Genomic DNA, 144,179 nt, shown 5'->3' with positions numbered 1-144,179 from the left:
ATTCTAGCCATCCTAATCATTTGTCCTTTTACTATGTTTTTCTTAAGTTGGTAAGGATGATCACTGTTGAAATGTAAATAAACATTGGAATGATGTTCCTTTCTAAATACATTGGACCTATAACATTTACTCTGATTGTCCTTACTTAATTTGATATCTAAAAAATGTATTTCCTCTGCATCTGTTTGGTGTGTGAAATGCAAAAAAGTAGTTGTCTGGTTTATGTATTGTATAAAATCTTGTATGCAGTCATATGGACCAGACCATAAAATAAATATATCGTCCAAAAAACGAAAATAATTACTTATATATTGACTGTATATAGAACTGAACACATAATTCTTTTCCCAGAATAACATAATAATGTTAGCGTACATGGGGGCACAAGCTGAGCCCATGGCTACTCCTTCTTTCTGATGGTAGTAGTCTCCTTCAAAATATACATAATTGTGCTTTAATATCAGTTCCATACATTCCAAAACAGTTCTGAAATTAGCTCCTGTTACCAGTTTCACTTCAACAAGTACTTTTTCAAACCAGTCTAAACCAATATCTTAAGGTATAACTGAAAACAATTCTTTAACATCAATGGTAATAAACAACATGTTGTCTAAATAGGTACTCCCGTCTATTTTTTTCAAAAAATCCCATGAATCAATCAGAATATGGTCGTATTTAGTATTGAATCCTTTTAACATAGTGTCTACATAAATTGCCAAAGGCTGAGTTTTTGAACCCTGGGATGACACTATGGGTCTCATGGGTGGGTTGTGTAGGGATTTATGTATTTTGGGTATTCCAAAAATACCCGGAATAACAGGTTTTGGTACTTTTAAAAATGTATACAGTTCCATATCAATCATTCCTGTAAACAGATTGTCTTCCAGAATGAGGTCTATCTTCCTATATGAGATATTAATCTCATTCTTTGTTACTGAACCATATTGCTCTTCCTTGTCCAAAATATCCTTCATTTTCTTAATGTAATCCCATCTATCCATGATAACAACCCCTCCCCCTTTATCAGGTTTCATGATACGAATTTTGTCATTACTACACAGGTCTCTGAGTAGTTTGTATTCAGCGTTAGTTAAATTGCTTTTAATTTTTTTATTATCAATATTATTGTTTTTATATCCATTTCGTATCCTATTTATAACACATTTTTCAAAGTTTAAAATTTCATATTGTAATGGGGGTTATAAGTACTGTGTCTTGCTAAAGAATTCTCTCTATCTTGACCTACTCTGTCCTTAAATATATGTTTAAAATTTAGTTTTCGTGTAAATAACTTGATATCTAATATAATATTTTCAACTCTCGTTTTTTTGGCTGGTACAAAAGTAAACCCTTTGGTAAATAGTCTAAAAAAATCTTGATTAATCAATATTTCAGTGTAGTTAAATATATTAAAATTATTAAAGGTATGTATAGTGACGTCCACATGTTCCTGTGCATCCAAAAATAATTCAGGACTGTGGTCACTTGTTGTGTCTTGGCACAAAACCATGTCAAAGTCACCTATCTGTATACTCTCCCTGTATTCATTACTTGTGCATAAGTTTGTTGAGTCCGATTTCTCAACCTCTCTGACCTCCTGGTTTCGTATATCCCTAAAGGGACATCAGTTCTAATATTGTTATCATTTTCTATTATATCGAAATGTTCATCATGTGAATATCTATGGTATTCCATTGGGTTTGGGTCCAATTGCCCCTGTTCCCATTGTCTAGGTTCCCAATTAACTCCCTCTTCCAGCCCCTCTATAACTTTTGTTTTGATTATATCTTGTCCTGTGTGTTGTATACGGGTCCTTCCCCTTTTCTTCATTCCTAAATATATTCTCATCTGCATATGCATTTCCTTTCTCATAGTCACCAAGGTCCCTTTCAAGTTTTTTTAGTTTTCTGTTGATATTCATGTTAGTAGCAGAGTCTATGTCATACAAAACTCTAAAATACAAATGTTTATATTCATCAACCCGAAACAATAAATCAGTGTTGATTTCACTATATAGCTTATCTATCTCATTTTTAGTTTGTTCCATAACATCAGTGTTGCGTTTCATCATCAATTTTAACATAGCTAGCCCACATTCATTTAAAATATCGCAAATACCCTTAAAAAATATTTTATCACCATTCACATTATTCGGAAACTTGTTAAGTCTCAACCCTTTAGGTACTATCTTTTCTTTTATACATTTATCGAAGTACCAATTTTCAACACTAAGCGATTTGAATTTCAGTAACAATTTTTTAAAAATCTTACATTTGTCCTTATAGGTTAAGCTGTTTGCTGGTTCTTTAGTTTTTTTCTTTTTCCTTGGTAAAAGTACATGATTTGTTTAACCATGTGCTGAAATCCATTTCCTTGTTCATATCCATGGCTTGCGCTTCCATTCTGTCATGAGTTCCATTGGTACGAAAGGTTGAAACGTTGTGCCCTTCATTATTTCTCCTGCTCGCGTTTTCCACCATACCTTCTCTACCTCTAGTTGCAGTGTCGCATACCTCCGACGTTATCCTAACAGCCCCTATCTCCTTCGGGCTGCTTTGCGCACAAGGTATACCATTGGAAGAACCCGTTAACGAAATGCCCATTTGTGAGTGGGCTTGGATAACCCTTAACAGTTCATTTAACATATTGCTGCTATCCATATGCTGGGTTTGACTCCTCGTATCCGGAACAAAGTGAAATACCAACTATTAACCACACAACCAACAGGCTGTAACAAAATCAAAGTCCACTGTAGAAAGCGTAGTAGTTCCAGATACAATGAAGGCTGTCCTTTTACCCACGTATCACTCTATGTAGGTGATACAAACATCGATCTCACACGGGTTAATAATAGAATTTATTACCACAAAGGCGAAAATGAAATAAAATACTTTAAACACGTAAATTCCAAAAACGAATAAGACAAAGTAACTGATTTAGCACTTTCATCTCCAACACCAGAGACTTCCTCAGAATCCAGTTACCATTCACAATTCTTATTTTATATATCCCACATCATTAATTACTAATTGAACATTTATCTGGTTAATTGCATATGCTTATAAATTAATTAAAGGGCTAGACTTCAAACAATGAATTTCTGCAACACTGAATAATCATTTGGAATAAAGTTGTGTTAAATAAGCCAACATATGTTCAAGGAATATATATTCCTATATGTGTATAGTCAACACGCATATATATAATGTAAATATACAAAAATATAAATAAATAAATGAATAAATATATAGACACAAATATTTGTGTATAGTCAATAGGAATAGAATATATGAGCATACAAAGGACATTAGCAAACATAATGACAACAATGCATTATATAGGCACGCAATGGTATGTAAACAGGCAGATTTCAAATTTTGGGTGCTTGAGGAAATTGAACCCATGGATAGAGGATGTGATTGGGAGACTAAGCTAGAGTACAGGGAAATGATCTGGCAGCTGAGATTAGACGCATGTAGTGGAAAAGGATTAAACGATCATATATCTATAACTCCGGCGTTAAAAATATTGGCTGCAGACCCAAAGAAAAGGTAAAGTGACCAGATGCTAAGAAAAACTGTAAGCCCATTAACCTCTAGAACAAAATTAGTTAATAGGCTGCTTTATAAAGGGTTCAACCAGGTTCATAGGGTTGTAATATATATAATATAAATCCTATTGACTTATTTTCTATTTATTTATTTATTTATTTACATTTATACAATTTGGTATTACAATACTAATATAACATTCATATCAGTTTCAACAATCTTTAACAAGGTGTATAAATTATCAGCACAACATTTTTTAAATAAATATTTTTAAATAAATATTTTTAATCAATATTTTCAAACAATATTTTTTAAATATTATTTTTAAATAATATTTCAAATAAAATTATTAGAACCATTTTTTAAATAAATTATTAGTATTATATTAATTAATTTATTTATTTACTGATTTTATTATCAATATGTGGTGACTTATTTAAACATTTTCTATGGTTATTTAAATACATATATATACACATATTACAAACAGGTACAGACAAGTACACACCTTATGTTCATGTTTTTACACATACATATTGACAAATGCATTTATTTTGCACAAATGTACTTAACATAACATTAATTATCAACTTTCTTGGGGGATTTTTTCTTGGTCAGCATGTCATCATGTATTTATTTATTTATTTATTAACTTACTAACGTGCCTTTTGGCAAACTGAATGTATATATTTATATATTTGTGTCTATATATTTATTCACTTATTTATTTATATTTTTGTATATTTACATTATATATATACGTGTTTACTATACACATATAGGAATATATATTCTTTGTACATATGTTGGCTTATTTAACACAACTTTATTCCAAATGGTTATTCAGTGTTGCAGAAATTCATTGTTTGAAGTCTAGCCCTTTAATTAATTTATAAGCATATGCAATTAACTAGATAAATGTTAATTAGTAATTAATGATGTGGGATATATAAAGTAAGAATTGTGAATGGTAACTGGATTCTGAGGAAGTCTCTGGTGTTGGAGATGAAAGCGCTAAATCAGTTACTTTGTCTTATTCGTTTTTGAATTTACGTGTTTAAAGTATTTTATTTCATTTTCGCCTTTGTGGTAATAAATTCTATTATTAACCCGTGTGAGATCAAAATTATAAAGGTTAGCGCTTTCGTTTACTAGGTTAGTAAACTTCATCAGACTTAATCATTTTTTGTTCAGTTTTATAGTTTAATTTTCCAGTTGTGCTTTTGCAGCCTTTCACTTCCTGGCGTAGGAATGATCAAACATCTTGTTATAACATGGCAGAACAATTCCAATTCTGTTTCAAATGCCTGCTGTGTCTTTCCAGTCTTATGAATAATTGTTATATTTCCCAGTAGATACTAGTTACAAACTTGATGTACTTCTGTATTTACTGCATGTAGACATCTTTACATGCAAGTGAAAAACACGCAGTGCGGATTCAATCACATATTTTAGTTTATTGCTGCAAGTTTTATAATGCTTAAGTGCAGCTCACGTGTATGTTACAATGTGGCTCAGAAAGCAGTGCCAGATTATTTTCAAACATCACACCTTCTCTCTGCATCTGGACATTAAGCAGGTTTTCTTCAGACACTCTCAAAATATGATTTTTGACATGAAAGTACACTCTTCATGCACAATTCTTTTCTCCTGTCTTGACAGACAATCTGCATTTGCATTAGTAATGCCACCCCAATGCTGGATAGTCAGGTTACAGGAATGTAATGCTCAACTCCATCGAGGAAGCTTTCCATTTTGCCTTCTCCCCCTGTGTAACCACTTTAAAGCATTGTGGTCTATAGCCACCATGAACTTTCTGTAGAGCCCAAATTATTCTCATGCACTCCTTTTCTACAGCTAAATATGATTAATTTCTGTGTGAAGCCTGTGTACAAGATTTACTATGGAGTACTCATCTCTTTTTAAGTAAATCTGATTAAGTATAGCCCCACCCTGTGGTTTGAAGGATCTAACTGCACAATAAACTCTTGATTGTAGTCACAGCTGGCTAGACCATGATTTTCACTGATATCCTCATTAAGTGATTAGGACACCCACTCACAGGCAGGAATCCAGACAAACTTATCTGGTCTATTCTTTCGGGTAAATTCTGTAAGGGAGTGACTATCATACTATAGTGGGGGACAAACATCTTATGGTACCTTACTGTGCCAACTGCCAAAGAATGCCCTCAAGTGCTTCATATTACCAGGGGTAGTCATGCCTGAATAGCCGCCATCTTGTTAAGCTCTAGCTGAGGCTTACTACCACCCACTCTGTGACTCAGAGTAGACACTTCTGCCATTTCCACCTACTGTTTCTTGGCCTTAATAGTTAGCCATTGTTCTTTTTAGTCTACCAACACCTCCATAATGTATTGAATATGTTCTTTAAAAGACAGGCTATGCATTGCAATATCATCCAAGTAAGCAAAAGCATAGTCTCATCTCCTACTAGAATGTGAACTACCAATCTCAGGAAAGTTGCTGAGTGTTCTTTATACTATAAGGCATCCTGGTGAACTCCCATCACCCAAACAGGTGCACAGTGCATGAGGTAAGCATCTGACTATGACTATTCCATTTTCTATAGTCTACACAGACTCTGGTGATATCATCTTTCTGTGTACTGGTAGCACCAGTGATGCCCAGGGCTATTGGACTCCTGAAATACCTCTAGATGAAGCATCTCTAATTCCTTTCCAGGATCTGCTTAACTCACACATTCACCTTATAAAGGATCTGTTTGATGGGAACTTGTGATAACATGGTACTCCATCAGGTGAGTACAACTTGGCTTACCAGTAAACGTTTCCCCAAAGTCCTGCATTACTGCCTGGATCTCATGAACCTTGGTAGGAGATAGCTGCTGTGAAAGGGTTAACTTATCCACTGAGGCATTAGAATGAGCCTCACTGAGGCATACCAAATAATCTTACAATTCCTTCTGTAACCCCCTGAAAGATACTGAATAATGGTGTTTGTTGATTATGGCAAGACTTCATCATGTCACCATGAAAGAGTTTGTGTTTCTGCCCTTTGCCTAGCAACTCTGTTTAGATAATATCAGTTAACTTAATCACAAAAATGAAAGGACTCTTACATGCTGCCCGCAGTTTATTGAGAAAAACAAGAACAAGCATCATCACTTTCAGCCCAACAGAATACTCTATGGGATTGGCTGTCTAGTCATACTAGACCTTTTGCTGCTACTGCTGCCATGTGCTGGGTGGTCTTGTGCCACTTCCTGAGCTCCCTAAGCCTGCTCTTGAAGTTTAGGGCATACTCCATAACAAATTCCATGTGGGATGACTGTCTCCTCCCACTCATCACAAATTAAATACAGGGGCCCTTGCCTTGTGAACATACAGCAACTCACTGGGTGAAAATACTGTGGATTCCAGGGACACCTCACTTTATGTAAAGAGAAGGTGGGGCAGATAGCTGTTACACTCATTTGAGCTGGTATGCAAATACTGCCAATATGTTCTTTAATGAAGATTTAAACCCTCTTCATCAGACAATTAGTCTGTGGATTCTATGGGTAGTCTTTCAATGCTTTGACAACACGCATGCACAGACCAGTAGGTCTAACATAAAATTGGTACCTCCATCTGCTAGTATTTCTCCAGAGAAACCTATCCTGCTGAAAATTTCTAACTGAGCATTTGTTATCTTTTCTTCAGTAAAGAACAGAGCCTGCTACTCTGGGTGTGCAGAGGAATAAATCCCTGATGAGTGACAATCTGACCCGAGTTCATTTAACAGCTTGAGCCACTGATGAAGTGGCTGGGAAGAATGGGCACATCTCCATTGCACACCTGGCACTTAGACGCACTGAACATGGTATAAACTCATGTATTGCAATATGGTAGATAGGCAAGCCAGTAAACCCAATGAAATACATGGGACACTGGGACAGCTGTCAGAATGATGGAAGGAAAGAGAAAAAAGTGAAGAACAAAGACATGAATTCAGGGTAACTAATAGCATAGTCCAACACCACCAGGATATACTTCCAACCTGTGGAGCTGAGTGGGGTGCTAATAGGCTCCACAATTTCCACAGCTAGTCTCTGAAACAGTTCTTCAATAATAAAGGCATCAAAGTAGCCTTATATTTACCTCCTTCTTTTTCAGCCTTCTAGCACTGCTCACATGTCTTGCAGTATCCTACCACATCGGAAGATGAGGCACTTATTCCTGTCCAGCATCTTTTGTCCTACCTGGCTAATGTAGACTCTGCATAAGTCTTCTTTTTGTACTCTTTGTGTCCATATGGCCTGAAAAGAGAATATTGTGGGCAAAGGCCAGAAATTCCCACCAGAAGGCTCTTGGTACTACCAAATGCTGTATAACCTCTGCCTCTAGCCCTCTTTCAGGAGTACATTCTTTGTGCAATAGCCTTTTGTTCCATTATATGAATTTCCCGGGTCTACTTTACATTGCCGAAATTTCATAATGCCGACTCGAATATGGCATTGATCGACATTTGAAATGTCGACAATGGAAGTAGACCGTAAAAAAGAAAGAAAAAACTTTCTTTACACTGCTAGCAGGGAGGCTATGCCCCCCTGCAACCCCCATGGGGGGCTCCACCCCCACCTCACCCCCATAACTTTAAGATACCAACTCCGATTTCGCACTACAGTGCAGGAATGGAAATCTTTCCATTCCGCACTGTACTGAGATGCCAGTTCTGCATTGTCGGCATTTCAAACATCGATCATATGGTGTCAGCCATATGATTGTCAGCATTTTGAAATGTCGGCAATGTCAGGTAGACCCGAATTTCTCTGCAACTTGAGGATTGGGAGGTTCCTTGGTTACCTTCATCAAGTTCTGTAAAGTACAGACTGAGACCTGAGGCCATCCAAACTCTTTCTCTTTTTTTTAACACCTTTATTGAATTATCATTTGTAACATAGGCAAATTTGCATTTATATAAAAGTAATCAAACCATATTAAGAAGTTCACATTTACAAACATTACACATCACATATAGGTTCATAGGTGTGTACTAGGCTAATGGCCCTGGAGCCTTTACAAGCCTAGCCCACAGGATTTCCCTGGCATCTTGCCACCTGTCCTTAGTTCCTAGTGCTTCTGTCAAGTAGAGCCACTGGAGTGATCCCCAGGGTGAAGTTTCTATTTCCCATTCACTCATCAAGATTTCTCTTGAAGAGAGCTAGTGAGGTGCTCTGCTTGATATGTATGGGAAGTCTATTCCATAGCATGGGCAGCCTCTAGGTTATGAACCTTTCCCTCTAGCAAGTTCTGTTGATTGTGGTAATGAGGTTGAGGTCTCTGGAGTGTGTGGTGTGGAGGGATTGGGATTTCTTTAGATGTAACATTTCTAACAGAGCTGGGGCAGACATGGCTTTGTAAGTCAAGCAGAGATCGCCTCTAAGTAGGTGATATGAGAGAGAATAGTTGGAGTTTTTTTAGTCAGTCTATATAGGACAAGTGTTTATGGCCTAGGATCCTCTTTGTGAGGTACTTTTGTGGCCTCTCCAGTTGTTGCAGGTGTCTAGTGAGGTACATGCCAAATGGGGCATTGTACTCAATGATTGCCCTAATGAGGGAAGAGTAGAGGGGGACAATGACCTCTTTCTTCCTGGATGCAAAACCCTTATTAATGAGATGTGCCACATAGAAGGACTTTCTGACCACAGCGGCAACGTGGTGGTCAAAAGAGAAGTTGCTGTCAACCTGTGTTCCCAGTTCTCTTATGATGCCTTCTGTGTTCAGTGGACTACCATCAATGTGGTAATTCAAGGGAACCAGGTTTTTCCTAAGGGGGATGACACATTTTTTGGCATTGAGCTTAAGGCCATGTTTCTGACACCGGTCATTGGTCTCATTGAGGCCTTTCTGTAGGATGTCAACATCACTTGAGGAGTTAATAATAGCTCCCAACTTGCAATCGTCTGTGAACATTGTCAGCCAAAGTCCCATCGTGTTGGACTGGACTTCAGAGAAGTAGATACCAAACAGGAGAAGAACCAGGACCAAACCCTGTGGAACTCCACTCATGACTGCTCGACAGTCTGACTTGGAGTCAGCTACTTTCACACTGTGGGATCTATCTGTGAGCCAGTTTGCAACCCAACTAGTGATATAGGGGTTGATGCCTACCTTAGTGAGTTTTTCTGTGATTCCTGAGTGGGGAATGGTATCAAAGGCCTTGGCCAGATCAAGGTAGGCCGTATGAACCATCTTGCCTTCATCCACAGCTCTGATGACTGACTCAAAGAAGTCGACCAAGTTGAGCAAGCATGATCTACTCTTCACAAAACCAAACTGTGTAGGATCCAGAGTTTGGAGATTCTCCATATCCTTGTTTATTAGGTCCATGATGATGCGTTCCATAGCTTTGCATATCAGACTCGTCAGGCTAATGGGGCGATAATTCCTGGGGTCTGTAGTCGCTCCTCCTTTGTGGAGAGGGATGACTGTAGCAGTGTGACATTTGATAGGGAAAAAGCCTGAGGTGAGTTTGTGACTAAACAGGGCAAACAGGTGAGGTGCCAGTTCACTCTGTGGTTCATGTAGAACACAGACAGGGATATTGTCAGGTCCCATTTTTGGCCTTGGAAAGTGCTGTTTTAACCTGTGCAGCAGTAATACTGGGTGCCTGGCAATCTACTGATATTGTGATTGGTCTCTTGGGGTGGGGGGTAAAGTTAGCACTGAATCTGTCAGCCAGTACATTGGCAATATCTGTTGGCTCGGTATAGGAGGTACCATTGTGTAGTAACTCAGAAGAAATCTGGGCATTGCCGTGGAGATTCTTTACATAACTATAGAAGGCCTTGTGGTTGTCTTTACTATCTGCTGCAATTCTATTTTCATAGCTAGCTTTAGAGAATTTGATGAGGGGATCTCAACATTTTGTTGAGGCTGATAAGAGAGTTTTTCCAATCTTGGGACTTCACCTTATTCCGCATCAGTTTCCTCCTTTTGTTGTAGAGTTTGTTTATTGCAGGGGACCACCAGATTGCCTTCTTTTTTTTTTTTTTTGAGGAGAGTGTTTTGGTTCTGTTGGGTATGGCAAGATCCATGCATTTGTGTATGTGTTCGTACAGTGCATTAGTGTACGATTCAGCTGTCATGCAACTATTCTGCATTTGCATGAGTGCCGTGAAGTTAGCCACCTCTGTTTTTAGAAGCCCAAAGTTAGCTTTGGAGAAGTTTTTCATGGTGGTTACCTTAGTGCGGGGGTGGGATGGATGTGGATTTCCAAGGTGATTAGTTTGTGGTCAGATCTAACCAGGGAGGATTTGACTATTGGTGTAGAGCAATGGTTGCCCATGTTATTAATGACCAGGTGAAGGATGTTGCTACCTCTAGTGGGGGTAAGAACAAGCTGGTCCAGGGCATTGGAATTAATGGATTCCAGAAAACATTGGGCAAGTGTATTGGTACATGAGTAGTTTTCCCAGTTAATGGAGGTGTAGTTGAAGTTGCCCAGTATGAGAGTGCTAGGTTGGACCCTAATATTCTCCAGGGTGCTTAGGAACATAGAGTGTGAGTCTAGGGACATGGTTGGGAACCTATAGCAGGCTACAACCTGAATCGCTGTCTTACCCATGTTAGCTACACCTGAAGTATCTCAGATACATTATGTTGGGCTACCAGTCTGGAGGTGTGCTTATCCTTTATGAATATGGAAACATGTCCGCCTTTGGAGCTTCAGTCCAGGTTCTGGGGCCGAAAGATGTGGAATGAGTTATAGCCTGGTAGTGCAGGGGTGCTTTCTGCTGCCTTGAACCAGGTCTCTGTTACAGCACAAATGTCGATGTTCTCCATTTTAAGGAGTACTTCAAGTGAGTGCATTTTGAGATTTAGACTTCTAGCGTTGAGCAGCATGACTCTCAGATTGCATTTGTTTTTAGCTGTTACAGTGGTAATTTGGTCTTTGGAACACAACCTAAAAAAGGCACTATAGGGGTGGCAAGAGCCTTGGCCAGTATCCGGAAGCCCAGGGGTGACAGATGCAGACCATCTCTGGCAAAGCATCGAGGTCTGTCAATCATGTCATCCTAGGCAGACAGATACTGGATCCCCTTAGAATGACACCAGAAACTTAGCCAATTGTTGAAATCAATCATTTTCTGCTTGTACAGTGGTATAATTTTGGGTGGTGGTAGGATGCTGCTCAGGGCTAGGGTCATACTCACCAGAGCGACATAATCCGAGAGCTCCTCCATGTCTCTTTTCATGTAGTCCAGGGAGGTACATCTCAGGTGATTCACACCCACATGTATAATGACAGAGTCATATTTGTACCTGTTGCTGAAGGACCTGAGTGCATGCGCTATGCGGTGGATCCTGGCGCCTGACAGGCAGCTGACTGTTACTTTCTCCTTATTCAACCTAGTGAGTGTCCATCAGTGTGGCTCACTACAAAGTCACCTATAACTAGTGTGTTCGGCATGCTGTTTTGCCTTGGGGCCTTTGGTTGAGTGGCACACTGTTTAGGAGAGTTACGTGGCTGGAGCGTGTGTGGCTTCCAATTTGGATATATAAGTGCATCTCTCACAAGTCTTAGTGTTGGGAGGTAAGAGGAGAGGGTTGTCAGTTTACATGAGGCAGTTGCTACATTGCCTCAGGATGCCCAAGTTTACCAGGTTAATAGGAGAAAGCACAGGGAATTGACCTTTAGACATGCCTGGAGGGTGGGCATTAATAAGTACTGGAGCTGTTTCTTTGTAGAACATTTAGTGCTGGTAGCACTTTTGTGTGCTACAATAATTGCTACAAGAAGTCTGGTAAAGTGCTAAACTAATAAGCTAGTAAAAGTGTAGGAGAGGAGAGAACTAGCAGATTTAAGGGAAAAAAGTTGAAGAACAGACTTTGGCACCGCTCAGAAGCTTGCAAACAGTCCTGAATACAGCAAATCCGTATCTGGACTAGATTAGTTACAGGAAAGGTGAGAAATAAGCACAGATGTGGGTTTTTAAACCATAAAGTTGAAAGAAATGGAAAAAACTTCCCAAACGGCCAATAAGCTACAATTTCTGGGCCAGAAACCACTCCTCTTGTGGTAGATAGGCTACCTAGTGCTTACCATTCCCACTGATAAGCTAGAAGGTTTCCCTCTACCACAGAAAGGCTTGGGAAGCTCAGAAGCTTACCAACAGTCCTGGATATAGCAAATATGTGTATCGGCTAGACTAGTTACAGGAAAGGCGGGAAACAAGTGCAAACTTGGGCATTTAAACCAGAAAGTTGAAAGAGATGGAAAAACTGACCAAATGGTCAATAAACTACAATTTCTGGGCCAAATACCACTCCTCTTGTGGTAGATAGGCTACCTAGTATTTATCACTCCCACTGATAAGCTAGAAGGCTTCCCTCCAACACAGAAAGGCTTGGGGGAGGGCTCAGAAGCTTACAAACAGTCCTGGATACAGCAAATTTGTATCTGGACTAGACTAGTTACAGGAAAGGTGGGAAACAAGTGCAAATTTGGGCTTTTAAACCAAAAAGTTGAAAGAGATGGAAAAACTGCCCAAATGGCCAATAAACTAAAATTTCTGGGCCAAAAACCACTCCTCTTGTGGTCAATAGGCTACCTAGTGCTTACCCCTCCTACTGATAAGCTAGAAGGCTTCCCTCCAACACAGAAAGGCTTGGGGGCTCAGAAGCTTACCAACAGTCCTGGATACAGCAAATCTGTATCTGGACTAGACTAGTTACAGGAAAGGCAGGATATACTGTTATATATCCTATAATCTAGGCAACATTACATAATTATTCAATTCCTGCCTTCTCTTAAACCTCATTCTTCCTCCAAAACATTTTTCTGCATGTATTGTTCCCACAATTTCCATTTTTTTCTATGTAATTTACTCCTGCCCTTTTCTAAAGATCCCATATCATGTTATTTTATTTCTGTCACAATATTCATTACTTCAAGTATAGCTGGTGTAGATTTTGATTCTACATGAAAACCGAGCATGGAAAACAAAAATGTACCTTCACCAAAGCTTTTGCAGGCGGGCAAGCCCCTCTATACCCCCCACACCCACTGCATATTAAATATACAAACTCCCACATCGCACTACAGTGGGGACAAGGGTACATTTCCCAATCCTCACTGTAACGCAGACTCCATTCCAGGTGTTTTCCATGCTCGTTTTTCCTGTAGAATGTGTTCTTAGGACTGCTGCATGATCTGCAGTCATAAGAGTGCTTTGAGACACGCGCAATGGCATGATCGGTATTCTAGGTTTTGTTGCTATGGAGTTTCATTAATTACAGATTTCAGGATTTTCATCTCGAGAATATGGTCTTTGCTCTTCTGCTCAGTCGATCAAGTAAAGTTAATCTATATATATATATATATATATATATATATATATATATATATATATATATATATATATAAGGCAGTTACAAATTTCACTTACAAACTTCATATACCTTTTATACACTCCATAGAAAAGGTTGCATACTCACATATTTTCTTGTTATGTACTGAAATGCCTTCATTGGGGTTGGCAGAATGGCTAAGGGTTTTACTTCTTAGACACAGAGCAAAGAGTTTGCTTCATAGACACAGGGTATAGAGTTTGATTTTTACCTTGAGAAGCATGGCTATGCTTAAAAAAGCCCACTGGGGTCATTAGCCTCATAATCATCTGTGATGATATGAACAGACCCTATCAGACATGTTTAGTGTACTTTAGTGCAGCTCACAAACCATTAACAATCTAACCCATAAAACAGTGGCAAATATATTCTCAATCATCACAGCTCATATTACCAAGTACTTGCCTCTGTAACTTGCACAGACTACCTGACTTATCTCATAGACCATTTGCCAATTCCAATATATTGAATGAGCACATTTGATATTTCCTTCAAAATTGTAATTCAGTGATTTATCATGAAACTCAGCAGAGAGCTGCTTTATTTCATTATTATTGCAGCACAAAACTGAATATAATTATGTTGATGGTAAAAGTGTGGGCAAAAGGACTCCAGGTTTTGCATGTATTTTCCAGTTATTGAAGGGTTCTATTAAATGCAGTATAGATGGGCATGTAGTACAGAGTGGAGAATGAGATAAGGATGATGAATGAAGTGCATAGTCAGCAGTTTCTGAACTGTTTATATTCACTGTTCACTTCTGCTTAAATAATACAAGAAGATATTCAGAAAGATCTGTAATGCTGTAGCTCTGCACTAAATAAATCAGCTGGAATAACACAATGTGGTCCAAAGCTGGTTAGGTATGGCCCATGGCCAGTAAAGTGCCACGCTGGGGAATGGGTTGCGTAGTAAATGATCAAAGCCTCAGTAATGATAGCCATCATACTACTGCAGTGACCACTGTGTGGATGTTCTGGCATGACAAGGACAAGGACAAACAGTAGCATGCCTGAGGCTTTGCTCGATTACATGTGCTTTAGCATGCTTGAGACTTTGCTCATTCAAAAGCACTGTAAATTGCCTCACAGCTGCAACCTGGGTATTGTAAGCAGGTCACACAGAGGGTTTACCTATGAGTGATCGAAGCACTCTTGTTCAACTCACCAGTTTCTGAAAGATAAAAATTGACAACCAGTGAGTCAAGAACCTTAAAAAAAACATAGAAAAGGAATCTTTTTTATTTTATTTTTTTTGCTGGGACAAGTCCACCTGTACCTCTATGTGGGGAGCTCCACCCCCATCTGCCTAAATTAGATATACCAACTCCATGGTCACGCTGCAGTGGAGAAAATGGGAAAAAATCCCAAGAAAGCACATCACCAGCTTGTACAGCGCAGCACATTGTTGTGAAACTCACTACAACATTACATTTTTGAACTGAAGCTACTCACCCGCAAGTGTTGAGATGACCTGTAAATATATCCATGCATGGGCATCACAACAAAGTGTCAACTTAGTTCATCATATAATGGGAAAGAAACTGGAAGACAGGAAAGACAGGAAAAGAGGGGAGCACACAGAAGAGTACACGGAAGGATTAAATAAAGAGAAAATATACAGATGCAAACAGTATGTGCAGGGAGAAAGGAGAGATAGGAAAATTATCAGGGGCAGACAAACATACAGTACAGATAAAGACTGACTAGCATGGATTTGACTATATCATAGTATGGGAAGTAACACATATGGGGAATATCATGATGGGGGACTGGGTGGGGGTATGGAATACCTGCCTTAACAACCTAAATGGAACCACTAAGATAACAGACACTTGCATGGCTGACATCAAGGACAATCTCTGGTGACCTGGTGTCCAGCTGCTGACCACCGTGTCACTCCACCTGCCATTGAGTTGACCCAGGAGAGCCCTTCTAGACCACTTTCAAAGGAGAAGCCTCCCACTGTCTACTGAGAAGTAGCCACAGAGGGCACCAGTGAGTTTTCCAGGTCACTTTCCACAGGGTAACCTTTGTCCCTTTTCAGAGAGGCAGGCCTGGGGAATATTGGTGACATAGTAGCAGTCAAGATTTCCCAGGGTAGACTCAGCTGGTCACTGCCACACCTTATAGTGTCCCACAGCTGACCCTGTAGAAATGGAAATAAAAAGAGAAAGAACAAATACCACATATACTAATACTCATGTATTACAATTTTATGTCATTACAGTGCATTTTCATTTTCATTGCATTACAGAAATCTACATCCTAAACCACCTGGAGAATCTGTCGCTTCTCTGTAAGCAAGTCTCATGATTCAGTGACATCTGATTTGTCACTGTAAAACATAAACCAAAATAATCAGTGCAAAATGTCAATGACAAAAGAAGGCAATGACAACAACAGGTGATGTTCAAAATATACAGTGCAAAGCCATAATAAATGGCACTTATAGTATACATTTAGCTACCTCTCCCTTACTTCTGTCTCCTGCTTGTGGCTTTTGTAGGTCACTGTACCTCTGTGGGCACTGCTTACCAAAGCAGATGATGCCAGTGGCATCACCACCCTAACAAACTGGTGTCAGGCAGTGATCTTTTATACAGGGTCATCCTACTGCCCGCAAACTCTCCCTATTCTCTTTGTTCAGCAAATGGAGAAGAAATTAGAAAAAAACACATAAACAAAGATAAAAAAGGCTTCTATAACAAACCTCCTACAGCCCTAAAATCTAATCCTAAAAAATTCTGGAACTCTATTAACCAAATACTACATCCTGGTAATCTAAACTCCCCCATTCCATGCCCAGACAAGACATTTGAAGAAACTGCCACTATCTTCAATACCTATTTTATCAATTCAATATCTAAGCTACTGAACCCCAACCCAAACTCCTCTACTACTAACATCTCCAACTTTTCTGAACCTACTCCTAATACTATCTCCTCAAATACCTTCTCCCTCAAACTTGTACTGACTAGCTACATCAAAACTCTACACTCTCTAAATTAAAACCATGCTCAGCATCAGCTGACAATATTCCTTCCACTTTTCTTTTACTAGCAGCTGACTCTCTTGCTTTCCTTGTATCTATCCTAATTAATCGCTCTATCTCTGAATCTAAAGTCTCTTCCATCTGGAAACAATGCTACACTCTACCTATACACAAAGGAGGTAACTCCTCTAATATCTCCAACTTTAGACCTATCGCTATCCTCTCCCCTCTCTCTAAAGTACTAGAAAAATGTATTCATAAACAAGTTATGCAGTATCTAGTACAGGAAAATCTGCTTACACCCACTCAACATGGCTTCAGCCCGAAACATAGCACCACTACAGCTCTATTATCCTTCCTCAACACTGTCTCTATAGCCATGGATGACCATAAACTTATTTCTTGCCTATTCTTGGACCTCTCAAAAGCTTTCAACACTGTCTCACACTTTCTTCTGCTGCACAAACTGCGTAACCTCAACTTCTCCTCTGATACTGTTGCATGGTTCTCCAGCTACCTCACTGATATATCTCAATCAGTGAGATGGCACTCTGCACTCTCCCCTTCTCTCCCTGTCCAAATGGGTGTACCTCAAGGGTCTAGCCTTTACTTTTTAATATCTTTGCTAATCAGCTCTATACCTCCTGTCCTCAGTCATCCTTAGTCCGATACGCAGATGACTCTACAGTCATCACCAGAGACAACTCTCCCTCTAAGCTCTTCTCAGCTACTCAGGCATCTTTTAACTTAGTTGAAACATGGCTCTCCAACAACCAGCTCATCCTTAACCCTAAAAAAACAAAGCTGTTACTCTTCCTACCTAAAAAGTTCAACAATATTAAACCCTCCTTCTCCATACAATCCCTTAATAACACTCCCATTCAGGTAGAATCCAGTACTAAGCTCTTAGGCGTAACCATCAACGATCAGCTTAAATTTGACTTGCATGTTAATAACTGTATCAAAAAGACTCATTCAGAACTAGGGCTCCTTTACTGTAAAAAGAAATTCCTTACCTCTGAACCAAGATTACTCTCTCCCTTACCTACCTTCTACCCAGTCTAATATACAACTCACAAATTCTCACAAATCTTAACTCAGCACTCTTGACCAAACTCGAATCTACCTACTACAAGGTAGCTTAGATTTGCTGCCCAACAAACCTACAAATCCCATCACTGTCTCTCTCTAAAACACCTAAACTGGCTTGAGTTACCCTACCAGCTTCTTCTTTCTCAGCTCCAGATCATCCATTCTATCCTATACCAGCCTTCCTACTGCCCAGCACTATCCCCTCTCATCTCCCATTATTCTCCCTCCAAACCTCTCCAAAGCTCTAACCAAGTCCTATTACAAATAAGTCTAAAATTTGGATGCAACATGTACAGCTATCACCCCACTATTGCCTGGAATAGGCTCCCACTAGAAATCAGGACCCTTACACATCCTAAACAATTTAAGACAGCCACTAAAGAGCACTTTAAAAGTCACTGGTCCTGCCACTGCACTCTCCCTCCTTAAACATCCCCTACATCTCATACCTTAATCTACTTTCTGCCCTTAACTCACTCTTCTCACCAACTCTCTCTAATCTTCCTTGACTACTCTTTCTACTGTCTTTTAAAATCTATTAAGCAAATTGCTTCAGAGAAGCATTCTATTGTAATTGTCTTGCCTTCATGCATCATGATAAAACTGGGTTTTTGTAACCACTTACCCCAAAAACTATACTCATCTTAATGACATTTATTTTTATACACCTTGAAATAGTTATGCTATACTCTTGATTATTGACACTGTATAACATTGTATTGCTACTTAATGCCTTGTAATAATCCTGTAACATTGCTGTTTAATGCTAATTTATAATGAAAATTGTATATGTTGGAGGTTTTCTCCCTAGGCCTCCGCTGAAAACGCGCTCTTCAGCTCAGTCGGATAATCCCAGTTAACAAATGTAAAATAAAATAAATAAATAAATAAATAAATGAATAAATTCCATCTCCAGGCTGCACAAGGAGGAAACCATACTGCAACTAGCATGTGAAGGGGTCATGTCTACTCTACACTTCAAAACAATGAGGAAATGCGAGCCCTATGCAGATGCCTTCATGTACTGGACACATTGAGCAGCAAGGTTGCATAATGTAATGTATCTCTAGTGTGGACAGGTAATACTACAAGTTTCACAGGGTCGACACCTGAGTGCATTGTGCCAGCTAGGGTACAGAGAGGAGCAAGCATAATACTGCTCACTCTGGCTGACAATACATCGGATTGGATTATAGCAGCAATTCAGAGATGATTACTCTAAAACACTTCACTGACATAACTGCTGCTCTACAACAGCCATTTTAACATGATAAAAACAGCAGTTGCCATTCTGTGAGAGTGTGCATTACTTTGAACAAAATAGGATTCAGAATGTAGTTGATAACATTTTGCACTATGATATATGCATACTGACGGCAGGGAAGACATCTGGTTATGGACATTGGTTCTGCAAGGTGCACACCCACCATGTAATAAGGAACAAGAGTAAATACTGAGCAGTGAAGTGCAGGGTTAACATAATGAAAGGATACGACAGGTAACTTCTTCTGTTGGGGAAGAGAATGGAATGTCTCACTGGTGATTATTCTGCTAGGGAGGGGAAGTAGGAGGTTTCATCCTGACAGGTAACAGAGCACATGCATGATGTAGTACTATCCTGCGTGTGTGTATGGGGGTAACAGTGTAGCATGCACACACACACACACACACACACACACACACACACACACACACACACACACACACACACACACACACACACACACTGCAAACATGCTATAGGGAATATAACGTATGAGCCCTCCAGTGGATAGATTATGGTATGTGCTGTAGCACAGTGCTGCCAGATGGCTACCATAGGTTACAAGTGCCTTTGCTGTTGTCAGTATGGCACAGGGTAAAAAGAGTAACAGTATATTATCACTCATGTATTATGGTCTATGGCCACCAAATGAGGGCAGAGTGACAGGGCTGAGACGCTGATGACTAGCAAGGGCACATACATACATTCATACATACAAATATTTTGGATAGTGGCAATAACACCTTTCTAATGTGCGAATACACTTAAATGTCATCCCCATAAAAAGTGCCCAGTCTCTTCTTAAAAAATATCTAAACCATTTCTTGCTTTAATATAATTTGTTAGACTGTTCAGTGTATCATTTATTCTCTCAGAGAAGTAATTAGTAGATGGTTCCAAGATGGCTGCACACTGAGTAACAGCTTGATCTGATGTTGTTAATCTTCATTCATTCATGACGAATGGGTCTGAGTTCCATCCTTGGAACTGACTCGGCCGATATAACAAGCCTGCGCCAGCCAAAAACTCTCAAGCTGAGGTTACTCATAGTGCCCCTCTCCTCATCTCCTTAGATCTCGTTTGCCACGCAGAGTGTCAAGACGCATCAGGCTAGCTCTCAAGCTAAGTGATTCATTTTTATCTCTCGATACTTGTAAATCTATCTTTATAATCCTCCTCTTTCTTAATCATTTATACTTACTGTTAGTTACCCTTCCTGTGTGAGTGCATTTTTCTTCCCTTCCTTTTACCTTGTTGGTATTTCTTCATACCATTGTTGGTACAGGACCCTCCATTCCCCTTACCTTTTGGTAATTTAAATACCATGTTGGTATTCTCCTCTTTCCTCCCCTTACCCTGTTGGTATACTTTCTTCTTACCATTGTTGGTAAACCAAAAAAAATTTTTTCTTTCCTTTTTCTATGTGCGTGTGTGTATATTCCTAGTTGTGACAGGATATTTCATTTGTCTAATTACTGTTACTTACTCTCTAATTGTTATCTGGATTTTCAGAATGTCTGATAAGAAAAGCATTACTGGTTTTAAGCAGTGCGATAAATGTGGCAGCAAGATGCCAACCTCTGATGGGCATCTCTCCTGCATCTATTGCCTAGGAGTACCACATTTGACTGTTCAACCTCTGGGCAAGTTTTGCAAGGGCTTTAGTGCCCGAACCTTAGCTGAGCTCAAGAATAAATTCATCTTAAAGGGTCTCTTAAAAACCCTTTTTCAGAGGCTTTATCTGAGGTGGAGATCCCAACACCTCCTAAGAAAGAGACAAAGAAGAAGAGTCTTTCAGTTCCATCATCTCCTCAGTCCCAGGAATCAAAAACCACATACATACATAACCAATACAGAAACATGCCAAAATGACTTCAACACCCACCTCGGCACTGGAGTCCAAAACTCCATCCACAGTGCCGTCCTTGATTGCAGAACCGATGACCATTACTATTCCCATGGTACCAACTCCTTCCATGGTACCACAGATCCTCTCGGCACCAACAATAGTCTCTCCCATTAAACTGGTCATTCCCCCCTTCCACAACCTTCTGGTCTTCCGACCACGATGCTGAAGGTCGAGACAGTGGCCAGGACCCAATATTCCACATCAATTGATCCCTTTGTTGGACAACAGCTAAGTCCAGTCCTTGACCGGCCTGAATTTCCATCGGGGATGTCAACCTGTTCCACCAGGAGCCTTCCAGAGCTCAATGTAGTGAGACTTTCAGTTTCATCATCTCCTCAATCCCAGGAATCAAAAACCACTAAAGCCAGGTTCATAACGTAACCAATACAGAAACATGCCAAAATGACTTCAACACCCACCTCAGCACTGGAGTCCAAAACTCCATCCAAGGTGCTGTCCTTGATTACAGAACCAGTGACCATTACTATTCCCATGGTACCACCTCCATCCATGGTACCACAGACCCTCTCAGCACCAACAATACTCTCTCCCATTAAACTGGTCACTCCCCCCTTCCACAACCTTCTGGTCTTCCGACCACGGTGGTGAAGGTCGAGACAGTGGCCAGGACCCGATATTCCCCATCAATTGATCCCTTTGTTGGACAACAGCTAAGTCCATTCCTTGACGGGCCTGAATTTCTATCGAGGATGTCAACCCGTTCCACCAGGAGCCTTCAGGAGCTCAATGTAGTGAGACTTGTGGATCAGCTCCTAGCAGCCAGAGGCATCCCATCTCCATCTAGGACCTCTCTCCCACCCAGAGCAGAGGATTTTTCTCCACAGAATCTGTCCTATGTTCCTCCTTCAACCTCCCCGCAGGTCTTGGAGCCCTCAATGCCGATGCCTATCCCAGTGCCAGCTTCTTCAGTTCCATTGGTACTTCTTAGTGTGGTTCCGGAACCTACCCAATGGACCTCAGCTCAGTCGTAGCTGAGCCACCCTCGAGATGTGACTGGTCTGTTGGCACCATAACCCCTAGTATGGCACCAATTTTTCCTAAGACACCATCTACAGTTCAAATGCCTTGGCAGCTCAGATTCCTCTTGCGGCTTCTTCCCTGGGGGCAGGCTCATCAGAGCAGGGTGTGACTCCAGTTCTGAGGTTGTCTTTTTCAGTTCCAGGCTCCCATCCCTCTTTGGGCGGGCCTGCCTTCCAAGTTATGGAGAGGGAACTTGCCTCAGCAGGCTTACAGTTGGCCTCTTCGGCACCAGAATATATGTCCTCTGGCTCACAGCTGACACAGTCCACTACACTGGGACATCAGGCACAGGAGCAGCAAGATAATCTACTGTAGGGCACCCTCTCTTTGGAGTAGTCTTCAGACGTTCCTCCTGAAGAGCCACCCTGTAAGAGATCATGCAAGAGGAAGCACATTGATTTCCCTGAGGAATCTCTCATAGAAGATACAGATTATGATGAGGGGGAAAGGTCCCCATGGTCACCTCCTGAGGATGTCTCTTTTGGAGACATACTGGAGATTCTGAAACAGAGTGGTGACTAGAAGCCCACCAGTCCTTTACCTGAGGAATCTGTATTCTTGCAGGCTTTCTGTGTTCGCCCCTCTACTTCCTGGGTGACCTCACCTATGTGTGAGTTGGTCAAGCTCATCGAGCAGTGTGCCTGAAAGGCCCCTGACACTGTTGAGCCAATCACTCAGAGACCAGACAAAATACAGAGGATCAGCCCCATTAGTCCAAAGGCTTGGTAGTAGATGCTATGGTGGTGGCGGCCACAAGGAAGAACTCTCAGAGGAAAGTCCTGTGGTCCAGCCTCCAAACTGGGAGTCTCAAATGATGGACAGATTAGGGAAGTGGGTTTACGCTTCAACGACCTTTGCCGAACGGTCGTTAAAATATTTGGCACATTTTAACCACCTTCAGAGAGACCTGATCACAGAACTCTCAGGAACCTTAACAGGAGCAGTGTCTGATGAGGTACGTGACAAAGTTGCTTCAGAGCTTGCCACCCTGGAATCCATATCTAACTTGTCCATACTGTTGAATGCACATACAACTGAAGGGGTGGCCAGAGCAGCAGGTGCAGACATTGTCATGAGACGTCACACCTGAATGCGATTGTGCGACTTTGCAGACCCTTTCAAGTCTTCCTTCATCAATGCTCCCATTGATGCTTCCTCTCTCTTTGGTCCAAAAGTTAAAAACATGCTAGACAGGTGTGAGAAGAACGGCAAGACCCTATCTGTTGTGGGCGTACATTTTCTCACTCCCAGTGATTCTACTCTAGGAATCACAGGAGTGGAAATATGTGGTTCAGGAAATCCCAAGGGCCTTTCAGTGACACACGTGGGGAGTTTTCCACATGGGGAAGAGGGTGTAACTCATCAGGAAGATGTCCCCCCCAAGGCAGAGGGTCCGCGTAACCAGAGCTCCAGAAATTCCTTTTCTGGGCAGCCCTACCAGTGCTCCTGAAGAGTGGCCTGATTGCTTGCCTCTGGAAGCAGTCGGGGGGTGATTCTCTCTGCACTACTTAGCCTGGCAATCCAGAACAACAGATTCTTGGGTGCAGACGATAATTACCAGAGGTTATCACATTCCCTTCGATCTTTACCAGAGGCTGCAAAGGTGAATCCCTGATGTTCCACCCAGTCAGAGAGATGCAGCAGCAAAAGAAATTTGAAAGCTATTCCAAAAAAAGTCATCCAGACAGTCCCACCAGACCAGATAGAATCTGGATTTTACTTAAGGTTCTTTTTAGTGCCAAAAAAGACAGGGGACTGGAGGTCAGTTTTGGACCTCAGCATCTTAAGCAAGTTCGTCAGACAGACCAAATTATGGATGGTCATGATTCAGTCTATCTTCCCGTTTCTGGAAAAAGATGACTGGGTGTGCTCGATAGATCTTCAGGATGTGCATTACCATATAAAAATGGCCAAACGCTCCAGAAGATATCTCCGCTTCCAGCTGGGAGCTGATCCCTAACAATTTTGAGTGCTGCCCTTTGGTCTCTCCACAGCCCCCAGAGTGTTTACCAAATGTATGGCAGTAGTAACAGCTCACTTGAAACTGCAAGGATTCCAGGTGTTTCCATATCTAGATGATTGGCTCCTTACCACCCTCACCAAGCATCTACTGCTTCTCAAATTACACTACACTTTACAGCTAGCATGACTCTTAGGGATCTCAATAAATGAAGAGACGTCAAAACTAGCACCTTCTCAAAGACTAGAATTCACAGAAGCAACATTCGACACAAGGTCTTGCTTGGTTGTCCATCCCCTTCACAGGCTTCAGAGACTAAGATCTCAACTCCAAGTGATACTCTTTCAGGACAAAGTCCCAGCTCATTCACTCCTTCAACTGCTTGGTTCAATGGCAGCAACAATTACTATAGTTCCCCTAGCAAGAGTCCATATGAGATTACTATAATGGCTCCTAGCATCACAGTGGTCCCTATTGACACATCCCATGTCCTACCCAATCCGCATTATGAATCACTGCAAGCCAGATCTGAATTGGTGGATGAAGGCAGAAATAGAATTATGGAGTTGTCCCTTCTCACATCTCAGCCCAAGGACATAGTGATCACGAACGCATCCCTGATGGAGTTGGGGGCATTTTCAGGGAAAGACAGTCCAAAGCACTTGGTTCCCCTTAGAGGCCAATTTGCATATGAATGTCCTAGAACTGAGGGCAGTGCTTCTGGCATTGCAAGCATTCCAATCTGCCCTCCCATAGGGGACAACTGGTATCCAGTCGGACAGCTTGTCATTTGTCTGGTATATCAACAAACGGGGGAACCAGATCCTACCCATTGTGTTGGGGAGCCATGAGAGCTTGGCAATGGGTGATAGCCTCCAGCCACTTTCTGGTAGCAATGCACATTCCCGGGAATTCCAAAGTGTTTGCAGGCAAGCTGAGCAGATGCATTCTCCTGCCTCATGAGTGGTCCCTCAATCCTGAAGTAGCGACAGAGAATTTACGTCGCTGGGGTCAGCCTTGCTGTAATCTGTTCATGTCTCTCACCAACCACAAATGCATCAGCTACTTTGCCCTAATCCCCCCTCAGGAGGGAGTTCCCTGAGGGATGCTCTAGTACATGATTGGCCCCCAGAGCAGTTTTATGCCTTCCCTCCCTATCCTCTGATTCCACAATTTCTAAAGAAAGCACTTTGGTTGAGAAGTAAAGTAATCCTCATTGCACCCTATTGGCCCCAACAAGTCTGGTTCCCTTTCCTTTCTCCTCACCTGGTTCACTGACTGTGGACTCTGGATCCAACTTCAGGATTACTGTCAAACCTTCAGAGGTTGATCCACCCAAACCTATCAAGCATCAAGCTGACAGCTTGGTACCTCCACTTCCGGTAATTGCCAGGCAAAATAACCTATCATCCCCTGTACAACAAATACTTCTGGCTTCCCATAAACTGTCCACCAGAAAAGTTTATTATAGTAAGTGGATCAGATTTGTTTTTTGGTCTCAAGAAAAAGGACTGGACCCCTTTTCAGCTATGATTAATTCAGTGTTGAAGTATTTATCAATCTCACTCTATTCAGGAGCATCAGCTTCTACGATCTGGTTCCATTTAGTAGCTATCTCAGACTTCCATAATGGCTTCCAAGATTCCGCTTTAATAGCTCGCCATCTGTGTAAAACTTTCTTGAAAGGAGTCATATATATATATATATATATATATATATATATATATAAAACAACACTTCAGAGAGCCCATGGAATCTTGGAATTTGACGCTGGTCCTACAAACTTTGACTTCTCAACTCTTTGCGCCTGCTGCCACTTGCAATATAAAATTCTTGTCTTGGAAGACTTTATTCTTGGTAGCCATTACCTCAGCGAGAAGAATGTGTGTAAACCGTCCTTACATAGTTTTCCACAAAGAGAGTATCTCTTCGGACTAACTCCTCCTTTCTATCCAAGGTTGTCTCAGAGTTGAATATTAATCAATCCATTGACCTGCAAGTTTTCTTCCCAAACTTTTCTAATAAAGGAGAATTTTGTTTGCATTTATTAGATGTACATAGACAATTCTGTTTCTACTTAGACAGGGCTAAATCTTTCCGAAAATCTGACCAATTATTCCTGTCTTTTTCAGGATCTAAAAATCACTTTGGCAAAATGGCTGAGAGGCTGCATCTCTTTTGTCTATCAATAGAACAAAATGCTTTTAACAACTAAAATCAGGGCACATTGAACCAGATCAATTGATACTTCGGTGGCCTTTTATTCCAGAGTTTCTATGGATGACATTTGTGCAGCAGCCACTTGGGCTACTCCTCATACCTTTATCACTCATTACAAATTGAACTTGGTCTCCTGGGGGAGAGCATCCTTTGACTGAATGGTGCTCAGGAATATCCTTCCATAGGACCTCCCAGGACATAAAGTAGCTAGGGACTCTGTCCCATCCATCATGAATGAATGAAGATTAACAACATTAGAAAAATAAGTTATTTTCTTACCATAACTTTCCATCTGTGTTGTTGATCTTCATTTATTCATGATATCCCACCTTCCTACCCCCTCCGAAAGACTACTGGAGGTTCAAATTTGGTCCTGGTTACATGATAGGGCATTTGCTCAGACAAAGCCTCCACTTTCTTATCCTTACAGGCAAACTTGATCTGAGGAGATGAGGAGAAGGGTGATAGCAGAGTGTTTATGGAGAATGATTACTCATTGTATACCAGGCAAAAGAGAAGTAAATTCATCCCTCTATTCAGAGAATAATGAGACATGGGTGTGAAATTCAAACTGCTGTATTCAGCTGTCTTCAAGGTATTCTTCCCTGAAGGGACAAAATTATTTTTGATTAATTACATGCTAAGGAGGAAATACAAAAGTTTGCCCAACAAAAACTGAGCTGTGAAACAGAAGGATATTCTGTTTCTCACTCCTCTGATAATAAAGATCATAGAGAGAATGCACCTGTGAAACCTTTTCTAGCATTTCAACAGAAAATGTAGAAAAGGAAGGGAGCATGAGAGTTGACTGCAAGAATCGAGAGTAGATTGGAAATGAAACAGAGACAGGATTTGGGTGATGGAGAAGAACAGTAATAAAATCAGTAACTTAATGTGGTATTACAATGCATTAATTATATTTGTGAAATATGACAGCACAAGAAAACCTGGAAATATTGGACTTCTTCAAAATCTGTTTGCTGAGTGGGGGACTCAAGTATATGCTCTACTTCATGTCATTAATGTTCAGAAAAAAATGCCTTGGAGAGGGGAAGAGAGGGGAGAATGCTAACTGTAAGTAAAGAAACACTTTTTTTTTCTTAATAGTATTGCATCTGTGTTGCATGGTTTTCTTTGCATGCTATTTTTGGGTGTAATGGGGATTGTAAACAGGTGTTCTTTTTATTTTTCTCCTGTCTTCTTTTTTTCTTCTTGTGCAGTTTTGAGAAACATAGGCAATGTAATGATTAAACAAAAAAAAAAGGAAAAAGGGAGCCTGGTTAAGGTGGGCATGACAGTTCAAATTAATGTGCTTTTTTCATTCTTGCAGGGGAAAATGACTGATTAAGGACCTTTATTTTAAAACAGAGAGCATGTAAATGAAAACTAATATTGAATATTGCAAGTTTTTTTCTGATAAACAAGGTACCCCTAGCAGTTTTGTTTCTGGTTTTCATGTCACTAGAAGACAATCTGGTAAAGAGAAATGGCTTGGAGAAAGTGTTTACTGAAAGCATTGAAGTGTTTTCTCAACTGGGAGAGTTATATAGATATAAAAAATCAAATAGCACTTACTAATAGCACAGGCTGTAGCATGAATCATAGCATGACTAACCTTTCGTTTGGTTAACTTCAGCCTGTCTGTGTAGCTATCCATTTAGAACTTATGCAAAAACTTCAATATTTGAAGATGTACATAGCTTTGTGTGTTATTGAAAAGTTCATAGGATTTAGGAGGTTTTCTTGGGGGGTTGTTTGTTCTGTTTGAGGGCTTTCAAAAAAAAAGTTATATAAAATGTGACATAGGCACAAGTGGATATGACATGAAACAACTTTAGAAAAACAAGAAACAATGATACTAGGTGACCTAAATATTGATTGGAATCCTTGTAACTACTCAAACCCTACCTCCCATATTAACCTACATGGCTTCTCTCAACTTATTTGAGGCCCTACCAGAATTAATAAAAACAATAATAAAGACACCACTTTGGACTGGATACTTACTAATACTCCCCAACAAACCTACACCTCTGGCACCCTACCAGATGATCTAAGTGATCACCTATTAACCTATATTATTAGAAAAAAAAACATCATTACTTTTCCTACCACTTTCCAAACATTACGTTCCAAAAAAAAAATTACTCAGAACTCTTTCTAACACAACTACACCAATGTAACTGGACTCCTCTAAAGTCACTACCTCTTAATGATACTTTAACTCCACATTCCTATCTATTTTAGATCTGCACGCACTAATATGCAATATTAGAATCAGAACCAAACCTGCCCCCTGGCTAAGCAATAATACTAGACAACAAATCTCTACCAGAAACAAATACTGGGCTAAATGGCGTACTTCCAAAAACCAAGTTGACCATCAAACCTTCAGAGAATGCAGGAACAACACAAAAAAAGCCATACTATTAGACAAAAAGAACTACTACCTTCATCTACAACAAATATCCAATAAGGAACCTAAAATATTTTGGTCCTCAATCAATAATCTTCTATCCCCAGGCCAATCAATCACACCTAACCCACAGGACTCTCACCCTGACAACCCTACACAAATAGTTAATTCCTTTAACTCCTTCTTTACAAATTCTATACAAAATCTTGCAAATCACCTATCTCCTGACACCTGAAAACTACATCATTTTTATGTAAATACACCCCCCTCATTTCACTTTCTTCCAATCTCTACATCATATATTTTATCATTACTACAAAAACTTAAACCTTCTACCCCCTCCGAAGACAAACTCCCCGCTGAGTTCCTACAAATAGGAGCTAAAGCTATTGCCTATCCCATTTCTATATTGATAAATAGATCCATCAAAGAAAGAACTGTCCCTGATATCTGGAAAATATCTCACATCATCCCACTACACAAAGGGGGAAACTCTAATGAATTCTCTAACTATCGTCCCACTGCTTTATTATCCCCTATTGCCAAAATCTTGGAAAAATGTATTCATAAACAGCTCCTAAACCATCTTCTCCAAAACAACCTACTAGCTAACTGTCAACACGGCTTCAGACCTTCCCACAGTACCACCACTGCACTGCTCTCATTCACAAACACCATCAACACTAACCGTAACATAAACAGTCTTTCTTCTGCACTATTCATTGACTTATCTAAAGCCTTTGACATGGTGAATCACCAAATACTCTTGCACATTCTTAATTCTCTTTTACTTGATCCGAACAGCATAACTTGGTTTAAATCTTACCTTGAAAACTGACAACAAGCAGTACTCTGGAAAAACTCATTATCTGAACACCTTCCTATCTCCCTAGGTGTACCACAAGGCTCTATCCTAGGTCCACTTCTTTTTTCCATCTTTATTAATGACCTTCAGTCAGCTATCCCTTTTACTACCTGTATTCAATATGCAGATGACTCCACTATAATCTGCACAGCTACCTCTTAAACTGAACTTCAGTCTCTTACCCAAAAAGCCTTTAACACAGTAGAACAATGGTTCTCACAATGCTGCCTTCTACTCAATCCCAAGAAAACAAAGCTACTACTCTTTTCGCCAACACGTAAGCAAATCCCCCTAAATTTCTCTATCACTTCCAACAACAATACTAGTATTTCTCCTGACACCACCACAAAATTACTTGGAATTACAATAGACAGTAAACTTAATTTTGAAAATCACATTAACTCTACTATAAAAACTGTGAACAAAAAAATAGGAACCCTATATCGAATTAAACCATTTCTTACCCCAGCTACTAGAATTACCCTAGCTAAAACTCATCTTATCTCTACTTTACTCTATGCATGCCCTATTTATACCAATCTGTCAAAAAAACCTTAATAAACTAGTTATATCCTACAACAACATTGCTAGATTTGCTACCGGATCTCCTTTTAGGACCCATCACTGCCTCAATCTAAGACAACTTGGCTGGCTAGAACTTCACAATCAGATCGAAGTACAACAACTTATAATAGCTCACAAAACCCTGTACCAACCCACTAAAACTCCAATACTTACCAGCCTTATTACCCCTTATTATAACCAGCAACATCTACGCTCCTCTAACAAACTTTTGATCAACAGGACTACAACTAATAACGCTGCAGGAGATAGCTTGTTCTCCAACTCAGTTGGAAAACTATGGAACAAATTACCCTCTGATATCTCATCTCTGACTTCTCTTCCTATTTTCAAGAAGAATCTCAAAAAGTATCTCAATAAAAAATGGATATGCCCCTGCACTAACACAGACTAGCCTTGCTCTTCCTTTTCTTGTCTCCCTGCCCTCCCCTCTCTCCCGTCTTTATCCAATAACCCAGTTGAGGTCTCCTAGCCCCTCAACTATACATTAAGATAGTGAACTGACCCGCTGACTAGTTATCTCTGAGTGTTTCTCCACTCTTTCATAGGTGTAAATTCTGCCTCTCTTTCATAAAGTAACTCTTTATTTAGCCCTAGGATGATAATTAAATCCATTAACTCATCCTTTACTAACTCTGATACCTTTCCTATCTTTCCTTCTCTTCCTTTCTTACTTTATCCTCAGTCTATTCATTATGCTTTCTAATTATGTTACTTTATAAAAAGTACTATGCTTTGCCTATGACATATGTAGGATCTTATATGTCACTTATGTGTAAGACTATTGTGTTATTAACCTCCCAATTTCCTCAAAAAAAATATTTAAAAAAAAAAAAAACATTTTTTTTACTTGACTTCCTTCTTACTATTTTAGCTGTAATTACTTTTATGATTACTTTTTATTAAACTATGTATTAATACTTGGAGCTTTTCTCCCCGGGCCTCTACTGAAAATGGACATATATCCAGCTAGACCGGTCAACAAATGTAAAATAAATAAATAAATAAAAGACCAACCTGCTGAACAGTATATACATGTAACATAAAAGTTGGAACTAGACATTTAGCAAAAGAGCAGTTATATATAAAAGGTGGTAATAATAACTATATAAGAAAATTATGCTTTCTATAATGTCTTTGATTCTGAATGGTCTTACATATAAATATAAAATGAAAAAGTAGTGAACTATATTAAAAATGTAGAGTGCAAATAGCTATGCTACAGAAGACACACCTAGAAAGAATTGAACATGTGAATTTGATAAAGAAAGGTTTTCAGGATGGTTATTCAGCGGAATATTTGGGGCAAAGGAAAAACAGGGATACTTATATTAATTGCAAGAGGACCTCCAATAGCTATAGAAGAGGGAAAAAGATAATAACGGAAGATACACAGTACTAAGGGGCTACTGGATAGGGGGGAGGATTACACTGGCATGCATTTACATCCCTCTAAAACTGCTATAATGAAGCTTAAGAAAATTCTGGGAGAAATAATCAGCTTTCAGCAAGGAATATTACTTATAGGTGGAGACTGTAATTTGGTTTGCAACAGTCTGGGGGGCCTAGAAGGGAAAATATAACAAGGGAGGGTAGATTTATGAAGAATGTGAATTCAGTACTGGGAGTTTGGAGTGAATTTATATATATTACTCACAGCGATACAAAAACTGGGCTAGGCTAGATAGATTTTATATCTCACAGGAACATGGGCATTTATTTGAAGGTCTTGAAACACACACAGTAAATACTTCAGATCATGCACCAATAATAACCAAAATAAAAACACAAAGTAATGAAATTAAAATGAGACATTGGTGCTTTCCTACCTACTGGTTGAAAAGAGGAATTTAAGGAATGGGTTGTGGAATTAATTCAGGAACTACTACAGAAGACAGATTTATCTTCTGAAAACATCGCTAAGGAGTGGGATAAAATTAAAGAGGAGTTTAAAATTAGGTTGGAAATAAAAGAAAGAGAGATATGGTTAATCAGTAACAACAATTATTTAGAGGGATTGACAAATGTTAAAGTATTGCAAAATAGGAGGAATCTCTCAGAACAAGAAAAGGAGCAACTACAGAATGCTAAACAGAAAATAAGGGATTATCTCGATAATATGCACAAGTTTAGAAAGATTGTGGATATGCAACTGTTTTTTTATAATAATTCTAGAGCACAAAAACTTTTAGCACATCAACTCAGGCAACAAAAAGTGAAAAGGGCAGTCAACAAGCTTAGGGAGCATATAACAAGGAAGATAACAAGAGACCCTGTAGAAGTATTAGAAATATTTTGGAACTTTCATGAAAATTTGTATAAAGCAGAGAAATATGGAAATCAAGAAAAGGTACAAATGGAAATGTTTATGGAAGAATTAAATATGCCAAAGTTAGAGATAGATGATGCTCAATTACTAACAGGATATAAAGGGATGAGATAAAAATGTCCATGTATAACCAATGTACAGGAAAGTCCCCAGGAATAGATGGTATTCCTGTGGAGTTTTGGAAGTTAGGAGGGAAAAAATTGATAAAGATGTGGAAGGTTTTGTTTAACAGTATTTTAAGAGGAGGAAAAGTACCAACATCCTGAAAGAATGTGGTGGTAATGGTAATACCTAAGGAGGGTAAAGATTCAGCAGATCCAACTTCATACAGGCCTCTTGCAATACTAAACCATGATTATGATGTGTTTGCATCTATAATGGCTAAAAGAATGGCAAATGTGATACCAAAATTGATACATATGGATCAGTGTGATTTTGTGGAGGGGAGGCAAACATTTGACAATATTAACAGAAAAATTATGATCCAGAGGGAAGCAGAATGTAAGAAAATACCACTTTTATTGGTGAATCTTGATGCAGAGAAAGCATTTTACAGAGTAGACTGGGACTTCATGAGCAGGGCAATGAAAACATTTGCTTTCTCTGATACAGTTATATGGTTGATTAGAACTATATATGAGGGATCGGAGGCAATAATTAAAGTGGATGGGGTCCTCTCAAATAATTTCTGCTTGAATAGAGGAACCAGGTGGGGTTGTCCACTTTCCCTTTGGTTCTTTGCATTATATTTAGAACCACTGGCAAAGAAAATAAGTGACTCAGAAAGTCAAGAATATAATTGGAATGGTAGTCAGGTAAAGCTGGATCTATTTGCGGATGATATTATTTTATACATGACAAAACCAGAAAGGGACATTACAGTGTTGTGGAGCATTTTAAGACAGTTTCACATCTTCTCGGGATACAAAATTAATGAAGCTAAAACAAAGGCAATAGCGGTAAATTATGAACCCACACATGAATTGGTCCAACAATATCCATATTTATGGGGGCATGATAAATTGAAGTATTTAGGAATATGGATTAGAAATGACTCTGTAGTGGCAGCTAAGGATATGTGGGAAGAGACTAAACAGAAGATAATACAAAATTTGAGAAACTTGAAGCTTTGTTATATAGATATGGATACTAAGATACAAGCCATTAAATGCTTTTAGTCTCTTTAGTCTTATATACAGCTCAGGCATACTTTTGTCAACCGGAGGAGAAGTTGTGGATAGCAATTAAAAAAAGAGTTGAAGGATTTTATCTGGGAAGGGAAAACAGCAAGGGTCAAGTGGGATAAGCTGATTTTACCAATAGAACAAGGCAGACTAGGATTACCTAATTTGAGGGGGGATTTTAGAGCAAGAAAGTTAAGGCTCTTATACATAGCACAAACAGAAAACTATAATTCAAAGTGGAAAGGAATGATGCTGACACAGGGAGGAAACTCAAGAAATAAGGAGAGATTGTGATTTTGGATGCAGACTCTTAAGGAAAACAACCAAATCATACAAAGTTAACCACAAAAGAGAGAACTAAGCCGCTCAAAGAGGTCTATAAAGACACTCAGTACTGTAGATATTAATGTATAAGAAGTTTATTTAAAACCAAACACGTTTTCGTCACGCAGCAAGAGTAACTTCATCAGAAATAAAAAACACACATCAGTATGGTGACTTTTAAAGGGCTCTTTCCCTTGTGGGGCTTGTAAGATGTGTAAACATGTAAAAACTAGTAGTACATTTGAAATAGCAGGTAGGAAATACCTGATTGCAGATAAACTTGACTGTAACTCTAAAAGTATTATCTACCTGGCTGTTTGTAAAAATTGTTGTGCGTTCTATGTAGGAAAAAACTACCGCAAATTTCGAGATAGAATCTACGAACATACTTATGCGGTCTCTAAGAACAAAAGTGACAATGCCCTAGCTAAGCACATTAACACCAAAGCTGGTCATTCCTTCCAATTTTTAGCCATAGATCAACTAGTTCATGACACTAGAGGGGGGACCTACCTCACTATTATTAGAATGCAGTGAACTTGAATGGCAGTTGACACTAAATGCATTCTCTTACCTTGGTCTCAATGACAACTGTAATATAGCTTGTCTATTGAAATTAAAGAGTTGTATGAGACATCAAAACCAGACTAAAAAGATCTGGTGGATTTTTATACAAGCTTATAGTACTTTATTTTGAGTAGAACTTGTATGTTCCATATACACCTGCTTCTATTCATTATAAATTAAAGTAGGACTACTGTTTTAATTTATTATCTTACTACTTGTTAAAAGCTATTGTGATCTGTAGTGAGAGTAGGAATCAGGTTGAGGAGACTCTGGAGAGGTGGAGATATGCTCTAGAGAGCAGAGGAATAAAGGTCAGCAGGGCTAAGACAGAATATATGTGTGTAAATGAGAGGGAGGGTAGAGGAATAGTGAGGATGCAGGGAGTAGAGTTGGTAAAGGTGGACGAGTTTAAGTACTTGGGATCAACAGTTCAGAGTAATGGTGAATGTGGAACAGAGGTGAAGAAGAGAGTACAGGCAGGGTGGAATGGGTGGAGAAGAGTGTCAGGAGTGATTTGTGACAGATGGGTACCAGTAAGAGTGAAAGGGAAGGTCTACAAGACAGTAGTGAGACCAGCTATGTTATATGGATTGGAGACAGTGGCATTGACAAATAGGCAGGAGTCAGAACTGGATGTGGCAGAGTTAAAGATGTTAAGATTTGCACTCGGTGTGACTAGGATGGATAGGATTAGGAATCAGTATATTAGAGGGTCAGCTCATGTTGGACAGTTTGGAGACAAAGCAAGAGAGACGAGATTGCGTTGGTTTGGACATGTGCTGAGGAGGGATGATGGGTATATTGGGAAAAAGATGCTAAGGATGGAGCTGCCAGGTAAGAGAAAAAGAGGAAGGCCTAAGATAAGGTTTATGGACATGGTGAGAGAGGACATGCAGGTGGTTGGTGTGACAGAGGAAGATACAGAGGATAGAAAGAAATGGAAAGAGATGATCCGCTGTGGTGACCCCTAATGGTAAAAGCCGAAAGATGATGATGATGATGATGACTACTTGTTAAAAGCTGACGGCAAAATGTTTTGTATGATAACTGTTTTGACATCTGGAAACAAATTCCATACTTTGTTTCTTTTTACTGAGTACCTAGCTGTTTAGTTAATGTTTTTTAGTCTGTGTTGTTTTTTAGCCTGTGTTGCTTTTAATGTTACTTATTTCCTTCTTAACCAAAAGAGTCTAGCTGATTGGCTAGTATAATCATATTGCTTAGAAGCGGACTTTAAAAGTCACCATACTGATGTGTGTTTTTTATTTCTGATGAAGTTACTCTTGCTGAGTGGCGAAAACGTGTTTGGTTTTAAATAAACTTCTTATACGTTAATATCTACAGTACTTAGCGTCTTTATAGACCTCTGTGAGCGGCTGTTTGGTTCTCTCTTTCTTGTTTAATTGTGTTTGTTCTTCTGAGTTCAAATCATACAAAGTATTATATTCATTAAATAGCGGGGAGTATTCTAAGAACCAAACCAGCATGAGAATGGAGAAAAGAGATTTTGCCGATAGGGTTGACTGTGATCAGGGATACAAATAATAGGCAAATGGGAGCTGGAATTTATTACAGAAAACTGGTAAAGGAACCAAGGTATTGGGAGCAAATAACTAGAAAGGAAAAGGTAATAGAATGGGAAGAGGCCAAAAATTTATTTGGACTGCAGGTTAGAGATTGCCTTCCCTATCAAGGATTGGTATCAGAGTATAGGCAAAGAGAAAGAACTAGGGGGCTCCTAAATGAAATAGTTTTTAATAGAATCTAGAACAGAAGCCACCATTAAAAAAGGAATAATTAGTAAAGCATATAAAATATTGCATAATTATAAGAATCAATCAGAGACGTTTAGAAAGGATTGGGAAGAGAGATTGGATAAGCAATTCACAAACAGACAATGGTAGGATATATGTATATCTCCCAAATATGGAACAAAGTCTAGAAGATTTAGGATCTTTGCCTGGAAGTGTCTACATAGGTATTTTATACCCCAAGTAGACTCCAAAGAATTTTCCCTCAGGTGGATAGCAAATGTTGGAGGTGTGACGGGCAAGAAAGAGATATCTGGGAACATATTTTTTGGGAGTGTAATGAGCTGGCAGACTTTTGGGATTACCTGCAGACCTCTCTGTCGGAGATGCTGGGTGAGTAGGTTGGACTGACTGGGGATATGATTTTTTTGAGTTATGCTACAGAATTAGAATTGCCTAAACATAGTAAAGCCTTGCTGAGTCTAATTGTGGTGGCTGCGAAAAAGCAATTACTAGAAAATGGAAATCAAAGTCTAAACCAACTTTACTAGAAGTAGTGAATATAGTAACAGAGATAAAACAACTGAAACTGGGATCTTTAGAAAAGGGAAGGAGCAAACTACATAGGAAAAAAATAGGAATTGCGGGAACAATATATGCAGAGCAGGAATGAGGTTCAAGAGGCAGGATTTGAATGAGCTATATAATGTTTAACTGACAATGACTGGATGGTTTATAAGTAATGTATAATGTTCACAACTACAGTTGTTTCAATGGTGTCTGTGATGAAAACAGTTTGAAACTAAAGTGATATAATTTTGTATGTTTTTCATTTATATAAATGTAAGATTATCTTTGTCATATGTGTAAATCTAATAAAGATGTTTGGAAAAAAGAGAGGTAATTAGTACACCTCTCATTCCTATATAAGCTGAGGGGTATAATTAATGTATTATTTCAGTCTTTGATGTTTGCCACAAGTGCTCTTCACAGCATTCACAATGTGCCCAAAATGACCCCTTCTGAAATTTATGCAGAGTTACTTGTATCGTTAGCATATCTAAATATGACTGTGGATTCTTTTTTATTAGACCCATGCTCCTACTACTATTGGAGCTGTCTGGATATCTTTTTTCTACATGGCTCTTATTTCTGCGTGCAAAACCTGATATGTTATGACTTTGCATCTCCCTCTGTACATGAAACACTGTAATCACTAGGTATAGCAACTTCAATAATCGATGCAAGTTTTGTCTTTTTTTTTCTTGGACTACTATATCTGTTTTTTTTTGCATCTATTTTTTGAACTGTTGGCAATGAGTGATCCCATGTGATATAAACTTCAGCATTCTCTATAATGCGTTGTTGTTTAGGTTTCCAATACTTTTCAGATACTCCTACATTGTAGTATTTGCACAATCCTGAATGCAACAGTATTGCCACATTATTGTGTTTTTCAGTGTACAGGCCTTCTGCCATTAGTGTATCACACCCAGCAACAAGATGTACGACTGTTTCCAGTTCTGTTTTACAGAAACTACATGTATCTGTTTCTCCCACGTGTTCAATGGACTTTGTAAACCAATGTAGTCTACTACCCTGGGCTGCCATTATTAACCTTTCATCTTTTGGTTTCCATTCATATCTCCTTAACAATTCCTGCATCAAATCCTAATCAACATGAGGTTATTCCAAATCGCTATACTTGACACTATATTTATGGCTTTTCCATGTTTCATTCCTTCTTATCTGATCCTTCTCCTTATATTCTTTCTTTTGTTTTTTGGCACATTCAGCTGCTGTCTGAGTTATGTCTATTTCTGGTTTGATTTCCATTCCTGCTTGTCACAGGAATCCTTCTGATAAACTAAGCAAAGAGGTCATCTTAGACTTCCTCTCCTCGTGTTTTAAAACGTTCAATATATTTGGAACTGATGAGGTCAGCAGATGTGTATGCAGTCCCACGACTCCAGATCTATACGTGTAATCAATCTCGAGGAGGCCCATACTTCCTTCAGAGCATGGAATATATAATCTTGGGATACACTGATTTTTATATGTCATTTGATAAGCATGAAGCATTTTTCTTGTTTTCCTGTCCATCTGGTTCAATACCTTTTGGGGCCAGTCAATCACCCCAAAACTGTAAGTTAGAACAGGAAGATCTGTTTGGTTTATAGCTTGGAGTTTATTCCTAGATGTCAAGGCTGTTTTCAATATTAGTGTTAGTCTTTTGAAGTATTCCTTACTAAGTTTTATTCACATTTGTTCATGTTTTATTGAAATATGTATACACTCTCTTCTGCTCAAGTTCCTTTATATCACATTCCCGTCCTATATTGATATTGTTCGGTACTGCAATGTTCCTGCTTTAAACATTGATCTTGAACATTTATCAAGACCAAATGACATTCTTAAATTATCTGAGATAGTTTTAAACACTTGCAGTTGTTCTTTCAGAATTATCTGAGATAGTTTTAAACACTTGCAGTTGTTGTTTCAGCTCCTCATCTGATGAACTATACAGTTTTAAATCACCCACAAAAAGTAAATAAGAAGTCTTTAAGCAAGGTTGTTTACTGGGTGCTAAATTCTAACTAACCTGTTAAAGTAAACATCTTAATGGGTTAAGGACAAGACAAAACAACAGCAGTGACAAAGAATCACCCTGGAATATCCCTCTTTTAATTTTTATCCCCAGGATAATAATTTACCTTTTGTCATGGTGTAACTGAAAAATGGTTTGTCACTGTAATGTAACAGATCAAGGTAAGATGTGTCTTATACTTCTGCAAACACTCCTTTATCCATGAATGGGGGATGATGTCAATTTTTTTTGTAATCTATGCATGTCATACTTAGATCATTCCTCATTTTGCAATTTTCTATTATGGCTTTATTTAGCAACAAATGATCCTTCACTTGTTATCCTTTTGTTCTATTGCCATGATTGCGTTTTCTTCTAAATGACAAAAAAACTTTTGTCTACATCAGTTCCAGTAGATAGTTTGTACATCACTGGAGAACAAGTTATTGGTCAATAGTTATTAGGACTACTCACAGGTTCCCCCTTAAGGAGGAGTATTGTTTTTCCTGCTATTAACCAGGTTGGTGTCTGATTGGGATGTGTATATGTATTTCTTACTCAGGGCTAAATGGCCAGAAGCTAGGTACTGCATCTGGGCATGGAGTTTTCCAGTTAGGGGCTTTTCTTAAATTTGTTTCAGTTTCTCTGGCCGTTACTTAATTCCATTCCATGTCCTGTATTGAACTCCTTACTGTTTCTTTTATTTATTTTTTTAATCCTTTCAGCATCTTTGTTATGTTCCATAGGGTTTTCATAAATATTTCTCCAAAATGTGTCTATTTCTTCTTTTTTTGGTGGCGTTTCTATTCCTTTTGTTATGTTTCCTAGTTCTCTATAAAACTGTTTTGCGTCATCAATAAATCACCTATTTTGTACTTTTCCTTTATATTTATCTGCATATATTCTACATTTTTCTATCTGTACTGATATCTTTAGTTTGTTATTTGCAATAGTGTATGATAGATTCTGGTCTGGTCTGATACTGTGTGTTGCTTTTACCATGTCTGTCTTTCTAAGTATTTTTGTTGAACTGTTCCCTCTTCTATATTCTTCTGACAGTGACACTTCTTTTCTTGATTGCTTTATTGTTTTCTCTGCTCAGTGCTTTCATGATGGCATTTTATTTCTCCCCTTCCTTTCCCTTATTGCTCTTTGTTCTTGTGTCAAGACTTTATCTGTTATTAACATAGATGCACAGTAACGTATCCTACTTACTTCTTTTATATCACATGAATTTCTTTTAACAGTCTTGAGTACTGTGTTCATCTGTTTTATCAGATTTCTAACATTTTGGCTTTTATTTACTTTCTGTAATCTTATCAGATTTCTAACATTTTGGCTTTTATTTACTTTCTGTAATCTATTTCTTTCATCAATCTTAATATGTCTATCCATCTATTTAATGAGTCAAACCTTCCCTTAGATATTTTTTTTCTTTTAAACTAAGACCACATTCTTTCCTTTATGTTTCCTGTTGGCATTCTAAGAAAGTTCCAGAACATCTTCCAGTGACATATTCTCTTTAGCTGCATCCTATACCACCTGCTGCTCCTTCATATGGAACTGATTGGCCCATCACTCCACAACATTGCCTGCATCAAAGTTGCCACTGTTTTGTTGTATTAATGAATGCAACTTTGTGTTTTAATATTTTGGCAGTTGTTCTTGTGCAAGTAGGTTTCTTTCCTCTAATTTCTCTCTTAATCTTTCTGAATATCTTCTATCTGGAAGTTCTGGGCTTCTTGCATAAAAGCAACAATACATTTTCTTCATTATCCTCAATAGTCCACTCTGTCATCTTTATACCTCTTTTTTGGTCTATCAGTTTTTGTGTTTTTTTTTTTTTTTTTGTGTGGACTGCTACTTCCTTCTACAACAGGGGGCTCGTCTCCTCCGAACCTGGCATAACCCCATTGTAGAAATGTTTCCAAGTGTTGAGGATTCTGAACTGCCATTTTTCCAGTCCTGGCACCAGTCCACACACCAGGACTAAGCATTTTTTTTTTATTCTAGGACTTGTGCACTAAGCTGTCTTTTTTTATTTTGTAACCCACCTCTCTCCATGATATATGCTATATAAGATGCAGTCTATCTATCAGTGTCACCTTTATGAGATCTTGTGAAATCAGGGCCCACCATTTGAAGATACTCATTAAGACTTGAGGATGAATTCACTTTCTGTAATACTACTCTTTTTCTTGCTGGTTTCATCATTTCTCTCCATTCAGACCCCTGATGGTTGATAAAAACAATCTCCTGCATAGACTATACAATGCTTCTCTACTACTCTTTGATAACCCAAGTATTCCCAGAGGGAGTTGTTTATAAATGCCCGGTAGACATAAATAAGGTATTTTCTTAAATATCAGCATGGAATACTGTGTAAGTTCAGATATTTTAACTTTTCATAACAACTTACATTTTTATATCCACGAATACTCTTAATATATTTCCATTGTACTCTTTCAAATTTCCTCATTCTACTTTTCTAGTAACATTTCCATAATGTTATTCCCTACTCAAGTTTGTGTCTAATATAACTTAGAAATAATGATTTCATAATTTCTGTCTTCCTATACATTACAAATCCTTTTCTACACCCTAAAGTTTTTCAATTATCTTTAGCCAATTGGGTTGATGTGAACAGAAAAACTTGAAGCTGGGTCTATCAATATATCCAGATCCTTAAAGGACTCCACAGTTTCAGTCAGTCATGCATACACAAACACATACAGACATACACATACACACAGTGGAAAACAATGCCCAGTTTGTAGTCATCAGCAAACTTGGCCAACCACATATCAGGGATATTGGTTTGGATTCTGCAAAATAAATGCCAAACAGAAGTGGGCTTAGCACTGGTCCCTGTGCTACACCACAAGTTACAAATTTACATTCAGAGAAGGTACCAGCAACTTTCAAAACCTGGGATCTGTTGGATAGCCAATTTACAATTCAGTGGACAATGCAGGAGGTTATATTAGGTTTGTCTAACCCCCTTGCATATCATTTGGTGGTCAGTGGTATGATTTATGAGATCACAGGTCTTGACATTTAGTTAATAATTGGTGAAAGTGAAGGGGGTTATGACCTTTAGTTATTAATTGGTGAAAGTGAAGGGGGTTACAAACCTACTTGTCACAAGAATTGCTGTTTGTGTTTTGCTGTTCAAATGGCATTTTAGGCAAGCTACTAAATTGGGACTCACTTCAACATTGCCTAATCTGTTTAGTGAAGTTTTATTTACTACTATGTGTAATTAGGCCATGTGCATAGGCCTTCACTGGTTTACTACTTAGGGTTCTTAATCATATAATGAAATGTATTTCATAAACCTGGCATAAGCTTTCTTCTATGAAACCATGTTGACTTTGGTGTATGCTCCCTGCCTGTAAGTACTCAGCAATTCTCTCCATCAGACACGTCCATGATTTTACTTACCACTGAGATAAAACTGACAGATACATAGTTTCTCCATTGCTTTGTTCCCATTCTTGTGAAATGCACACATCATCCTGCTGTACTCTTCATTTACTTTGCCACCCTCTGATAATGTACATGAATGCCTTGCACTTTGTGAAATAATTTTTCCATTACCTTCCCTACAGTTCTGGATGAAGTTCATCAGGGTACATCATCTTGTTGCTTTTCACTTTAAGGGCTAATTTTAGAAACACTTTTTTCTCTAAAGTTAGTGGTATTTTGCCATCTTATCAAATGACCTCTATTAGTTTTGCAACCGAATTGTTTAAAGTTATGTATATATTATGCACTGCAAGTCTCTTTAATTTCCATAAGGTTATGCATAGTGCGCACGTAGAGCCAACATGGTGGCATAGATGGATAAAGCCCTGACTATGACCCAGACAGCCTGGATTCAGTTAGTAGCTCTGGTGACTGACAGTGCTGGCAGGGAAGATGGAGATGTCTATCCTGAGACAGGAGGGAAGTGGTTACCTTGTTGACTTTACCAGTTGATTTGGTGGTGTAAGGCAAAGGTCTTACAAACCACCCAAATCAAGAGCTGGTCTCAGAGGGGAGTGCAGTGGGGCTGTCCAAGCTGATTACAGTAGCTCAAATACTTTGCATGCAATGGAGTACACATGCATGCACTAGTGGAGTGTTAGTCCCTGCAGTGGTACAGGTGTGCATATCACTATCTGGGGGTACGGCTATAACACAAACAAGGTCTCATTTGCCAGGATGCCTGCAAGAGCGCAAGTGCCCTTGATGTCTGCCTGGATGATGACTCCACCATCCCACCCCCATACAGGATCTAACTGTGAGAGATCTATAGAGTGATTCCTTACCACCAGGAATGAATGGGCCCAAGTATGATGGGGGAGGCTTGATGGCCTGCGGGCAGAGGGAAGAAAAGCAGACAGAAGAAAAATGTATCATGCTTAGGTTATTTTTCTCCAGGCTGTATATGAAAAGGGTTTTTTGGACCAGCCCACTGACATGCTGAACAAATAATTAAAATCAAAAATAAATAAATAAATAAATAAATAAATAAATAAATAAAATTATTTCAGTTTGTACCTTCACCTGCCTATGCACATACAGATAAGAAGTACTCTAGCCACCACAAGGGGCTTAGACAGCTATAAATTTACACAGACTGCAGAGAGGAAAATTCTGAGCATATCAAAACAATCCTGTCTTGATTTGTGATTTGTTGTGTAGTTGACTGGTAAGAGAAGTTTTATTTGAATTTATATTGCATTTGTTATCACTATATTTAACTGTTTGTAGGTAGGAAGGGACTGCTTATTAACAAGCTTTACTTTGATTTATATTTTGTTGTTTTACCTTTAGTTTCACTTTTGGTTGTGAGACAGGGATAGGTTTTGGACAGGCAAGCTCTAGCCACCACAAGGGACTTAGACAGCTATAAATTTACACAGACTGCAGAGAGGAAAATTCTGAGCATATAAAAACAATCATGTCTTGGTTTGTGATTTGTTGTGGATTTGACTGGTAAGAGAAGTTTTATTTGAATTTATATTGTATTTGTTATCACTATTTTTAACTGTTTGTAGGTAGGAAGAGACTGCTTATTAACAAGCTTTACTTTGATTTATATTTTGTTGTTTTACCTTTAGTTTTCACTTTTGGTTGTGAGAAAGGGATAGGTTTTGGACAGGCAAACTCTAGCCATCACAAGGGGCTTAGACAGCTATAAATTTACACAGACTGCAGAGAAGAAAATTTTGAGCATATTAAAACAATCCTGTCTTGGTTTGTGATTTGTTGTGGAGTTGACTAGTAAGAGAAGTTTTATTTATTTTTACTGTTAAAAGGAGGTGTGACTGCGAGCTATAGTGAGCAGAAGCTACTGCATGCCTTTGCGTGCGACGTAAAGAAATTACAACTTCTGTCTGGCTGGTAGAACTTGTATGGTCAAATCAACTTTATTGTATTTTATTATTTAGTTGTATATTGCTGGTATAATTTTTGTCATAGAAGTTGATTTAAGTTCCTTTGAATTCTTTGCTACTTTGTGTAATTTTTTTCCTTTGCAATATTTTATTCAATTAAAGCTGAATATGGATTCCTTAAATAAGTATACAATTAATGATTTGCTAATGCACACGTATCTTGTACAGTGTAATAAATGCTATGGATATTTAAAGGTAACAGCTGATAACACTGGTGATCTTTGTTCCTCATGTCAAAAGTTGGATGATTTGGTTACCATTGTTAGAAGCAAATCTCGACTTAATGATGATGATTGCACATGTGCAATTGGCATGACTTGGAGAACTGTTGTATCATATATTAATGACTGGACTGATGAACTAAAAAATTTTAGTCATAGAACAAATAGAACAGATTTAGGAAATGATGCATCTATTTTCTGCAAAGAACATTCATCCCCTGTGGAAGATGATGAGGCCCCTGAGAACTATGGAATTGTGGATGCAAGTACTCAGCAATCTGAGGATCCGGTTTGTTTAGAAGGAAACAAAAAAAGAAAGAAAGGAAGAAGTTCTCAACAAATAACAAGGAAGAAAAAGAAACTGACTAATGACTGTAAAGGAATGAGAATACGTAGTAAAAAGGATTTTGCTTTATTATGTAACATACTGGTGACAGGGAATGAAGATATCTGTCTATCAGAAAACCCTCAGTCTACAGAAAAAGGCATCATCTTTCCAATGGAAAAGATAGAAAAAAGAGGCAAGGGGCAGGTGAAAAGGAAGAAACCAAAACTGAACATGGAAGGATTGAAGAACATTACTGTAAGAAAAAAGAAGAGAAAGACAGATGTTGACTACATGGCTCAAGCTGTGGAGTTACAATGCCAGCTGGATGAGAGTTTAATATGCAATGAAAACAGTGGAATTAATAAGACTAATAGTGATGAAGATCTATCCTTCATAACAACTGATAGAGCAGAAATGACTGTATTAGAAGGTGAAGATTCTTCAGAGATGGTCAGCAAAGATATTCTTGTAATTGGAGATTCAGTTATTAGAGGAACTGATACTTATATTTGCAGAGATGATAATGAACATCGAGTAGTGTTATGCTTGCCAGGAGCAAAAATAGAAGATGTGAAACAAGCCTTGGAATGCCTTAATGTAAGGAAGTATGGATCTGTTTTTATTCATGTTGGTACAAATGATGTCACCAACAAAGATTCTCTGACTGTTAGTAGGGAACTGACAGCCCTCCTAGATAGCATGGCTTGCACTGGTGTTAGGACATATTTTTCACAAATCACCTATAGAAAGGATAGTCAGGTCACTGTAAATGAAAAGATTTTTTGGATAAACACCTACATGGAAAAAATGTCCTGTTTTAAAAAATGGAAATGTATAGAGCATCCAAGCCTTCTTTTGGGCAAACATGTTTTCAGACAGGATGGTGTGCATTTGTCTAGATCAGGGAAGATAATTTTTGCATCAGATATTTTGCAATATTTGACAAACACTAGCCAGGATTTTGCCAGGTCAAAAATGTAACAGTTCACAGATAGCAACATTTGATGCATCTCTGATGGTCGTTAATGCTAGGAGCATTAATAATAAAGTGTTTTTATTAGAAAAGTTGCTACATTCCCACAAGATTGATGTTGTTATAGTTTGTGAAACATGGTTAAAGAACAATAATTGGAAACCAGTTATGTCAGGGTATAAATGTTTTTACTATAACAGACATTCTAACAAAAAATCAGGAGGTGTTATGATAGGCATTAAAGATAGCTATGAGACTTGTGATTATTTCATGTTCAATGATAATACCAATACTATAGACTGTGTAACTGTGACAATAAAGACAACCCTGGAACATATAACAATTGTTGGAGTGTACAGCCCACCAAAGTCAAGTGCAGATAACCTAGAGGAATTCATACATTTCTTACATGAAACACAGGAGGGAAGAATAATATTAGCTGGGGACTTAAATTTACCAGAAACAGACTGGAATAATATTGATTCAACAACATTAATAAAGAAATTATTCAGGAACAACAAATGCTTCACATTGTAAAAAAAACCTACCAGGGGACGGAATATAGTAGATATTGTTTGTGTTCCTAAAGAAATGACTGTAACTTCAAGTCAAGTTTTACCACCATTGATGTGCAGTGATCATGGGGTCATAAAGGTTAATTTGTTGCTAGATAATTCTGCCAAACTGAAATCTAAGCCAATGCACAGAAGGTTAATTACAGATTATAGGGAAGCAAAAATGTTGCTATATAAAACTAAATGGAGTGAGTTGTTCAGTGGAAAAACTGCAGATGGAATGTGGAAAGTTTTGAAAGAGAAATTGTTTGAGTGCAAAAAGTCAAAAAAATGTTTAACATCAGGATCTAGGCACATAACATCAGGGGGTATATTTCCATAAGAACAAGATACCTGATTAAGGTGAGAGACAAAAAATATAAGAAATGGAAGAGAGGTCGAACTACAACTTTGAAAACTGAAACAAACGAGCTGGACAAACAGATTAAGCATAGTGTTAGACAAGATCAAGAAAAATTTGAAGAAAATTTATATAAAGATATTGAGCATAATAGGAAACCTTTTTATAGATACATAAGATGTGGAAGGAGTAAAGATACACAAACTGATAAACTGTGTGCAGATTCTAAAATTTATTTTCAGACACAACAGATTATAAATATATTTACAAAATCTTATGCAAAACAGTTTGGCTCCACAAAAGGGGTGGTAAGTTGTCCTAGTGACATCCAGGTAACTCCGGGTACTGGAATCAAATTAGATTATATTGAAAAAGAACTGTGCAAACTGGATCCAAACAAAGTGTAGGGAGGATACGGGATAAGTAACAATGATTTGAGAACACTTAAACAAGAACTTACACTGCCATTACATCTATTCTTCACTAGGTCATATAAATACGGGGAGATTCCTCAAGATTGGAGACATGCACTTATTAAACCTGTCTTTAAGGGAAAGGGGAGTAGGACAAACCCAGAATCATATAGACCCTTAAGTCTACTTTCATGTTGTGGAAAAATAATGGAGAAGGTAACACTGGATAAGTTATTGTCATAACTGGATAGGTTGGGACTTGAAACCATATATCAGCATGCATATGTTGAAAACAGATCTATTACCACCTGTAACATGATGTTCTATAACAATATAATAACAGCTATGAATGAAAAATTGTGCTGTGATGTGGTTTATATAGATTTAACTTCAGCATTTCACAGGGTCATGCACAAAACACTGATCAATAAATTAGTACAACTAGGTATTGATGTACTGTTGATAAGATGGATAGCTGCATGGCTTACAGATAGGACATGGCAAGTATCACACACCAGCTGCACAGGTGAAATCCTTGGTTACAGTCAAGGTGTCCCACAGGGCTCTGTACTAGGCCCATACTTGTTTAGATTGTATCTTTCTGACCTTACTTTTTCATCTGAGGTGTTCTACAGTCTATATTCTGACGACCTGAAATTGGGTAAACTGATTACAAGTGTTACAGATAAGGCATGTCTGCAAAATAATTATACTAAATTGACCATTTGGGCACAGGAGAATAATATGTTGATAAATACATCAAAAACTAAGCATATGAGATTTGGGAGACATAAACTGAAAGGTGACTATTTAATACTAAAGAACCTTCGAAGCAGCAGACATACATCAAAATCCAGCAAGTGAATCAACAGGAAATCCAATGATGCAAAACCAAACACCCAACTCCACGGCTGTGTAACACGAAAAGCCGTGGAGTTGGGTGTTTGGTTTTGCACTGTTGGATTTCCTGTTGATTCACTTGCTGGATTTTGATGACTATTTAATACAGCACACAGTGACTGAAACTGTAGACTCATTTAAGGACCTGGGTATATGGGTAGATTCAGCTATGAGTTTTTCTAATCATACCAACCAATTGGCTAATGGTAGTTATAGAACTATAGGTTGTATAAAAAGATTTATAAAGTCTAGGAAATCAAACATAATGAAGTCGTTTGTTAGTTACATTAGACCTAAACTTGAGTATGGAATAACAATATCAAAACCCTATAGGAAAACAAGCATGAAGAAACTGGAAAGAGTACAGCGGAAATATACTAAGGGCATCCATGGATGTGAAAATTTAAGTTATCATGAAAGACTAAAATATCTGAACTTGTACAGTGTATCTTACAGATATTTAAGAGGAGATCTTATCCAGGTATATAAGGCATTTAGGGACAACTACCTCTGGGAATGTTTGGGGTTAACAAAAATTACTAGAGAATCATCAGACAACCTGTGTAGAAGATTCTATAGGAATGAGAAGTGTACTAATTGGTTCTCTGACAGAGTAGCTGATGCATGGAACAGACTACCAAATTACATTAAAGCAAGCACTAGTTTAGATATTTTTAAGAACAGCCTGGACATTTATTATGGAAACAAGTGTTTTGGCATAATGGCAAGCTAGAAGGGCTTTAATGCCCGTGCTTGAAACATTTGTATGTATGTATGTATGTATGTATGTATGTACTCATTCGGTATTTCTGCTTTTTTTTGCCTATATACAGTTCTGTTTTACTAAGTCTTACTGTCATTCATTTTGTCCTTTTCCTGCAAGTTTTGTTTTCAAGTTACTTATTATAATGGTTATGACTAAGGACTTTATAAAATAAAAAAAATGGCATGCAAATCAACAACTCAACTTAAAAACGTTACAGGAGAAATAACAAAGCAGGATTAAAATATTAAAAGAACAAATAGTGATATGATATCACAGTGGACATAGTGATAAACAGTTGATGAAGGATATATGCTTTCAGGAACCCCTTATAGCCCCTTAGTACAAGGAGGTCCCATACCCATGATGTAACTAAGTTCCAAAGGCAGACGAGCAGTTTCTACTTGCCCCCCAGACTCATTCAAAGACACACCAATAGCCTCACAGCACCACAGCAGGCAGCAAGAGAGGGATGATACCAGGAGAGTTGATATAGCACCACAGCAGGCAGCAAGAGAGGGATGATACCAGGAGAGTTGTTATAGCACCACAGCAGGCAGCAAGAGAGGGGTGATACCAGGAGAGATGTTACAGCACCACAGCAGGCAGCGAGAGAGAGATGATACCAGGAGAGTTGTTACAGCACCACAGCAGGCAGCAAGAGAGGGGTGATACCAGGAGAGATGTTACAGCACCACAGCAGGCAGCGAGAGAGAGATGATACCAGGAGAGTTGTTACAGCACCACAGCAGGCAGCAAGAGAGGGATTATACCAGGAGAGTTGTTACAGCACCACAGCAGGCAGCAAGAGAGGGGTGATACCAGGAGAGATGTTACAGCACCACAGTAGGCAGCGAGAGAGAGATGATACCAGGAGAGTTGTTACAGCACCACAGCAGGCAGCAAGAGAGGGGTGATACCAGGAGAGATGTTACAGCACCACAGCAGGCAGCGAGAGAGAGATGATACCAGGAGAATTGTTACAGCACCACAGCAGGCAGCAAGAGAGGGGTGATACCAGGAGAGTTGTTACAGCACCACAGCAGGCAGCAAGAGAGGGGTGATACCAGGAGAGTTGTTACATCACCACAGCAGGCAGCGAGAGAGGGATGATACTAGGAGAGATGTTACAGCACCACAGCAGGCAGCAAGAGAGGGGTGATACCAGGAGAGTTGTTGTAGCACCGCAGCAGGCAGTAAGAGAGGGATGATACCAGGGGAGTTGTTACAGCACCACAGCAGGCAGCAAGAGAGGGGTGATACCAGGAGAGTTGTTACAGCACCACAGCAGGCAGCAAGAGAGGGGTGATACCAGGAGAGTTGTTACAGCACCACAGCAGGCAGCAAGAGAGGGATGATACCAGGAGAGTTGTTACAGCACCACAGCAGGCAGCAAGAGGGGGATGATACCAGGAGAGTTGTTACAGCACCACAGCAGGCAGCGAGAGAGAGATGATACCAGGAGAGATGTTACAGCACCACAGCAGGCAGCAAGATTGGGATGATACCAGGAGAGTTGTTACAGCACCACAGCAGGCAGCGAGAGAGGAATGATACCAGGAGAGATGTTGTAGCACCACAGCAGGCAGCAAGAGAGGGATGATACCAGGAGAGTTGTTACAGCACCACAGCAGGCAGCAAGAGAGGGATGATACCAGGAGAGTTGTTACAGCACCACATCAGGCAGCAAGAGACGGGTGATACCAGGAGAGTTGTTACAGCACCACAGCAGGCAGCAAGAGACGGGTGATACCAGGAGAGTTGTTACAGCACCACAGCAGGCAGCAAGAGAGGGGTGATACCAGGAGAGTTGTTACAGCACCACAGCAGGCAGCAAGAGAGGGGTGATACCAGGAGAGTTGTTACAGCACCACAGCAGGCAGCAAGAGAGGGGTGATACCAGGAGAGATGTTACAGCCCCACAGTAGGCACCAAGAGAGGGGTGATACCAGGAGAGTTGTTACAGCCCCACAGTAGGCACCAAGAGAGGGGTGATACCAGGAGAGATGTTACAGCACCACAGCAGGCAGCAAGAGAGGGGTGATACCAGGAGAGATGTTACAGCACCACAGCAGGCAGCAAGAGAGGGTTGATACCAGGAGAGTTGTTACAGCACCACAGCAGGCAGCAAGAGAGGGATGATACCAGGAGAGTTGTTACAGCACCACAGCAGGCAGCAAGAGAGGGGTGATACCAGGAGAGTTGTTACAGCACCACAGCAGGCAGCAAGAGAGGGGTGATACCAGGAGAGATGTTACAGCCCCACAGTAGGCACCAAGAGAGGGGTGATACCAGGAGAGTTGTTACAGCACCACAGCAGGCAGCAAGAGAGAGAGATGATACCAGGAGAGATGTTACAGCCCCACAGTAGGCACCAAGAGAGGGGTGATACCAGGAGAGTTGTTACAGCACCACATCAGGCAGTAAGAGAGGGATGATACCAGGAGAGTTGTTACAGCACCACAGCAGGCAGCAAGAGAGGGGTGATACCAGGAGAGTTGTTACAGCACCACAGCAGGCAGCAGGCAGCAAGAGAGGGATGATGCCAGGAGAGTCAGCAGGCAGCAAGAGAGGGGTGATACCAGGAGAGTTGTTTCTTAAGATTGAGTGATCCAAGTTGGCAAGGCCAAATAAAATACTCCCATAATCTTGTAGATAACATGATCTCTAACCAGCAACCAGAGCAGAATACAGAGAATTGATATAATACAGTTTTGGGTATGTACTTGGGCTCTAAAGTTCTGCACCAGCTATAGGCAAGCAAGTTCAAAGTGTGGTAGCACCAGGTAGAGGGAATTATAGTAGTGTAAATGGAAGAACTCAACTATTGATGTATCCTCTAATGGTATTTTAGAAAAAGCCATGTTCCTAAGATCAGAACAAGAGGACTTGATGACAGCTGGCTAAATAGTGAACACTGGCATTTTGTGGCATTAAATTCCTCTATTACTTCACAAGGTAAAATCATGACAGGACTTCAGCCATGCTTTCCAACTATGAAAGAAGCTAACAAGAACAAGCACTTTATGAGCACTTTCACAAATCACACTTGAAACATTTTTTGCTGTAAGGTAGCAGAACACTGAGTCTAGTCAGAGCCGGAGCATTGTCAAGCAAGGCCATAAGCAGTGTAGTGGATCAGGCCACCCAACCATTCCAGTGTCCCATTACTTGGCCATTTCCCATCACCATAAGCACTGTTCAGACCTGTCACTGTACACACTATTTTCTTTTTTGCTTCTGCAATGATTAGAGATACTTAAAACTTTTATTTCAAATTTTATATGACAAACACTCTTAGCCATTTGCCAAACAAAATAGAGTTTCACAGTGAGAGCAGACTTAGCATGAAAAGTAAGCTTCTCTGCCCTTAAACCCACACTCATTGAAACTCACATTCAAAGAAAATGCATCTGGGAACTGGTGGATTAAGTTTACCTTTGGGCTCTTTTCAAACCATAGGCCCCTTACACACATTGTTTGGATCATGCATACATGTGTGTTCTTTGATGCATCATCCTGATTGTATTAAATTATATTCTTTGTATAATACAGCACCTCATGTTAGAGTGTATTCTGAATTTGTAGGTTTGAATATTTTTCCAGTAAGCAATGAAACAAAATGTACGCATAAATAATAGCAAAACTACCCATTACAGAACATTTCAACCCAAAAAAAGCCATTCAGACTTCTGTCATTACAATCCACCAATATCAGTCAATATTTAAGATCTTTGCAGAAGTAAACTTCATCTGAATAATTCCACATTAAAGAGATCTATAACTAGTGAAGATGTTGCTGCTGGCAAACAACTTTATATTTTGGCATTTTATTTACAGATTCAGTGCCTGCTGCCCTTGAAGAACAAACTATACATATTACATTTAAAAAATTGGTGAGCTGGTAATATTGCAATAGGGAATAGTTGTCAAACCAGCAACAGGTTCATAGCTACTAGGTATCTCATCCAAAGGAGGACACACTCAGGAGTGCGGCACATACCCCCCCCCCCTTAAAGAAGGCACTGCAATATCAGCACTCAGTGCACATGTGGGAGTAAAACCCACAGCCTTGTGCACCAAAGGAACGTATGCTACCTGTTGCTGTGCTACTAACACACCTTTTAAAATAATTTATAGCACAAACACTGGTGATGGCCATTTGCTAAACAAAAAAAATTACTCATCAAAAACAAACTTAGCATGAGCAGCAGTAAACTTCTCTTGCCTTGAAACTCAACAGTCCTTGAAAATGCACAGAAAGTCAACATTCCTTGTAAATGCAGAGAAGCTCAACATTCTTTGAAAATAGGAAAAAGGACGTGAGCCAGTCCAAATATATACTCATCCAACCATAATGATACCAAAAACTCTGAAAAAAACCTCTAAAAATATTCTGAAAAATATAAATGTATATATATATATATATATATATATATATATATATATATATATATATATATATATATATATATGTCTATCTACCTTTTTATATTGTTAGCGTGCTGAAATTGAGGAGTTTAAAAAGGTAGATGTTACCAGACAGGGTGAATCGTAACCCTCCATAATAATAATTTACAATTATTATGTATTATTTATTATTAGTATTTCTTAGTTAATTTTGATGGTATTGATCAGTTATGTACTTAAGTGAGTGGGTCAGCTTGGATTGATTTTTATTTCTTAAGGTTAGCCTTTAGACAGTGCTTGTTGATGGTATATGAGTAAGGAGGATAGACATATATATACATTTATATTTTTCAGAATATTTTTAGAGTTTTTGATATCATTGGATGAGTATATATTTGCACTGTGTTAACCGTTTATAACGTTCAAAATGCTTGTTTAAAATGCCTTTTTAGACAAATGTTGGTCAGTTAACTTTTTGTTTAATTAAAATATTATTATTTTTACACTTTTTAAGACATTTTAGTGAAAGTATAATAGGGGCAATGTCAAAAGTTAATTTATAAGGTGATTTTACATGTTTATGTTATGTAAAGTTTCAGTGTTGACGTCATGTTTTTGTATTTAAATCACTTAAGGAAGTGGCGCGTTATTTTAAATTTTAACTTCTGATGAAGTTGGCGGTGTCGCTGATAAAAAGCAGGATCGTTCTGTTGCTTAAAATAAATTTTGTAGTGGTTCATTGTATTTACATGTTGTGAAGTGGATTTCCAATTATTTCAGCATTCTGGTGGATCGTTCATCTGGCTCACATTCTTTTTCCTGGTTTGTTGTCGTTTTGGAGTTGTAGAGCAGATTCTTTGAAAATACACAGAAGCTGAATATTGTTTTTAAATGGTTGGTGTTAAGAACTCAGGGTCTAGGGTCCTGTACTGAAGGTACAAGGTTTGAGCCTGAAGGAGTTAACCAATAAGCCATTCCTAACTAGGGCATTTTATACACACACACACACACACACACACACACACACACACACACACACACACACACACACACACACACACACACATACACCTATATTTCAAGAACAATCTGTTCAGAACACATAATGTTCTCTACTAACATATTTCAGGATCTGTTTGTTTTCCACAACAGCAACATCTATATTCATTTATGAAACCATGCACTTTATTTCAGTTTGAATGTGTGTACGTCACAGTAAAGATGCAAGTACAGATGCTGCTAAGGATAAACTCTGCATGCATCCTTAATGAAGAAATGTAAAGCAAGCAGAGTGTGTTTTTAAAAGAGAAATGTTAGTTTTTGAGGCAGACCCCGGCCAGTGGGCCTCTCTTCCCACCTAATGGGCCCCCCAAGCCAGAGGGCTCTAGACGACTGCCTAGGTTGCCCAGTGTTGGATCCGGCTCTGCATCTGGTGATATCTCTTTTTTTTATTCTATCATTAATCCTCTGAAATTAAAATGTAATGGACATGCTGCCCCATTCTGGAACAGTAGTATTATTATGGTATTATTAAGAGTGATGTCAAGAAAACATTTTCTAAGTATGCTAAATTTCAGGGAAAGAACAATTTAACTAAAATGAGTGGTTAGTCATAACACAATTGTAGTGCATGGAGTTCTGTGATTAAACTCCAATAGCACTTAAATTACATCTTGGTTCAGCACTATTCTAGTGCAAGACCTGACCTTAACGTTGACAGTGTCAGCCAGTAAACAGAAACAGCAGAACATGAAATGGCTTTGTTTCAGTTCTTCTTTCTGCCTGCTGTCTGTTACATTACAGCCACTATTTTGAATCAAACTGCTTCCCTTAGACAGGGAATACATAAGGACAGCAATCACTTCCCTACTGCTTTACTGGTTTTAGTAAAAAGCTGAAAACACTGGTAGCAACGAAACAGTACAGGGGGCGGTAAACCAAAGTAGTCCAAAGTGATCCAAGAAGGAAAAATCCTTTGTTTTCTTTAACGCAATTTATTAATAAAAACAAGTAGCGTTTTCACTTCAGAAAATACTAAAGCTTCCTCAGAAACACAATAACAGTGAAATTTGCGCCAAAAGTTTATATCACCAAAGGAAGCGTGTCAAATGACATCACTTCCTAAAAAATTCTCATATCAGACGTCGAACCAAATTTCAACTAGTGGCACCCAGATGTCTAAAAGTAAATTCATACATAAATGTTATAAATAAATAATTAATTAATTATTTAAACTTACAACCTCACAACACCATTAAATTAATTCAAACGGTTTAAGATTTGGGAATTGTTTATGTACAATGGGTGTAGAGGCAACACAAGATAAATCCATTCCTCTCTTCCACTATGATAGTCAATTAAACTATTAACTCTTAATAGGTGTATATGTATGACTCAGATAAAACACTCAAAAATATATGATGTTATAATAAATAATATGAAAATTGGTGTAAAAGTATTAAAATAGTATTAAAAAGTAATAAAAAGTAATTCCACTGACATAAATAGAATGTATAGTTAACCTAAAAAATATTATATGTATAGCTCACTGTCTTATCTCATATAACTTTTAAGCTTCAAAACTGCAGAAATATTACAATTCTCATTGAGGCCTGGAACATTAAAGGCATCAAGTTTTATCTGCCACTTGAGCTCGCATGTTTCTAACAAGAGGGATAAAGGGCCACCCCTAGGACTAGGCGGTAGATGATCAATGCCCATAAATTGGAAAGTATGGCCTGGGTTATGGACAATATGTTTGGCCAACGCATTCTCAATTTTTTTATTTCTAATGGCATAAACATGCTGGTAAATCCTTTCTCGAAATTTTCGATCCGTTTTGCCTATGTAGAAAGCATTACAGGACAAACGTTTAAGGTTAAGAACAAAAAGTATGTAATACAATATAAGATTAATTGTGAAACTAGATCTGTGGTATACGTTGCGTTTTGCCAATGTTGTAATGCTTTCTACATAGGCAAAACAGATCGAAAATTTTTAAAGGATTTTTAAATATATGTCTTACACTGACAGAATATGTTAAGACCATTTTATAACAATCCTATGACAGGGGTTAATAAGCAATATTGTCATATCTTAGTGAGTTCCTATACATGGCATTTTGCTCAGGAAGGAAGAGAACATATTTACTTCATCACTCATTCTCGCTGCACCTTTTGTATAAAGTATGACAAAAATCACCATAAAGTATTTGTATATCATTATGAGTGATGAGAATTTGGGGACAGTAGTTAGCCACACTCCAAAGATTTCCTATAGGAAATCCCCAAGCCTAATCAACAGATAAGTCCATCCAGGCTATTATTCAGAACATACAGACAGTTACAGTATGACTTAGCATTGCAAAGACTGTTCCACTTGTAGGTATAAGGTCGTTTCCTTTAGACACTTCATTAATGGTCAATATTTAAGTCTCGTCAGCTAGAGGATTGTTAGAAATGAGGAGGAATATACTGTCAGTGCTGTTTTTGTGACTTCTGCTTTATTGTATGGACGACTAGACACGTTAGCGTACAAGTACAAGAACATATTCATGACATTAAGGATGCTGCTGCTACCAATCCTGTGGCTGTACATTTTACATCAGCTTACAAGAGTTAATCAGACTGTTTGAATACTTTGTAGTGCATGCAACGCTAGGATTTAATTCCAAAACTGGGGAAGACACATCACATCCTGATTATGATCAGGCATCCAAACATAACCTGTATCTTATGCTTGACTGTTTTAATTTTGACCTACTCTAAAATGTTACTGCAATCCTGTTAAAAAGAAAGGTTGCCTGATTTTTTCTTACATTCTATTTCAACCGTTTGGATTGAATGATGATCTTGGCTGTGATCTGTTCTGGAATTGGTGCGTTAGCTGTGATGACATCATATTGATTGTTCTTGTATGTGTTGCTTTGTTTAAAATGCTTGCTCTTATTAATTTCTTTCATACTTTGAAGGCGTGGCCAATGTCCTATCATGATTTTAACTTGTGAATTAATTAAGGAATAGTAATATACTGTGCTAGCACATTGTTAATTGCTTGGAGCTGTGAATGTTATTAATACCTATTCTGGGTGATTGTTTTCAGAAGTACTTTAATGACAGCTGGCACCTATCCTAGAGTGGCAATCTGTCACTGCTAATAACCTCTAACTTACACACCTTTGACACAAATTGCAGTCTGTCACCACCACAGATGATATTAGGACACAGGACTGGAGTGCAGGAATGCTGAAGCTCCTTCTGACTGGCACACTGTCCTTAGTTTTCCTCAGTTAGAGACATTCTGATTGTTATCCTCATATTATACTGCTTCAGTTGGTGCACTTCTATGTGCTGCATTTTTCTTTCTTTATTATTTTAGGTACTTTCTGGAAGCGTTTTTATTATGCCTCCTTTCCATCTTATTCTGAAAAACATAAATCCTTTTTCTTTCACTTTAATTTGAACATTTGCAGTTTTCAAATGCTTTAAGGCTTTGCTGTATATATACATATATATATATACATGTTATCTCTAAGATGGCAGTTTTGATGTTCTGTGTATTATTTACATTCACCATTCCTCCTTCCTACCACCAGTTTGCTACTGTTTTTCTTTAGCAGGTCACCAAACCAGAACTTATGCATGGCTCACACCTCACATTTTTGACAATCTTTTGTCTTCATGTGGCTATCCATTTTTAGAGTTCAAAGGTCACTCTCTGTCTCTAGTGGGGTGAGTACATAATGTTCATGAATACTAAAATTTGCCCAAATGAGGACAATAAGTTTGTAGTTTTTTTGTCAGGAAAGGAAAGCATATGATGGACAATGATGCTAAAACTGTTATCAGAACCAATGAATATGGAAAATGTGATAAGGCCCTGAGTCATATCTCAGTGGAATCAAAAATATTTAGAGAAAGATATGTTGAAATTGGGTATGAATGTAAAGCAATGTTACATTAAAAAGTTGAAAGGTTAGGGTAAAGGAAATCAAACAATTGGCCAGAAAGTTTCTGGTCAGGTTACTCTTATTAGATCTGTAGCTGTCTTGTTCTAGTACTGAGCTGGCATGTTCATTAACAGTCTGACATGGACTGAGTTCACAAAGAGTGGTGTATCAGTGACACATATATAAATATAAGTTCTCTTACTGCCACACTTTATTCTCACATTTATTTTAAAATTTTATAAGTGAAATGAACATACTTGTAGATCTTTTTTGAATCAGTTCCTTATTTATATCGAAAGCAGAGCAGTTTTCTGCTATTTTTTGTTGTCACCATGATAAAAAGATTTAAAAGGCCAACTACTGCATATCTATATTCGTATTATCTAGCATTTTAGTAACGCTTTTTTGATCTCTGTAATAAGAGTTTAATCTAGCTTGTTATACCATTGAAAAAGAAATATATTTTCCCATTATGGGATTACTGTTACATGGCACATCATATGATGGGTACATCCTTCTACAGCATTTCCAGTTATCCCAAGGCCAAGCTAAACACAAGGACAGCCACAAAGAAATGGTCCTTCACAAGGTCACTTTTGCTGGTTGGTGGCATCTTAGGTGTTCACTGATTAAACCTAAGTCATATCTTTCTTCTGAATAACATAAAGCATTAATGAACTGCAATTAGTATCCAGCCATGCTGGTAATGAACTTTTCCCTCTTTCCGATATACCATATGTTCACTCAGAAATTGTTGAGATACTTAGTCATGCAAAGTGCTTTTGTTATTGTTTTAACTGTTTATTTATTGAAATTTTAAGTGAAGTCGCAGTGGTGCAGCGGTTAGCGTTGTCACCTCACAGCAAGAGGTTCTCCCGTTCGATTCTCAGCTGTAGCGCCTTCTGTGTGGAATCTGCATGTCCTCCCCATGGTCGAGTGATGTTAAAGACATGCAGGTAGGTGCGAGCGTCAATAGGCATGCCTTCATTGAAGGTTGGGAGTCAGGCTGGCAACTAGGCACCGTAAAAAAAAATCCACTGCCAATCATGAGCGGACCAGAGTTCCGCTGTGGCCACCTCTAACCGGGAAAAGCCGAAAGTCAAAGTATTTATTGAAATTTTAAGTACCGTTTAACTATTTATTTGCAGTAATTGAAAATGGTCAGTTGTAATCAACTCTGCTAGACAAATGTAAAATAAAATACATTTAAAATGTGTGTACTTTTATTTCAAGCTATAACATGGTCAATGACTACAGAACATCTGAATCTTCATAAATTAACAACCAAAACAAGCTTATATTTTTTACTTTATACTCTTTCAACTGCTGTCCACTGAAAGATCTCAAAATTAGTAGCATTTCTCCACAAAACAGTAGCCTGTCACTATTTGTTTCCTTTGCAAAACTGCGGTAATCTATACTGATGGAAACATAAAAAACAGCCATTCTCTGTGTCCTTTCATATCTGCTACTCCAAGAATAGATTATAAGTTCAAAATACTGGAATACTGCATTACCTGTTGAAAAAAATGTTCAACAAACTAAATACCTCTCAGATTCACAAGTCCACATATACTCCAAAGTTGGGGGTCTCTGTCAAAAGTGCACTTCTTAAAGCTAAAAGCATTAGAAGCAATATGACAGAATAAGCCCTTGTATGAGTTCCAGCTCCCCTGATCTCCTTTCAATAAGTGAGTCTTGGCTAAAGAATAGCCATCACCGATTACATCATTTCTTCATTGGATGTACTTTCTCATTTTATGCTCTGGCAGGCACCAGACCTGGTGGTTGTAAAACAAAATCCTCTATTAAAATCTCACTTATTTCCCAAGCCAATTCTTCCATTGATTCAGACTGAACTGGTTACTAACTAAATTTACAACCAAGTCCTCACAGCACCTATACCTGACTATTGCTTACCTGCCACCTCTTGCTTCACTCCACAAATTAAAAAAACTACACCTAGCAATAGTTTTTTACATCAGACTAAACAAAGACATTATCATACTGCGTAACTTTAACCTAAACCTTTTGGACCCAGTAAAGCACAATTTAACTGAATTTCTTTCCAACTAATCCCAACCCCAAATCTAATCACCAATCACTTCTTGACTTTATTATTACAGCTCTGCCCTTCCCAACAATGCCTCTTCTATCTCCATTCATCCACCCAGTTTTAGTGACCACTGACCCATCACATTCTACCTACAAGTCAAATAGTCCTAGGCTAATATCTTTCCGATGTAAGACCCTCATAAATTCCCCATTCTACATTCCAAGTTCATTACTGATTGGTACCCTAAGCTATCCCTTTCTTATGATAACATTGCTCCCAGTAAACTAACAGACTTGCTACTTTCACTTCAGGACACCCACTTCCCAGGGATTTTTAAGGTTACTGAAAGCCCCCAAAACTGAATGGTTCACAAAACAGCCTAAATCCTTGATGAAACTATGTGATGAAGCCTGGAAAATACAAAAGATGTCCTCACTCCCAACAAACAGGCCACTCACAGACTCAAAACCAAATACTTACAATCTAAAAACAATCTAAAAACCTCCCTTCATCATTCACTTAAAAAAACCTCCCTTCATCATTCACTTAAATATTTCTGGTAGGAAGTCAACAAATTAACAGGAAGATCCTCCCCAAATGAATTATCCAGTCTAGGGTACATACCCTAGCCATCTGGTAATCTTAGACCTTCAGACTTCCTCAGAGAATTCTCAAGCCTCCCCACATCCTCAGCTGCCCACAATGCAGCTACACAACAAATACAGCCTACCCCCCCCCCCCCCAGTTTCATTGCACCATTTTACTTCTTAATAACTACATCAAATCAAATTTTAACCCTACTTGAACACATTTTATGGATTTGCAGTCTTGACCTGACAACATCTGCCCTTGGTTCTTGTACCACTGCAGAAATTTCATCACCAACCCTCTTAAGCCCAAGTAGGGATCTGGGTCATTGGATGCATTGGCTTGGGAAATAACTGACATTTTTAATACAGGATATGTGCAATTACATAACACCACCAGGTCTGGCATCTGGTTGGGCACCAAATAAATAAGTACAGCCTTTGCATCACCAATAATACTATGACAAATATTTGGAAATCATCTTTTGTCAGACCAGTACCAAAGAGATCAAGCCCTCTTCTTGCAGTTGCTTCCACCCCATCTCCATCCTACCCACCCTTGGTAAAATTCTTGAAAAGAAAATCATATATTTCTTTATCCTTTTTGTTGGCCAGGCTAGTCTCATTAGGTTAGTAGCCTTTTTTCAGGGGAGACCCATGGTGGTACTTATACTACCAGAAGATCAAAACCACCAATGGCAGAAACAGAGCCAACAACCAATAACTCGGACTTACAACACCAGGGCGGGTAATTTGAAGAGGAATCAGATGTGAACTCCCAGACTGGTAATTACACAGTTTTATACAATTTAAAACGTGACTTAAACTGTACAACTTCACTGATGTTAGTTTTGATACAGAACTTATTGAACTGTTTGCCAAAGGCTTAACTTTCATTCCTGCTAAGCATAGTGACTTGAGTTCAGTATTGTTAGACTTGAAACTTTACATTAGGAAGCTGAACTTGGCTGTGATGCTAGGCAATCGTGCGCACAACAGCAGGGATATTGTACATGCTTCTAGTACATTTAATCCACCACTGCACCCCTTATTAGCCTTGTTTGATACTGTTTGTAAGATGGATATTAGGTAAAAACTTGGGGGTGTGTGCCACCACCCGGTCAGCAAAAACAAAGTATCTGAAAAAGCTTGGGAAGAACTGCAGCACATTAAGAACTTACCTGTCCGTATTATGAAACCAGACAAAGGGGAAGGCTTGGTAGTTATGACTTGAAGTTGACTATGTGGAAAGAATGGAAAAAATTCTCAACACTGATGCATATACAAAAGTAAGCTTGAATGAACTTAATGTAACCTACAAGATTAAGTCATACATCAATGACTTATTTACTGATTCACAAGTAGACTTAAACATCTTCTACTACCTAACATTACTCAACCCAAAAACACCTATCCACTTTGGTATCCCTAAGATCCATAAATCAGTGGAAGACCCACCCATGCAAGCCCTAGTGGACACAAGACAATCAATCACTTATCCCTGTGCCAAACTGGTGGACTCTATACTCAAGAAATATATTGTCCAAGAGCATCAGATTTGTAGACTCTTGGTTGTTTTTGAGTGAGATCAACAAACTTGAATATAAGGATAAGCACAACTTTTTGACAGTGGACATATGTGACCTGTATACATCCATACCCCATAGAACAGGGATTGAATGGGTCATTGATTTTATGAGGAACAAGCAAGCATCTGCAGAAAAGATGAGACTGGTAGAGGTACTTTTGGAAATAATCTTAGAAAATAACTTCTTTCTGTTCAACAAGGAACATTACCTACAACAAATTGGTGTTGTCATGGGTTCACCATGTGGTGCCAGCTTCTCCAACTTAGTAATGGCACAATGGGAACACCAATTTGTCTTAATGAAGTTATTAACAAGTACATTTTCTTCTACCCATGGTTCCTGGATGACATTTGTCTAATATTAAAAGGGGACAGTCAGAATGCCTGTGACATGGTGAATTACTTTAACAACACCAGTTTTTTAAAATTCACAAGTTCATTTAACGAGGATAAAATGAACTACCTGGACATTGAATTAAGGAAAGACAGGGCAAACCAAAAGTATACATCCTGTATATACAGGAAAGAAACTTATTGCAACACCTTTTTGCACTTTTCTAGCTCTCACCCTTGGCATCAAAAGAAATCTGTCCTTAAGGGTCAACTGGTGCGAGCCGCCATGATGACGAGTGAGGACAGTAGATTTATCGGAGTGCACAACATTATGAAGTATGTTTGCCCATAGGGGATACCCGGAAACCTTGTTAACGGAAGTAATTATGGAAGTTAAGCTAAAACATGAACTAGGGGTGTTTACCCCCATTATTTACCATGACATTGGACATGTCTGTAATGACAGTGTAATGGCACTTCCAATGTCTAGGTAACCTCCCTGAATGTGACAGGATGCACAGAAGTGAGCAACACTAAACCTCAATTTACTTTAAGCTTTACAACAATTTATTCAACAGATGCTATTGAGGTAAGGCAAATACTACAGAAAAACTGGGTTTTATTGCAAACAGATAAAATGGTGGTACAGAAACTAGGATCCTCACCTGTGATTACTTATAGAAAAGGAAGGAATTTAAAAAGTTTAATCGAAGGTGAGAAGATTAATACCAGCAGAAGTGCAGGAATGTACAAATGCAAATGCTGTAACCAATGTAAGTTCATGGACAAATGTTTAAAATTGGACCCCTTAAATTTAACACCAAATACAGATTAAACTGTAATTCAAAATCTGTGATATATTTCACCCAATGCCAAACTTGCCCACCCTTTTACATAGGCAAGACGGACCGCAAGCTGAGGGAACATGTGTATGAACATGTATATAATATTAGTAAGAACAAAGGAGAAAATGCCCTAGCCCATCACTGTACTGAACATCCATTACACAAATTCAAATTTAGGGCTATTGATCATGTTCCCACTGACAGTCGTAGTGGTCCCACCTGACTTCTGTTGGAGAAACTTGAGCTAATATGGCAGTTGTGAGTGAATGCTGCATGTCCGCCAGGTTTGAATGAAGTTTGTTCCTTAGCATGTGTCCTAAAACTGAAAAGCCTGGAGAGATGATCACTATGAGTGTAGTGCCTTATGATCCTAGTCTACACTTTGTAAAGACTTAGTGAATGTTTTAGTTAACTGAGTTATGTAACACACAGTCTGGTGTTAAGATGTTACTCATTGTTTGTAGAGTGATATTTTATTTATCTATGCATACTGTTTTAGTTAGACATTTGTACTGGTAAAAAAAAAACCAATATATATATATATATATATATATATATATATATATATATATATATATGGGTCTAGGACACATGCTCGACTAGCATATGTCCGAATCACAAAACATTGAACACACATACACGAAAGTGCTTAACATCGACAAGTGCTTCCGTGTATGTGTGCCTGTTTCGTAGATTGGACTGCAGTGCGGGTAAGGGAAAATTCCCTTTTCCCCACTGTAGTGCGATCTCGAAGTGAGAATAATAAAGTAGGGGGGTGTGGGGGGTGCAGGGGAGAAACGTAGATTTTTTTTTGAACTACACATACACAGAACCGCTTTTCGATGTTAAGTGCTTTCGTGTATGTGTATTCGATGTTTTTTGATTCGGACATATGCTAGTCGAGCATGTGTCCTAGACCCATATATATATATATATATATATATATATATATATATATATATATATATATATTTATATACATTTGATTAGATATACATACTTTTTTATATTTTTAGGGATGAAGCACATTTAGCTGAGGTTTAAACTCGGTACTTGGTTCTCTGTAAAACGACACCCACAGTGATTTTCAAAGTTTATTGATTTTAAACACTTGTCTAATTAAGCTTAATGAGCAGTGTTTTATAAGCACGTAATTTTAGCTGATGTTTATCTGAAGAAGTTTAGCCAAAGTGTTAAACGAAAAGCGCTTAATCTTATTCAGTTTTCAGTACTTTTGTGTTCTACAATAAAGTGGATTTCTGGTCAGTTGAGAAGACTTTTGTGTTTCCAAGTTTGTGTTTGTGTTTCCAGTTTTGGTTTAGCACTTTGTAAAAGAATGTCAGCAAGTGGGGGACAATATGGCAGCTGTGGGGGACCCAATGATTAACCATTCCTGCAACAAGCAGAGTCGGTTGGTTTTAGGAGACATGTAAGTCAGCCTAACCTAGTGCAAGAGGTAAGCTGAAGCACAGACCCAGACTAGCAGGGACAGAGGGGCACTGTCACAAGTGAAACCACAATTACAATCCTATGTCAGTTAGCAGTAAGAAGCTTAATAGTTTCAGATATGTTAGACTTCTGAACAGCAGGTAGTTGAGTCTGGAGGGTGCAGACCTTGACAATCTATATAAAATTAATGGACATCAGTTCTTGTCTGTAGTGAGCACACTTGGAACTTTTTTGGATATTCTGGGAGGGGTGATCAATGCAGAGCTGATCAGAGTTAATACTGCACTGTTCAGCTGCTCATAGGCTTGACATCCAGTATAAAATCAATGTAGAGCAGTTCTGGTCTGTTCAGGACACAGCTGGAGTTGTTTTGGATATTCGTCGCATGGGCACCAGCAGCATCAGTGGCAGACAGGAGTAATCACTAAGGGGTTTATCTGCTCAAGGTCTTGATCTGTATTTCATTCACTGTGCATCTTTAGCCATTAATGTTGCACTTCAGCTCCAGTGCACAACACATTTGACATTGACAAATACTTGCTTTTTCACTTTGTTTCCAATGGTCTTTTTCCTGTGATAGATTTTCCAAATAAATGTTACCCTAAATGAAATGAACTAGCCAGGTGCTGTTTTCTGTTTATAATTAACACTGTTTCAAGTGTATCATTTGTAAAGGAATTAAGTATTTCAGGGTACAGTATAAACTCTGCATTTTAGGATTTTAGGCAGACCATCATGCCAGATCTGTCTCAGGGTTCAAACTGCTCAGCAAGATTTTTTTTTTACCATACTAGTATTTTTTTACTCGTCTTAAAGCCAATAGGGGAGAAGGGGAGGGGAGACAGAGTGAACGAATGAAGGAGACAGTGACAAAGTGAGATGCTGAGAGAGACTGAGAGAGACAGGGAGAGAGAATGCATTCTATACCACGTATAAATTATGCATTACTGGATATTAAAACACCCTCTATACAGCAGCCACAGCTTATTATTATTCTGGCGAAAGTCTCATGCAGTCAATCCATTTCAATGACTTGTAAAATGCTGGTCCAAAAGGTAGCTGCGTTGTTTTTTCTTTCTTTTAAGTACAACTTAAGAACATTTCATCCCGGCTAGCTCGGAGTAACAATGGTTTAATTTGCATAAGTATAGCATAGGAGAAATTCATCACAGTTAAGTTGGAATAACAAACTTTTCATCAATTTTGGGTTCAACCCGGAGGAGTACAGACTGTAAAAAGATTAGATGATACAACCAAATATTTTGCTTTATTAACTCATTCACTCCAATGGGGCTCAGGAAGTTTGCAGTCAAACTTCCAACAGGCAGAGGTTAAGCCTTTTTACAGAATGAAATCATGTCCTAACATTTCAAACAAATGTTCCTATCTCTGGAATCATAGAGATTATGAAAGAAGTATAAATGATAAACTCTTAAGCACAAATATTTTTTATAGTGGTAGCATTCTTTAGGTACCAGGTCTTAAGGTGAATTTTATAAATCACAGTAAACACAGAAACTTTTACATTTGTAATATTTTGTAAACAACTTAATATCTCAGCAAGCTCAATTTACACACATACTATCAGCAGCATTTTATGTATTTAGCAGAGAGCTTTAATTTGAGGCTAAGGTGTTCTGTCTGTGTTACTTGGTTTTTGAGATATTTAGAAAAATGTAAAAATTATACCTATATAAATTAATATCGTAAAAATAACTGTTAATATCTATTTACCTGCACTAGACAGAGGTCAAATATTAATGCAATTGAGTTTGCTATTGTGTAAGCTTTTCGATGAAATATTTTAAAACCTTGTATGTAGCATGGTTTTAGAATTATTGATGTAAATATGAAAAAGCAATATTTGACACCTAGAGGCATCAGTAGGAGTTAACTGCTAATGCACCTGGAGCTGTCAGTCACTCGGATGTAATGAGTTAATACAGGCAAATGCAGAAGAGAAACAAAAGTGCAAAGACTTTATTAAATTACATTCAGTATTCACTGTTTTACAGACTGTTTTTTACATTCAGTATTCACTATTATACAGACTGTTTTTTACATTCAGTATTCACTATTTTACAGACTGTTTTTTACATTCAGTATTCACTATTTTACAGACTGTTTTTTACATTCAGTATTCACTATTTTACAGACTGTTTTTTACATTCAGTATTCACTATTTTACAGACTGTTTTTTACATTCAGTATTCACTATTTTACAGACTGTTTTTTACATTCAGTATTCACTATTTTACAGACTGTTTTTTACATTCAGTATTCACTATTTTACAGACTGTTTTTTACATTCAGTATTCACTATTTTACAGACTGTTTTTTTACATTCAGTATTCACTATTTTACAGACTGTTTATTACATTCAGTATTCACTATTTTATAGACTGTTTCTGGCAGGACTGTAATTAGACATGTCCTGGGGTCTCAGAGACACAGCACTGTTACATACAGAAAACAAGGACTGTCGTACCTCCATCATTCCTTTATTGCAGAGTTTGACGTTACCATCATGCATTGGGTATATGTTTGATAATATTGCGCATGCAAAGGGGTGGGGGTGCATTAATATGCACTAAGCTGCTTTCACCCTTTGACTGCAACCTTTTAAGGGGGTATTAGCTTCTTATTATGTTTATCCTGTTCTGGAAGCATCCCCATTTCCCTAATGCTAAGCATTACAGGAAGTAAAAACACAGCATTCCTGCTTTCCAGAGCCTAGGTTTATTTAGGCAAAGCATATTATACCAGCACCATAACATATTCACCAGCATTGCCCAGTGGCTTTTCGAAAGTATCCCCATTAACTATCCAAGGAAAATTTAGACCACCTAAGAAGGCAACACCACATTGTAACAAGTGCATTAGTCACAGTAGCTCTGTATCGCTAGGTAGAGGCAAAATCAATTTGCTGTTTATTATTTTCAAGCCTATAATTTTTAACTTGGTAATAAAGACAATGGGTTATAAGTTGCTACTCCCAACCATCATATCTTACTAAGAAATGGAATCATTTATTTACAATAAAACTAGTTCACTAAGAATGACATCTTCCTCAGCACTCCCCTTCACCACCAGAAATAAAAGCGTTATTATACAATAACCCACCCCCATGATCCAACAAGACCCCACTGCTGAGGATATGCCACGTCCTTTTAAATAAATTATTTTGTCCACTTTGCTTGATTATCTGATTTTATTACATAGATAAGCAAAGCTACAATAACCCTTCTAATCACAGCATAAATGGCCACATATTCTTCCCTTCCTTGCCAGCACAACTCTTTCTGCTGACATCATCACAGGGACTGCTCCACCAATCACAGAAGCAGTACTGGCTAAAGAATTATAAAAAACCCACACCAGAGAAGCAGGAGGACGGTATGATTTCTTGTGGCTTTTCCCCATACTCCAGATAACATTAATCGGTCAATTATCACCTTTGAATCGGCCAAGGTGAAACAAACAAAAAGCACTCAAGCTCCCACTGAGGTGCAAATGTCTTTCTGATGCAGTCGCAGTCAAGGAATGTTTTTCTAGTATGTGACTATCCTCTATTTTATTTTTTCTTTTCAGTTTTGGTTGAGTTTCTTCACTGGTCCTAGTGCCTGTCTACTACTCCTATTTGAAAAACTGCACTGAACTACATATAGTCAGTACACTTCCCGATGTCCTTGTAGACTATGTAGGCTCAATATGAAAAATCAGTAAAAATTGCAAATTCAACGTAATAGCTTTACCCAATAGACTAATGTGGTTTTTACAAGCCAGTAAAAATAATGAATAATGGGCAGTCTACCTTAATGGATCTGGGTGCAGTAACCATGGTAGCTACAGCAGTCAGCCAAGTACTAAAGGTATACCACAAAGGTAACCTTGTACTCCCTGCTGTGGTACTGTAGAGCAGTCACTTTAAATACTGTAACACGATAGTAATTAGAACAAGCAGACCTGCAACAATACCAATGATCAAAAAGTGCAGCCAGTTACTGAGATAGTAAGTAAATTTGTTTTTGCATTCTTAGTATGAGCAACAGCCAACATCCCATGGGGCTCCATTCTAGCGCCTTTTCTATTCTCTGTCTTCATCAAAACATTCCCATGAGATGTACCTCACTTACCACTACGTCTTTATGCAGATGATATGGTCATCTATAAGTCTGATCCTGCATATCGTAGAACTGAAATTCAGTTTCAAAATAGTCTTCTTCATCTACAACACAAGGTAAACTGCAATAAAATACTGCTCAACGCAAAAAAAAAAAAATGTCCATGTTAGTTTACACTCATAAATGATGATCAAATCCCCCAATCCTTTAATATGTTTGACTGTGATAGCAATCCCATTGAAACCAGCACTTTCTTTAGATATCTAGGGATCTGACTAGACCAGTCACTAAGCTTCTATGGGCATATAGAAAATTTGAGAATCAAGATCAGCAGTCTACTCTTCTGGGTCAGCAAAATATTTCAAATCCTCTTGCACCCAGCAAGAGCTACTATAAGAAAAGGCTCCTCCTTGTGCAACTTGAGTATGGCCTCCACTTGTTTGCATCGGCTACCATCAAAAACACTGCCACTCTTCAAGTCCTCTTCAATAAAATATGCTGTTTCATAGCTTAGTCACCATGAAATGAACACTACTGCCTTACTCTTTCAAAGGCTAAGTGGCTTCCAGTACAGGCCAGGCCAATTCTTTTATTTCTTTTTGGTTCCTTACTCTTCAAAATACTCAAACCTGAGACCTGTTCCACATTCCCTCTCAAACTTTTTTTACTGTCCCTCAAACCTATAACCTAAGAAGCCAAACCAGATGTGGTTCCTCTCTCAAACTACCATTGCTTCTTCGTACTGGCCCCAAAACTGTGGCAGTCACTGCCTCCTGATTTATTTGATCATGCAATGTACTCCCTGTTTAGGCCACATATCAAACATTGGAACTGCTCATCTAAAGGACATGCCATGTAAACCAATATCCCCAACTGGTAGTAGTTGTACATCCCATACATCTGATCTCACTGATTAAGTCAATCATACTAAACTGTAATTCAGCTTACCACATTATTGCTCTAAACCCACTACAAACATACTCTAATCCTTATTTCATCTTACTGTCCTCTGTTAGCTTTCCTAACCTTACAACTACTACTCATATCTCCACCATTTCTACTTCTCCTACTTTAACTTTGTTCCCCCTTTCTATTCCATTTATGGAAATGTAAATATATTTGGTTTGTTAGATCTTCTATGTATATATTGTTTGTCAAATTGTCTATGCTTACTCAGTAAATGTAAGCCATTGTTATTTGTATCATGTACATTGTTTTGTTACATTATGATGTAACATGAGCTGAGCCTGCTACTGGGCAGTGTTAGATCCGTGTTCTACCCTGATAAACACATTTAAATAAGTAAATAAATACATAAATAAATAATTAAATTAGTTATGCTGGCAAGTGGGACATGGGGAAGAGTGGGGAGAGAGAGAGAGAGGAGAAGAGATTGAGGTATATAAGGAGGACTGCTTATGAAAAGTGGTGAGAGAAACATTGAAAGGGATATAAGAAGGTGTGAGATTACTGCAGTCTAGTATAATGGAAAGGTTGGGGTGGGGGTCCCATGGCTTTCTTGTGGATTTTTTAAGAGGATGAGATTGGAGGTGGTGCATAGCATAGGGGAAGTTTTTATTGGGGTGGGAGGGGAATCACCACAGTTGATAAGGGAAGCTATGCAGCAGTTTTGCACAAGGGAAGTGGCACTTTGCGTATCCATCAAACTATAAGCCAGTATATTTGTGTAGTGCATATGTAGGGGTAATTGGTAAGGTTTCAGTGTCTCATTTGGTGAGATGCATGCCACAGGTGCAAATGTCAACAAAGGCCAAGTTTGTGAAAGAAAGTTCATTGCTTAAACACTGGATGCTGTTGCTAAAGTATATGGAACAAGAAAGAGAGGATGGGGGGTGAGTGCAGGAGTATTGTTTGATATCCAATAGGCTTTTGATACTGTGATTTAGGGTTTCCTATTTAAGGTGCTGCGGGATGTTGGGATAATATCTTATGCAGAAGTTATGGCCTTCTGTTAATCCCCAGGTATAAGAATAACTGTAAGTGGGAGATGTGAAGAGTGCGATGGCTGGAATAGAACAGGGATTTCCATTATCATCTAGTTTATTCCTGCTGGTTATGAATTCCTGGCTCATAGAGCAGAGGTGTATTAAAGAACCCATGGGATGAACATGGAGACGAGTAGATTTAGTCTTTTCTGAAAATTTATTTCTTTGGTAAATGTAAAGAAAATGATGCTGGATGTGGTAGATATTTGATGAGTCTGAAAGAGAGAGGAGACTGAAGTTTCATCTGCAGAAATCACTGGTGGTACTCATCTGCTTAGGAAGGATGTGAAGCCAGAAATGATGCCAGGCTAAAAGTGAATGTTTGTGAAATGTGCTTATGCTAGGCTGAAGCAAGCAAAATATATTCCTCTTTGTATATTTTTTTTCTTCCCTTTCTGGCATGTTGATTTACAATATATATGTTACGTAGTAAACACTTTTGTTTGTCCAGATGTTAAAGGACAGAGTGAGGGGCTAGTTCACAGACACGATGGCAACTTTTCCTAGGATAACAGACAAGAATGAAACAGCGTTGGAATGCAATGGTCATTGAAACTTTTCAAGACCCATCTGTTGTGCAATTAAAGAAGAAACAGATGTGAAGATATTGAGACAAACTCATATTGTTGTGATGAAGTCACACAAGGAAACAGTTCAGTGGAATTGGAAGAACATACTAGGAGGGCCACAAAAATAAAATAACACCACGATCAGTTTATTCAAGTGAAATTATGTGCTTTCGTCCTATTGCTATTAGGACTTCTTCAGAATACACCCAAAATCTAACAATCCATTTAAATACATCAAAAAGGTGCCAAAAAAGTGTAAAACGAGCTTCCCTTAAAGAAACATTTCTCCTCTCATATTACTTGTATTTCAAATGCAAGCATATTAAACAAAGCCTAAGTATTTAGTGTACATTGAAATATGTTTAAGTATATGTACATTTTAAAATTGCATTAAATGTTACATTAAGCAGTCAAATGACTTAAAATTAAAATAAATTAAATTTTGCTACCACAGGGACTTTTTCCATGCCAAGATAAAAGAGGAAGAAAAAAACAGAACATAAAATTCCACTCTTCTAAGGAGCCTTAAACATTATAAATTAAATGAATAAGTAATACTATTTACTATAAATTGAACCTTCCACTTAAATACTTGTTTCCTAAAAATGCCATTCTCATAATCTTGATACCCTACACTTCAAAGTGGGCTTAACTGAAACATAATCATTCAAGTCCGAGATGGCAAAAGAATTCAGCCTAAATTACCACCAGGTCTCCCTATATTGTAACCAATTCTCCCAATCCCCACCCTTAGGATCAATGTTTACCTGCTCTAAAATACCGAAAAAGAATTCCTTATGTGTTGGATGTGCCAGGGTAGGTAGTTGTGCTAGAAATGGGCTTGATGGTGAAATTAGGTGTAGAGTAGCGGCAGGGTTCAGGGATGGAGGAGGGGAAGGTAGAAGAGATTCTTAGTGAAGCAGTGTCATTTTTGTTGTTATTGGTATGAGAGAAGGTAGCAGCAATGTTGGCTATAGAGTTTATAAAGAGGTAGTTTAAAAGGGAGGCAGTTTCATGTGCAGATTTGTCAGGGTGAGGACAAGGACTGTTTTTGTGCCTGGGTTCAGGAGACAGAAGATGGAGTTCCAGAATTTTGGGGGGTTTTGTTTATGGTTAGACTGTAATTTTGTGTAGTGGGCTTTTTTGCCTTTAAGCACAATTTTTTACCTGGAACATACTCTGGAACAGGCTACCCATCTATGTCAAGCAAAGTTCTTCATTAGCACTCTTCAAGAAAAATCTTGATGAGTGGATGGGAAATAGGAAATACACCCTGGGGATTACTTCTGTGTCTCTGCTCGACAGTGGCACAGGAAAATAACTTTCTTGGGTGGCTTAAGCCAGGGAATCTTGATAGCTAGGCTTACATAAGCCCTTGGGCTGATAGCCTAGTACCTACCTATGAACCTATGAACCTATGGTGCTGTTTAAAGTGAGTCATAGTGTCCTGTTTTTTATTAGTTTGATAATGTTTCCAGGTTTTATCTCTAAGGTGCATCAGATTTTTAGTTGATTTGGTTAGCCAGGGAGCATAGTTAGTTTTGACTCATTTCATGTGGAGTGGAGCAAAGCTATTTAGGATGTCAAGGAATGTAGTGTTGAAATAATCCACTCCCTTGTCTTGTGGGAGAGGTTTTAATATGTGGCAGTTAATATTTTTGACAATTTCAGTAAACATGAGAGGGTTAAAGTTTGTTAAGTTCCTTGTCTGCTTCTACAGGTACTGATTTTGCAGGGTAAGGCAGCGCAGCAGATATAGGTGGGGAGGTGGTCACTCAGTGTCTTTGGAAGGATGCCTGCTTCAGATATTTTATTGGGATGGCAGCCAAGAATCCAGTCTAGGGTGGATCCAGAGGAGTTATACTTGTTAAGTCTGGTAGGGGTGTTTATGAGTTGGCTAAAGTTGAATAGGTTAATATTAGTGTTATGGGAGTTAGAGCTGAGGTTGGTCCAGTTAATATTTACATCGCCTAGGATAACAGTTTTGTTTTTAATGTTGGTAGAGTTCCAGGCTAGAACTTCTTCTAGTAGGGGGATACTGTTTCCAGGGGGTATGTAGAGAGCTATGATACAAAGGTGATTTCTGCATTTGCGTATTGTGGAATTGGATCTGAGTAGGGTACTATGTTTAATGAGTTATGGAAGACTAGTGCTACCCTGCCTTCTTTTTTGTTAGGTCTGTTGGATCTGATGGTCTGAAACCCTGGGGCGAGAAATACAGAGTATTTAATGTATTGTTTTAACCATATCTCGGTGATGGTAATTATGTCAGGTTGGTTGAGGGCTAACCAAGCATGAAAACTGGGGATTTTGTTGCAATTACTATGAATATTTGTAGTTATCATGTAAATAGATTTGTGTGAATTAGTTCCAAGAGGTGGTGAGGATATATTGGACACCCAAGAGGTGGTGAGGACATATCGGACACCAATATATAGACACAGATATAGAGGGATAGATAGATAGATAGATAGATAGATAGATAGATAGATAGATAGATAGATAGATAGATAGATAGATAGTTAGAGAGATAGATAGACAGATAGATAGATAGATAGATAGATAGATAGATAGATAGATAGATAGATAGATAGATAGATAGATAGATAGATAGATAGATAGATAGATAGATAGATAGATAGATAGATAAATAGTTAGAGAGATAGATAGACAGAGAGATAGATAGATAGATAGATAGATAGATAGATAGATAGATAGATAGATAGATAGATAGATAGATAGATAGATAGATAGATAGATAGATAGATAGATAGATAGATAGATAGATAGATAGATAGATAGATAGATAGATAGATAGATAGATAGATAGATAGACAGACAGACAGACAGATAGATAGATAGATAGATAGATAGATAGATAGATAGATAGATAGATAGATAGATAGATAGATAGATAGATAGATAGATATATAGATAGACAGATATAGATACAGATATAAGTGCACCACTAATGAATGGAAACACCCATTATCAACTGGCATAATGACATCAAATCAAAAATGCCAACATTGACACACCAGTATGGATGTGCTGAGAAACAGCCTTGGTGCATACAATCTTTAATTAAAAAAAAATACAATAAAACATAATTTTATTGTAGGGATGCAAGCCCCCCTACTCCCCCCACACCCCCTGTTAATTATATATACTCTAACTCCGAGAATGCAAAAATAGGGCAAGGGCAAAGGCAAATTTCCCAACCCTGGATTTGTGTGATCTTGTACAACTGTTAATCAGCTGCCTAGTATACCATATGCAGTCAGCTAGGTAGCTGTCAATCTAACACACACATTTAACTGGATCACTAGCACTATATATACACACACATATATATATATATGTGGGTTTATGTTATATATTTGAACCACACTTCGCTGAAACTCGTTTCATAGAGACGAAAAGTGCGAATGTTCTATAAAGTGAATGCTCAAATCAGTGAAAAATACCACAGGGAAAGGAAGCACTTAGCCACCTTATGAACACCACACACACTGCAATATGTCAAACACACCCTTCTTAACAATGTATACCAACTCCAGGATTGCACTACAGTGGGGAAAAGGACAGTTTCCTAACATTGGCCAACTGCCTCCTTTTCCATTTGAATTTTTTGCTGATGGGGACATTTGCTTTATTGAACATTTGCAATTTTCATCTCTACAAAAAGAGTTTCAGTGACGTGTGGGTCGATTATCTGAAGTAGACCCATAAACGTATGTATGTATGTATCTATGTATGGGTGTATGTCATATAATCACATTTTCGAAATTTGAACTTCATATGGCTGAGACCATATGTTTGACTTTCCAAAAACTCAAAGAAAGCAAAACAACAAAAATCTATGGTTTTGCAGGGAGCAAATCCACCTTCATCCCCTAACATCTCCTGCAAATTATATATACCAACTCTGAGATCACGCTACAGTAGAGAAAAGGATAAATTCCCCAGTCCCTACTGGACCACAGTCTCCATAAAAATGTTTTGAGTTTTCCTAAAGTCAAACATATGGTCTCAACCATATGAAGTTTGAATTTCTGAAAACTCAATAACCTGATATAAGCATATAATACATGTACACATATGGATCTACTTCATATGGTCGACATTTCAGAATGTCAAAGACCATATGGCCAAGACCATATGATCAACATTCGAAATGTTGACCACTGAATAAAAAAAAAAAAAAACACAACAAAAACTTACCATCACACTGCTAGCAGGGGAGCTACGCCCCCCTGCACCCCCATGGGGGGGCTCCACCCCCACACCCCACGGAACTTAAATACACTAACTCTGAGATTGCACTACAGTGTGGAAGATGGAAATCTTTCCATTCCGCACTATATGGCGATGCCGGTTCCGCATGGTCGACATTTCGAATGTCGAGCATATGGTCTTAGCCATATGGTCTTTGACATTCTGAAAAGTCAACCATGTGAAGGGGACTCACACATACATATGTATGTGCATGTTTGCATGTCTATATATAATCCTCTGAATAAATAAACACAAGATTTTGCCTTGTATTTGCAACATTCTGGTAACATTGTGTTCAAAATGATGCAGTAAAGGAGTGGGAAGGAAACAGAGATGCATGTTTAATATCGACCTACAGCGCCATTTCAGCCAGATTCCATTTATACACTTCTATGATCCTTGCTAGCTTTGCTTCCATTATTGCATAGAAAGTGGTCAGTGGCTTGTAAGCATGCCTGTTTTCACTTACTGCAGCTAATAACTAACTGGATTTGCGCTGACTTCTTTGCTTAGGTGCTGTATCAGATACTGTACAGTACCTGGATGATGGAAGCCTTGTATGTATAGTTGAAATTATTCCAAGTACAAGGGTGTAGTCTAAGCACAGTAAAGTTTATTCCTCCGTTCATTAAAATTCCACAGCAAAGGTAAAAATCTCCAAAATCCAACAGTGAAGTAAACGCTTTCGTCTGTAAACATACCAGACTTTATCAAACTGTTGTGTTTCCCTCCTCTTTGCACTTATATACACTTATGTACTTAATTAATAGACAATTAACATTTAAAAATACAGTTCTCTGAAAATAAAAATGTGTGTACACATACTCAAAAACTGTGTTAGCAGGATAAAATTTGTTACCCAGAAGAATAATGTGTTTATGGACTGAAAACTTGAATTATATTTTAAGAATTCACCTTTTAAATTACAACTTCCTAGCTCTCTGTTTTAACACTGGCCGTATAGATAAATAATCATTAATACTCGGGGATTCTATTGCATTTAATGTCAACTGCCAGTGTAATTTTATATGTATTGCAATCCTGCCAACACAGGTCTTGAGTATGTGTACACACATTTTTATTTTCAGAGAACTGTATTTTTAAATGTTAATTGGCTATTAATTAAGTACACAAGTGTATATAAGTGCAAAGAGGAGGGAAACACAACAGTTTGATAAGTCTGGTATGTTTACAGACGAAAGCGTTTACTTCACTGTTGGATTTTGGAGATTTTTACCTTTGCTGTGGAATTTTAATGAACGGTGGAATAAACTTTACTGTGCTTAGACTACACCCTTGTACTTGGAATAATTTCATGGTGTTTTGATTCACCAAGGTGAGCGGACTGTTACTTCCAGGGATTGTGTTTCTTAAGGTTTTGTCTTTTATTTACAGTCCGGGTGCTCGAGTACTTTGCAGTGTTCTTGTATGTATAGTTACTTTTGTATTTATTTTTGCCATTGTAACATTTAGTTTAATTGTATTCTGCATGACACTGATATTGTACTGCATGCAGCGGAGCTTTTCTTACTGGGTCTCTGCTAAAAGTGGGCTGTAAGTATAGCCATACTTCCCAGATTCACCAAGGTGAGCGGACTGTTACTTCCAGGGATTGTGTTTCTTAAGGTTTTGTCTTTTATTTACAGTCCGGGTGCTCGAGTACTTTGCAGTGTTCTTGTATGTATAGTTACTTTTGTATTTATTTTTGCCATTGTAACATTTAGTTTAATTGTATTCTGCATGACACTGATATTGTACTGCATGCAGCGGAGCTTTTCTTACTGGGTCTCTGCTAAAAGTGGGCTGTAAGTATAGCCATACTTCCCAGATGAAGAAATGTAAAATAAATAAATAAATATGATAAAGTTATTGATTCAGCCACTGAAGATATATAGTCAGTAAGTTTGATGTTAGCTACATGAGCCAGTTGATGTGCTCCGAAGGAATGATTTGAATAGTTCTCTATAGCAATTCATCCTCAAGCTACAGCATTGTAAGTCCTGCATTCCAGACTTGATCCTAAGGGCAGCTCTGGTTTCTGTTCTGAAGCAAATAGCTTGTGGCTAACATAGCTGCGAAGGGTGCTCACGCAACTGAAAATTCTGAATCGGCTCAAGGCCCTAATATGTTTTTGTCCAGGTTCAGCCTCCCCAGTAAAAAAAAAATCTATAAAAATCTGAATTACGATGGCAGTGATTTAGCATATGAGAAGCATTACATTTTTTTAAAATACATTTTAGAATATACAGATAAAGTTATCCTTTTTTGACCTATGCCTACACTTCAAATAACTCATCTCAGATTGTCACAAACATTGCCATTACAAATAATGTTGTACGTGATATATAACTAAGTAATCAGTGATCCTTTACTCTGTGAAACTACAACACTGCTAATAAAAGGCACTTTTATGTCCAGTTTCCCTGAGGCTGTGAGCACGTAACAATTTCAAAACCAAGATAATCTGCCCTTTTAAGTTGCTAAATAAAGCATCTTCTTGATCTTTTTCTTCCCACTGCTTCCAAAATTCCTTTATACTTTTCCTATGCATTTTTAATCCTATCATTGTCACAGGCATATTATGAATCAAAGCACGCTTTACAATGCTGATACCATGTGCTCAGTTCAAAACCACTATCCACGTTGCCCCTTAAATAGTTTCAAAACCACTGTCCACGTTGCCCTTTAAATAGTTTCAAAACCACTGTCCACGTTGCCCTTTAAATAGTTTCAAAACCACTGTCCACATTGCCCTTTAAATAGTTCCAGCTATGTCGTTTCCCTTTTTTTTTTTCTTGTTTTGTAAGTACCCCTGACTGGAATATGTACACATGATGTATCTGGTTAAAATTCATAAGATGTACAAATGTTTTAAAAATATCTCATTTGGTTTAACATGTGCATAGTTAACTATCCCAGTCACTGTTTTTTTGGCTTATTTGACAGCTGGGTGTTTTATTTTTATAGTTTGCATGTCCTCCCTTTGTCTGCATGAATTTGTGCTGGTTGTTCCAGCTTCCTCAGGCCTTTGAATGACATGCAGGTAGTGAATTTGTATTGTTCAAATGACCCACAGGTAGGTGTGTGTGTGTGTGTGTGTGTGTGTGTGTGTGTGTGTGTGTGTGTGTGTGTGTGTGTGTGTGTCTGCGTGTGTGTGTTTATGTGTGTTTGTATGTGTGCGCTTATGTGTGTGTGTTTATGTGTGTTTGTATGTGTGTGCTTATGTGTGTCTGCGTATGTGTCTCTGTCTGTCTGTGTGTATGTGTGTATGCATGTCTGTGTGTCGGTCTGTGCTTTTGTGCACAGTATACCCATTCTGCTATGGACTGTCATCCCATCAAGGATCAGTTTCTGCCTTATGCTCTTCAGCTGCTTAAATAGGTGCCAGCTTCCTATGACAGTGACATGGATAACTTGATATTGAAAATAGAATGACATTTATTATAGCTGAACCACTGGTATAGGAGTTTTGCTGCTAAGACTGCCATTACTGATTGTGGTTTAGCAACCCAAGGGCAAAAAGGGGTGGGATGATGTAACTGATGGGCAGTGTCCTCATCCTGGAGGCTGGGGACATGTGCTTCATCACAGCTCCTTGTAGAAGTTGAATGGAGTTGCATGATAGAATGAAAAGCATTGCTTTATCATTGGAATCAGTGGGGACCTGATTCCAGTAGTGATCATGGCGGTATGGATGCTAGGAGGTTTGCTGTTCTGTCCACTGCTAAGCTGTTGTGGGAGTAGGGGAACCTAAAGAATGCAACAGCTATAGGCTCTCATTGCACTGTAGTAGAGCACAAATAGTTGTGCTAGTCATCATGGAGGTGATAAGCAGTGAAAGTGCTTTGGTACTGAAGGAATGTGGGGGTGGGGCATCAGTACCAGGTCAAAGCAGCGCGGGCGAAAAACACAGGGGCATAAAAATGAACATATTCATCTGATCCTATTGTTTGTCTACTAAACATTGCAATTAATGTAGCAATTGTTTTCAGGAATATAATAATCATACTCTGCTGTTTGCTACCATATAGCCTATTTTCTCAGTGTCTTGGAGTCACGAATACATTTTTTTCACGTAAGATTTTTTTAGATAAAATATCAAAATCTAACATAAGTGTCTGGAGAAAAACATGTATAATAATGTTGTAAGAGCTAAACAAATTAACTGCTTTATGAAAGGACATGCAGAAATGGAGACATTCTTTAATAAAGTAAATTACATACAAAAGGCAGAGGGTCTTTTCACATAACAGCAGTCTGATATCACTAGCAGGCGTAGCATACCTATAACCTACCAAAGGAAATAAATAAGTGAATGAACAAATGAATGGAAAGAGTGAATGAAAAATAAAATAATTGTTTACACCAAAAGAAATGTGAGCAAATGAAAACACTGATAAATGAATTAAGGAAAAATAAAATAATCGGTCACAATGTAGTAGACAGTAAAATTTTATTTGTAACTAGAGAAACATGGTAAGCTAAACCCACTTCTATAAGTTTTCTCACACTACCAGTTGCATAAAACTAAAAGTTTACTGCAGATAAGACTGTCAATAACATTCCAGTTCAGTGTTCATGAAGACCCATTGGCACTTGAAAGACAATTCCACCAAGAGAATGAAAAAGAAAAACACATTTTTATTATGTCTTGCTCTTCTATGTAGTACTAAGCCTCAGAATTGCTCAGGTAAGCATTTAGTATGGCCTGACGGGGACTGCCTTACTGATATGATTTTCTTTTTCCGTTTATCTGTCTACATACAGTGCATGTATTGTTCCCATAATATGGCATGGCTTAGATTTAATAAATCAGATTATTTTTGTCTTTACTTACAGTTGCTGTGTTGTGAATCATTGACTTCTTAGGCTGTCTCTGGAAACTGTTTTGGTGTTTTGTTTTTTACTGACCTACTCTGATTTGAGCTAACTTTAGGCTGCTAGAAAGTTTTTCAAAAATAGTTTATCTTCTTACAGACATATTTATTAAGTCATTGTTTTTTATCATGTAATCAAAGTTACATTTCCAGCTAGGTTTCAATTTTATTTTATTTTATTTGACTAGGCTGGGATTGTCAGCTGACACTTCAAAGGGTTGGCAAAGCAGCATCAGGTGACCTCTAGTATTCTGTACTGTCTATTTCATAGGTAATTTTCTTCTTCCTTGCAATAATGACAGTATGAATCAAGACACCCACTCTTCCTATTTGGATCTACTTGAGCCTATCAAGATGCATCTGATCACCATAGTTTTGTGCGACTTGAACTATCCATTATCTGGGTAAATTACTTGCTTCCATGACTTCGTTAACTCCAATGCCCTGGACCAGCTGGTTGACACCTCCACAGGGGGGTGCCAACATCCTGAATCTGGTACTTATCAATATGGGGGACCACTGTAGCACCCTCCCTGTGAGGCCTTTTCTGGTGAGATCTGACCACAAATCAGTCTTATTTGAAGTAACTATCACACCTGACACCTCCCATCAGCAACTAAACTAAAAAAAACTTCTAAAAAGCTGATTATAACTTCTTACCAGATGGCATAAATAGCTTCACTGCCCCCCCCCATGGAACTGGCAACTATGCTGAGTTCTACACCAATGCTTTATACAAACATCTGTATAACTGCATTGACTTGGCCATACCTGATAGGACTAAAACAAGCTCCTCAAGGAAGAGCAAACCTGCCTGGTGGAGAACTGCCGTTAACAGGCTTTATAATAAGAGGAAGAAATTGCTAAGAGTAAGAGGGAGCGAGCTCTAAACTGGAAACACTCCCTCCTTGGATTAAACAAGCAAATAAGACTTCTTGTGAAGTCCTCCAAAGCAAACTACAAATCCAAATTAGCTTCCTCAACTAAAGACAACCATAAGGCATTCTTTAATTACATCCATAACCTAAAAGGAAAGGCCCAGATCTGTGCTAAACTGGTAGTTAATGATACCACGTATACTGATCCTGTAGAAATAGCTAACCTGTTGGCTGACAGGTTCTGTTAAATCTTCACGCCCTTGTCCCCGCCACATGTACCCCATGACATCCCTACCACCTGTCCCGTACCTTGTATCTCTAAAGAGCAGGGTGTAAACACCCTCTCTAAGACCAAAAACACAGCATCGATGGGACCTGATAACATCCCAGGCTGCATCCTTCATGGGCTCCAACAAGAATTAGCAACACCATTGGGTACTCTTTTCAATCATAGTCTAAGCATCAGCTTCATCCTAGCTGAATGGAAAATGGCCACCATTATTCCCTTGCACAAAGGTGATGCTTCCACTGATCCTGAGAACTGTAAACCTATTAGCCCGATTAGCCTTATCTGCAAGGCCATGGAGTGAATCATCATGGACCTTATCAACAAAGAGGTAGGTAATTTTCAAACACTTGACCCTATTCAGGTTGAATTTGTCAAAGGGAGATCATGCCTTTTAAACCTGATGGACTTTTTCAAGACAGTCACCAAGGCCCTGGATGAGGGGAAATATGTGCATACAGCCTACCTAGACTTAGCCAAGACTTTTGACACTATCCCCCACTCAGGCATCATTGACAAACTCACCCAGCTAGGTATCAACCCTTATATCATTAGATGGGTCACTAACTGGCTCACTGATAGAATACATATAGTCAAAATGGGAATGCACCTCTAACAGCAGATCTGTAACCAGTGTGTTCCACAGGGATCAGTCTTTGGACCTATACTATCTGGAATCTATTGCTCTGAATTACAAGCAAAAACTAAAGGTGTGTTGTTGACAAAGTTTGCTGATGACTGCAAACTGGGAGTGGTCATAGAATCTCCAAATGTTGTCAAAATCCTACAAGAGGGTCTTACACAAACAAATGATCGGTGCCAAAGTCATGGCCTTAAACTCAATGCAAAAAAATTTATTAACATCCCTTTCAGTAAGAGTGATGTTGCTGTTAACTATGACATCAATAGCAACACCTCAAGTACACACTCAATGGTGAGAGACCTGGGCACACAGGTTGACAGCAATCTTACCTTTGATCACCATGTCTCCACAGTGGTACGAAGGGCATCCTATATTGCTCATCTCATAAGTAAGGGCACTGCCTCCAGAAAAAAAGAAGTTACCTCCCTGTACTCTTCCCTCATCAGGCCAATAATTAAGTACAACACCCCGTTTGGTATGTACCTTTCCAAGCACCTGCAGCAACTGGAGAAATCACAAAGGTTCCTCACAAGGAAAATTCAAGATCTTCAGCATCTGTTCTCTGTGAATCATCTGAAATCACGGCCATTTTATTCTGTTTCATACAAACTACTCAGAAGTGATCTCTGACTTGCATATAAGTCAATCTCTGACCCTGCATTATTGGAAATGCGACATATCCGCAAGTCAAATGGTACATGGGTTACTCTAACAACCTTAACCTGGTATGTGACATTAATAGAACCTGCTGGTGGGACAGATTGGTCTCCCAGAGGTTACCACACCTTTGGAACAGATTCCCACTTCATGTCAAACAGAGCACTTCATTGGTCCTCTTCAAACGCAATCTAGAAGATTGGATGGGTAACCATAAATTCACCCCAGGAGTTCCAACTGTGTCCCTTTTGGACACAGGCATTAGGTGCTGATCATGGAAAAAAGGGTAGAACTTCACTAGCTTGTAAGGGCCCTAGGGCCATTAGCCTAGTAACTTCCTATGATTTCCCATTAGCAGTGAGGACACTTATCAGCTTTTTTTATGGAGTACTGCAACACAACTGATTCCTGCTCTTCATGTGAAGATTTCCATAGTAACCATAGAAAAGAGCTTCACTGCCCCTGCATTTGTGCTTTGGGGCACCTTACTGATTTCAGCAATACATAATCTTAGGATGAAGACCTTTAGTTGGTGACTAAGTGAAAATTACGAAAAGACTGTTTTTGCCCCTGTGCCATACAGTTTGATGCAAATTCCTGTCAGGAAGAAGATGATATTTTTAATAGGAAAAAATACAGTGGGAGCCTTCATAATGAATGGCAGGAATAGAAAAGGGAATGAAGCAAAGCAAGACACTAAAGGGTTTCTAGTCATTAAATTACACCTAGGTGATATTATAAAGAGAAAACTAACTCTGAGATGAGGCCGTCTGCAATGGATGGTGGGGTTGTCCTTTAAATGTCCTATTGTCAAGTCACGTCACTTGTGTAGAGGGATAAAGCCCTGACTACAGCCCAGATGACCTGGACTTGATTAGTGTCAGGGAAGGATGGGTGTTAGCATCCCTGGTGGGTGGATGATTCTGTGGGCATCTCCTGTTACAATCCCTGGTGCAGTCTGGGGATGTCATACTAGGAGGTGTGGTCCAAAGGGGAAAAAGACAGGGCTGCTGCAGAGGTAGGGCAGTAAGCTGCACATCAGCCCCTCAAATGAACTACAAGGGACCAAAAGGAGTGGGCAAACAACAGATGTAGGTAATAAAAATATAAAAGCAGAGATGGTCAAGGGGGTTAAGGAGGTGAATAGCAGGCATGATGATGGATGTGAGGCACTGGATAGGGAGTCATAAGGTGGAGCAGGAGGGAGAAAAATCCTCCAAAAATTCCCATTGCCAAATTATCATTTTGACCATTGCTTGATTAAAAACAAAAATGTTTTAGAAAACTGTACACATGCAATATGGCTCATACATTGAAATCTGTATTTAGTCAGCTTCCAAAATTCTGAATTACCTTAAATTACATCTACATTGCAGTGTTTGATTATCTGTGGAATTAAGATTTTGCACAATTTTCTGTTACATGTGCTTCTCGGTAGTCACTGCTACTACTTACAGAAATGTGAATGGGTAGAAATTGCACATATCAACCGTGACCCATGAATTAATGAGTTGCCTTTGATCACCATATTTCCACAGTGGTAAGAAAGGCCTTCTATATTGCTCATCTCATAAGTAAGGGCATTGCCTGCAGAAAGAAAAATAAGTTATAACCTCACTGTACTCTTCCTTTATCAGGCCAATAACTGAGTTCAACTCTCCTTTTGGTATTTACCTTTCCGGGCACCTGCAGCAATTGGAGAGACTACAAAAGTTCCTAGCTAGGAGAATTCAAGGTATTCAACATCTGTCCTATGTGGATTGGCTGAAATTGCTGTCACTTTACTCTGTTTCATACAAACTACTCAGATGCAATCTCCGTCTTGCGTATAAGACAATTTCTGACTCTGCTTTATTGGAAATGCTGCATATCCATAATTCCAATGGCTCATGTTTTACTCTCTCTAAATAACTTAGCCTGGTGTGCAACATTAATAGAACCTGCTGGAGGGACAGATTGGTCTCCCAGAGGTTACCACACTCGTGGAACAGATTCCAAATTCATGTCAAGCAGAGCATCTCTTTGGCCGTCTTCAAGCGCAATCTGGATGATGGGATGAGTAACTCACCCTGGAGGTTCCACCTGTGTTTCTCTTGGACAAGGGCAATAGGCACTGATTGTGGAAACAAAGGCAGAACTTGGCTAGGCTTGTAAAGGCCCTCGGGCAATTAGCCTAGTAACTTCCTATGATCCTATGATATGCACACATGACCAGGCATTGCAATTGCATGCTTATAGGTGGTTGCTTTAATATTTTAAGCCCACTATTCCACTATTCTTGATGTGTCTGCAGGACTTCCGTCCTACACCATATGGCCACCTCAGTTATTATGTGAAGACAGAAATATGATAATGTGAGAGCTGAACACAGCTTGTACAAAAATGGAGCCTGCAGCTGTTTGCAGAATCTACTAAAAGGCGTCAGGCAGTAAGTATGACATCTTCCTTTCCCTTTTGATTGATGTAACTGAGAGGAGATAAGAAGACATGAGCCTCTCACAGCCATTAGTGACATTATATAGGAACTGATCTAACTGTCCCGAGCCATAGTTTCAGAATTACTGAAACGATCTGTCATTCATTACATGACCTTGTCAGTGCTCTACGATTTGGCATACATTTTCTGTGAAGGGCTTTAGTAAAGCTACCTCTGAATATTACCAGAAGTGTTAAAGCAGCCCTTCACAATACAAAATCAATCTGGTAAATTATGGCCTGCAATGTTGGGACTACTCAGACCTTTGTATTGGCTCAGGCTACATATAGAAGATTTTTTTTTATTTAAAATAAAATAGCAAGATATTAACTTTGTTAGGCTTCCTCAAACGTCTGCAAAATGAGATTGCAATCTATTACTCACTTCTTAAGAAAAATCTTTATGCATTTACTGAAAACATCATGGTAAGCTATTCTCACTTCTTTGGGTTTCCTTGAAGCATCTCACAAACATGCATGCACGCGCTCGCACACACACACACACACACACACACACACACACACACACACACACACACACACACACACACACACACACACACTGATATAAAAGGCAAGGCAACAATTTGCTTATGAATCTTTGTTTTAACTTAGAATACCAAACAGGAATAATAAGTTTAGGTCTTTGAAATGGAGCAAAGTGAATGAGAGATTGTGGTCTGCAGTGCTGGTGATGATGATGATGATGATGTCTTAACTACTACCCAAGCAAAAATTGGAACTACTGAAAATAATTGTGACAGCTGGCACGAGTTTAATTTCATTCAATACTAGTGCCTTAGAAACTGTCATTGGTCTACATTCATTATGTCATGATGAAAGATATCAATATTTTATTTTTGTCCACAGCTTTGCAAACTCTACGGTCCACATTGTAACAGTTTAAAATTCTACCCTTTACATGGCAGAATACTTAATCAGATTCACTTGTTGCCAGCCCCTGAATCCTTTGTGTTTGCACAAGCTTTCTACTGTCAGGAGACAAAAATCTTTATTTTCCTGCATTTTTTTACAACTATATATACCAGGTAAGCTCTGTGACATGTACCTATCACATGTTTTGCATTTTCTTCTGTCTCTTCTGATGGCTCTGTCCATATGAGATGAAGGTAAAAGCGCTAAGACAGGTTGCTAGTAAGGTTCAGGTCAGTGTATGAGCACATTGCAGCACATTAAAAATATAAACCTTTTTTTTTTTTTGTTTGGAGGGAAAGTATAGCTATGCAATTTTTATGAGTACATGCATATATGTACAGGCAAAAACAAAACCACTGCACCAGATAAAGTCCAGCCCAAGCTCCAAAAATATAGTACAAGAAATCCAAGCGGGCAAAGGGCATGCACAGCATTAAACCAAACAATTTATTTAGTAAAAAACATGTAAGCGCTTTTGCGTAGTACTCCTATGCTTCATCAGACATAAAATTCTATCACAAGCCTAAAAACCTTTTTTTTTTCTTTCTTGTATGCATATATGTGCCACATGGACATGACAACTGTGTCACTGCGTATTACAACACAACAAGCCTGCAGTTTAACAACAAAGTTTTACACACGTGTGTTAAAAAAGAACCAGAGACAATAGCTTGCAGTTTGAATGGACTTGCTGCCTTGTATAATGCAAACCCAGATGTTAGCTGTTTTTATTCTGTGTATTATTCTATCTCTGTTATAAGTAGACATTGACTTTCTCACAATTTGACGGACTCATTTGCTCCTTGAGGGCAATCACCAGTCATGGGAGACAATCACTGAGGCCAATAATCAAAGTTTTCTGCTTGGTCCTATCTCCCACCAGCCCACACAACAGCCTGATATTCAGGAAAATCCCACAGTGCCACCCCAGTGGCAGATGCATGAGAAGTTCCATGCACAAGCTGAACGTGGCTACCGCATGTGGCTGTATGCCTTAATGGGTGTACACATCCAGCTATGACACATGGTTCAGCTGGGTGCCACTCTTGCAGCAGGGCATGCTGCCCCTCCCCACAGAATGGGTTGGGTTCTCTTCAGCTGCACCGTCTACCCGTACCCATATGACTCCTCCAGCACCCGGGTCACTTATTTATCCTGTGCCATCATACCATCTATGTCTTGGTCAGAACTTTATCCTAATGCACTATGTAGCTGTCAACTGTTAACTAGTTTGGAACTAGTGGGAAATAACTTCCTGCATCACATTTATAGAGATGAGAAATGTTGTATGGTGCCAAAAAATTAATACAGGATTATTTTGGAATATATAAGCCTTTTATAAACATGTGTAAAGGTTCACAAAAATTATTGTTTTCAGATAAGAAAATGTAATAAAGCAGTTATAACTAGGCAAATATATTTTAGCGTTTACTTGAGACCAGGACCTGATGAATGGAAGTCATTCCCCCGGATTCTGCAAGCCTTGCACGGTGTGCAGGATCAGTGCAGGAGCTCTAGCAGACAATATGTCTGCCATGCATTCCAGGAATACCCTGCAGGGGTGTGCACGAGCTCTCCTTCACAGACTCAGCCCTTATATGCAAATTACCCCATCTGTAGAAGAAATCCATGCAAATGAGGTGAATTTGCGATCCAGGAAGCTGGAAACCGGCCATGCAGGGCTAGTGTAATCTGCAGAAATGTACTCGGTTAGTAACCGAGTACATTTCTGCAAATTCCAAAACAGAGCCGTGACAGCTCCAAATAAAGGGTGCATATCATTCAGGAAGCATGCCAATGGCCAAGTATAAGGCCATTGGCATTGAAAGTGTAAAAAATAAACAAATCAACTTTTATTTTTTTTTGCCGATCTCGGCTGTTTAAGCATAGGGCAGCGGCACGCAAATGGGATCGGGGAGAAAATAAGAAAATAAACCTAAAACAAGCATTCTAACTAAAATCACTATTCTGCCATAATACTCAATGGCAGTCAGAAGACAACATGGCCAGTGAGTAGTGGTTGCTAAGGGGGGAGGCTCAGTGTGAGACATGTAACTATGCATTAGCAGGCAAACCTATGCAAATGAGGGGAATGATAGTGAATCCCAGATTTCCCCAGCACGCTAGTCAGCTCCCAACAGTGTAAGAGCAGGAATAGCTTGGTGCAAGCCTAGGAGTTAGCTGACATCATAGGGGGTGTGTCAGGCATACTGTAAGTGGATTGGAGCCCTGTGGCACGGGATTGCCCTTAGCTTAGCAGGGCTAAGCAAGGGTGTGTGTGAGGCTTCCTAGCACTCTTTACATTGCCCGAGTTTTAAAGAAGAAAAAAAAAAGTTAAACCAGGAAATAGCAGCTGTGTGCACATTTGAGCACTCTGTTTGCACGGCACACCCCCGGGCTTAAACAGGAAGGCAATGGGAAGGGAAAACAGCAGTAGGAAGGTAATCTAGGAGAACTAGCATAGCTGGCAGGTGAAATGTATCAGAATCAGCCAATTACACAGGCAGCAGACCAGCTCAGTCCAAAACTCTACTATAAACTATACAAACACCTTCCCCTCTGGTTTTTCCCCACACTCTACACCACCAGTGTATACAAGCGGGGAACTTTTAACAAGCAAAACTACAAAATGATAGGGGCTGCAGCAGGCATCATACAACAACATGTGCAAGAGGCTGAGAGTGGTGAGGATGTGAATGCTGTCAACCAACCCACAGTGAGAAGATGGAGAAGGGTGCACAGACCCAGGGTAACCTACCAGGGGCTACATGAGCTGGAGATAGTGGAGCACTATAGGGTGGACAGGGACCTCCTATAGCAAATTGTTGAGCTGTGCGGCCATGCCTGGCACAAAACTGACAGAGGGGAACCCATCCCAGTGGATACCAAGGTATGTGTAGGCCTAGAAATACTAGCTACAGGTACCTCCCTAAGCTCAACTGGGGATATCATGGAGATCTCACAGGCATCAGTATCCAGAGTATTCCACCAGTTCCTGGATGCCATGTCAGCACATGCTGGTGATATATATATATTTCCTCAACACCCGTGAGGTGTTAGCCATCAATATGCATCTCTTCCACCAAATAGCAGAATACCCTGAGGTAGTGGGTGCTATAGACTGCACGCACATATACATCAAAGCACCACCTGGTGATCAGAGTAGGGTCTACATCAACCTCAAGGGCTTCCTCTCCATCAACTGCCAGGTTGTGTGTGATGCCCAGGGCATTATAATGAATGTGTGTGCTGGCTGCCCTGGACGCTATCACGATTCCCACATCTGGCATCTGATGCAGCTGTACCAGAGATTTACCAATGGGGACATCCCTTACGGTCATCTAGTGGGGGGGTGCTGGTTTTGCACTGGAGCCATGGCTGATGACACCCATCAAAAATGCACACACACCTGAACAAGAATGCCATAATGAGGCACATGCAGAGACCAGACATATAATAGAGCGTGTGTTTGAAATGCTCAAGTCATGGTTCCGGTGCCTGGACACATCCGGTGGAGCCTTGTAGTACTCGCCAGTTCCATGTACTCAAATTGTTATGGTATGTGCCATGCTACACAGTATGATCCTGTGGAAACAACTGCAGCAGGAACAGCATGGGGCAGGGCCACACAGCCCCCAACCAGTGCCAAGGCCTGCACAGGCACAGAGTGACTCAGAGGAGGAACAACCTGAGCCTGCACCAGTAGGCAGATGGAGGCATCCCCAGTATGCCCTGCCCTTGGCAAAGAGGCAACACATAGCACATACACTGACACAGTAGAGACCCAGAAAACGACACCTCTCTCTGACTCGCACATACAGTAAAAGGGATGCCAAACATGACACTACCTGTGCTCAACCATGTATAGGGAGTGTACTATGCGCATCCAACATAGCAGCCCTCCAGCACCATCCTCAATACTGGGACACCCACAAGGTAAGTCAATCAACCTATCAATTGTCAAATGGAGTAGAATGTGTTGTTGCCTATATCTATGGTATGGATGTGAGCATACAAGGTAATTGGGTGGCTGAATGGTATGCCAGCAGATAGTAGACACCCATAGTGGCACCATGACATCTGTAACAAATACTGGAGTCACCATAGTAGCCAGTACTACACAGGGTGACAAAACCCACTGCAGGAAATGTGCAGGCTGTCATGTGTGTCCATATGACTCACACATGCCTGTCAGGGAGGTTCACATACCCAACAACAGTCTCAGCCAGCAGGACAGATGTAGACAGACACAAACAGAGGCTGTGCTATGGTCTCTGAATGATGCCAATGGGTAACCACCCCAAGGCCTACACAGATAGACTGCAGCAGGTCAGGCAGTGGGATGTTAGTTCAGAAGGGTAGGAAGTCTGACACTAATATGTAGGTTAACCAAAGCTAAGACCTGTATTACACTGATATATCTCTAGTCAGCATGATAGGTTAGAATACAGAATGAAATGGAGTACCTGACATACCAGTACAGTCATAGCAAATGTGTACAAGTCCCAGGTGTGCCCTCCCATCCTATGTAGACATGTATAAACAGTCGGGTGCCCTCCCCCAGTCATGTGTAGAAATGTAGTAACAGTCAGGTGTGCCCCCCATCCTGTGTAGAAATGTAGAAACAGTCAGGTGTGTCGTCCCCCCTGCAATCCTATGTAGAAATGTAGTAACAGTCAGGTATGCCCCCCCACTCCTATGTAGACATGGAGAAACAGTCAGGTGTGCCCCCTCCTCCAATCCAGCATAGAAAAGTAGTAACAGTCAGGTGTGCCCCCCCAATCCTGTGTAGGAATGTAGTAACAGTCAACTGTGCCCCCAAATCCTGTGTAGAAATGTAGTAACAGTCAGGTGTGCCCCCACTCCTATGTAGACATGTAGAAACAGTCAGGTGTTCCCCTTCCCCCAAACCAGCGTAGAAATGTAGTAACAGTCAGGTGCACCCCCCAATCCTGTGAAGAAATGTAGAAATAGGCAGGTGTGCCCCCCAATCCTGTGTAGAAATGTAGAAACAGTCAGGTCTGTCCCCCCACAATCCTATGTAGAAATGTAGGAACAACCAGGTGTGCTCCTTCCCTCAACCCAGAGTAGAAATTTAGTAACAGTCAGGTGTGTCCCCCTCCCACAATCCTGTGTTGGAATATAGAAACAGTCAGGTGCGCTCCCCCAGCCCTACTTAGAAATGTAGTAACAGTCCGGTGTGCCCCCAAACCTATTTAGAAATGTAGTAATGGTCTGGTGTGCCCCCACCCAATTCGATGTACACATGTCATAACAGTCAGGTGTGTCCCCCCACAACCCTATGTAGAAATGTAGTAACATGTATGTGTAGGTATAATACCAGTGGAGCACAGATGCACAGAGGTGGGCAAGGTAGCAGGATAGGTTGTAGCATCTGTACAATATGCAGGTATGTGTGTGTGTCAGTGTATGTTTCATATTGTGTGAGAGTGGTCGGTATGCATGCATGTTTAGATAAGACCTGGTGGCCATTCGCCACTACTGCTGATGACAGGGACAAGTCCTCACAACAGCAGTGCTAAACACAATACCCACCAGTATAACACAAGCTAGCAGTAAGCCATTGTAAATGTATGGTGGTAATATGTGTCACCATCTGAAATACTGACATGGCATGGCTGTTGAGCTAGATATACAAGCAGTACACAGGGGAAAGTACCCCAGACATACAGCATATATTGTGTCACTATGAAATGGACACACCCTTGGAATAGTACATACAGGTGTGCATCATATTATCTGGTCCTGTAGTAGGAGATACTGGTGTTGTCTGCCCAAACACTCGCAGATCACAAAGGAGATAGACTGATGTATTGGGAACCAGCTGATGTACCTGCACATGCAAGCATAACTGGAATGCCCAATGCATATCTGTGTGCCAGATGCAAGTAGTGTCCATAGCACACATGCACCCAGCTCACGCAAACACCACCCACAGGTACCTCTCTGATTGTTCCCCTGCTGTGGGGAATGGATACAATATGACCCCACCTGTATATGGCAATAGTGATAGAATGCAGCATACAGTGCAGGTGTCCCATGCAGGTGTGTCACTAGCTGTAAGTAGCACCCTGCCAGCATCCACACCATGCAAGACTGATCGAAAGTATTGGCATGAACACCTAGCACACCCACCCTATCACCCCAGGGGAATATACTGTATGGCAGTCTGAGACTGTAGGACTGACAGAATGCAACAGCCTGCCACATCTGGCCTGTATCAACATCTAATGGCCCACAAGCCTCTGCCAAGGGCCTGTGTCTCACACAAACTGCCAATTCATGTTATGTCATGGACACCCAAATAACAACACAACACACTCCACATGCGCCATATGCAAGGCATGTGGATAAACCACAGTAACATGTCCACCATGTCCCACTGCATGAACTGTGGACCAACGTCAACACACAGCTGTGATGGGGTGATAACCTTAGGGAAAGTATCAGAGAATGTCTGCATAATGTAAAGAAGAGGATAGAATAACAGAGGGGGGTGGGGTGGGAACGAGGGCAGTATGGAATGTGCAAGGTCCGACACAAAGATGTATGCACACACTATCCCTGGCTGTAAACACATAAATGGGTGGCTACATACCTGCCCATACACCACAATAGGGGTAATGTCCTGATTCATGGCCCCTGCCTCTGGGTAACCTGTGCAAATCTGTACAGCTATGAGGTATTGCCATAGCAATATAAGGCCATACTGACATGTTCATAGGTTCATAGGTTCATAGGTTAGGTTTACTAAAGCTACCTTCTTGCGAGCCATTTTTTAAGCAGCCCCAATTATCCCTTGTGTGACTCAAACCCTGCACCTTGTGTTTGTAAGGCAAACACCTTAACCATTAGGCTACCCTCCCAACCCCTGGCTACCCTCCCAACCCCTGTTGATGGATGTACAAGTATGGGAGCCTCTGCAGGACTGTACCAAGGTGCTGAACCAGATACACAGACCCAGCTGCAAGTGTCTGCAGCTCCCCCACCAGGATGCCATAACCTACCATGAATATGTAGGTGTCTGCCCACAATACCACACACAGCTGCCATCACCCTTGTTCCTCAAGACATCACTGTGAGCAGGAATGTCCACATGACAGTACATGAGGACAGAAAACATCACGGTGTATAACAGTACACATGTCTAAATATCTCTGCTAACAGCAGTACCATGCAGCTGAAGCTGCACAGACACAATCACCTGCAGTACACACTATTCCCTGCATAGTTTGTCCCCATATTGCCAAATGATCGATGGATACCCTACAGAAACAGTATGATACATGTAGGTGTACAACATAAAGGTCTGCACTGCAGTACAAACTACCTGGACTCAATCCACACATTCAATCCAGATGGCATACTGGGCATGCTCACACACTTAAACAAATGAAGACCATGTCTGCAAACAACAGTGGACCAGACATAGCTAGCAGTTGCAGATGTTAGTGCAGACACTCAGTATGCACCACTCATGCTTTGCAGACACAGTGGATAGGAATACAGACATATATCCAAGGACAATATACTATAATAAGCCAAAAGTAGACATACATAGATGTGTGGAAGAAGGTGACTGTGACAAGAAGCCATCCAGGCCTGTCCCCCCTCCCCAGCAGACAGCCAAAGGGCTACAACCACATGAGGTTCAGATGTCACTCACTGTAGATACTAGCCACTGATATCTGTCAGCATTACAGACTATGTGGTGCAAGTGCTAGCTGTGCAACACGGCTGTACAAGGAAGTAGTCATCTAGCAGCTGTATAGATGTACCTGTGGAATATGACCCTGCGTGTGCCCGCATGTTATGTGTCAACCTCTATATGAATGGGTTATGGCCCATGCACAAACACTGCCCTCCCCATAGCCTTACTATGACAAGCCTGCTGAGGTCATCCATTGTTTGCAGACATGGTCTTCATTTGCGTACAGCTGTAGTGTGATAAACTAGTTAGGTAGGAGTTCCAGTCCCGGACATGGCAACTGTGTGTGTGTGTGTGTGTGTGTGTGTGTGTGTGTGTGTGTGTGTGTGTGTGTGTGTGTGTGTGTATGTGTGTGTGTCTGTCTGTCTGTCTCTGTCTGTGTAGAGAGCAATGCTTTGTAGGCTAATCACATGCCCTACAATTCAAATGCCCCACTTTGGCAAGGCTGCTGATATCATCCACCTTGAAATACACCTTTGGGAAAGTTGTAGCCCAGTAATCTCCATAGTGTGTCCCAAAACTGCATACTGCTGTAGTGTGATAAAATAGTTAGATAGGAGTTCTAATCCCAGACTTGGCAACTGTGTGTGTATGTGTCTGTCCCTGTCTGTGTAGAGAGCAATGCTTTTCAGGTTGGTCACACTCCCTACAATTCAAATGCCGTACTTTGGCAAGGTTGCTGATGTCATCTACCTTGAAATACACCTTTGGGAAAGTTGTAGCCCAGTAATCTCTGTGGCGAGTCCTATAACTGCATACTGCTGTTGTGTGATAAAATAGTTAGGTAGGAGTTCAAATCCCAGACATGGCAACTGTGTGTGTGGGTGTGTGTCTCTGTCTGTGTAGAGAGCAATGCTTTTTAGGCTAGTCACACTCACTACAATTCAAATGCCCTACAATGGCAAGGCTGCTGATGTCATCCACTGTGAAATACACCTTTCGGAAAACTGCAGCCCAGTAATCTCTGTGGTGCATCCTATAACTGAGTACTGCTGTAGTGTGAAAAATTAATTAGGTAGGGTTTCTAATCTCAGATATGGCAACTATGTGTGTCTCTGTCTGTGTAGAGAGCAATGCTTTTTAGGCTAGTCACACTCAGTACAATTCAAATGCCCTACTTTGGCAATCCTGCTGATGTCATTCACTGTGAAATACACCTTTGGGGAAGAGGCACTCCAGTAATCCATGTGGTGCATCCTATAAAAGCATCATGCAGTAGTGTGATATAGAACTCTGGTAGGGGTTCTATGCCCACACATGGCAGTTGTGGATGCTTTGTGTGTGTTTATATGTCTGTGTAGGCAGCAATGCATTTTAGGCTAGTCACACTCAACAATTCAAATGCCCTACTTTGGCAATCCTGCTGATGTCATTCACTGTGAAATACATCTTTGGGAAAGGGGCACTCCAGCAATCCCTGTTGTCCGTCCTATAACAGCATCATGCTGTAATGTGATATAGAATCCTGGTAGGGGCTCTATTCCCACACATGGCAGGTGTGGATGTTTTGTGCATGTTTCTATGTCTGTGTAGGGAGTAATGCATTTTAGGCTACTCACACTCAATACAATTCAAATGCCCTACTTTGGCTATCCTGCTGATGTCATTCCCTGTGAAATACACATTTGGGGAAAGAGGACTCTAGTAATCTCTGTGGTGCATCCTGTAACTGCATAGTGCTGTAGTGTAATATACTAGTTAGGTTGGAGTTCTAATCCCAGACATGACAGGTGTGTGTCTCTGTGTTTGTCATTCGTATCCTGTGTGGAGGTGGTTGTGAGTGTGTAACAACTGGACTAAATGTGGAGTGGGTTTTGAATATTTCTTATATGTTGGCCCTGGTATACATCACAATGTCCACCGTACAGGGATAACAGACGTGAAATAGCTGAGAGGCTGGGGTGCAAAGCCATACCCCTACATGTGACATCAATGCCAGTTGAACAATGTTAGCAACCCTTGTATTACTCAGGGAACACTCTCAACCCATGTCTCATACACTCACACGCTTGCCTAGGCAATAGCCGCTATGTTGGTAGTACCCTGCATATTGCCAACTGATAGTAACCATGGTGTGATTGCAGTGGGCTACAGAGGGCACGGCACCCTGTCCATCAGTCCAATAGGCATGTACATAGTGACAGTGCACCTTCCCCATGTTCCCCACTGGACACTTGCAACACCTGGGGTGCCATCAAATGTGACCCACAAAGGACATACCATGCCTGAAACACAAGCTCTGTATGGACAGATGCCACTGACACCACAGAATACTGGTATCATGCTATCAATGTGGGCTCAGGGTTAACCTGCTGTCCATTAACAGTTCCTGCCACATGAGGCCAGGACTGACATATCTGATGATAACAATTTGTGTATACAACATGGGGCAGACACCCCAGGTACAGTTCCACATATCACTGTACATGCATGTGGGAGGTGTGCACATCCCAGACACTGTCCATATCATGGACTAAGGAACACATACATGGCAGGCAATGCACAGCATTGGCCACACTCCATAGTCACCCAAGTGACCGGATGGTGAATACAATACCCACCTGTGTGGGCAAATCCAGACACTACACCCCTGAGCTACAATGCAGACCATTGTCATGTGGCCTGATGCCAAAGTATACCCATCACCTAGCCTTGTATAGCCATCTGGCACAATTGACCACAACACACCCATGAAGCAATGCACCCATGCATGTCAATACTGGCACCCGTGTCTGTGTGTGTGCATTGTATGATGCATATGACCACATTCACACTCACTACAACCCCCACTGGCATACGGAAGCATGCTATCTGATGTCAGATGCCTCCACATACCCTTTACCCATATAACCTCCATATGACTCCTGTGGTGCATGTGATACCTGCACAGTACTGTGTTGTGGCAATCCCACTAGTAATGAGTTGTATTCCTGGCCCTGCTGAGTGTGTCAATGTGTGTGCATCCCTGTGAGAGTGTGGCTGTACTGATGCTGACACCTGTTCATGCGGACAGGCACGTGTACTACACCTACTGCATAGCTACCATATCCCTGTTGCAGATGTCACTCACCATCACATATACATTCTGAGGGCTCCTCAACATGTAAGCTATGTGGTGCATCCAATAACTGCATGAACATATGATAGCATTACATAGTTGTTAGGGGTTTGATACCCTGTACTGGTAGGTGTGTGACACACACATGCTTAAGTTTTACTCTCTCACCCCTCTTTGACTTTTCTTTGCCTCTGTCTGCCTCTCTCACTCCCTCTTTGGTGGATGTGGAGACTTACACCTCCTTTGCTTAGGCAGCAGCATGTGTATTTTAAGTGATGCTCATGATCAACTGATGGCCTCTGCACAAATTGCAGCCCTCCTGTAGCTGATTGCATGTGGAACAGCTGTGGTAACATTCCCATAGCCAATTGTATGGAAACACACTCCAATATCTAGGAACATCATGTTGGTGTTGGGCCTTTCATTCACTGTGAGCAGGAACTCGATCTGTTGTTTGGCAAACAGCATCTCAGATTGATTGGGGATTTACCTCTAACAACATACATTGTAGAAACTGGCCAACACACAAGAGGGGGATGTGCCTGACCTGACTACAGACTGTAAGTGCTGCTATACTACATTTGGAGTAATGTTGGTTTAACAGGGTGTGTGTGGATATGGCTGTCCTACATGTTTTAATACCTGCCATGTCAGTGCTATGTTTATGAGGAAACCCCCATCTGTATGGGTCATCTGCAGACTGGGCAGTGTTTGGTGCCTTTTGTTTCATGTGTTACCCACAGAGCACCTATCTGTGAACTGCAGAAGGTAGTGTGAGGATTTCAGTCTGTAGATGGTGACAGCCATGAGAGTTACTGACTTCATATCCCTCATAGGACATATGTTGCAACAAATCCTGTTACAACAGTAAATGTATGAGGTTATCACAGCAACATGTCAATATTGGCCCTGTGTATGTGCCTCCAGCTACAACCCTGTCAACCTTTGTACATATGTCATGTAGTAAGGGGTGCATATGTGCTGTACACCATAATTAGTGGCATCATAGCTGATAACAAGCCAGTGAGATATCAGACTGCTACACAACCTGGACATTCTGTGGTTGTATGTACAGTACTGAGGTCTGTGTACTTATGGTGATTGTCGGCAGTGTGTGTATTGTTAATATGTACCTTGGCCTGTGTACAGACTGTGGTAGATGACATTGTTCTTGGTTCTGTTCTATCTGATGTTACATGCTGCTCCACTGTATGTTACCCTATTGGCTTACATGTTGGTAGGGCCATGCACACACATGCCCCATACCACAGACAGGCATTGTACCACACTGTGTAGCAACCCAGTATATGTAGGGTTAGTGTGTGAGTGGCACATATGAGGTTGGTGTTGAACAGATAGTCCATATACTGTAATATTACGCTAGCATACCATATGTGGCTGTGGCTGTGTTCACATTGGTTGTGGTTATGCACTTTCACAAGGGTGTATGTTACTCTGTGCTGTGGCATGCCTGTAGAGCCTGCTTTATATGCAGGTTCATGTGCATTCCCCCATATCAGATGTAGGCCAGTGTTGAGCCAGTCTGCCTATAGCCTGCACAGTGCTTTGTTACATGCCTAGCAGCTTAGTGTACTTACCCAGTGAGATGCAATGTCCAGATGCTTGCCAGATGTACTGCTGCTAGGCCACCATAACAGTCATGTATGTCAGAGAGAGCAGTGGGATACTTTACAGATGTATGTCAATATCTAGTGGGTAGTATGTGGCCATGGCACCTCTGTACCAGCGGTTATTATGTGGCAGGACAGACAGGGGTGTGTGAATGCATAACCTATGTAGGCACATGTATACCACTAGTTACGTGTTATACCCATTTACATGACTGTTAACATCCACATTGTCAGGATTGGTCCACATGTCTTGCACTAAGGGGTTATGTGTATACCTCTGGACTGTCCAGACTGTGTCAGACTGTCCACATATATTGGCCATTATCTCTGCTGTAGTCCACAGGAGCATTACGTGCTAGCAGTGGTATTGTACTATGATGTCCTTAGGATGTCTGTCAGTAGCCAATGGCACACATGTTAAAAGCAGATGTGACCTCTCACACACACCATGTCTGTGAAGACAATCCCTTTTACAGTAGCAATAGTCTACAAATATACCTGCTATACATTCCTGACATCCCCTTGCACTACGAAGTTGGGACTATATGGGCTAAGGTAGGGCTACACACCATGTTCAGGACATATGGTGAGGATATATGTACATATAATTATCCAGATATCTATGTAGATACATACACATATACATATTGACATACATAGATGGATATGTATATGTACATAGATATACATATAAACATCGAGATATATACATAGACAGAGCAATATATGTCTACACATATACAGATAGAGATACATATGCACATATACATATGGATATCTACATTTATATTGACAGTAGTAGGTATATCAGGATAGATATGTATGCACATATAGTTGCTGATATCTACATATATACCAACATAACTAGGCATATCTGTACACATAGGATATGCATATATATATAGCTATATATACATATATCTATATATACATATACTTATATCTATATATACATATATGTATATGGGAGCACTACAGAATCCTGAAAGACCAAACTCCTGAAGACCAAACTCCAGAGATCAAACTCCTGAAAGTTCAAAATCCTGACAACTCAAACTCCTGAAAACTCAACATCCTGAAAACACACAGGATACCAACACATATTCTATTCCAGCACAAGTACAAACAGAAACAAATAAAACACAATCCATATTACTCTTCTCCAAGTATAACCAGGGGGCATGAATCCCTGCACCCCCCATGAGGGAGCTGCGCCACTCCACCCCTGCTATGTAAATATATCAACTCCGAGATTGCACTTAGTTTACTAAAGTGCAATCTCGGTGTTATATTTGAGTAGCAGGGGGTGTGGTGGGCACAGCCCCCACATGGAGGGTGCAGGGGGGCTTGTCCCCCTGCATATAATTGAAGGGTAATATGTTTCTATATGTACTTGTGCTGGAGTATAGTAAGTGTTGGTATCCTGTGTTTACAGGGTTTTGAGTTTCCAAGATTCAGAGTGTTCAGGAGATTGGGTTTTCAGGAGTTTGGTCTTCAGGATGTTGGGATTTCAGGATTCTGTAGCACTTATATGTACATACAAAGAGAAGGGGTGTGAGTGTCATGTGTGGGACACAGATGTATATGAGGTCTGTACAGCACTGTTATTTGTGTCATCCAGATGGCACCAGCCAGTTCACGGGCATTGTCATTTTCAGATGTGAGAGCAGCTCTCTGCAGTCTCAGGCCCTGTCTGTGGTAACGTTCTATACGTGCCTGCACCGCCATGACAACCTGAAACATACACCTGCTGGTACCAGTTATGTCGCCTCTGCCAGGGGCATGATGTCCAGCGGCCCTACCATGAGCACCCTGGGACATCTGTCTATGTGGTGCCCTGCCGGACATCTGGCTAAGCCTGCTGCGACCAGCCAAAGTAGGCATGGTTACCACACTTTCCTGTGCACTGCCACCGAGCACCAGCTGTCCCTCCGCTATGGCCACTGGTGATGGGGTGTGTATAGGCACTGAAACTGTGTGCGAGGTTGGAGTGGCTAAAAGGGGGATGTCAAATGCTGGTGCATTGTCAGCCCCTGACAACCCCACCTGTGCCTCAACAGTACTATCATCATCTTCGGTGTCTGTATGGACACCAACATCAGATTGCATGCAGGAGGGACCCTGACCCACCTCGCCACCTGTGAGGGAAAACAATAAACGCACTTTAAAACCTGTACAGCATTGCCTAACAGTACACACACACACACACACACACACACACACACACACACACACACACACACACACACACACACACCTCCATAATACCTACCTGTCCATGGCTTTACAGACAGTCCCACATATATGTCCATGTGGTACCCCATCCTGCATCACACTTTGATACCACTCAGTAACATATCAGTCTTCTAAATGCCTACACAGGCGGTCACAACACAAGGCATGTTGCTGCTTTACCTTCCTGATCTGTGTGTAGTGGTTTTACATGGCCTCACTTCTGTCATTCGGTATGCACCCTCTGTATGCCGGGCATCATGAGCATGGCCCTTATATGTGTGGGCTACTATGTGCTATCCATAATATCACGCACTGGTATGTCATGTGTATGTAATGCTCAGTACAAGCCAGATATGCTGCTCCTTCAGCCTATCATGTGACAACTGCAATAGTTGGATACACACTCTGGTGTTGACTAGTACTTCCCCAATGCATCTGTAGTTTTGCATACGTGGGTTGTGGGTGACCTCTCTGCTGAATGCGATATTAAGGGTGTACCTGATGTCTACCTTCCCTTTGGATGCCTGTTCCATCCTTCAGACCATATTATACTATCAGCTGTCCTGTGATTACACACATGACAGGTATTCCTGGTGTGTAATGTGGCAGTCCATATACATGTACTGCATGATCCCTGAGGAAGGTACTGCTGTATGAACATCCCACAATCACACATGTGCATATATGGCCAGCCACGCAAACACACATGCATGCACACAAGCATCCTACATGCATCAACCTCCCTCCACTTCACCAGAGTGACACTACAGACAAACTGACTATCCACCAGGACCCACACTCACATACAGATGAGGTTGCACAATGAAAGTACACACAGTCCTCCTATTACCTCTCTGTCAACATGCATAACATATGGTACCCGACAGCATGCAGTGCAGCTATAGTCAAGCCATGCTGGCAAAAGTATACATGTGTGTGATGCATGTGTTGTGTCACTAGGTGAAGCCCCTCCCCCTGGATACCACTGCGCTCATGAACACAGTATTTCTGTGCACCTGTTCTGCACCCTGCTATGTACTGTACACCACACCTCACAGGTGTATGGCCCATTGCTAAATGTGTACTACTGTGTTGGTTATGTCAGCTTTATGCTCACAACCCCTACGTTTTTCAGCAACACATACCTGGTATGATATGTGGACAGATGTCATTTGTGAATGCCTGATGTCTGATGCACAGCTCTCAACATCAGCGGACAATGTATGACCATTCCAATACTCTTACACTGACAACCATTAGAGCATACCATGGCTATGGGAGCTGTACACACCTTTATTGATTTGACGCACCCATTCTTGGTCTGCCATGGGACCACATCACTGCATATCTTAGCAGTACATGAGCCCGATATGTGACATATGTCTTGTACTTTCACATGCAGTGTCTACAGATTGTGTTAGGTGTGCGGCTGCTGACCATGATGCATACACATCATGTGGGCATATGTGTGCACACCCTTATCATGATGGTTTATCGCACCTCTTGTTGTGTGTACTACAGCAGTCACTACGCCTGGCAGGAGTATACCAGCGTGGGCCATCTACATTTGCCAGTGTATGTTCAGTCTTCCCTACACATTCCTCCCTATTCTACATGATTGCAAGGTCTACACATGTGCACATCCCATGGTGTTCACACACTGCCGTCACTATTACTGTGGGGGTAGAGTTACAGCTGCCACAGGTCCTGAACCTGACTATGTGCAGAGAGAGCCATTACTAGCATCCTTAGGATCCCTGCTGCAGTGCACTGATATGTCATGCTGACACCCTCCTCCTTCAGCCTTTTTGCAGATGCATGACAATTAAGCCCTGCACATGTGTGTCACTTTGCAGTGTCCCTTACACTGAACACCACATGTTACTGCCTAGTCCCAGCTGATCATGTGGACTACTGTAATGCCTTATGCCATAGTGTATCTCTGCAGCAGTTGCCATTGTCCTACAGGTATATACAGTGGTGTTGCACTGTATATGGGTGTTGTTCCGAACATGTCCCTACTGTAGGCCATGTCTCCCATCATTATGTTACTCCCTGTGGATACATTCAGCAATGACAGGATGTTAGTTATCATGTAGGTGTCTGACATACCCTTCCAATACCCCAACATGGTCACCCCTGTGATGCCTTGCATTTCACAGCAACAATATGTGCACATGTACAACCTGCATTCAAGGTAGGTGTGTTAGATGTGTGCATGGAATATACCATCACTGTTTCATGCCCCGTGTGTTGGCAAGCATCTACATAAACCATACTCACCAGCTACAAGCTGCTGCCTTGGTGGTATCCCAGAGGGACCTACATGAGAGGATGAGAGATGCAATGTCAGTGGCCACACCTGTGGCAGTGCTACAGGATGGGTGCAGTATTTCAATACATCAACAGTACACTTCCACAATACTACCACATCTGGACATCTGTGTATCACTACTATGCAGTAACACAACATATCTATGACATGTCAGATATGCATGATCTACCTGTACCGATGCAGATGTATACACAACAGTGGTCTACTGATGTGCCCTATGTCCTTACCTGCATGCTCCTTGGCCAGTGTGTGGGTGCCACCCACCGCCACAAAGGTGTCCAGCGGTTGGTGGCTGGCCAGATGGACAGGTGCCACAAGGCTGGCCAGGAGTTCATCCACACATGTTGGGGTGGATGGATGGCATCCCCCCCTGTGGTGAGGTGATCCCCCTGGACTGCAGCAGCACGCTGACAGGCATTGCAAAGCAGGTCAGTACAATGATGTTGGACCTGCTCATAACTGCGGTTGTGAAGTCCGACATCATTGACCCTGTGGATTAGGTTGTTCTACAGGGTGGTCCGCTCCTGCTGTTCATGGGCAGCCCTGCCAAACAGTACTGGGTAATGCTGGATCAGGTGTGTGATTAACACTTCATTCTCAGCTGTTGAATAGGTAGGCAAGCGTGCATGTGACATCTTGGCTGAAAGACATAAAGATGGAAACAGGTCTGTGCACCTCATACAGCAAGCTTACCACAGTTCGTAATACACATCTCTGTCACCCCCTTCCATATCAGCTTCAATAAACTGTACATGCAACTCATTAGGTATGGCTGCAGCTTACCTACCAGTGGGACAGATATTGTATTGTACCACACTTTCTGCTATGTGATTGTAGCCATGTTCCCTATGTGGACACTTTCATTGCTGGCCTCTTACAGACTTTTCACCTGCATGCCATTGTCAGGGCCACTATGGTTCCATATATGCCTGTGGTATGGTTGCTTTGTAATTGCTGTACATCTGACATTATGTGTTATTGGGAATATCTATGCATGCTGTTGGACATGTTCCGGGAATGTGTAGACTATTACTACCAACATATGTTCTATAACAGTGACACAATAACATGTATATGTACTATTGGCCAGCAGAACCACCTCTCCAAAACCATCTACCCATGTTACCTTGTTACATCACATGTGTGTCCCAACCTGGGGCCTCCTCATGTACTGGTCCAGCAATACCATAAGTTGGAACCAACCCAGGAGATGTTGCCCCCCCCTGGGGGGCACACACTGACATGTTCCTGTCCCCTGAGGTCAGGTCCAGGTTTGTTTCATACCAAGCTCCACAGACACATGTGGGATGTACTACATCACTCTGAGGCACCCAAAACACATTCACAGGGCCAACATGTTCCTCCTGCTCAACCTCCAAGCCAGGCACCTTCAGGACGTGGGCTGCTGTTGTGAGTAGCAGTGGGTGGGAGGCTTGTTCCCATTGTGCCCATATTGGGGCTCATGGAGCATCCACATCACAGACCACACACACCATCCAGGGTGTTTACCCACCACGTGTCACATACCACCCCTGTAGACTGTCTTGTATATCTACCAACCCTGACCACCTCCACAACTATACCTGCCATACTTCCCCATATTTCCATTGCATACTTCACAGACGAGGGCAATGTGGTCCCAACAAGGGAGTAACATGTGACATACCCATCCATGTTGTACACACTGCCAGCTGTAGATATCTGTGAGTATTGCTATGTGTGCTGTTGCCTCAAACATCGCATGCATCACTTTGGTAGCAATATAGGAGACATGTATTTACATACATTTATGTTTGTGTTTGTGTTTGTATATATGTAGACATGTGCATATAGGTATATATCTATATATGTGTAGATATACGTGATGTATATATGTGCTCATATATATATCTACACATGGGTATCTGTATATTTGTGAACATACATGCTGATATATATATCTTTCTATATTATATATCTGTACATATGTACACATATGCATACCTATATGTTGGGTACATTCAGACATCAGGTCCACAATCTCACAACACCTTCCTGCACAGCTGCACTGTTCTACCTTGCTACAACGCAGACAGGTGCCACATATGGACACAGCCTGACATTAGGGGGGTATATGTAGGACCTGATTGTAGGTAACCCTATTACACACCTATGGCATTCCTGAATACCACTTTACAGATTAACCTGAGTATCCTGCAAGGGGTGGGCTGTGGGTCCCACGTGTCCATCATAATGGCATTACTTCCACCACCAGCTATTGGCCATGTAATATACATACTTCCCATTACACAATACACACTATGCTGGTTTACATCTTGTCAGTCAGTGCTGATCTGCACAGTTGATGACTGTGGCCCACTGCCTACAGGGACAGACATTATTATCCATAGCAGTTGTTCAGTCGGACATCATTACAACAACACCTGATGGCACATATAAATCATTCACATCATCTATCCCATTATTATTGACCAGGTACCACATTCAATTACATGCATATATACTTCACATACCTGTTGTGGGAATGATGTCTGTTCTGGATAGTTTGCTGGATGTTCTTATAGTTCTTTTCCTTTGGCTTTTGCTTTGCCTTTGCCTTAGGCTTATTTTTTTCTTTCTTTCTCTCTCTCTGTCTCTCTCTCTCTCTCTCTCTCTCTCTCTCTCTCTCTCTCTCTATCAGCTTCTCTCCAGTAAATGGATTGAGCTGCTTTGAAGAGATTGCAGCATGGTTTTGTAGGTGATGCACATGATCAGGTGATGGCCTCTGCACCAATCAGTGTCCTCCACTTGCTAACTGCATGCAGCTTGCTGTGTAGTACTTACATTTACCACTGCCATGGCAACCACCTACTATAAATTCCTACATCATGTGGGTGTGGTCCCTTTACCTTTCCTGTGTGATGGACATCTTTCCTGTGTGTTGGCATCAGTGTTACAGACAGCAGGTAGCAATACATCTTACAGGAGAACCTGCACACTCAGACCAGCTGCATATTTGTAGAGGGGTTCCAGAACTACAGACAGCGTGTGAGTAGAGTTGATGTATGCATTGTATAGTACTGGTGTTACAGGGTTTGTGTGTACATACTACTTTACCTTGGAATGCAGTCTGTCTGCATAGCTCTCAGCTGTGGGCCTATCCTCTTGATGGCCAGAGGTGTGGCTATTATGTTTTGTCTGTCCACCACGCAGGTCTTGTGTCAAATATATCACTGGCAGTGTGTGTGTGTGTGTTGAGTGCTATCAGTACATGGCTACATCCATTTCTGTTTCCAACTTCAAATTCCTGACTAAGGGTATGTTGCAGACTATCCTGTAACACCAGCGACTTGCTTAGTGTATGACAACAGTTTTCCACATATGGGCCTGTGTTCTAGCCTCTGTCCATTACCTACATACCAGGCTTTGCACATATGACATGCTGTCAGAGGTTGTTCTGTAGTGGATTGTGAGTATGTCATGCTGCCATTCCTGCCATCAGTCCACTGCTGTTTTGTCTCCCACACATATGGTGGGGTTGGGGCCATGGGGCCATATATGTGTGGCTTCCTCTACACAATACATGTGTGCCCTCATGCACTACAAAGGCCAGTGTATGTAACAGTGGTATATGGCCCTGTATTATTGAGTCTTGGGGGATACACAATAACTAACCTAGGCTGTTACAGCATGTGGGGGTATCAGGAGTAAGCTGCCTTAAGGTATCTGGCTGTACATTACCATACAATCCACCTTGGGTAAATGCAGGCCTACTGCCACCTGCCTTACAGACTGTTCTGTTTGTCAGTATGCTTGTGATGGTGTCAGTTATGCCTTGTTATGTAACAGTAACATCCCATTGTGTCAGCTGAGGTCTTTGCCCCTAGGGATTGTCCACAGAGTGTAGATAGAGGCTGCTGAACTATATATCTGCATTACCTACTGTTGATTGCTTTCTATCCTGTGGCCCAGTCTGTCTTTACTATTGTACTACTTGATGGCCTTGGCCTGGACAGCAACATCTGTAAACCCTTCCAGACTACTGTATTAGTATAACTGTTTCACAGTTGCATTGCTCAGTTTATATGGATGTCTGTGTCGAAACAGCTATATGACATGGCATATACTGCTGTAATAGTACACAAATAATGCTTTCCCATTTATGCAAACCTGCATGTGGTGTTATATCCTTTGACCTCTCTGTGGGTATATGTCGCAGGCAATGATTGCCAGTTGTATGGGTGGCTCATACAGTCCCCAGTAGTTAAGCTGGTAACTGTAGGAATAGTGGCTGTTCCATATTGTGTGCACTTTCTACATATGTATCTTACTATACATATCTCTGCATGTATATCATATATATATATATAAATATATATATATATATATATATATATATATATATATATATATATATATGTATATGTATATCTGTATCTGCATATATGTGTCTGTGTATATTCATCCTAGGGATGTTGATTGCTTCCACATTGTACATTCCCTATGGGAGCCAGACTGTAGTGCATGATATGTTGCTGATACCAGCCTGACATCTTACAGGTGGGATGGAGTACTATTAACATCTTGTGCCCATGTCGTGTCAGGTCCTAGGTATCAGGGCTGCAACAGTTGGTAGTGTATTGCAGGGCAAATGTGTTTGACTGTGGGGGGGATGCCTAATCGTACAAGACTAACCGTGAAGCAGGCATGTGGACATATATGTTTGTTATGTTCCCATTGTTATCTACAGATGTATGTCTGTATATACATATATATATATATATATATATATATATATATATATATATATATATATATATATATGCTAACCGGTTACAGTTTCTTATACTCAGTTAGCTTCTAAATTGCTTAACCTGTGTAGGCATTGCTTACCCCTGTGTGCAAACAGGCATAAACCCTCTTTCTGCTGCTTAAAAGTGCTTACTCCCGCTTAACCCCATGCTCATTTCTTTAAAAGAAAAAAAAAGGGTTGATAGGAAAGTGGTGAAAAAGGGGCACAAAGAGGGAAAGAAAGTAGGAAAAATAGCCAGGGATGTGCAGGAAGGGTGTAGGGAAGGTCCATAGCTGCCCATTTCTTCTACAGCAACAGATATGCATATACAATGAATCTGGAGGTAGATTTGGGCACTCAAACCCCTGAGAGAGGGGTGAGAACAACAACAATATGTTGTGATGCCAATTAGACCTGATTACATGTGTCTAGTAGACATGTGTGTGAAATGGACAGCTATGTATGGGGCATCATTTTTTTTTGGGAACAAATTGCCCTTTTTTTTTTAAAGTGAGAGTGGGATGTTGGGGAGGGGTAGAAGGTATATTTGGGGAGGTAAGTTGGGTAGGTTAACAGACAAGACAAACAAGACATATATAGGGGTGGTATATGACACATGTTGGGGGTAAACACCTTGATGGGGAGGGGTGTTGGGAAATCGGAAGCCCATGAGCACCCTAGTGGAAAGAGTGGGACTGAGGTCCCCACCCATGAGCAGTCACCACTGCACCTTCACAGCCCCGATGGTGGCTGTGCTGGGGGCTGAGTCACAGAGCCAGACTGACGCTCTAGTTATGACATGCGACCCTTGCGCTGGTGTAGAAGATCATCAAGCTACTGGTTGAGCTCTCTACGCACCATGACTCGGACCTGATGACGGGTGATAGGTACCTGTCTGCTCCCGGGGGGGTGAGCCCCATCCCCTGAGGCAGTTACACCCGAAGGTGGTGCAGGACCAATGGACAAGGAGGTCCTGGGTTGGGCCCCAGACATGCTTGTGCCCAGTGCCATGGCCAGCTGAGGTGGGACAGGTGGGTCTGCTCGGACCAGCCTTGCCAAACGTGCTATGGTGTTTAGATTTTATCATCATATATGGGTTAGTAATAGTCAACACATTCCAGGGTTAGGTATAACAGCATGCATAAATATTCCCATTAAACCAGACACCAGATATGGAACAGTTGCATAGCAAACAGAACACATGCATATATGGGACCACAGTGGTAATAACAACAGCATGCAGGTACATTGATGGCACCATGCCACCAATGTTGGAATAATTCAATATAGCACATGCATGGAAACAAATATAAAAATGTATTAACCAATATGGTATAATCAAAACATTGGAGACATTACATACCAGTTGGGGTGGGTATGTAGTTTATTGTTGGAGATATGGTGTGGAGGGGGGAGAAAGATGTCAATTAACAACTAGTATATTCCTGTAGTCCACATTGCTTTCCTAGTCGGTGCTGTTATCTGTACCATACAAGTATTACTACACTACCCTATAGCCTTAGTTTGGACAGTGATATGGCTGTTGTTATTGTTATACATGAACTGGTTTTACCTGCAGTATACACCTCTTACCTGGTAAACCTGTGGAGGAAATATTTGTTAACACTAACTGTTTCTACACATACTCCCAGATTCCAGGTTGATGTTGTGCACATAGCCATCTGGCTCTTTCTGTACTGACTCTGGCCATGTCTTGACCACATGCAGGTGTACCCGGGACATATCTAGACTATTGCCCTCTTCAGCCTTTATTGACTTGACACATACATATACAAGCTTTCCTACACAGTTATATTATGTAGCACAGTGTGGGTGATGGTGATCAGTGATACTTTATTATTCAGAGAAACTGCAACACTCACTATTCCCTACAATGCCAGAGTAAACAGTACCAGTACAGGGTATAAAGGTTTTTATTTCTCAGCACAGTGTTCATATCTGACATACCTGTGGGGGCAGTGATTGTTGGCACTACCTGATTGTTGCCACACAAAGTTCCAGATTACACATTAGTATTATGCACATAACTCTCACTCTGTTACTATACACACTCTGGTCACAGCTTGACAACATGGGGGTGTAGATTGGACATACTTGGCTTATTACTCTCCTTACAGTTTCAGGAGTTGCTACAGTGACAGGTTTATTCTCATAGATGTTTGACAATCACTCGTATTCCCTGTTTGCTGGCTAAACATCTGGGATCATCCCAGAGACTTCCCAGGGGAACAGGCAGACAGGCAGCAGATATGGGCCCATATACTGGACATCCTGGTCTTATCTGTACAGTTGTGGGGTATGATTCTTTATGCAGCACACTTCCACTCCCAGGATTCAGACTATGGCTGTGTCTGCTACAACTTAAAGACTGTCCATCAGAGTTGTGTGTGCTATATAGATACTGCTGTATATCTCCTATCTGCTTTCTGTCTTATAATTCTCCTGTGCTTTTGCATTCTGACCTTGTATTACAACACTCTTATACAGATTTCCTAGACAGTTATATTTTGTAGGACAGTGTGGGCAACAGTGATGACTAATACCTCGTTATTCAGAGCAACTGCATCAGTCACAATGACATACAATACCAAAGTAAACAGTACCAGTACAGGGTAACATTATTGTATTTCTGGGCACAGTGTTGGTATCTGACAGACCTGTGGGAGAAATGTTTGTTAGCACTACCTGAATGATGCCACACACAGTACCAGATTACACATTACTATTATACACATATATCTCATTCTGTTACTGTACACACTCTGGCCACAACTTGACAACATGGGGATGTAAATGGGACATACGTGGCTTCTTACTCTCATAAGGTTTTGGGGAGTTGCTAGTGTGCCAGATTTGTTCTCATAGATGTGTGTCAATCAGTTGTATTTCCTGTTTGCTGCCTATATGTCTGGGATCATCCCACTGATTTCACAGGGGGACAGGTTACAGGCACCAGATATGGGCCACTTTACTGGACATTCTGGACATATCTGTACAGTTGTGGAGTATGATTCTGTATGCAGACTACTCCTACTACCAGGATTCGAACCATGGCTGTGTGTGCTAAAAATATAACAGTTCACATCTCAGTTGCATGTGCTATTCGGGTTTTGTTGTCTACCTTTTCCCTGTTTTCTGTCTCTGTGTCTCTCAGTTGTGCTAAATGGCCTCTGGGGATTACACCAGTCATATACAGGCATTCCTACACATTCTATTTATGGTGCACAATGTGGGTAACAGTCTTAATACAACAGTACTATTACATGATTGCAAATCTACATTACCATATGATACCAGAGTATACACATGGAGTCCAGCAGTTAGAACTTTATTGTCAGGCTATTGCGCTTTATTTACATACAAATTATATGAGACTCTTCCTGCCATATTCTCCGGTGTATGCAGTACTTGCCTTGAACAATATAGGTTTTATACAGGTAATTCATTTACTAATCCTTTTACTTTTATTTCCTGTGACAGTAAATGCATGAGTATTACTGACCTGCCTCACATCGCAACCTCGCCAGGCGACTGACATGGGCCTCCTAGTTCACAGCCCGCTCCATTGCAGCTGTGGGGGACATAAGAGGAATGTTTAGCCATACCTATCCATGATATACATGAGCTGGCAATTATTACACACATAGTGGGGTGATACTTAGACACAACTGGAACACCCCCTGCTGCTCTAGCTTCTTGGATCCACTGCTCCAAGAGGTCCCCCTTATGCCGCTTCAGGTCAGCATAGTGATGCCTGACCTGCTCACCAGTTCTGGGTATGCCAGTGGCACTGGTGAGGTCACGGGCAAGATGGTCCCAAGCCTCCGTCTTATATTGGGAGCCCTGGTACTGGCCCTGCAGCAGTCTCTGATCATGGTCTTTGACAAGGAGTACTGCCATGACTCTGGACTCCTGGATGCACCAGCACTGCACCTGAAAGCGCACACCTTCTCTCCTTCCTGACATAGTGCCTGTAAGGGGAAGCTACAACCAGTTATGAGATGTATTCCCACCTGTTGGGTTTAAGTAGGGCTGATTTCATGTACTTTTCCGTGATTGGCTGGTTTTGAAAAGGCTAAGCTATGGGCAAACCTGCTTACCTAGGGTTGACATTGTTTAAAGCGGTATACCTCTGGGTACACTGAGTAAGCTGGTCTACACATTGCTTACACCTCCTAAGCTGGCCTGTGCAATGCTTAGCATTGCTTACATTAGACTTTGCATTATATTTTATTTTTAGCATTGAGCTCCTATTCATTACATCTTAAATGTATGCCTGGTATCCATGATTCATGTGTATGTACACTGTATGGGGTCCTTGTGTTTTACTGGGACTTCAAAACTCTATTACAATTACACCTCACTTCTGGACTTACTGTTATACTCCAGTTCACATATTTATGTTATGTAGTCGGTTATGGAACATATGACTGTATACTGATTCCTTTCACAGGTTCAGTTTAATTTTACTATAGTGAGGATTTGTTTGGTGATACCTCATTCTTCTGTACTGTTGTGATGGCTTGGTGGTTTACTACTGTGACTGTAGTGTATAGGGTCCTGGGTTCAAGACCTGCAAGGCTGCTTATTTTGTTGCTGGGCAGAACAAGGGCCATTGGATACAGGGTGATTAAAGCACTTTTGAGCAGTTGTAAGTGGGTTGTGTGGGTTTGCATGAGGGTAAGCACTGCTAACCTCCGGTTACATATGCTTACACAGAGTTAGCTTCAGTATTGCTTAACCTGTGTGCGCATTGCTTACCCCCATGCAAATGGGCTTAAACTCACTACTGCTTAAATATGCTTACTACTGCTTATTGGTGCTTACACTTGCTTACTGGTGCTTACTCCCACTTACAATTGCACTGATTTATACAGTTATATTTTATGTTTTTTGGGAAGGTGGGGGAATTGGAAGCTGTATGGTATTGTCATTCATTACACATTTTACCTTCTATTTGTTTCCATGATTCCTGTGTACATATACTGTATGGGGCACATGTGCTTATCTGGGGACTTTGCAATATTATGACACTGACACCTCACATGTGCATTTAATGCAGTACTCCAGTTCACATTTAAATGTTTAGTAGGTTATACAGCATAAAAATGTTCATAAACTGATTTCACATGGAAAATGGAATGTGTTGCACTGGGACTCGAACTGGGAATGCCTGCTTGTAAGGTTCATAGGTAGGTTTTCATAGCTTATTTATTTGAGGGCCTTTATAAGTATAGCCTTTCGCCACCCACTTTTAAATTAATTTTGCTATGCCCTTTTTCGAGAGTTTATATACTAGTGCTCTGACACAAACACTGACACAGACACATGATACCGGGAGTAAACCTATGATCTCCCATCCTCACTGATCTCTTGAAGAGAGTCAGAGAGGATGACCTCTAACCTGGACTGGGATTTTATTCCATAAATAAATTCCCACTGCCAGTCTCGAACCCAGGACCTTGGTAACACTAGTCTGTATGACCTACCACTAAGCCATGACTTTCATATGAATGCTTTGCCCACTAAACTATTGTTATACTGCTTCATTTGCATATATCTTCGTTGTTATCCTCTTCAGCCATTTAAGCTGCATTAACCGTAGCTAAGCGATGGGCACACCCGTGCACCTACAGTTAGCTTTAATTGGATTTTTAATTAAAAAAAGGGTTTGTTCATTTTATTTGTATTTACTTGCTGTTGTACATGAGGGGGAATGTTGGTGGGGATATGCGGACACCTATGAGTGGTCTCACTCATGTCTTAGGCCTTTCTGCTGTTCTGCATTGTGGGGGCATGTATATTCTGAGAGCTCTGCTCTCAGACATGCCCCCAGCACTCTTACATGCTCCGTGTAAGATTAGGAGCTCAGGCTGCACACTCATTATTATGCATGGTGCGCTGCCATCCTGCTCCTAAATGGACACTTCCATGCAGGACTAAGCTAGTCCTGCACGGAAGATTAGTAAATCTGAGGGATTATGTTGTAAAATTAATTAATCACATCATAGGTTCATAGGTAGGTACTAGGCTGTCAGCCCAAGGGCCTAAGTAAGCATAGCCAACAAGGTTCCCTGACTTATGCCACCCAAGAAAGTTATTTTCCTGTGCCCCTGTTGAGTAGAGCCACTGAAGTGATCCCTGGGGTGTATTTCCTATTTCCCATCCACTTATCAAGATTTTTCTTGAAGAGTGCTAATGAGGAACTTTGCTTGACATAGATGGGTAGCTTGTTCCAGAGTATGGAAAGTCTCTGGGACAGGAATGTATCGCTCCTGCATGTCCTATTTATTGTGGTGACAAGGTTTAGGTCCCTAGAATGTGTAGCTTGGAGGGATTGGGATTTCTTTAGGTGTAGCATTTCCAACAGCTCTGGGTTTGACATAGCTTTATATGTTAGACAGAGATCACCTCGGAGTAGGCGATATGCTATGGAGTAAAGCTGGATTTTTTTGAGACGGTCAGTGTAGGGCATCTGTTTGAGGCCAGTAATCCTCTTTGTGCGGTACTTCTGTGGCCTTTCCAGCTGCTGCAGATGTCTTGTGAGGTACATTGCAAAAGGGGCATTGTACTCTATAATGGGTCTAATGAGTGTCGAGTAGAGGGGAACAATGACCTCTTTTTTCCTAGATGAGAACCCATTTGTGATGAGTTGTGCCAAGTAGAAGGATTTCCTGACTACTGTGGCAATGTGATTATCAAAGGAGAGACTACTGTCCTCCTGGGTCTCCAGGTCTCTTATCACACATTCGGCATTAAGTAGACTGCCACCTATGTGGTAGTTCATGGGTACAGAGTTTTGACCAAAGGGGGTGACAATGCACTTTTTGGCATTGAGCTTGAGGCCATGTCTCTTGAAACCAGGTATCTGTCTCAGTGAGGCCCTTCTGTAGGATGTCCACATCATTTGGGGACTCAACTATGGCTCCTAGTTTGCAGTCATCTGCGAACTTCATTCGCCAAAGGCCATCTGTGTTAGCCTGTACTTCAGAGAAGTAGATACCAAACAGGAGAGGTCCCAGGACTGAAACCTGTGGTACTCCACTTGTCACTGGTTTGAAGTCAGATTTGGAGTCTGCAACTTTTACAGTGTGGGATCTGTCAGTGAGTCAATTGGCAACCCATCTTGTGACGTAGGGATTTGTACCTAGTTTAGTGAGTTTAGCTATAATTCCAGAATGGGAGATGGTGTCGAAAGCCTTGGCAAGGTCAAGATAGGCTGTGTGAACCACCTTACCCTCGTCTACAGCTTTGGTGACTGCCTCAAAGAAGTCGATCAGGTTCAGGAGGCATGATCTGCCTTTCACAAACCTGAACTGGGTGGGGTCCAGAGATTGGAGGTTATCAATGTCTTTGTTTATGAGTTCCATGAAGATAAGTTCCATGGCCTTACAGACCAGACTCATCAGGCTAATCAGGCGATAGTTCCCAGGATCAGTGGTGGCTCCCCCTTTGTGGAGGGGGATAACTGTTGCTGTGCACCATTCAGTGGGCACAAAGCCTGATGTGAGACTATGATTGAACATGGTGCTTAGGTGGGGAACCAGTTTGTTCTAATGTTCATGTAAAACGCAGCCTGGGATGTTGTCCGGTCCGATGGATGCTGTGTTTCTGGCTTTAGAGAGTGCAGCTTTTACCTGTGTAGTTGTGATTATAGGGCCTCTTCATTCTTCCTGTATAGATATGGACCCTTTAGGGGGTGATAGGGGTGTGAAGTTAGCACTGAACCTATCTGCCAGGACATTGGCAATATCAGTTGGTTCTGTAATTTTCATGCCATTGTGCTGTAACTCAGAGTAGATCTGGATGTTGCCATTGAGAGTCTTTGCATAGCTATATAATGCTTTGTGATTGTCCCTAGAATCAGTGGTGATTTTGTTTTCATAGCTAGCTTTGGAGGATCTTGTAAGGGATCTCAGCTGCTTACTGAGGCTGACCAGGGAACTCCTCCACTCATGGAATTTTACTGTCTTTTGCAACAGTTTCTTCCTTCTGTTGTAGAGTTTGTTTATGGTAGGGGGACCACCAGATTTGCTTCCTTTTTTGGAGGAATAGCATCTTGGTTCTGTTTGGGATAGCACGATCCATGCACTCATGTAAGTGCTTATAGAGTGCATCTGTGTAGGATTCAGCAGTCATAACTGTATTATCCATCTGCATGGGTGTCATGAAGTTCACCACTTCTGTCTTAAGAAGCATGAAGTTGGCTTTGGAGACATTTTTTACCATGATCTCCTTAATGGGGGGTGGGGGCAGGATTTGGATATCTAGGGTGATTAGCTTATGGTTGCATCTGACCAACGAGGAGTTGACTTCAGGTGTGGAACACTGGTCACTCATGTTGGTAATGACTAGGTCTAGGATATTGTTGCCTCTGGTGGGGATGTGGATAAGTTGATCCAGGGCATTGTAATTTATGAATTCCAGAAAGTGTTGAGAGAAGGAGTTGGTACATGAGTAGTTTTCCCAGTTAATGGTGGGGTAGTTGAAATCGCCCATTATTAGGGTGTTTGGTTGAACCCTAATATTTTCCATTGTAGCAAGAAAAGAGGAGTGGGAATCCTGGGGCATGGTGGGGGATCTGTAGCAAGCTGCAATTTGGATTGCAATTTTTCCCAGAGTAAGTTGCACTTGGATAACCTTGGATGCATTATGCTGAGCAACTAGCCTGGAGGTGTGGGTATCCTTAATGAATATGTGCACACATCCTCCTTTGGTGTTCCGGTCCAGGTTAGGTGGCCGAAAAGTGTGGTATGAGTTACAGCCTGGTAATACAGGGTGCTCTCTGGAGCCTTGGACCAGGTCTCGGTCACTGCACAGATATCGATGTTCTCCATTTTAAGGAGTGCCTCGAGGGAGTGCATTTTGAGGTTTAGACTTCTAGCATTTAGTAGCTTTACCCTCAGTTTTTGCTTGCCTGTTCCTGTTACGGTGGTGAATTTGTCATTTGAACCTTGCCCAAAAAAGGCACTATAGGGGCAGCAAGAGCCTTAGCCAGTATTCAGAATCCCAGGGGTGACAGGTGCAGGCCATCTCTGGCAAAGCATCATGGTCTGTTGACCATGTCATCCCAGGCAGACAGATACTGGATCCCCTTAGAATGTCACCAGAAGCTTAGCCAATTGTTGAAGTCAATCATTTTGTCCTTGTACTGCGGTATCATTCTGGGCGATGGCAGGATGCTTCTCAGGGCTAGGGTCATACCTGCCTGGGCTACAAGATCAGAGAGCTCTTCCATGTCTCTTTTCATGTAGTCCAGGTAGGTATGTCTCAGGTCATTCACACCAACATGGACAATGACAGAGTCATATTTGTACTTGCTGTGGAGTGACCTGAGTGCATGGGTTATGTGGTGGATCCTGGCACCTGACAGGCATCTGACAGTAAACTTCTCCTTGTTTAGCCTGGTAAGTGGGACATCAGTTTGCCTGACTATAGAGTCACCTATGACTAGTGTGTTGGGTACATTGTTTTGCCTTATGGGCTGTGGTTGGGTGGCACACTGAGTCTGTGGGCTATGTGTCATTTGGGTTGTGTTGGGAGGTGGAGGTTGCTTGCGTTTCTGCTTTGGAAGTCTCTGTTGCTTGAACAGATTATTATTGAGAGCCACCGCTAATGTTTTTGTGTTTTTATGTGTGGATTTTGGTGGTGTAGGTTTAGTGGGACTATGTGATGAGTGTGGTTTGGTGCAAGTGTTTACCTTTTCCTCTTGACTGTCAAGTTCAGTCTTGGTTGGAGAGAGCTTTATCTCCAGTTTGGCTAGATAAGTGCATCTCTCACAGGTTGTGGTGTTGGGTGGTAGGAGGAGATGGTTGTCTGTGTACATGAGGCAATTGCTACATTGCCCCAAGATGCCCAGATTCATCAGATAGACAGGAGAGAACACTGGGAGCTGACCTTGGACATGCCTGAATAAAACACTCCTTTACTTTAGACAAGTGAGGAAAGTGAGTATAAGAGCTGTTTTTCTCTAAGCAAGTGAGTAAAGTAAGTACAAAAACTGTTTTCTCTAGGTAAAAAGGAAGGTTGAGTGCTGTAGTAATTTGTAGCTTCTTTAGTGCTAACAAGTTCTGTACAAGTGCTGAGCATGAATAACCAAATTGAAGTCCTAAAACTAAGAATCTGTACCTGGATCTTGTGGTAGATAGGCTACCTAGTGCTTATCACTCCCACTGATAAGCTAGAATGCTTCCCTCCAATACAGAAAGGCATGGGGATCTCAAAATCTTACAAACAGCCCTGGATGATAAGCTAGAATGCTTTTCTCCAACACAGAAAGGCTTGGGGGGGGGGGCCCAGAAGCTTACAAACAGTCCTGGATACAGCAAATCTGTATCTGGATTAGACTAGTTACAGGAAAGGTGGGAAACAAGTGCAAATTCGGGCATTTAAACCAAAAAGCTGAAAGAGATGAAATAAATGCCCAAATGGCCAATAAACTACAATGTCTGGGCCTTAAACCACTCCTGTGGTAGATAGACTACCTATTGCTTATCACTCCCACTGATAAGCTAGAAGGCTTCCCTCCAACACAGACAGGCTTGGGGGGCTCAAAAGCTTACAAGCAGTCCTGAATACAGCAAATCTATATCTGGACTAGACATAGTTACAGGAAAGGTGGGAAACAAGTGCAAACGTGGACTTTTAAACCAGAAGGTTGAAAGAGATGGAAAAACTGCCCAAAACGCCAATAAACTACAATTTCTGAGCTAGAAACCACTCTTGTGGTAGATAGGCTACCTATTGCTTACCACTCTCACTGATAAGCTAGAAGGCTTCCCTCCAACACAGAAAGGCTTGGGGGGCTCAGAAGCTTACAAACAATCCTGGATACAGCAAATCTGTATCTGGACTAGACTAGTTACAGGAAAGATGGGAAACAAGCACAAATGTGGGCATTTAAACCAGTAAGTTGAAAGAGATGGAAAAACTGCCAAACAGCCAATAAACTACAATTTCTGGGCCAGAAACCACTCTTGTGGTAGATAGGCTACCTATTGCTTACCACTCACACTGATAAGCTAGAAGTCTTCCCTCCAACACAGAAAGGCTTGGGGGGTTCAGAAGCTTACAAACAGTCCTGGATACAGCAAATCTGTATCTGGACTAGACTAGTTACAGGAAAGATAGAAAACAAGTGTAAACGTGGGCTTTTAAACCAGTAAGTTGAAAGAGATGGAAAAACTGCCAAACGGCCAATAAACTGCAATTTCTGGGCCAGAAATCACTCTTGTGGTAGATAGGCTACCTAGTGCTTACCACTCCTACTGATAAGCTAGAAGGCTTCACTCCAACACGCAAAGGCTTGTAGGCTCAAAAGCTTATAAACAGTCCTGGATACAGAAAATCTTCATATGAATTAAATTTTCTTTTACTATTTCTTTTTATATGTGTAGGCAACATAGTTATTTCTAATTCTGTCCAAATTAGAAACCTGGATGAAAAAGAACAGATATGATATATATTTAAGCTTTGAATGTCCACTAGAGGAGATTGGCTGCAGTATGGAGGGCATGCAGACTCAGAACAGAAAACACCTCATCTAGGTACCAAAATGGAGAACAAAGCCTTGTGTGACAGTAACAACAACAGAATGCTCCTGTGCCATCCAAATAAATACCCAGCATGGCTAGAAATATCAGAGGGCACTGTAAGAATTTATGCTTTATTTTGCATGAGGTGCAGAAACTTTTTTTTTAACATTTGGCCACTTCTATGCCAGATTCAGTAATTATGGTTATTTCACTTTGATTGTTGCAAAATAATAGTTATGTTTTTGACATGCTGCATGTAGTCAGTGATAACCCAAAGAGCTACAAATTCAGCACATAAAATATTATGGATGGTCTGATGATTTTGTACAGCTGGGAGTCTAGAAAGTCCAAAGTATAGCATGGATTTGAGTATCCGCTTAGCTGTGAGAGGACAACACTACTAAAGGCCATTTCAAAAAGACCTTTTACTCAAAACTGGTCTTTTTAAATGTCACACTGAATTGTCACACTGAATGGCCAGATGGTCAAATCACATTTGTATAAAATTTGCCCAAGTCCATAACATTTAGGGTTAGAGTTGTGGTCTAGGATTATCTAAGATTAAAGGGTGGAAGTATGCATTAAGTTATAGTTAGGGTTATTGTTAGGGTCAAGGCTAGAGGTTTAGGAGGCACTGTGTGCCCTGCTTGGAACATATAGAAAGAGGTGTGTGGGGGTGTGTTCCTCACTAGAAACTATGGTTGCAATTATATCTATTTGCTTCATGCATTTTCATTTAGTTCATATTTTTGGGGCAACAGTTTTCAAACTATGGTCTTTAATGTTATGAAATGGAACTAAAGGCATTTTATTGAATGTTATACATTTACATCAAAGTATGGACACTGATTGGTCAAGAAAAGCTTCAGTTTAGAACAACTTTTTAAAATAATGATCTCAAAGATGTGTTCTAGCTAAGCTATGCCTGTAGTCTTGGTCCAATTTCATGAGAACTGCAGTAGAGGGTGGCTCCATCGGAATGTCCATCTAAGCCTTTAGAATAATTTTCCATCAGAGTTGAAAAAATATTCTTAGTTGCTGTTGTAGTAATTAAATAAGGCAGTGCATATATATTTTTTAATTATTATAACAGGAACCAGTGTAAGCCAGACTGTGTATATAGGCTTCTGCTCACAACTGGCCCCAGTTGGTGTCTGCTCTATTTTGGAAAAAACATGATTGCTGACTGTGCATTTCCTTGGTACCACTTCTCGTTAGAGCAGTTCTGTAAGTATTTAATTTAGTGGTGCCACAACAACCAGTCCTGTATCACTGGTAAGGTGGCTTACTTAATATAACGGGTCAGACTGATGCAATTCCAAAGAGTCAGACTGATGCAATTCCATGGAGCACAATCAGGAGTTGTTCTTGAGGCACAATAGCAATAATAGCAATAATAATAATAATAGTAATAATAATAATAGCTAATATTGGCATGAAGCAGTGTACACTTAAAATGCATAACACTTATTCCATCTTTATTTTCTGATAACATGACATACTGATGAAATTTGTGAAATGTATCAGTTTGCTGGACTGACTACAAATGCAACACATTAAATTAATGGACACTAACAAAAGCCTCACTGACTAGTGGTAATGGTGCTTCAGCCAAAAGCTTCAAAGTGGTGCTCTGACTTATCTTGTCAGAAAATAATATTAAAATCTATTGTGTTCACCACTGATCACTCTTTAGGTGACTGATATTGGAGATGTTGCATGTCAGTCAGTATGAAATGACTTAACTAACAAATCACTCTGCAGTTGGAGATGTGGTCATAGGGAAGGGCTCACAGAGTCTTAGTCAAGAGACACAGAGTACCAGTTTGCGGCAAACTATTGTGCTGTTTGTACACACATGTAATTTAACAGAAACCAACACATATGGCCACACTCGTGCATGCATGAGCACACACAAAACACACATACAAAAGAAATACCTGCATGGCAGTGTATGCTAAAGTGAAAGAACTGCTGATGTGGATGATATAAAAAAATATAAGGCTGTCCGTATATCCTGTATCTTGCTAGATATGGAAATGAAGTATATCAGACTACACTGCATGCAAATTGACTCTGGAATGAAATACTAAGATGGTGTCTACCACATGACCTCATTGAACCATGGTTATAGCTTGCCTATAGCATTAATGTTTCTACTGCATAAAAACAACACAAGGCATTGGGCTGTATCAGCATGTTATCATTCAGCAAAGTTTTTCCTTATATGAAAACACAGATAGAGTCATACAGACCATATCTGATGTCCATGTTGTCTTGGTCTCATGGTACATACAGACCATATCTGATGTCCATGTTGTCTTGGTCTCATGGTACATACAGACCATATCTGATGTCCATGTTGTCTTGGTCTCATAGTACATACAGACCACATCTGATGTTCATGTTGTCTTGGTCTCATGGTACATACAGACCATATCTGATGTCCATGTTGTCTTGGCCTCATGGTACATACAGACTATATCTGATGTCCATGTTGTCTTGGTCTCATGGTACATACAGACCACATGTGATGTCCATGTTGTCTTGGTCTCATGGTACATACAGACCATATCTGATGTCCGTGTTGTCATGGTACATACAGGCCATATCTGATGTCCATGTTGTCTTGGTCTCATGGTACATACAGACCATATCTGATGTCCGTGTTGTCATGATCTCATGGTACAGCATAGGTCCGGAGTCATGCTTTGGCAGTGTGTCTGGTGCATGTATACATCACTACACATAATCCTAGGTGGTGCATGACACTTTCTGCCAAGCTGTCAGTATTATTGTGTTAAACCTGCATGGCATTCGCTGTACATGCAGGAACCAAACTGACAGTGTGCTGTTGTCAAACCTATTTTAAACACACAGTACAAAGCCAATGCTAAGGGAAATAGTTAGTGGATTATTTCCAAGTAATTTATTACAAGGAATGGATTAGGACCAAACTATAATCAGACATTGGCTCATAGACATTCCCAAAATTAATTTTAGGAAAATGCAAACTACAGTTCAAGATATAATGGATAGTATTTGTGATATTAAAAGAAATAAAGACTCAGGTCCCAATGTTTCTGGCAGAATTTTATTTCTCATTCAAGGGAGATTTAGCCCCATTATTGTTCGATTTATATAACTGACACCATTCCGAAGTAGTCAATACCACTATCTATGTAAAGAGCAAAAAAAAATAACATTATTTAAAAGGAGGTGAAGGATGAAACATTATCAGAATATTATCAAACCATCTCTAACAAGTATTGTATAATTTCTAGAGTGATCATTAAGAAAATGGTGTTGCAGTTAAAATTCTCATTAATTCTCAGTTTGGATTTTGCCCAGGAAGGTCTATGTATAAAACTAATAAATTATTACAAGCTATAATTTTAAATATAGATAAGTTTTCAGCTGGTAAGATCAATCTATTGAAAGTAGATGCATTCAATGCTTTTCCATGTGCAGTAGTTGCTGCCCCATTTTATTTTTTTTTCTTTCAATAATAATTTTTATTGTTTTCTTATATTCCATACAAAAATAAAACAATACAGAAAATTAAGAAAAAACTATCAACTAATTTAACTAACACTAGCTCCATAACATATATACAATATTTACATAAATGCTTCCAAGTAACACATTGAATTATACACAAAGAGTATAAAAGTGGTTAAGATCAATTCGAGTAATGAACAGTTGCTCTTAATAGTGTAAAAATGTTTGCTAAATTCAAATATGAGATGCTACGCTAATACAATATTAAATACTTGTTCCCATATTTTTGGATTGTTAATATTTTTATTATGTTGGTTTAAAAGTAATTTGTGAGCTACTATATGCCTTATTGCTAGTACTCTAAAATTATTCCATGATGTTTTGGATGGGTCTAACCAATTAGTAGCTATGTATAGTTTCATTAATAAGAAGATATTGATTAATATAATACATTGAGATTTAGAAAGTTCTTTTGGGGGAATATGTAAAATCATGAATTCCCATGACAATGTTGAACTTTGGTAACCCATCTTCTGAAGTTGTATCTTTAGTGAGTTCCAAAGTTTGTATATGTATTTGCAACTCCAGAACATATGAAGAAGATCAGCAGATTGATCCTTGCAGTATGGACAAACTGGTGAATTTTTAGAATTAAATTTATGCAGGCTAAGTGTATAATACATTATTCCATATCATCAACTGGGTATACATCAGTTTTTGAAGAGAAATAGATTTTATAGTCAAGTCAATTGCTTTTATCATATGACTGTTTTCTATCTCTGGCATTTTCTCTTTCCAATATTTTGACACAAGAACTTTATCTTGGAATTTAAACTCCTTTATTAAATTATTTGCTGCTGTTATAAATTTAATATCCGGTTGGAGAGCTTGCCACAAATTCGAGCATTTAATTATATTCTCTTCTCTGGGTTTAAAATTTTTAAAGTAACTCATAGATACTTCCCTAATTTGTCTTACAATAACGAGATAATTTTTAGGTAAATTTAATTTTTGTCTTATCTGATTAGCCGAGAGTTTAAGAAGTGTATAAATATCTATTAAAGTTAAATTGATTATTAATGGGAATTCTTTAAGATCAATTAATTTATTATTTAGTCTCAGGTTAGGGTTTCTATGAAATGGTTGATAAGCCATCATATATTGAGCGAGATCTAATGATTGAAATAAGGTTTGTAGGGATGTTACATATAGTTTAATGTGATCCATTATCCCATATAGTTTCAACGTTTCTTTACCTAAAAAGGGTATGACTTCAGGATTAATATTCAAATGTAAAATATATTTATAGTTCAGAACTACCCAGGTAGGAATTCATTTAGTGCTAGTTATATTATAATTAGCAATTCTTAGAAGCCTGTTTGAGTTTACTATAAGATAGTACGTTTCAAAATTTGGTAACTCCAATCCACCTCTGTGTTTTGGAGTCATTCATTTAAACAAATTTAGCTAATTCTTTGTGAATTTGTTTAAACAATGTTTTAGATTCTTCCATCTCACCAAATCAGATACTATTTGATCCCAAACTGTTTTAATATTGGTAACATAAAAATCCTTATCATCAAGTATTTAATATTATCTTTACAAATTATTTGTCCGGGTTTGGGAGTTCTCAAAGATTAATTTTATAGTTGGAAACTTCTGAAAAGTTCTCAGTATCTTTTAGTGTCTGAGACTGGAGTTGTACAATAAATATTCATATATATTCCACTTAATGTATAGGAATAATGGTTTGATGTATATATTAAATAATAAAGGAGACAGAGGACAATTCTGTAGTGTTCCATTTTTGATTTGTATTCTTTTAGAAAAATTTCTATTTATAAACAATGTAGTGTAAAGATTGCTGTATAGAATTTTTAAGACTTCAACAAACTCATGAGATATATTAAAATATGGTAAAATTTCAAACAAAAAGTTTATATCAACATCACTAGTTTGTCTCTATTTGCCATAAGCAGCCCCCCTCCTAGATATGATATGATATATGATGCACAACTTTTTAATCTAAATAGCTATATAGGTTAAAATTTTCATATCTACATTTTTATTAATGAAATTGGTCTATAAATTGTCAGGTTTTGAGAATCAGAATAGGGTTAGGGTATAAAAATAGTTCTTGAAGCATTGAGATGGGGATTAATTTTGTTCTTTATTATATAATTAAATACATTGAAAGTATTTTTCATATATTGAATTGTATATATCACTTCTTCAGATATCGGTTTAATTAAATCTCTTTGAATACTGTCCTCTATTTTTGGAAATTTAATATTTTGTAAAAAGTTCTATGAGGGGATAAATCACTGTGCTCACCATATATACAAGTAAATATCTGCTCAAAGACATTTATGATATCTTCAGTTTTGAAATAAGTTGTATTTCTAAAATGTAGTACTGCTGTTCTTGATTGATTAATTATCGATCTTTTGACATTTAAGTAATTCCACCTCTGTTTGAGTGTTAAAGTTTTTAATTAATTCTTTATCAAGTGTCTTAATTTTAGCTTCCAAATTTTGAATATCTCTATTTTGTATTTTTTATAGTATGAAGCTTTTTGCAAAAGATCCTCTTATTTGTTTGTTGTTTCTTTAATCTATCTAATAACTCTTTAAGATGACCTATAATTTCCTTCAATATTTCCTCCTTATTTAACAAATTTGGGTTAAGAGATCCATTGGATCTTTGGCAAAACTTAATGACATTTTGAATGATCTGACAAGAGGTTGACCATTATTCTTGAAAAAAAAAAAAATATTCTCTACCACATTTTATGACACGTGGAATAAAAGGTATAATTATTTATACTATTACCAGTATTTAAATACTGAATAGGATCATATAGTTAATATCACATAATACTGATACCACTTGTTTATTAAATGCTCTTTGTGGACAAGATCTATCCAACAATAATTATATAATATTTATCATATTGTATAAACATTTAACAATAAAATAGGTTTATCAAACTGGGCAGCTAAGAAAACAACATAACACAATCTTCCATCTTTATCTGCCTTAGAGTCTAAAATCTTTCCCTTATATTTATTTTTAATAATTATAGCTACCCCAGCACTGTTTTTCCCTTCTGAGGCTATTACTTCTCTAATCCATTTTCTTTTTTGGATGTCAACCCATTGATCATTAATTAAAGTAATATAAACATTGCCCTAGCCTGCAACAATAAGTGTAAAATTAACTTCCTCTTCTTTAAGTTCTGGAGTCCTTTAATGTTCCATGAATCTACTTCCCACATTCAAACAGTTGTTATACAGTAAAAGTTTAAAAGGGAAAATAAAAAGGAAAGGTAAAATAACTTGAAAAACATACATAATTTGGAAGCATTCTTGACATCCCGTCCTGTACCAGTTCCTATCCACTCTAACCCCGGACCAGGACATACATAGGTCTTGCATAACATAGAAGAAACATAGAAACAAAAAAATCTTAGATTATAAAACCTTAAACACATCCTATAGTAAAGACCTATATTAACTAACCTAACTATTACAAAGTCTATTCTAAACATTCCCTAACAAACACTACTATTATCTACATCTTGGATTAATTGTTATTGAAATAATAAATCATATTAAAGATAGAAATTACTGTAACAAAGCTTTAGTAATTATAATTAGCACGCTATATATACATACTATACCTCACCTATGTACTCATAAAATAACATTTGAAAAAATACAAGTTTAACAATTGAACAAGTTTTCCTTCTATTATAGAAAAAAGCTAGGTTATAACCCTGTATAAGAACACACATACCTTTAAATAAACATTTTCCTTATTTATACATTATAAATGATTGCTATTTTCTACTCAAATAAACTAATGTGTAAATAATGTAATATATAGCTATCACCCCTAAGTAAAAGTATATAGGTTATATTGTATATTATAAAGTTGCAAAATGTAATAAACTCTCTATATTTAACAGTACTGCATACAGCCTTTTAGTCTACCATATATGACAGGGTTTATATTAGTAACTAACTAACCAGTGTTTAAAAATGTTCCTATGTGCTTAAATTATCGAGACAGTACATTACTTGATGTTAAAATGTCCTTACAAGGTTAAAAAACAGTCCTGCTGGGTTTCTAAGCCTAGAAACCATGCAGAGACAGTCCTAAAGGCATTTCCTGTCTTCTAGACAGCTCGTGGAAGCCATAAAACTTAAAAAGCGACGCATGGTGCCGAAAACAGCAAAAAACAGCAATCCTATTAAACCAGAAGAGGCCTAAAGCATTTCAAAAGAAGACAAAGGATTACCCAGACCTCAATCCACAGTAATCAGCAAATCTGACCTCAGGCAGCCTGATAGTCCCAATGGAAATACAGTACAAGTCTCAGAAGCAGGTACACTTTTAAAAGCTTCATTTTCACAGAAACAGAATATTTAATCCCATCTACTGTGAATGTTAATGAATTAGGATATTTCATTTGAAATTTAACCTGTTTATCAATGAGAAATCTGCAGTAAGGAGATAAGGACTGTCTTGCCTGTCTGATTTACAAAGGTAAATCTTGAGCCAGAGAGATTTTGTTATTTTTCCACATGATACTTCCATCACTTTTTTAGCAGTTAGAAGTATTCCGCTGACATCCTGATAATTGAGTATTTTAACATATACAGGTCTTGGAGTATTAGAAGCTTGTTGTTCTCTCAAAGCTCTGTGTGCCCTTTCAATAATGATTTGTTTTACCATGTCAGAGTCATTTAGGAGCACTGTAAATATTTGTGTTATAGATGGATCTTGCTTCTAAGTCAGTGATTTTGTTTTAAATAGCCTGAATATCGCTAGTAGATTTAGTTTGTCTTGATCTGATTTAGTTATAGTCTCTGGTTCCTAGTATCAATTTAAAGTTTAGATTTCGAATGGCAGCCATCTTTGCCCTATTTTAACAGGATGGCCTTGGAATGCCAGACATTTATAGGTATATTAATGCTTGCTACTTTATTAATATAATACATTTTCAGTATAACATCTATGCTTATAGGAAATTTGATGGATTAATAAATTCTCTGAATAGATGTTTGATATTGCAGTTTCTGAATCAGATTAGTAAAATTCCACTTATTCAGTACTGTAAGCTATGTAAAACAAAACTAAGTGAATTAGCAAAAATGTTTTCACATTCTATGGGAAAAAAATCATAAAATTAGGGATTTTTTTCTAGGTATACTATTCTTCATAGGGGATATAGCATGTAACACATGGTGTGAATCTTGAAATGTGATAAATAATGCGCACACAATTATAAGGAATCTACATAATAAACTGTTGAATTTTTTTAATCACTTATTAACATGACAACCCTTGTTATTGTGAAAACGATAACAGATTTCTTTGGTTTATAAACCACTGTCATCTTTAACACATATTTCATATTTCCTTGGGAAATGTAAATGGAAGGATGTCATGAAGATGACGTATGATGATATCAGCTAGTTGATTAATCTTAATAAATCAATAGTGTCTTGTAAGTCAATTAGGGATATGCCAACACAAAAGAGATATTTTATGGTATCCATTATACACCTCAGATTGTTAGTTATGCACACAAAGATAGATGATAAATGCTGGCATTATATGGAGAAAGACGTTGATTTGTGGCTTTGTTGGTAGTGTTGTCCTCAAATACACGAATGTTGGAATAGTACACATACTTGGAGTTCAACTTTGTTAGCCAGTGATTTACCTTTAGATCTGCAGGTATCGTTGTTGGATGCTTTGGCTGTATTTACATATATAATTAAGATGAAAATCATGCTAGCTAGTTTGGTCATGAAAATATTTATCCTAGCCAGTTGGAAGCACCTTTACTGAAGTTGACATTAATAGATTGGGGTGATTTATATTGGAAGCATGTGTTGTACATTTATTTGAACAATAATGCATGACCATATTTGTTTTATGTACATTATATATGATCCTTCTATGCTTCCATTTCCATGTTCCTTTTATTTCTTTTCTCTGCCTTTTCATTTATTTTTCTTGTTTTTTATGCCCATTTTGAGTTTTGAATAGTTTTGCTATTATTAGTTCTGTTGTTGTTGATTATTGGATTTGTAAATTTTATAAATTAATTAATAGAAAAAAGACAAGACAAAGCCAATGTCTAGGCAACCAAGTGCTGCTACTGTTATATTATTAGTGATATAGTTCCAAAGTTGGGTGTAGTTAATATACAGAGAGGGGTTATCATTTAGGCAGCAGTCAGGAGTGGTTTAGATTTTTATCAAAGTCATATCCTCACTGCATATTCTGTGAGGGATGGGGTGCACAATGAGCTAAAAACAATGGTCGTCACCTACTTCTGTAAGGGGCTGCGAGCAAGGAATTTTGCCTAGCACAAGTGGTGGTTTCTCCTGTATCCAACAGAGAAATTGTACTGACTGGCCATTCCCATCCTTCTCCCCAGTGAGGAGTAAGCAGGCCACACTTCTTCAGTCTTCTCTCTTCCTCTTTGCATACTTCTCAGCTGTACAGATTTTTGCAGATTGTCCAGATTTCTGCCTCTTATTTTTGGTCTGTTTCTCATAAAATTATGTTTTTCTGGCAAATCATTGGCAATTTTTTGAGGAGTGAAGTCAAAAATAATGACAGACATTTGAGATTCAGACTTTCTACCTTGCAGAAAATTCATGCTACTGCAAAACCTGTTATTCTATCAACTTTCTATGTTTGCAAAAGAAATGTTTAAAAATTGTCCCTATTTTTGAGCCTTTGTCTGCCCATTATATTTTTTTCCAGATTTTTGCTCTAAGAAGTTGAAAGGTATGCCTCATTGGCTACCCCAGTGCTGGGGCAGGTAATCAAAGCCCAGCCACATGGGTCACTCCAAAGAACTAGGCAACATCTTCACAATTGTTGCAATGGTGAGAATGTAATATTGCAAATCCTGTTGGCTGCCCACTATAGTTGGAAAATGCATTGTATCGGGTAATAGAGTAACACCTCGGCCTGGGTATTCATAGGTGATTAGTACCCTGTAGTTAGTGTTGCAGTGTTAGGTTTGTATGTTACTCGGTATGCATCTGCCTGAGTGATCCATGGCATGTTATGTGGCACTGATAAAATAGCATCCTCAGACTACTGTGATATCCATTGTATTGCAGTCAACCATCATTTACATAGCTATTACACGGTACATATCATTTACATGAGCTATTACACAGTACATATCATTTATATGAGCTATTACATGGTACATATGTGCTTTGCTTCTGAAGTTATCAAGGATAACAGAGTCACCTGCTCTCTCTCTCACATACAGCAGCTATGCTGCAGATTTTATTAGAAGATACAAAGACAAAGTCAGAGGAATTTAAAAACTAATGATTAGTTGTCTGAAGATTGCAAGCACACAGCAGCACTACAGTTAAACATGATTTACCTGCTGTATGGCATTATCAGTGTTGCATATTATAGGTAAATTACTAAACGGATAAATGCAGTGTTCAGAGCTCAGTCTTTCATCTCTAGGTATCTTCTCCCAGTACTATTAGGTAATCTGCAGAAAGCCATCTGTTTTCTGCAGCAGAAGCATCTCAAAAATGTAACAGGTATATACAGCCAAGGACTGCACTGATTAATCTAATCTAGCTGATATTAAACTGTTGCATATTTCAGGTGACTGTATTCTTTCTTTGATCATAAACATCTAAAGCTTTATGTTTTGCCGTACAATTGACTTACACAAACTCACAGAGCTACTGACCATCCATTAACAAATGCATATGTACCCCATTGGTGCATATATGTCTTTGCAGTCTGATGTTCTGGACAATTGTAATCTCCACTGGCAATTTTATTCTATACTCTCATTAACATAATTTTGTAGATTGACAGGAAAAGCCTTCACTTTTGTCATATTATAACTTCAAAGTTTTGCAGAAAGTACATTGGCTGAGATTGTGCTTTTCTCCTTTTCTGTGCTTGAGCTAGGCAGTGGCATTTTCTTTCCAACAGGATTAGAGATACTGGACAGATGTTAAATAATTTTAAGTAGAACTTCATGAAAATAAAAGTCTAGAGCTCTGTATTTCCTCAGTTGATTACATAATTACTTTTACAGTTATCATAGTTTATGCACTACATCCTTACCAATATGACTACTGAAAACTGAAAAAGATCTATTAACTAATTTTCTTTTAAAACGAGTGCTGATATAAGGATGTGTGTGTGTGTGTGTGTGTGTGTGTGTGTGTGTGTGTGTGTGTGTGTGTGTGTGTGTGTGTGTGCGTGTGTGTGTGTGTTTATGTATGTTTATGTGTGTATATGCATGCAAATATATAGGTTTGTATAAGTGACTGAAAATAAAACTGAAAACAAAATGCCCAAAAACCCACAACAGACATATCACTGGACTACCACTCTCTAAATTAAATATAAATGTTTTTATTTATTGATATTTGCTTATTGGGAAAGTTTGAATGTGTAATTTTATTCATTTTCAGTGGATTCCCAGGGAGAAAAGCTCCACAAATAAAAGGACAGAAAATACATATGCACAGATGGAAACTGACATCATATTACAATACACTGTAAATACATAGATTAATATAAATATTAATATACATGACATGTATAGAAGCAGACTTATACCATCATTAAAATAAGATAAATATAATACCGTGTAGGATTGAAACTTGTTGACATAAGTGTAAGAGTTTATTATTCACTTATAAAGCAAATGTCAGAGTGGAAAAATTCAAACAGTGAATAAGCAGGAGGAGATGAAGAGAAGGGGGCAAGTGAGAAATAAGTATTTGTTAGAGGTAAAAGTGGGGTACATTTGGGATGCAGCAGAAATAATGAGTAAAAGCAAGATTAAGGGGAAATAAGAGTTAGAGAAATAAAAACAAGGAAAAGGAGAGATGGGATATATATATATATTTATTACAGGAGAAGAAGCTGACATGTTATGTATTACCCTGATTGGTGCTGGGATTATATTCCAGACGTTTGCTACACAATGTGAGTACAGGCTTTGACCTCACTTTTTTGTAAGGCTTATAGATGTGAAGTAGATTTTTGACAGAAGATTGAAGGTAATGATTTGGGAGGTGGTGGTAGATAATTTTACTTACAGCTGGGCAGGGAAGTTGGATTAAATATAATTCTGTGTGTTAAGAGATGCTGGTTTTAATTTAGTCGATGGGATAATTCTAGCCAATTTAGAATTTTTAGTGCAGAATAGTGATGTGTTCTGGGACTTCTATGAGCTACAACTCTTGCTACCTTGTTGTAGCACTGTTCTAGTTTAGATTTTAGGGTAACCTAGAGGTTAATCAAGGTAGGAGAACCATATAATAGAGAGAGAAGTAGGTATGTAGTGGCAAGAATGACTCTATATTGCATACCTACTTGTCTTGTGAGTTTTCTATGTTGTTATCCTTTTCAATTTCTCCAAGTCTTTTTGGTTCTAATACCATGATGGGAATGGACCCCATTCTTAAGTCAAAGTACGATTAAAGTTCATAAAATTAGTATTGTTTCAGTCTTTGATGTTACCCAGAAGTGCTCTTTGTAGCACCCGCATATGGAGTTACATGTATCAGTCAAATATCTAGGTACAGTTGTAAATTATTTTTTATAAGACCCATTGCACCTACTACTACTATTGGAATTGTCTGGGTATCCTTCTTCCATATTGCCCTCATTTCTGCCTGCAAATCCTGGTATTTTATGACTTTGTGTCTCTCTGCTTGTAAGACACTGTTGTCACTGGGTGCAGCAATTTCAATGATCAATGCTACTTTTGTCTTCTTTTCACGGACTACTATATCTGGTTTTCTCGCATCTGTTTTTTTGAACAATTGGTAATGGGTGATCCCATGTTGTATAAACTTCATAATTTTCTATAATGCTTTGGGGCTCATGTTTCCAATTTTTTTCAGCTACTTCAATATTATAATGTTTGGACAATCCCCAGTGCAACAGCCTTGCCACATTATTATGCCTTTCAGTATAAAGTCCTTCTCCCATTAGTATATCACAACCAGCAACAAGATGTGTGGCTGTTTCCAGTTCTGTTTTACAAAACCTACATTTGTTTGTTTCTTCCACATGTTCAATGGACTTTGTAAACCAATGTATACATAAGTCCACTGTCTTGGGCTGCTAATACTAACCATTTGTCTTTTGGTTTAAATTCACCTCTCTTAACTATTCCTGCATTTGATCCTGATCAATATGAGGCTGTTCCAAGTGTTTTCCATACTTGCAACTGTATTTATACATTTTCCATATTTCTTTATTATCATCTGATCCTTCACCTTATATTCTTTCATTTATTTTTTGGCGCATTCAGTTACTGACTGATTTTTATCTACTTCAGGTTTGATTTCCATTCCCGCTTGATGCCGATATGCTTCTGTTAAACTAAGAAGGGAAGTCATCTTAGGCTTATTCTCCTCATGTTTTAAAACTTTCACTACATTTGGGTCTTGTGAGCTCAGCAGATATGTATGCAGTCTTACGATTGCAGGCCTATACGTATAATCAATTTCAAGGAGGCCCATACCTCCTTCAGAATGGAGAATATATAATCTTGTATATAGTCTTGATGTGAACTGATTTTTATAAATCATTTGATAAACATGAAGCATCCTTCTTGTTTTCCTGTCCAACTGATCCAACACCTTTTAGAGATGGTCAGTCACTCCAAAACTGTAAGTTAGGATAGGAAGAGCAAATTTGTTTACAGCTTGGACTTTGTTCCTAGATGTCAGCACTGTTTTCAATATTAATTTTAGTCTACTAAAATATTCCTTACTAAGCTTTATTCACATTTGTTCATGTTTTATTGCTAATCCTTCATCACGTCCCAAATATTTATACACTTCCTCTTGCTAATGTTCTTTTATATCACTTTTTTGTCCCAGGCTGATGTTTTCTTGGTGCTGCAGCTTTCCTGCTTTAAATGTTGCTTTTGCACATTTATCAAGATCAAATGACATTCTTATATCATCTGAAAATGTTTTGACTAATTGCAGTTTCTAATGAACTATACAGTTTAAATCTTCCACAAAAAGAAGATGAGAAGTCTTTATACTTGTTGTTTTCTGGAAGCCAAATTTTAGCCATGACTGAATCTGTTAAATAAACAACTTAATGGGTTAAGGACAAGACAAAACAGCTGAGGTGAGAAAGAGTCACCCTGGAATATCCCCTGTGATGTTCCCATGCTGGGCTAGTAATCAAGGGGCTTGAATCCTCACTACTGACATCAGAGAGGGACATTCACTTGGAATACAAATGGACACACTCAGTATTTCTAGATGCAGACTTTTCTGCATCAGGCACAATTTCCCTTAAGAGCACACAGAGCACATACTCAGCCCCAGGTCTGGGTGTCTCTATCTGTCTCTTTCCATGGCCCCAGTAAGGGTTCCCACTTGCACTTTGAAACAAGTGTTTCATGTCCTTGCCCCAAGTAGCTGACACACGCCCTCTTTGAGAGTTAATTTTCACACACACACACACACACACACACACACACACACACACACACACACACACACACACACACACACACACCTGGGGAAAGGCTGGCACAGATTACCCACTCTATCAACTTTGCCCAGATTATAAGGCAGATTCATTACCACCCGTCAGTTATTATAAGGCTCTTAAAAGGGTATCAAATTATAATGAGTGAAATTAATATTAATACAATTGGTAATGTTGACCAAACAGCATGTCTTTCAGCAGTGGCCACAGTTGTCACCAAATAAATATGTGCAAATACTCTCAAAGCTTAAATATTCTCTAAAAAAGACCAGCCATAATGAAAAGTTTAAATATATTTAATAAAAAATAATAAGAGAACCAGGCAATACTAAATATCTATTTACAGTAAACACCAGAGTTTCAGTCCCAGGGAATATTAAAAATAACACTGATGTAAAGTTTCACACAGTTACAGAAAAACAGTATTTAGCTAATCTCACTAATATTCCTAATTGACTAAAATAATTACTGTTCCCTAGTTAAGTTACTTACTGAAAAGAGCAAAGCAAAATAATGTGGGTGAGTGGTCCTTGTACCAACTGATAACTTCTGTGGTACCAAGAAGGAGGCAACAGTATTCCAGACTCAAAGTGTATTAGAACAAATTTAGCACTTTCATTCCATGCATCACATAGAACTTCCTTAGAACTAAATCTGTTATTAATGACACTTCTTTTATACATAATTAAAATCACATGATACACTGGTAGACCCAACCTACCAATTAAAACTGATTGCAAGGTAAAACCATACACAAGGATAAAAATAGAAATAACAATAAACTATGTAGCATCATAGTAATTCAACTTTAAAACAGAATTGATAGCCTATTAATAGCCATTAATTCTGTTTTAAAGTTGAAATATTATGAGGCAGAACTGAGGGCAATGTAGAAGAGCAATACCCAGACAGTTGCAATAGTAGTAGGAGCAATTGTACTTAGATATGTTACCGATACATGTAACTCTGTACAAATTGCAGAAGGAGTCATTACAGGGCACATTGCAGGTGCTGCAAATAGTACTTCTGGCTAACATCAGTGATTGAAACAATACTAATTTCATGAACTTGAATCATACTTTGATTTAGGAATGGGGTCCATTTCTGTCATGGTATTAGAAACCCAAAACACTTGGAGAAATGAAAAAGTGAGATGCATAAATTTTGCAAATGAAGGAACCTTAGATAGAGGAGGGATTCAAAACTGTACAAAATAGGTGCATGGCACATACCCATTCTGAACATTGTGAAGTATAATGTACAAAGGGAGCGACAGCAGCATGTGTCAGGATTTGCAGTCAGAACCATTCCCTGTAGGAAGTGCATATTGTATTGAACTTGCCACCAGTTCACAGATCAACAAACTTTAAATCATTTCCAACTAGGCAGGGATACCACAAGGCACCTAGTCAAACTTTGTTAAAAGTGTAATTGAGAAGGATAAATATTTATTAGTGTGCATGCAAAGGTATGTGTAACCCTAACCATCTTAGCTACAGGAACCTTCCAACAGCTTATAGAAGAAATGTCAGGGACATTGCAGGCATCAGCTTTATGCATCCTAAATAAGTTCCTCCATATAATGATGCAGCATGTGTAGGATCATATCTGGTTTGTCAAAACAGCAGAGGAGAGAATCAATACTATGCAGCCCTTTTATGACAGTCTGTTTCCTCTGAGGTCCTAGAAGCTAGATATTGCATGCATGTTGTTATCAAGGCCCCACCTGGCTCAGAGGCCTATGATACATGAAAAGAAAGGGCTTCCACTCCATGAACTGCCAGGTGGACTGCAGTGCCCAGATCATTACTTATAATGTGTTCATGTGCCACCAGGCAGCTTAGATGATTCATACACTTGATGCACATCCTAGTCATACCAATAGTTCTTGCAAAGGGGGCTTCCCATATGAGTACCATTTCTGTAGATGCATAGCTAGACAGACAGGCCTGTACACACAGGTATCATGTGAGCAAGGGGCAGGTCACTTACAATACATTGTGTTTTGTGTTAGTAAATGATGTCAGATATGCACTAGTACCCTGGTTGATGACCCTGATATGTAGCTCCCAGACCATTCAGGAAATACCTTATAACAAACATTATACAGAAACATAAAATGTAGAGGAGTATGAATTTAGATTACTGAAGGGACACGTCTGATATCTAGACAGCTCAGGAGAGACAGTGCAGTACAGTCCAATAAAATGCAGTAAGATCTTTGTTGTGTGTGCCATGTTACACAACATGTCATCTTGTTAACAATTGTAGGAGTAGGTGAACATCATGGAAGGGCCTTTCATGCTAGTCACAGCAGCAGAAGGGCAAAGTGGAGTGTCAGGGGAGAAACAGGGGGCAGCAACAGCAGCACAGTAGCAGCACTGGCAAAGTGGCAGCATCTGGTACACAGCTATGGGACAGAAACATAGAATAAAATGATACATGCACTATGGCACCCAGATTATGGGGAACACTGAATGGACTGGCTACCCTGTGCATCAAAGATTAGTGTAACCAAGGACTGCATGGTCTGTGAAGGCAGATGAGATAGCAGGTGAACTGTGTCTCATGGGGGGTCTTATGAAGGCAAAATGTGCCACCACTGACCTCAACAGCATTTTGTGCTCCCTGTCCCTATACTATTTGTCACTGTGCAATTGGTGAATGTTTTCCCACAAGCAATGATGGACTCTTACAATCTCTGTGCCAAGATCCCTGACCTGCACATCTTCTAGTTGATGCCAGCTGTTGTAACCACATCAGGAACAGCTGTGAAGTCATGGTGTCACTACATCCCATGTCTCTCCTCTATGGTGAGTATGTACTCCTCAGCAGTGGTGCACATTTTGGAAGCTATGTTGATTGGAGACAAAGGTGGAGCCCATTACAGTCTCTCAAGTATAGGATGTCTGTGATGCACAAGCAAGGCTGTGTTCTCCCTCTGTACCTCTGCAGGACCCTCTGTAATGGCAGGTGTGGGTGTCCCTCCAGCTGTAGTGTTGCATATAATGCCACTATGTCAACATACTGTGCCACTTGCATGTTTCTATATTCATTAATTACAGGTGCCCTGCAGATGTCAGTCTTATGTTGTCTTGCTGTGATAGACCTTCCTCCAGTGGAATTTATGAAAGTATAAATGCACATGAAACCATTGTCAGACCAAACACACAAGATCTATGACCCCCCCATGACATGTATATTGCTACACATTGAAAGACAGCTATAGCATTAGACATACTGCATCATACAGGGTGTTTAAGCTGCAGGCAACTGGTGCCTGGAATGACAGCTAAGCAGGTGAGTGGGTCTTGGTTAAGCATTCCCTTCAAACATGCAGAAGATGGTGGTATACTGTGTTGTAATGGATATTACTAACTTGGTGCTTCCCATTCTGACACAAGAGTAGCTGGTGGCAGCCCAGTTTCCACATCAAAACCACCACCAGCCACCTCAATGTTGGTCTCCCATCCCTGTGGTGGATCTGTGTGTCAAAATCCCATGCCTTTTCCTTTGCATGAAGTATTATATCAGTAATCCTTCACTGCATCTGTTGTTCAGTCCTGTTATGGCCACCCACAGCATTAACATCCTGCACTAGTCCCTGCCAAATTTGGTCCTGATAATGTTTGTCTGTGGCACCTTTTGCTAGAAGGTACATGCCATGAGTATGGAGGGCCTACAGTAGCATTTCATTCTCCTGGCTAGTGACTTTGTTCTATGTATTGTCTCTCTTTGGTGACCAAGTTAGTATCTATATTCCTGTCGGCAAAACATCAGTAAAAGTGTTTGTATAGTACACTGTGGGATGCCAGTAACAACATAACAGCCTCCCTCAGCTTTAAGCACCTGGCTATCAGCTGCAGTTAGTGTTATGTGTAACATCTCTCCTCCATTTGCATACTGTAACCATGCTTCAAAATATGGCTCTGCAAGCTTACACTCCTTCTGGCATGTCCTTTCCTTGGTTTCCTATTTTCACAGGTTGAACATCCTCTGTGCCAGTAACAGGCGGATGGCACAGTGCTAAGTCAGTCTCATAGCTTCCTCAGTTATACATACACTGTGACATTTGCATCACTCTTGCTGACAACCACCACAGGGTTTGTTGCTACTGCTGAGGTACTTTGCCAAGCAGGACTACTATCTTAACTCCAGAAAAGGTTCTAGTCAATACTTTATTGAAATTCTTTTACTTCAGAGTTGTATGTTAGTAAAAAGTGCTGTGCAAAATGGTGCTGAAACTTTATATGATGCTAAAAAAGAGCGAATTAGTGTCGCAGTGAGACTAATGAAGCTAGCTTGCTCCATTGTGCAACATTTGCTGCTGATGTGAACTGAAATATCTGTACACGTTGGCTCGAGCCTTAAGCATTACAATGAATATAAAGCATATGACCTGTAAGCTTATGCATATGGCATGTGTATGCCAATAGTGCCTCTTGATTGGGATGGCATCCTACCATGATGGGATACTACTCTATCCTCATCCTGGTATTTACTTCTTTTCTATGTCACTCACCATTTCTTGTTCATTGTTCAATACTCCCCATCACCATTTCTGCACCCTCTGTATGTCTATATGTGTCCATCCACTGTCTTGACCTCCTTTAGTATGCAGCCTATGCTTGTCCACCTGTGCCTTGTTTTCTACATTTGTCTGTCTGCCTTTTTAATTGCTCTTCTCCCAGTATCCTATCCATCACTCTCTACCTTGCCTACCTATGATTCTTTTGTACTATTTACAAAAGCGACTCTTTCCCAAGAAAATATCCCTTCCCCACCATCCAAATTTTTATACATTATGATCACCTTTCTGTGTTTCCCTCTGCTACTTTTTCTCCTATTTCCTACTTTCCTGTCTACTGCACATCCTCCCCATTTATATGATGGACAGCATTGCTGCTTTGCTGTGCATATCCACATTAGTGTAGCTGTTGTCCACTATGCTGCTCTTTCTGTGCTGGATGGACAATATATGCAACAATGCATTGCTGTACTGCACATGTGCGAATGCATTGCCCAGCCATTCTGCAGTGCCTTGCCTGTGTTGCCCATCATGTACAGCCTGCATGCTACTGGAGTGCTGCATCTGCCATAGAGTGACCTAGTGTCGTCTATCTCCTTAGTGCTATAACTCTCTTTTCTTATGCAAGCCTTTGTTCTGTATGCCAGTGGTACTCTGTAACTAATACATAAGTGCAGCTCTTTGCAGTGACCTCCTAAAAAATGAGTTTGTCAATTAATCCTGGCCATCTTTTCTTGTGTCTGACTGCTGTATTACTTCAGTTTAGTTAAATAAATGTGTTTAAACCTCTTATCCTCTCAAAGATCCTCACTTGCAAAAGTCAGACCTTTCTGTTGGTCATAGTCTGTAAAACAAGAACTGATTTTGCAGAAGTGGTTACTTTTTTCACAAAATGAAAATATCTGCATCAATTTCTGAAAGATTATGAGGCCTTCCCTCAAGCAAGAAAAATACATAGTAAATTCCTAGTCACTTCAGGTTACAGAAATTATTTTCATTTTGAAATGCAAATAGCTATTTCTGTGGAGGTGCATATGCACCTTACAGGAGATCTCATGTTTATGTTATCAAATTATAAGTAAAGGAGGTATGTGCATTTATAGTCCTCAGTAGAAAGGACAAGAGGCTGGTCACTTAAAAAATTAGGAATACCAGAAATGCTATATCTTGTGATGGTCAGTTTACTAAGAAACATTCCTCCCTTGGTCAAGATGCAAAATGTTGCAACTATAATACCTGAATTACATGAAATCTTAACCTGAAGAAATCACTGACTTAAACAGAGCATAGAAAACACCAGAAACTATTTTTTTGTAAAAGGGGATCATCCTTGCACATGTAGATGTTGAGGTATCTCGCTATATACAAACTGCAAGAAAAAAACAGCTAAGCTAGAGTTTTTCACTGCATGATAACTTAACCCTCCTGTAATAGAGACCTATGGATTCATAGATTCATAGATTGTTACTAGGATAATGACATGGGTGGCCTTTCTAAACCTAGCTGAGTTTCCTGAAAGAATAATGAAGTCCTGCATCCAAACAGGACATTGAGGGCCAAGGATTTATAAGCTTCTTCTGTACAAAGAGACATGGGTGCCAGGCCTAGTGTAAATTTCCTATTCCCCATCCACTGGTTTAGATGGTGCTTAAACTGGGTAATAGACAAACTCTTCACATGGATAGGAAGATCATATATTGGAGTGAACAGTGAGGGACGCCAGTACATTTAGATAGGTAACATGGGTTTCCTGGAACATGCAGGGTGGATCGATAGGTTGCAAGGATATGGTATGAGATCCTGTTTATAGTGAATTGCACATGTATGAGCTCCAGTGGGTAATAGACTTTAGTCTGGGTGTGAGGTTGTTTTTAATACAGACTAAGACTCCTCCACGTTTAGTTCCCTCCTGTGCAGTAGCTGGTCTAAAGGTATGAATGGCATTATAGCCTTGCACTGCCGGGGTACTTTTCATGACTTTAAGCCATGTCTCTGTTACTAAACAGATTTTTATACTCTCCAGGGAGAGGAAGGCTTTAAGGGAGTGGAGCTGCTTGTTGATTTCCAGCACTGAGCAGTATCACCTTCAGATATTCCTTCATAGAGTCAGTTAAATCGGGAGGTTTATCAGTTTGGCATTGCCTAAAAAGGCACTATGTGTTGTGGAAAAGGTCTTAAACCTACAGGGGAAAACTGCAGACCTCCCCCTGGCAAAGCAGTGTGATCTGTCAACCATATCCTCCTAGGCCATCAATATTGTAACCCCTTGAACCGACACCAGAAGCTAAGCCAGTTGATAAAATCAATCATTTTCCGTTGATAATGTGGCATCATCCTTGGAGAAGGTAGTTTGCTGCTCAGTGTTAGGCTCATACCTGCCTGAGACACATAATCAGTGAGCTTGATCATGTCTCGCCTCATATAGTCAAGGGAGGTGCATCTCAGGTCATTAACCCCCACGTGGACTGTGACAGAATCATACTGGTACCTGTGGCTCAATGACCAAAGTGCAGATGTGACTTGAAGGATCCTAGCCCAGGAAAGGCAGGTAACCATGACTCTTTCCTTAGTCAGTCTGGTGAGTGGGACATTGCATGCCTCACTACAGAATCACCAATGACCAGGAAATTTGGCTGTGTGCTGGTTTGCCGTAAGGGCTTAGTAGAAGAGACACTGGATACAGTCTTACTATATGTAGCTTTGGGTGATGTTTTAAAGGAGTGTTTACATGATGGCTGAGGGCCCTTTTTTGATAGTGCTGTGCAGGGGGTTATAGTGTTTTTAGGACAATTACCTGTAAGTAACTCAGAATAAGTAGTTTTATGTGTAGGGCCTTTACCCTGTGCAGCAGTTATGCTGCAAGTAACACTGACAACCTCTATCAGATTAGTGTTGACTGTATGAGAGAGTTTTGCCTCAGACATTAGAGTATATTTACACCTCTTGCATACTTTGTTTTATTAAGAATAAGTGAGTTGATTGTGTCAGTGTGGTTTGTTTTCATTTATATAAATATATGATTGCCTATGCAGTAAGTTTCATAGTTTCATAATTTGGTACTAGGCTATCTGCCCTGGGGCATTTATAAGCCTAGCCAAAGTGATGTGGCTTTTGCCACCCCATGTAATGGTACAAAAGTGCACAGACTAGATTTAGAATACTGTGCCTCTGTCTAGTAGTGACACAGTGAAGACCCCCTTACATAATAGAATTAGTTTACTGTGCCTCTGTCTAGTCGTGACACAGAGATGACCCCCGGGGTAAACCTACGATCTCCCATCCACTCGTCAAGATTTCTCTTGAAGAGAGTCAGTGAGGGGCTCTGCCTAACATAAACTGGGATTCTTTTCCAGAGTATGGGAAGCCTCTGAGTTATGAATCTGTCCCTCCAGCATGTCCTATTCATATTTGTGCTGAGGTTCAAATCTTTAGCTCTCATGGTTCTGATGGATTTGGATTTTTTGAGGTGGAGCATGTCCATCAATTCCTGATTGGACATGGCCTTGTATGTCAGGCACAGATCACCTCTGAGTAGGCGGTATGCTACTGAATAGAGTTGGAGTTTCTTTAGTCTGGCAGCATATGACATATGTTGGAGACCCTTGATCCTTTTGGTGAGGTACTTTTGGGGTCTCTCTAGCTGTTGCAAGTGCCGGGTGAGGTACATACCAAATGGGGCATTGTACTCAATCATGGGCCTGGTAAGGGAGGAGTACAGGGGCACAATGACCTCCTTTGATCTGGATGTGAATCCCTTCATGATAAGGTGGGCAAGGTAGAAAGTCTTTCTAACCACTTTGGCAATGTGGGTGTCAAATGAGAGGTCACTATCAACTTGGGTCCCCAGGTCTCTGATTACTTTTTCTGTACTCAGTGGGTTACTGCCTATGTGATACTTTGTGGGCACTTTGTTTTTCCCAAAGGGGATGACTATACATTTTTTGGCATTTAGTTTAAGGCCATGACTCCGGCACCAGTTGTCCGTTTCTGTGAGGCCTTTCTGTAGGATGTATGTGTCAGCTGGTGTATCGACTATGGCGCCTAGTTTGCAGTCATCTGCGAACTTTGTCAGCCACAACCCACCCATGTTTGCTTTCACATCTGAGAAATAAATGCCGAACAAGAGGGGTCCCAGGACAGAGCCCTGTAGGGCACCACTTGTCACTGGCTTTGAGTCTGACATGGCTCCAGCAATTTTGACTTTATGGGTTCTATCCTTTAGCCAGTTTACCACCCATCTTGTGACATATGGATTTACATTTAAGCTGTTGAGCTTGTCTATGATGCCAGCGTGGGGTATTGTGTCGAAAGCTTTAGCCAAGTCCAGGTAGGCTGTATGGACTGCTTTGCCCTTGTCAATGGCTCTA

Source organism: Protopterus annectens, chromosome 2.part1 (genome assembly GCF_019279795.1).
Source record: "Protopterus annectens isolate FY-2018-M chromosome 2.part1, PAN1.0, whole genome shotgun sequence".
NCBI lineage: Eukaryota > Metazoa > Chordata > Ceratodontiformes > Protopteridae > Protopterus > Protopterus annectens.
The sequence above is the reverse complement of the archived record's forward strand: the minus strand, read 5'-3'. Positions refer to the sequence as shown.